The sequence below is a fragment of the Populus nigra genome, chromosome 9, assembly GCF_951802175.1.
Source record: "Populus nigra chromosome 9, ddPopNigr1.1, whole genome shotgun sequence".
NCBI lineage: Eukaryota > Viridiplantae > Streptophyta > Magnoliopsida > Malpighiales > Salicaceae > Populus > Populus nigra.
The window spans coordinates 769,502-884,140 of record NC_084860.1 but is presented as its reverse complement, the minus strand read 5'-3'; the positions used below and the strand labels follow the sequence as shown (position 1 = coordinate 884,140).

The 114,639-nt window shown below is 33.1% G+C and overlaps 10 protein-coding genes and 1 long non-coding RNA gene across 22 annotated transcripts in view; 9 read left to right on the top strand and 2 right to left on the bottom strand.

The window, feature by feature from the left end:
* The first annotated feature begins 1,220 nt into the window (after positions 1 to 1,220).
* Positions 1,221 to 10,772, top strand: LOC133702711 (F-box/LRR-repeat protein At5g63520-like). 2 transcript variants are annotated; one of them, XR_009843787.1, is made up of 13 exons: positions 1,221 to 1,639; positions 1,742 to 1,852; positions 2,103 to 2,195; positions 2,295 to 2,417; positions 3,738 to 3,842; positions 3,937 to 3,976; positions 4,688 to 4,846; positions 5,842 to 6,029; positions 6,616 to 6,725; positions 6,879 to 7,390; positions 8,023 to 8,126; positions 10,483 to 10,567; positions 10,644 to 10,772. XR_009843787.1 is itself a non-coding variant. In XM_062127040.1 (10 exons), the coding sequence occupies exons 1-10, from the start codon at positions 1,433 to 1,435 to the stop codon at positions 7,327 to 7,329; spliced, it is 1,587 nt and encodes a 528-aa protein (XP_061983024.1). In that variant the 5' UTR covers positions 1,222 to 1,432; the 3' UTR covers positions 7,330 to 7,522. The 2 variants fall into 2 exon arrangements, 1 of the variants encoding a protein (XP_061983024.1); XM_062127040.1 differs by lacking the exons at positions 8,023 to 8,126; positions 10,483 to 10,567; positions 10,644 to 10,772 and having other exon boundaries at positions 1,222 to 1,639; positions 6,879 to 7,522.
* Positions 10,390 to 18,640, top strand: LOC133702712 (F-box/LRR-repeat protein At5g63520-like). The gene is made up of 10 exons (XM_062127042.1): positions 10,390 to 10,810; positions 10,913 to 11,026; positions 11,215 to 11,307; positions 11,401 to 11,523; positions 15,739 to 15,840; positions 15,916 to 15,955; positions 16,678 to 16,836; positions 17,098 to 17,285; positions 17,767 to 17,876; positions 18,031 to 18,640. Exons 1-10 carry the CDS (start codon positions 10,604 to 10,606, stop codon positions 18,479 to 18,481), a joined length of 1,587 nt encoding a protein of 528 aa, XP_061983026.1. The 5' UTR covers positions 10,390 to 10,603; the 3' UTR covers positions 18,482 to 18,640.
* Positions 18,641 to 21,321: 2,681 nt separating this feature from the next.
* On the top strand, positions 21,322 to 26,282 carry LOC133703332 (lysM domain receptor-like kinase 3). Its single transcript, XM_062127801.1, has 10 exons — positions 21,322 to 21,980; positions 23,247 to 23,277; positions 23,530 to 23,678; positions 24,089 to 24,285; positions 24,430 to 24,519; positions 24,832 to 25,080; positions 25,160 to 25,251; positions 25,449 to 25,587; positions 25,690 to 25,788; positions 25,875 to 26,282. Exons 1-10 carry the CDS (start codon positions 21,347 to 21,349, stop codon positions 26,037 to 26,039), a joined length of 1,845 nt encoding a protein of 614 aa, XP_061983785.1. The 5' UTR covers positions 21,322 to 21,346; the 3' UTR covers positions 26,040 to 26,282.
* Positions 26,283 to 32,019: 5,737 nt separating this feature from the next.
* LOC133703806 (calcium permeable stress-gated cation channel 1) lies at positions 32,020 to 44,114 on the top strand. 2 transcript variants are annotated; one of them, XM_062128488.1, is made up of 12 exons: positions 32,020 to 32,386; positions 32,765 to 33,084; positions 33,337 to 33,495; positions 33,800 to 33,935; positions 34,233 to 34,334; positions 35,418 to 35,537; positions 35,668 to 35,748; positions 35,961 to 36,301; positions 36,391 to 36,636; positions 37,009 to 37,333; positions 37,558 to 37,791; positions 43,689 to 44,114. In XM_062128488.1, exons 2-12 carry the CDS (start codon positions 32,771 to 32,773, stop codon positions 44,001 to 44,003), a joined length of 2,373 nt encoding a protein of 790 aa, XP_061984472.1. In that variant the 5' UTR covers positions 32,020 to 32,386; positions 32,765 to 32,770; the 3' UTR covers positions 44,004 to 44,114. The 2 variants fall into 2 exon arrangements, with proteins under 2 accessions (XP_061984472.1, XP_061984473.1); XM_062128489.1 differs by lacking the exon at positions 43,689 to 44,114 and adding an exon at positions 39,715 to 40,333.
* A 2,990-nt stretch (positions 44,115 to 47,104) lies between these two features.
* On the top strand, positions 47,105 to 55,760 carry LOC133703239 (lysine-specific demethylase JMJ26-like). 3 transcript variants are annotated; one of them, XR_009843849.1, is made up of 13 exons: positions 47,105 to 47,392; positions 47,889 to 49,022; positions 49,148 to 49,260; positions 49,357 to 49,456; positions 49,646 to 49,778; positions 49,879 to 49,933; positions 50,033 to 50,729; positions 50,941 to 51,270; positions 51,942 to 52,364; positions 52,441 to 52,513; positions 52,612 to 52,697; positions 53,966 to 54,234; positions 55,286 to 55,409. XR_009843849.1 is itself a non-coding variant. In XM_062127699.1 (13 exons), the coding sequence occupies exons 2-13, from the start codon at positions 47,898 to 47,900 to the stop codon at positions 55,566 to 55,568; spliced, it is 3,330 nt and encodes a 1,109-aa protein (XP_061983683.1). In that variant the 5' UTR covers positions 47,106 to 47,392; positions 47,889 to 47,897; the 3' UTR covers positions 55,569 to 55,760. The 3 variants fall into 3 exon arrangements, 1 of the variants encoding a protein (XP_061983683.1); XR_009843848.1 differs by having other exon boundaries at positions 52,793 to 54,234; XM_062127699.1 differs by lacking the exon at positions 53,966 to 54,234 and adding an exon at positions 55,494 to 55,760 and having other exon boundaries at positions 47,106 to 47,392; positions 55,286 to 55,405.
* Positions 55,761 to 59,991: 4,231 nt separating this feature from the next.
* On the top strand, positions 59,992 to 67,429 carry LOC133703730 (leucine--tRNA ligase, chloroplastic/mitochondrial). The gene is made up of 20 exons (XM_062128354.1): positions 59,992 to 60,484; positions 60,828 to 60,972; positions 61,071 to 61,127; positions 61,710 to 61,829; positions 61,914 to 62,018; positions 62,130 to 62,353; positions 62,486 to 62,552; positions 62,637 to 62,791; positions 62,948 to 63,212; positions 63,592 to 63,786; positions 64,098 to 64,177; positions 64,730 to 64,792; positions 64,896 to 64,977; positions 65,266 to 65,343; positions 65,412 to 65,513; positions 65,681 to 65,853; positions 65,943 to 66,120; positions 66,236 to 66,313; positions 66,487 to 66,618; positions 66,702 to 67,429. Exons 1-20 carry the CDS (start codon positions 60,105 to 60,107, stop codon positions 66,942 to 66,944), a joined length of 2,922 nt encoding a protein of 973 aa, XP_061984338.1. The 5' UTR covers positions 59,992 to 60,104; the 3' UTR covers positions 66,945 to 67,429.
* A 5,279-nt stretch (positions 67,430 to 72,708) lies between these two features.
* LOC133703880 (glycosyltransferase BC10-like) lies at positions 72,709 to 77,191 on the top strand. 3 transcript variants are annotated; one of them, XM_062128596.1, is made up of 11 exons: positions 72,709 to 72,859; positions 72,971 to 73,257; positions 73,651 to 73,767; positions 74,154 to 74,254; positions 74,446 to 74,517; positions 74,637 to 74,718; positions 74,808 to 74,888; positions 75,358 to 75,399; positions 75,909 to 75,968; positions 76,064 to 76,210; positions 76,613 to 77,191. In XM_062128596.1, the coding sequence occupies exons 2-11, from the start codon at positions 72,985 to 72,987 to the stop codon at positions 76,796 to 76,798; spliced, it is 1,161 nt and encodes a 386-aa protein (XP_061984580.1). In that variant the 5' UTR covers positions 72,709 to 72,859; positions 72,971 to 72,984; the 3' UTR covers positions 76,799 to 77,191. The 3 variants fall into 3 exon arrangements, with proteins under 3 accessions (XP_061984580.1, XP_061984581.1, XP_061984582.1); XM_062128597.1 differs by lacking the exon at positions 75,358 to 75,399; XM_062128598.1 differs by lacking the exon at positions 76,613 to 77,191 and having other exon boundaries at positions 75,358 to 75,431; positions 76,064 to 76,196.
* A 1,255-nt stretch (positions 77,192 to 78,446) lies between these two features.
* Positions 78,447 to 87,385, bottom strand: LOC133702515 (disease resistance protein RPV1-like). The gene is made up of 6 exons (XM_062126810.1): positions 86,761 to 87,385; positions 85,345 to 86,434; positions 84,931 to 85,238; positions 80,078 to 80,177; positions 79,668 to 80,001; positions 78,447 to 79,194 (listed from the first exon to the last, which is right to left on the bottom strand). The coding sequence occupies exons 1-6, from the start codon at positions 87,339 to 87,341 to the stop codon at positions 78,494 to 78,496; spliced, it is 3,114 nt and encodes a 1,037-aa protein (XP_061982794.1). The 5' UTR covers positions 87,342 to 87,385; the 3' UTR covers positions 78,447 to 78,493.
* On the top strand, positions 80,185 to 86,258 carry LOC133702516 (uncharacterized). 6 transcript variants are annotated; one of them, XR_009843751.1, is made up of 4 exons: positions 81,047 to 82,521; positions 82,649 to 82,701; positions 83,200 to 83,311; positions 83,391 to 84,879. It is a non-coding gene; the product is annotated as an uncharacterized LOC133702516 (long non-coding RNA). The 6 variants fall into 6 exon arrangements; XR_009843752.1 differs by lacking the exons at positions 81,047 to 82,521; positions 82,649 to 82,701 and adding an exon at positions 80,185 to 80,282; XR_009843755.1 differs by having other exon boundaries at positions 82,649 to 83,311.
* Positions 87,386 to 88,692: 1,307 nt separating the features above from the next.
* On the bottom strand, positions 88,693 to 89,763 carry LOC133703581 (uncharacterized). Its single transcript, XM_062128198.1, has 2 exons — positions 89,649 to 89,763; positions 88,693 to 89,027 (listed from the first exon to the last, which is right to left on the bottom strand). Exons 1-2 carry the CDS (start codon positions 89,761 to 89,763, stop codon positions 88,693 to 88,695), a joined length of 450 nt encoding a protein of 149 aa, XP_061984182.1.
* Positions 89,764 to 112,558: 22,795 nt separating this feature from the next.
* LOC133703399 (disease resistance protein RPV1-like) overlaps positions 112,559 to 114,639 on the top strand; it is a 4,695-nt gene continuing 2,614 nt past the window's right edge. The window contains exons 1-2 of the mRNA XM_062127883.1: positions 112,559 to 113,082; positions 113,430 to 114,528. Of these exons, the coding sequence (XP_061983867.1) occupies positions 112,586 to 113,082; positions 113,430 to 114,528 (1,596 nt within the window). The 5' untranslated portion in view covers positions 112,559 to 112,585. The remainder of the gene's footprint in view (positions 113,083 to 113,429; positions 114,529 to 114,639) is intronic.

The following is a 114,639-nucleotide window of genomic DNA, read 5'->3' as shown; positions in this document are numbered from 1 at the left end:
TAGTAAGGTGAATTGACCTGAATAAATCAAAACAACAACAATCTCTTAAGTTTTAGTTAAATAACCATGTTAATTACAGTTTAATATTATTTTTAACACTGTGCCCAAACTAGAAATCGGATCAGCCGAGTTTTGGATTAAAATATTGAATCATATCAAATTTAATAAATGCAGATGAATAATGATATTTGAACCTGAATAGTCGATTTGAAATTAAATTCGAGTTTACTCGGCTTTCGAAAAATAATTTTAATATTAAATTGCATCCAAAACATCTGTTGCAAAAATTGACTGACAATCTGATACTTACGACTATAAACAAGCAAATTCAACGTCATCAAATTAAATAGGCCAAGATTGGATACAGAATTCAAATAAACAATCCTCTGACTACCTTCTTGCACCCTTATAAACGATCGATCGCTTCCCAAATCAATTCTTACAGTCAAATCTTTCATGCTCTTCCCTTCTTTTTCCTCAATTAATTCGGAGTCCAAATCCTCCTCCACAACTATTTGTGACCTTGACTTATAGCCTCATAATGTATTGAGAGAATCAGACCTCTCTCTTTCCTGAATTATATGTCTCCACCATTATTGCGAACGACTTTTCTACTCTTACAGGATGTCAACGGTCTCTTTTGGTTGGTCCCTGATCAATAATGTCCATTATTGAATCTGAGGCCCAAGTACTGCTCACGTTTCAAACAAATAATACACTTGGAGACCATCGTTCAAGTCTCCCTTTGATGGATGTGTAAGAATTCAAAGTTGTTTTGGAAGCCATTTTAGGTTTTCGATTCATACGAGAATTAAGTTTCGATATCAATTAATTAATATTATGATATATGAAATATTTCTTATATATTTAAATGTATTTTTTTTATCATTTCAATATTTTAAGGCGTATATAATAACTCTTAATTGCTTTTAAAAATGAATATTTATCGCATGTAATGTCATTATATTATACACACGATCTAGAATATATATAAATGTGTATATAGAGTAAATATATAGTTAAATAATTTTAAAGATATTCAAGCTTGCGTGCAAAGAAAAAAAATGAAGTTGTTTTAGCTTCGCAGCTGAGGCCGCCTCTACCCTATGATTTAATATTTTCTGCCTGCACCGCATTCGGTTTGTGATGCACTGCAGTAAGATCATGAAATTCATGCTTTTATTCGCAAGAACAAACACATCTTTACACATTATAAAAAAAGAGAAAAGAATAGTCAACCCTAAAAATAATTATGTGAATGCTGATGGGTGCCCTCATACGCGCTTGCTGATCCCTCCAGTCCCTTCCAAGTTGATTATTGGCCGGGGACTTCACTGTTAGCAATTGACTTCCTGTTGAGCTCTCCATAAATATTGGCACCCCTCACGTTGAGGTTAAGCATCAGTTGCACTATTACTGATATCTATCAATAATGGAGAAGAAACCTAAAGAAGCAAGAACGTCATTGACAGGCTTTGCGTCAATAAACGAAGACCTTGTTCAAAACATTCTGAAGAGAACACCAGCTTCATCCTTTGCATCAGCTGCTTGTGTTTGCAAATCATGGAACCAAACTTGCAATCAAATCCTCTCCAAACCAAAGCTTGCTTCTGCCTTTTCTCTCAACCCAGACCAGAAGGTTTGTTGGGCCTTCGAAAGAAAACCTACATATGCCATTATATTTTATGGTAAGTCTCTAACTCGAATTAACTTTGAGTGTGTTTTCATGATGATCAAACAGGTTGCATCACAAGAGGTTGTGAATAAGGTTCTCTCCGAGCCCATTAGACCCCAGTTTGCCATTGCAAATGTTATTGGGAGTGGTGTTGATTTGAGTGAAACTCTCAATTTTGTAAGATTTATCAGTAAACTTTGCTTTTTTATTTCTTGTTACGAAGGAAAAACTCGATCCTAAAGCCCTTGGAAGAGGGGTTAATGTTTATTCGAGCTACAAAATAACACAAGTTGATAATATTTTGATGCCTCTTCTTTATTCTTCTTAGTTTTAACTCTTTTTGACCTTCTTCTACTTCCACTTCTTCCTCTTCTTCCTTTTTTTTGTTAATCTAATTCTATGTTACTCTGTACGGTATATGCTGCAGTTAGCAGCGAAACTTGGTTCAAAAACTCCAATTATTGTGTCTTGTGCAAATGGAATCATAGGAAGAGACGCTGTTACTGATGAACATCAAGAGGTCACCGCTTTTAACATTTTTTTCTTCTCGTGTTCTTAAGAAAGATGAAAGGTTTTATGAATTCTTGGCTTGGTAATTAATCAACAAATTTGCATGCAGGTTATGTTAGAAGATTTTTGGGCTGATGCTGCATCAAAAAATTCAGGCTTTGGTGTCCTGCTGACTGTGGGATTCTTACCGGGACTCCAAGTTGAAGCTATCCCGCTGTTACGGCCAAGAGAGGTCAGAAATTTTGCATTATTTAGAAAATGATATTTCAGAGAGCCTGTTTGCTCCTTCTGAAATGGCATCACGGAGAGCCACAAAAGTCATTATACAATTAGAATCTTCGTGTCAGAGATGCTATCTTTGCTGACATATTCATTATACTTGATATATACTATAATTTTTAAACCTGGAATTACTTGGTTTAAAAAAATTATTTGAGAGTTTTTCGTATAATTTGATCAAAACTCAGGTCTATTTTTTTTTATAAAAAAATACCATGATTATTTGTTAATTGAAAGTAAACACCATGATTCTTTGGATGAATAAAATAAAAAAAGAGAAAAGAGAAAATTTATTTATATCTTTTTTATGTTGATAGAATTACCACGATACTGAATTAATCTGATATAGCATAGGAAATCATCTTTTTTTTCTTTCTAAAAGTTATTATCTAAAGTTATTAGATAATACTTTTTATGTACAATATTATTCATGGTGTCGGGTTGATTTGACTTCAACACCATTGTAGCGTGCTAGCTGTATTGTTTTGAAGCTCTCTTGATGAAATTCTAGCAATCAATTCTTTTAATTTTTGCCAATCTTTAATTAATTAATTTTTTTTTCAATTGTGCAAGTTTCATTTGTGTAGGTTGTCACTCTAATCTGCCAACTGTCCAATGTATTTTGTCTCTTGAGACTCAAGCATAGAATTGAGTAGTTTAATGTGTTTTTGAAACTAATAATTGAGTGATTCAATTAATTATGTATTTTTAATTAATAATATATATATTTTATTTGAAAATATGTGTATAAAAATAAAATATTAGCGATTAATATAAAATGTAAAGTCTTTACTCCCATGTTTCATATGCATATATTATTTTTCTAAATATAGTTTTGAATCTCAACAACTCTCAATTTTCTTTGACAGCAACTAACTAATAATGACTCAACAATAATGTTTTGCCCTAAAAAAATCCAAATAGGATAAAATGCCATATGGTTGTCATATATAGTGTATCAAATTAAACAAATTACATGTCAGCAGTGATCATGGATTTACTTGAGTTTTACTATTATTTTATAGATTTATGGATTATTATTACAATTCATATATGTCACAATTATAAAAATTACAAATATAAAACAATTTAAATAGATTAATATTTATTGGAAAATACATGGGATATAGGATAAAGTGGATTATAAAAATAAGGGTATATTCTTCAAAAAATAAATAGGTTATGAACATGCTAAACATTTCCTAACTCATAGCCACCCATTTGCCACTTCTGATACTGATCTTGAGTGTTTTTGTTGACATGGTGACATCAGGCAGCTAGTCGAATGGCATTGGTTGATAAGTTTGTGATGGATATTAAGAATTACGCAGCATATGTTTCTGGCTCCACTTCACCGGCTCTCGTTATAATGTTTGGAGTAAGTTAATGCATGCTTTCATGCTTGCATGCACATCCTTAATTGTATGAGTTTCTTGCTAAGATCATAAGATGTGAATTTTGTTCCTCTGTAGGGTGAAAAGGCCGAGCAAAAACCTGTCATGGAAAAGTTGGGTGAGTTTTTCTAGACAAGCAATCTTTGAATTTACTTTTGTTTGATTTTGTTCGTAGGAAGATACATCGAGGCTCGTCCTGCCCACATAAAATATATATAGGCAGCAAAGAGAGCTAAAATTTAACTTTGGGACTGCTGAGAGAAGGCAACAACTACTAATGCAATTATTGAAAATCTTAGTCCATTTTCTTACAATTCTTTTTCTGAATTTGATCCTCACACCACCATTTTTGTGCTTTTACAAGCTATATTTTCTTAATTTCCTTTCTTCCAACCATTATAAACCCGATTCTTAAAACGCATAGTTACCTGATAGGGAGTCTGGCTTGGCTCAAGACTTGAGTAATGAGTTTACTCAACTCGGATTTATCTTAAATATATATTGTTTCAAATAAAAAATAAAAAAATAGAAAAATATCATTTTAAACAAATAAAAAATAAATTTCTTGAAATTAACTGGGCCAAGTAACATAGATTTAACCAGGGTAATATATATTTCGGTTCAATAAAAAGCTCGGTTTAGGCTAAGCTCTTGACTAACAAGTCACCGTGTTGATATGTCAGGATAAGTTTAATAACTATGATAAAAAAAATAATCCAAAAACATATCTATTTAGTTTGATAACTTAAGAAGTCACTTATACTCCTTGATCCAGATTTACAACACTAGCTAGGTTCTTGAAGTTGATGCTATATATTGTATGTTACAGATCATGCCATGTCGAGGGAAACTTTCATTGCGGGTGATGAGAGAGCCCAATTCCTGTACAAAAGTGGCATGGAGTCAAGAAATTTACATGGGAGCGGCACTGAATATATTTCTGATGCAGTTGTTCTTGTATTTGCAAGGGATCGACACAGAGCTTCTGGTATCTGTTTATTCATCCATGTTCTTACTACATCATTCTCTTTTGACAACAAAAAACGGAGAGATAAAACATCCCTTCAAGCACTTGTTATAACATTAGAACAATAAATGTTTTTGACATGGCTCATAGGGCAAGGCCAGTACGTACGTGGGCAGTGGGGGCACTTGCTTACACTGGCCTCAAAGTATTTTCATAGGTGTAAAATGAAAACAAAGTATTTTTTTTTAATTAATGACTATACATTCTTGAGTTTTCATATGCGGTCGGTATATTATTTTATTGTTTTCTTACAGATCTCTTTTATATTGACTTATCCTTAAATTCTTCTTTTTTTCACTCGTTTCTAAGTAATTTATTTTAAAAAAATTATAAATTCAGAATGCATTTTTATCTTAATCTTGCTTCTGTTTGACCATTACAAATTTGATTTTAAATCCTAATTTTGATTATTTATCCTTTTTGTTTTTATGAATATTGAGAAAATTTATTAAGCTGGCCATCTAGAGGATGAAAATCCAGCAAAACAAAGAAAAATAATAGTTATGTGGTAGAATAATAGTTGGATTCAAACTACACTTTTTCTATATTTTAATATATCGATACCAGTATATATAACGAAACTAGATTTATAGGATCGAAAACAAGATGCAACTTAATGAAATAAAAGAAAAAAAAAACATGTTTTCAATCTCGAATGATTGCCTCGAATATGAATTTGTTATTAAATAAATATGAATAGAATTATGGAAATAAATGATGATTAACTAGATGTTTAATAGATAGAGCTAGTAGCATTCATGTTCAAATGCCAACATAAAATATATGCTCTCTTTTGTTTCTGTCCATATATGTTCATCTATAGACTTTGCTCCCACTGACAAAAGTTTTTTACTTAATTTGCCACTGATTGTCCCTGTGCAAGGATGACACACAAATCATACATATGACATGTTATCTCATCATATATACCTCTGATGCTTTGGCTTAATGAGCAGATGTAGGGGAAATCCAGTTCCATTCTGCATTATCAAGTGGTGTTTCTACAATAGGTCCAAGGTACAAGGTAGTTTCTGTCAAAGAGATTCAACCTGAGACAGATCTTACTACATGCCTTAAAGCTAGAAGAGAAGGAGAGCAAGAGATTCTTGGAGGTCGAAGGATTATAGATGACATCAACAATGAGGTATTTGCCTTACGATGATTTAGCTAGTTGTTTGTACCGTTTGCTTCTGCTTTGACGTTACTGGAAAATCCCTGAGACCGTTTGCATAGTTGTGTCCGCAAGATCTTGTTTAGTGACATTATTGAGTTACATTTTTTAAATTATATGGTTGAAAATGTGATTACTTTCTCATTTATGATGCTTAAACCTTATAAAAAGGGATAGGTTTAAGTGAAGAAGAAATACACCAGGAGACCTATATCATCTCTTCTAAGATCCAAATACTCCTATCCCTTTTAAGTTCAAGCAATTTCTACCAAATTTTTTAAAATACTAACCCTTTTACCACTCATATGCCTTTAAAATAGACTTGTATGAATCGATACGAGATACTTTTGCCATCGATCCCTAGAGTAAGCCATAGAAGAATTCCTTGATAACTACAAATCTATAATCTGAAATCTCACATTAGAGCTCTTAAGCTTACATTTAAGAGATAGAATATGTGTATGAGTTAAATTTTCAGCTATTAGTTCTAATTTGTCTCTAGGCTTTAAAGTTCCATGAATGAAGTTTTCTGCTATTAATGTTTTTCAATATATGACAGTTGGTGAACAAAACTGAACTGTTCATTGGGGTTTCAAAACAAAGACAATGCGTTATTGGGTCAGAGAATCCAAAACTGTTGAGATCCCTGGCTTTCCATGAAGTTAAGGGGTGAGATGCTGAACTTTCACCAGTATTTATATATGTTGGCATTGTATTTTTTACAGAAAGTTTGCCAAGCACTTGAGACTTTTTTCTTAGCTTGGTTTTAATTATATTTTCAAAGATTCTCTTCTTATTGAGACATGGATTGCTTTTCAACAGAGGAGATGGAGAGCACCTTTTTGTTAGTGGAGATGGCATCGGTTCTGGAGACTATTTTCATTTCTACCATTCAGATCCAAAGGCCGCATTATCTGCAACTAGTAATGTCTCCAAGAATTTCAGAAACTTGAAACTAGATTGGAGTAGCAGCCAGCTTCATGCAGGTGGTGTTGGTAGTAAGGAAGTAGTTGGAGGTTTGGTTTTCTCTTGTTGGGGCCGTGGTGAATCATTCTTTGGACACAGCAATGTGGATAGCTCACCATTCTTGGATAACTTTCCAGGAATCCCAATGGCAGGAATATTTTGCTACGGCGAAGTCGGACGTGGCTTTACAATGTTGAACGCAGATGATCATGAAGACCAAGAAGAAAAGACTTCGTGTTGCTGTCTACATGTATATAGCACTATATATGTGTTGGTGTCTTATACTCCAGCACCTCTAAAGCATTAGAGTTTGTCCATCTTCTTCGTGATGGATTCCCAGAAGTACTGGTCGACTCTCTCTACTATTGGTAGGACTTGTTGTTTTTTTGTTGTTGGGGTGAAATCCTGTAGCTTGTAGGAGAAATATAACACTTCAGTACCGCAGTTCTCAGAATTCTTATAACATTTTCTGCTCATAACATGGTACTATTTATGGATCATACTAGACTTAGCTATATCATATATATTTACAGAAGGATAATATAAAATTTAAATGAAATACTTTAGTACCATATTGACAGAATTGCGAGATTTTGTCATCTCTAGCAGCGGAGTCACAGACATAATTATTTTAATCAAAGTCTAATGAACACAATTCAGTTTTACCATTAGGGAAGGATATTCCACAGCCTTGTCCGGCTAGGGTAGAAGTTAACTTAGACTCAGCCAGAGGCCTTGAAATATCCATGAGCATACAGTGTCTGTAAGAATCCACCATGATGTCTAATCAGCAAAAGTTTAAGCAGGTAACATATTCCTATATGTTCATGGAAGTTGATTAATGTGCATAGTCCTAATTTTGGATTGACAGAGTTAAATCTGGAAGTACTTAATTGCTAACAAGCCCTGTGGGTAAATTTGGAGATTGATTTGCTTATCAAACAATAATATTATATGAGTGGTTTACTTAGTACAGTTTGTTTTGATATTGCATTTTCAGGTCATTTGGAGTTTTGAAGCACTAAATAACTTGTTGTCTGAGTGGATAGGCTGCAGTCTTGGGATGTTCTTCGTCAGCCTAATCCACTTCACTCGGTTTGCAAGGTAAAATTTGATCACAGGAAATGCAAGTTTGTGTATACATGCTAGGCTTTTATTATTTAACAAAAATATATAACGTGTGAGTTTTTCAATGGAGTAATAGATATAGTTTACTGTATATTATTATAGTAAAATTATTATTTTACTTTTTCACTTTTAATTTTTAAAGCTCTGCTTGAGAGCAAAATAATATTTTTCATGTGATAAAATAGTTTTTGTAAGATTCATTAGAGATATTTTGATTTGTTATTTTTTTTTTGCATTGAATGAATATTATTTTTTTATATCTTTTATTTATTAACATTCGGCAGAGCACAGGTTATATTGCTAGTTATTATAGTATAAACTAGAAGAGGTGGTGCTTTTATTATATATCACCTCATAAAATACTATTCATTTCAATAGTTTTTTTTTCTTTAGTTTTTTTCCTAAATTTATATTTCTTTTCCTAATTTTATATTTAAATATTTAGTTTATTGAAAGTTAGACTTTATAATTTATTATGATTTTTTTATATGTGGTTAGCTCGGTCTCATAACTGGTATCACGAGTTTGGCGAGTTGACTAGAGTTTTTTTTAATTGATAATTTCTTTTTCAATTTCATTCTTCAACATTGGGTTGATTGTGAATTAGGCTTCATGATTTATTTTGATTTACTTTTTACGAGATTATCTCGGTCTTATGACTTAAATCACGTGTTTGACTGGTTAACCTAGTTGACTTGAGTTTTTTTTTCTTTAATTCATATTTTTTATTTCATCTTTCAGCATTGAATTGATTATGAATTAGGCTTCATGATTTATTTTGGTTTGCTTTCTATGAGGTTATCCTGTTTTTATTATTCGGGTTACGTGTTCTGCGGGTTAACCCGAGTAAACTCGGATTGTTTTATTGTTTTCTATTTTTAGATTGATTTTTTTTTTCATTTTCAACCTTTAACAATGGGTTTATTGAAAATTAAATTTCATAATTTGTTTTGATTTACTTTTTATAGGGTTATCACAATCTCACGACCTTAGTCGCGAGTTTGGTAGATTAATCTGCGTTAACTCAGGTTATTTTTTTATTTACTTTCTATATTGATCTCATAACCCGGGTTATGAGTTTGACAATTTAACTCAAGTCAATTTATTTTATTATTTTTTAATTTATTTTTTTCAATTCCATTCTTAAACTTTGGATTGATTGAGAATTGAGTTTCATAATTTGTTTTTATTTGTTTTATATGGGGTTATCATGGTCTCATAATCCATATTGCGGATTTGATAAGTTAACTAAGTTGATCCAAATAAATTCAATATGTTGTCATTTTAATATTATTATTTTTAAAAAAATATTATCTTGAATTTTTGTTAATCAAACCATGTTTTTACCAGTTGTCTAAGTTGTTTTTGGATTCATCAAGTCAATCGGGTCAACCTCCACATGGTTTAATTTTTTTTTACTAAAAAAATATTAGTAATGCTTGGATGTTTCTGTTGTATGTTCAAATATTTTTTTTGATCTGAATCATGATATAACATGGGTTAATGATCTAGTCAATACTAAAATTATTATTATTTTTTTTTCAATAATGGATGTATGTTGGTTCTTTCTATGAAAATTCAAGCTATGGTAAATCTGATTACAAAGAAAATAGGTTGTGAGATTAAGCTTTTGTTTGGTGAGCAAGACCCATGATCATCATGATTAGTGCACACTTGATTTCTTTTGAATCATCCTGTGATCCATCACCGTTTTATTTGAGTTTTAAAATTGCATATTTAGTTTGAAAAAATATTAAATTAATATTTTTTAATAATTTTAATTTTTTAATATCTAAAATAAAAAAATATATTTTTAAAACAAAAATACTTCTAAAAAACACAATCCACCATTATTGAAAGACTTTTGAATGACTTTTCCATCTTGGATGGTCAAGTCCAAATCAACAATGACTATTATTGAATCTAAACCCCACCATTAATAGATTACTTCATACGTTTGAAATAATATTCATACAATTTGGGGTCCACTCATCTTTGTAGTCCACTAAACGTGTTTACGGGTTCCGTTTTGAGTCGAAATTGTGATAATAATTATGATTTAAAATATTTTTTATTTAGAAATATATTAAAATAATTTTTTTATTTTTTAAAAATAATTTGAAAATATTATGATAAATTTGAAAATATATAAAAAAAATTATTTAAAAAAAATTAAAAAATTTTAGGATCACAATTTCAACCGTGCGTTGCAAACACTTATTAGGTACGTACGATCTGTATGGAATTTATTTGACCCACATTGAGAAGTTGTAGATTTGAGTTCTTCTCCGTGAAAAAAGAGGTAAGTTTATGGACATTTCTTTGAATGCAGGTGCCGAAATTACGCCAGAGTCTTCACTGTTTAGTAATTGACTTCCTTTTGAGGCTCTCCATAAATTAACAACCATAGCGTCCAGGTTAAGTAATAGTTGCACCCTATCTAGATATCAGAAATGGAGAAGAAACCTAAAGAACCCAAAACGCCATTGACAGGCTTTGCATCAATAAACGAAGACCTTGTTCAAAACATTCTAAAGAGAACACCAGCTACATCCTTCGCATCAGCAGCTTGTGTTAGCAAATCATGGAACCACAATTGCAATCAAATCCTCTCCAAACCAAAGCTTGCTTCTGCCTTTTCTCTCAACCCAGACCCAAAGGTTTGTTGGGCCTTCAAGAAAAGAAAAAAAAAACACCGATACTTCATGGTAAAGTCTCTAACGTGAACTGTGCTTTTGTATGCTTTGATGGTGATCAAACAGGTTGCATTACAAGAGGTTTTGAGTAAGGTTCTCTCCGAGCCAATCAGACCCCAGTTTGCCATTGCAAATGTTATTGAGAGTGGTGTTGAATATTTGAATGAAACACTCTATTTAGTAAGATTTTCCATTGTATTTCATTTATTTTTTTTGTTAAAAAGGAAAGCCTCAAACCCATGGCTCTTCGGAAAGGAGGTTATGGACGCCAGTTGAGCTACAAATCCGTTATTAAGATATGTTTTCCGAACTCTTCTTGGCCTTTTTTGTTAATCGAAATATTCTGGCTTGCACTGTTTATGTTGCAGTTAGCGGCAAAACTTGGTTCAAAAACTCCGATTATAGTGTCCTGCACCAATGGAATCATAGGAAGAGATGCTGTTACTGGTGAACATAAAGAGGTGTGATTATTATTAACATTTTCACTTCTCTGGTTTTCATGAGATATGAAAGGCAGAATGATTTATTGTCTTCTTCAATAAATTTGCATGCAGGCTATGTTGGAAGATTTTTGGGTTGATGCTGCATCAAAAAATTCAGGCTTTGGTATGCTGTTGACAGTGGGGTATTTACCAGGACTCAAAGTCGAAGCCCTTCCACTGTTAAGGCCAAGAAAGGTAAGCAGATTTGCATTCTTTGGAAAATGATATTTATTAGAGCATGCTGGCCCCTTCTCAGATGGCATCATATATGGAGTGATGCAGTGAATATATAGCGATAGATGAAAATTTGGGGTTTTATAAGCTTTAAAAAGTTTCAAATTTTAGAGAAAGAATTCTGTAAAGAAAACTTTGATTTGATATATTTTCTGGCAGTGATAATAATAATAATAATATTCTTAATCTCTTCTGAAAAATCACACAGAAATTGTTTAAATAATAGCTTAAAAAACCTGATTAATGAAACAAAAACCAACCAAATATAATTAAAAATATAATTCATAAAGGAGTCAAAAAACAATTTGGAAAAACAAAACAACATTTTCTAGGTTTAATTTAGACATAAAATGACCTCATTTGGTTACGAAAGGCAAATATATTTTAGAATTAACCAAACCTATAAAACATGCTTACCAAATTTTAACTTGATGTGATGGTCAAATAAGAATTTATATCCATTTTTGTCAAAGAAAAAACAGAAGGAAAAGAAATTCTATCAGTTTGTGATATGCAGTGTATAGATACCTAATTTCACAATGGTCTTGGTCCTTGCCGATCTTCAATTGTCAAGTCCACCGCTCACAAAGTCTAACTGAATATATAGACAGGTTTCCATCAAACCATTTAGAAACACAATCCAACCGGGGGGAGAAAAAAACTAAAAAATCAATTAAACCGAAAAACCTATAAAAAAAAATAACCGAAAAAATCAAACCGTAAAAAAAAATCGATTAAAATTTTAAAAATATCAGCCGGTTCGGTTCGGTTTTATAAGCAAAAAACCAAAAAAACCGAACCGAACAAAAAAAAAATTAGAAAAAAAACCGAGTCAAAACTGAGCAAAACCGAAAAAACCGAGTCAAACCGGAAAAAACTGAGCCAAAACCGAGCCAAATCGAAAAAAATCGAGCTAAACCAGAAAAAACCAAGCCAAACCGGTTTGAACCAGTTTTGTCCTAAAAAACCGAACAGAACCGAACCGAACCGAACTGAAACCGGTCGATTTGAACCGATTTTGGTTTTTTTAAAAAAAAAATTTCGGTTTAGTTACTTTTTTTTTATAAAAACCGAATCGAACAAAAAATAATCACTCCTACAATCCAATAATATAATGAATTAGGTAGTGTATATATATACATATCACTTGCTTGAAGAAAGAAAGAATAGGCGTTGGAGTCATAACTACAAGGATAAAACTCTAAGTGTCATAAAAAATATACACTATTAAATTTAATAATTTTATCATCCAAAATATTTATTGGTATTTATACTTATATTTTGTTTGTAATTATTTTACTGATAGAATTACGGACAGAAATTATCCATTAGAAAAACATTTATTAGTATTTTTTTATTTATCGGTAAGTCCGTCATTATTAAATTTATCGGTGACTTTACAAACGGACCATGTGCACCAGAAACAACAATTACCTTCTTCAACTCATTGGTAATTCCATCGGTGAGTTGCAATAACATTTATAGTAATTCTTTTTAAACTCTTTAACATATACCAATGGAATAATTTTATCAATGATTTAATAGTTGCAGCGGTGTTTGCTGTAATTTTTTTTAACTCTTTAGAATATACCGACAAAATTATTCCATCAGTAACCCCATTAGTAATAAATTATAAAAATATATATTTAAGAAATATCTATTGAATAGAAATAGAAAAAAATTAAAAAAAATTAAATTTATATAAAATTCAAGTATTTAAAAATCAATTATCTTAATATAAAAACCAAATATTTATTATAAATTTATATATTCAAATACAATGAAACTAGAATAGAGGCAGCGTTGTAGAAGGAGGAGGAAGCTGGTTCTTTCTGAGACTGTGGTGCTAATAAAGAGATGCACTTGTATGACCCATTAGTGATCCCATATTCATAACCATTCGACGACATTCTTCATAATGTGCAAAGAGTCATTCATATTTCTCATTGATATGGGTGGTACATTCTTGCAATCTTTGATTTAATAAAGTCATGAACTCTGGAGACTAAGTACTTGGAACCAATTGTGAGCACCTAACATATGAAACACTATAAGTTGCCCACAAGTTCTCTGATGGTGAACATCTGTGCAACAACTGATAATTTACTGTGATTTGTGCAACCATTCCATAATGGTTCGTCAGAATCTTTCAAAAGATCAAAAACATGGTCACGTCTACATTAGATTCTTCATCTACGATTAGATATTGACTGATATGACATTGATTCATTTTCATCGCATCCATAACCATAATCTTATAAAGATTTCTATATAGTATCATCTATAACTCCATGCACTTTACTAGCACTAAAAGTTGACCCACCATCATTTCTATCATGACTTCACGAGGAACATATGGTTCTTCATATGCATACCAATAAAGGTATTGCTCTATGAATTATTTTTGTAGAAGATGCATCGTTACAACTTTGGATCGAGAAACATTTTATTTTTACAATAATTCATCCTCTGCAATTGTTGGGGTGAATGTCGATACATTCATGAACGATCATCCATCACTTCTATCAAACCTATATAAAATAATGATGACAACATGTATTAATTAATTACGTTAACTAAATAAATTTGCAAAAATATTGGTTTAGCTCAAGATTATTCAATATATTTTAATACTTATTTTAATTCATTAATTATCAATTATCTACATAAATATAAATTTGTACACATTTACCAAAAATTACAACTCGAAAATAAAATTGATAAAATATAAAACAGACTTGTTAAACAAGCCATTATTTATTTCATCACAAAACACCTAAGTCAATAATTCAATATAAGTTTCAACAATTTACAAATAAATACAATTTTACAAAATATAAAACAAATCATAACATGTGCAAATCATAAATCCATACAACAAGTTTGTTTGAGAAAAAACAATAAAACAAGTAAACACCCAAATAAAATACATATACTACAAAAATATGCAAAAAAAATTAACATTTTAAAATTATGTTCAAATTTTTTAAAAAAATATTTGCTTACTTAAAGTAGAGAATCCTCAATAAAATTTCAATCAGAACACAGCTGCTAACAAATTTAGTGTTGTGGTGACTGGAAAAGTTATGGGAGGTTGAGTTGTGTTAAGATTGAGAGGGGGTGGTTGTTTTGTTGCAGAGAAAAATTTTATAAGGAAGAAGTAGAAATGGAAGAAGGGAAGAGGAAGGGAAGAATGTTGAGTCATATATTAAATTTACCGACGACTTTACTCATGGGATTATTTTGATGGTGACTCCATCGACAATTCTGTCTATATCAATGTCACATCACTGTACGATTTGCCTTTTTCATCTCGTGTAATATTTTATGTAATGTCATCAGTATATACTGATGGAAAAATTTTTTGGTATATTCATGGACGAATTGTACCGTCAATTTAATTATGTCGGTAACTATGTCTGTAAAAACTTATATGTCATCGCATTGTTCGGCTTTTTTTATTGATTTTATTCCGATTGTGATTCCCTCATCATATACCAACGACATATTACTATCGATATTTGCCGATAGATTTAGCGATAGAAAAATTAAGTCAGTAAATATCACCGTAATGTACCAACTGAAAAAATATATCGGTATTTTTGTTTGTATTTGCTAATTTTGTAGTGATATTGATAAGACAAATCCATAAATACAATGAAAAATCAACTTCAAAGTTGTGATAAGATGCTAGTAAGTGAGTATGCCACTGTCTTTAGACTGCACGTGTGACTCATCACTGACTTCAAAGTTGGTTTTTCACAGTGTCTATAAATTCGTTAATATATTTTTTTTGGTACTTAGAGTTTCATTATCAAAACTCTAATGTGTCTCCTATGCCTTTTTTATTTCCTTTCTCTTTTTTTTTTTTTTGGCCTTGTCATTTTTTTTTTCTAGCCATTAAATTATGTTGATTTATTTCATGTCATTGGATCTTTATAATAAAGCATGTTGACTCTTGCATAAGTTAATTATTTGAGAGAGCTAAAACTTGCAATGAAATTTATAATTAGTTGAAAATTGTGGTAGTTGAAAAATATTTTCTTAGTTGTGATGGTTTAGAAAATAATTTTTACTGCCGTGTTAGTTTATGAAAAAATTCCGCATAGAACTTTATGGATTTGTGGACAATAAATTAACTGATCTTGAGTATTTTCGCTGACATGGTGACCTCAGGCTGGTCCAGTGGCAATGATTGATAACTTTGTGATGGATATCAAGAATTATTCAGCTTCTGTTTCTGGTTCCACATCACCAGCTCTGATTATAATGTTTGGAGTAAGCTAATGCATGCTTACATGCTTCATTCTTGTATGAGTTTCTTGCTAAGATGTGACTTCTGTAATGCTACAGGGTGAAGAGGCTGACCTCAAACCTGTCATGGAAAAGTTGGGTGAGTTTTTTAACAAGGGATGTTTCAGTCTTCTTGCGTTTGATTTTAATTTTATTCGTAGGAAAACGTAAAATATGGGCAACAATCTAAAAAATTTAGTCCAATTTCTTTAAAATCTTCAGTTTGTTTCTTATAAATAAAATATGTTTACTCCATTTTTCAGCTTCGATAAGCTATTTTCTTCAAACCCTTTTCATTTTCTCTCCATAAGGATATTTATTTATCATATTCAAGCATCAATCTCTGCTATTCTAAAGCAAAAACTTCTTTCTAATCCATCACTGGATGATTAGAATATTTGAGTCTTTTTTTCTGGATGATCAGAATATTGAAAGAATATAAAGATCGGTGGATATGTCATTATGAAGTGGATTAACCTCAAAAGTCTCGTGACATATCAACGTGGTTGATAATTTAAGAAGACAATTAATTCTTGATATCAAATTTCAAAAAATGTGTTACCGACTTTTTTTTTTTTTTTTTCTGGATATCTTCACATCCTTTTTAAAGGGTGAAACTAGTCTCATTCGATATTCGTGGCTACTCCTCCTAATAAGTGTGTTTTTTGAGGATCGAACTTGTGTTTTTATCCTTACATGGATATAGCAGTGTCTTAACCGCTAGACCAACATTTCTTGATGTGTTACCAGACTTGATAAATTGCATAGTAGAAATCTGCTGTATTGGTTCTTGAATTTGAAAATGTATATTGTATGTTGCAGATCATGCCATGTCAAGGGAAACTATCATTGCCGGCAGTATGAGATCCCAATTCCTGTACAGAAGGGGCATAGAGTCAAGAAATATATATGGGAGTAGTACAAAATATTTTACTGATGCAGTTGCTCTTGTATTTGCAAGGGATGAAGACAAACCTTCTGGTATCTCCTTACTCGTCTATGTTTTTGCAACTTCATTCTCCTCGAAAACTGAAATCTAATGACAAATGTTCTTCCGATAAAATTGGAAAGATTAAAAGAAATTAGCATGACATGTAGAGATCAAGAAATGTTTCAAATATTTTTCGTTCGTAGATAAAAGAAAAGAATGGAAAGATCACAATGTACTTGCCTTTTTTTTTTTACCTAAAAGTATGACATGTTATCTCATATCTCTGCTGCTTCATTTGGCTTAATCTGCAGGTGAAGGGAAAATCCAATTCCATTCTGCAATATCAAGTGGTGTTTCAGCAATAGGACCAAGGTACAAGGCAGTTTCCGTCAAAGAAACTCAATCTGAGACAGGTCTTACTACATGGCTTACTGCCAGAAGAGAAGGAGAACAAGAGATTCTTGGTGGTCAAATGATTATAGATAGCATCGAGAGTGAGGTATGCTAGTTTTTGGAAAACCATACTTTTACCTTGTGATGATTTCCTTGATTTAGCTAGTTGTTTCTCGTACTTGCTTCAGCTTTGCTACTAACCGAAAAGCCTTAAGACGATTTGCATAGATTTCTCATTATCATGTTAGATTATTTGGTTGAAAGAGTGATTGATTTGTCATTCATACATGACATGTAAACCTTACGATAGAGTTTTATGTGAGTGGAGTTTTACATCAGAAGTACTGTATCACCTCTTATCATACTCAAAACCATTCTGCCGTTTTAAGTCGTTTTAAGTTTTGAGCCTTTTCGACTATAGTTATTAAACCTGACTCGAGAGTTGATCCAGCTCAGGAGTATGTTAAATTATTGAAAAAATTATCATTGATTTTATATTACTCCCTCTTAACAATATCATTTGTTTTCTGGCTTTAAAGTTCCATGAATGAAGTTTTCTGCTATTAATTTTTTTCAATATATGACAGTTGGTGAACAAAACTGAACTGTTCATTGGGGTTTCAAAACAAAGACAATGCGTTATTGGGTCAGAGAATCCAAAACTGTTGAGATCCCTGGCTTTACATCAAGTTAAGGGGTGAGATGTTGAACTTTCACCAGTATTTATATATGTTGGCATTGTATTTTTTACAGAAAGTTTGCCAAGCACTTGAGATTTTTTTTCTTAGCTTGATTTTAAGTATATTTTCAAAGATTCTCTTCTTATTGAGACATGGATTGCTTGTCAACAGAGGAGATGGAGAGCACCTTTTTGTTAGTGGAGATGGCATCGTTTCTGGAGACTATTTTCATTTCTACCATTCAGATCCAAAGGCCGCATTATCTGCAACTAGTAATGTCTCCAAGTATTTCAGAAACTTGAAACTGGATTGGAGAAGCTGCCACCTTCATGCAGGTGATGTTGGTAGTAAGGAAGTTGTTGGAGGTTTGGTTTTCTCTTGTTGGGGCCGTGGTGCATCATTCTTTGGACACAGCAATGTGGATAGCTCACCATTCTTGGATAACTTTCCAGGAATCCCAATGGCAGGAATATTTGGCTGTGGCGAAGTCGGACGTAGCTTTACAATGTTGAACGCAGATGATCATGTAGACCAAGAAGAAAAGACTTCGTGTTGCTGTCTACATGTATATAGCACTGTATATGTGTTGGTGTCTTATACTCCAGCACCTCTAAAGCATTAGAGTTCGTCCATCTTCTTCTTGATGGATTACCAGAAGTGCTGATGACTCTCTCTACTATTGGTAGGACTTGTTGTTTTTATTTTGTTGGGGTGAAATATATCTAGTACTACAGAATTCTTACTACATTTTCTGCTTATATTATAATATTCGTATGGATCATATGAGACCATCTATATGAAATTTACAGAAGTTGAAAGATCTAATATTGTACCTTATTAACCAAACTGTTCTTGACATACCTGCTTCAGTCCGGAAAGAATCTGTTATCCCCAGCGGCAGAGTCCACTGCCATAAAACGTAATAACTTTGTTATCAATCAAGCCTGATGCACATAATGCAAATAAAACGTAGTTCTTGACATACCTGATCTATCGTTGGATAGGGTTGAGAATTAGTCAGCATGGAGTCCAAGTCTAATTCTTTATAGGTTCGGATTAATGTAACTAGCCAAGGTTATTACAGTTAAAGTCGGGATCTATGTCTAAATTAAGTCTAAAAGTTGTTGTTCGGAGATTTTCTTTATTTTTTTTTAATGAGGATTCCTAATTCGATTTAGATTTCCTTAACTAGGTTTGTTTTTGTACTTATTTAAAAGTTATTTTTAGAAACGTTTTATGAATTATTAAATTTTAAAATAGATTAAACAATTTTTCTCTACAGTTTAGATTGTAACTTTAAGCCTTGAGAAGCCCTATCTTCCCCTGCATCGCTACAGTCGATCGTGATGTTAAAATCAGCAAACATTTTAATAAAATAAAACTTCAATGGATGGGTTCTGAATTCAGATTCTTGTGTTCATGGGATAGACCCTGAGGTTGATTTATGTGCGTAGTCCTAATTAATACTTTGTACATGTTTCAGATTCTGGATGGGCAAAGATAACTGAATTTGGAAGTGCTTTTGCGTACATTTTGAATACATGCCTCCAGAGTAAGTTCCAGTTTACTTGTATTTGCAGCATTAATATAGAAGGTTTAGGTAGGTAGAATTGTGATAATGAGTGATTTTGAACGATCAGGTATATGTCTGTCATAACTAAATGAAGATTTATTTTAGATGGTATGTGTCTATCATAACTAAATGAAGATTTATTTTAGATAGATTGTGTGGATGGTCTAGCAAATATATTTATGGATCAGTAGAACAGGTTTGGACCCAAGAGAAGATTTGGTCGCGCCAAACCAAAATAACATAACATAAATTTTGATTCGATTGTTAAATCATGTTAAAATTTTTACAAGAATTTTTGAAGGCTGTTTTTATTGCAAATATGGTTCCATGGAATCGCTACTTGGATATTTAGATTTTGAAAATCTTATTAAAAGAATCTGGTTTTGATAATTTTTGTGATTTTTCTTGTTAGTTTTAGATTTCATACTTTTTTTTCTTTGTTATTTTGGATTTTATTTTGTTTTTTAGTTGATATAAGGTTTTTGGCTTATTTAAAGCTTATGTCAACCTCCTAGAACAGAAAACTGAAGGATTGTTAATTTAGAAAAAATAAAACCTGTAAACTCTGTAATTTTTTTTACTCATTAAAATTTATGTATTTTTCTTTTGTTTGTTACTGTCTTTAGCTTTCCTCTATATCAGTTTCAATCTGATCCTACAGGGGGCTTATGATTCTGAATACATTCCTTCTTTACTTTGCCTGACTTCATTTGCTTATAAGGTAAGATAGATTTTGCTCAACAGCATGTTTCGATATTTCATTAATTACCCAGGTACTTTAGGTCCTGTGCATTTTTTGAAGCACAGAGTAACTTGAGAGTTATATGTGTGGATCTACTGCAGTCCGAGGATGTTATGTGTCAGCCTGATCAACTTGACGATCCTAAGCTTGGATCAGATGACTCCCCACTAGACTCTATATTGCACGGTGAAATGCAGGTTAATTTGTGTATACTATGACTTGTGCTTACAAATGGCTGAGCTTGCTAGAACTTTCCCAGTAGAAAATCCCCAACTAAGACCAATGCCTGGGGTCATTTGTTGTTGCCCTTATGACACTTTCCTTGCATATGGATGCATAGATTATTTAACTCTATCAAATCAATGTAATAAGTTCTTAATAAAGTTTTTTTTTGTGAATTTAGATATATAGTAAAGAAAAATAAACTTTCAATTGGTAAATATTATTATAGGAAAAGAATTAAGGAAATGATAAGAGCATACAAACAAATAGCGTATAAAATTTGAAAAGGTCTAGAATTTGCATCAACATTGATGTTTGTGTTCTAATCCAACACTTTGGCATCAAAATTTGCAAAACGATTGACATTAATATATATATATATATTATAAAACCTCATTATAGCATGTCGACGACATAGATGACCAAAGTCTCATGCAAATAATCAACCCACAACTATTGCCATGCCAATCCTATTCATAAAACCTGGATTCTTCTTACATCAAGAATCTAAAAAAAAGGAAAATACTAGGATAATTCAGTTAAAAAACTAGCTAGGTTAAATCACCGGTCATTCTAAAATAAAAGCCGTTAAAAATTTATTGATTATTTTTTAAAAAAAATTCTTTTATTAAATTGATTTTTTGATTCATGACTGACTGGTTTGATCTTATTCCGAGTCAAATTTTAAAATTATAGTGACAAATTCATGGGTTAGTTTTGTCACCTTCACCCCTCAGCACCCAAGAGTGGTTCCAAAGGTCTTCCCTTCAACGAATCATAGATAGAGCATGACGACAAAGATGACAAAAGTCCCGTGCATATAAACAAACAAATTAAACCAACCTCGTTATTAAATTAGCCCTAGACTACTAGAAACCAAATACCATTACCAACAAATCCTTTTAGCTTCTTGTATCCGCTCGAATGATCCCAACTTCTTGCTCCGCAAAATGATCCCATCATCCTCTAGATATCCACACATTCAGACGTTGTTAGTCTCTTGTGTTCTTCTCTTCTTAGTCTTCAAAGTCCAAGCCAAGTGTAGAACAGGTTGTGACCTTGCCTTGGCTTCGTATTATGTATGGCAAGGATCAAACCTAACTTATATCAGCACCATCTTCAACCAGAGCATTACTGAGATCCTTCGTTACAATCCTAATGTCCCAAATCAAGATAGCATACGTAGTGATACAAGACTCAACGTACCCTTTTCTTGTGATTGCTTAAATGGTGATTTCTTAGGGCATACCTTTTCTTACATTACTCAATCTGGTGATACTTACCATAAGATTGCAAGGAATGCCTTTTCTAACCTCACCACTGAGGATTGGGTTCACAGAGTCAACATTTATGATATCACTGAGATACCAAACTATGTTCCTATTAATGTAACAGTGAACTGTACATGTGGAGATAAGCAGGTGTCAAGGGATTACGGATTGTTCGCGACCTACCCTCTTCGGCCCGGCGAGAACTTGTCATCCTTAGCGGCGGAGTCCGGTGTGCCGGCCAATTTGTTAGAGAAGTACAACCTGGGGACGGATTTTAATGCAGGGGGTGGGATTGTTTATGTGCCGGCAAAAGGTTAGTTACTTTTTCACTGTAATATTCTTTAACCGTAATTCTTTTAGGCTCCACAAAAATATAGAATTTATACTGTTAATTCTTATCTTGCATGGAGCCAAAATGTTGTGGCTTGGACATTTGGATGTAAAATTTGTATCTTAATCTGGTTTTTTTTTTGTCGAAACATGATATATAGTGGCTATTATATACTCTGCCAACTTGCAACAAACGAGTCTCTTTCTAGTGTGTATATATTGTATTCCCTAGACCTTGTCAATTATATGCAGGTTGCCCTGTCAACACGGTATTGATATATATATATATATATATAGAGAGAGAGAGAGAGAGAGAGAGGGAGGGAGGGAGAGAGGGAGCGCTAGAAAGAGAGAGCTAGAGGGGGAGGGGGAGGGGGAGGGATATTAGCTAGAAGGAGAGGGAGAGGGGGAGCTAGTACTGTGATTGAAACATTCCATTAACGTTTTTGAATTGATCAATATCCTCTGCTAATTAAAGGGATTTGCAAGCAGATATTTCTAGTCTTCTGTAATAAAATTATGAGAAAGAAACAAGAAACCAGATGATTATACATTCATAGACATTTGTCATTTACTTATCATTGCATAACAGGAATGTATATAACTAATAATTAATCAGGACTGCATCTTATATATAAACTCATATTTTCTTGTATTATTAATTAATTTTAATTAAAAAAATAAGAATAATAAAATTGTAATAAGATTATATAAAATGATAACTCATTGAAGCCACAATGAGCTATCATTAATTTCATCACTTAAGAAAAATGTAAGCTGTAACTATTTTTTTTCTAATTTGGTATTAGTAATAGTTTTCTTATTCTATTTTTTTTTTAAAGAAAAAACATAATTTGTTTCTTTTTATTTTTTTTTAACAAATTAAAATCTGCAATCATTCATCATTATTTCTATTTTTAAAATGGTTTAAAAAATAGCAATTATTACAATTTAAATTGAAAATCAAATCAAACAATTGTTTTTAGGTTTAGAACAAAACAGCAGATATGGACAAAAAACCCATGATGATCCTCAAATTGCCTTTTAGCCCAGACTAAAAATAATAATACAAAATAAGACATAGTTCAGGCCCATCAACAGAATACCAGTAAGACCAACCCAGCCCAGAACCCTCTGTTTTGGCGGTTGTATAACCGTTATTTTTTATTTGATCCATTGAATTTGATCCCATATTTTTCATTTCTTGTACATTATGGTCCATGACTTTTGGCTTTTCTATGTTCCACAGATCCAACTGGATATTATCCTCCTCTAAAGATGTAAGACTCCACCACCCTAGCCATACTTCCCTGTCTGCTAACTTGAATGCTGCGATTTTTTGACTTATATCCAATCACCATTTATTTTTTTTTTTTATTATTTTTTTTGCAGTGCAACTGGTAGGATCATCTGATCTTCCTTGAGTATTATATTTTCTTCAACTCTCAATTTTTTTTTTATCAAGAAATGTGAAGATATATAGGCCCTGAGCTTATGTAGTTATGCATGGCATTTCAAGCAGGAATCTCAAGCAGAGTCATTGCAGGCATATCTGTCGCAGGAGTTGCTGGAGCTTTCTTTTTCGCATCTTGTTTTTACTTTGGATTTTATAGAAGGAGAGAGGTTGAGGCATCATTGTTCCCAGAAGCAGCAGAAAGCCCCTATATTCACCACAGACATGGTAACTACTTATTTCTCTAGTTTTTTAGTTAACTGATGAAGGATTTGCAATGCTCCATGTCCCAAATATGGGGCTATGAGGAATTGACGCAGCCAAATCTATTCCTTAGAATTTAAGAAACAAAGAAGTAATAATTTCTGAGAAGGATAAGGATAACAAGCACAACGCAATGTTACACTTGTAACCTCTATGACTGTTCATGTTGTGCAACGGATGCTGCTCCCAATCTACATCCTTGGTGGGATGGGAGCTAACTCTCGAATCATTCTCTAAGCACCAACGCAGTGCTTCACTTATAGGCTTGTGTCTGTTCAAGTTGCGCAATGAGCCCTGCTCCTGGGCCCAGGGCTTGGTAGGATTCCTCGTATCCCTTGTGGTTAGCTTAATTTTTCTCTGTGCTATGGTTTTAGGGTCTGGAAAAATATTGGAGCAGACTTCGGAAACAGCTGCTCTTGTTGGTTCACGGGGGCTAACAGGTTTTACAGTGGACAAATCTGTGGAGTTCTCTTATGAAGAACTTGCTAAGGCTACTAATGACTTCAGCATAGATAATAAGATTGGACAAGGTGGGTTTGGAGAAGTGTACTATGCTGAACTAAGAGGCGAGGTTCGTAGTCATGATCTTTATCCTTCATTGATTCATCACTAAGAAATCTACAAGAAAGCAATAAGGAAACTCATAACAGGATTGAATTGTTTGAAACTAACCACTGATTTGGCTCACTCTTTCCTCCACCTACTGTCTTTGCAGAAAGCTGCAATCAAGAAGATGGATACGCAAGCGTCGAAAGAATTTCTCGCTGAGCTGAATGTCTTAACACACGTTCATCACTTAAATCTGGTAATTAATATTTGATCCTTTAATGTCTGTCATGCTTAGGAACTTGGCACCATTAAGCAGTTAGTCAGGAACTTCTGTTGAATAAACAACTTGATTGATTAACCTGAATTTGATCCTTGATAATCTTTGGTTACTGTCTTGAGACAGAAAATATGGAAATAGTGACGATAGAGTCCTGCCTGTTTTGAAAGGACAAAAACGCACCAAACACTTTTTTATCCCTTTTGTCCTAAGATACTAGCTAAATACAATCTAAGTATTCAATCATCTTATATATGGCCCTCGTATCGCTTGCGAAACAATTTTGGGCAGGTGCGCTTAATAGGATATTGCGTCGAAGGTTCCCTATTCTTGGTCTATGAGTTCATTGAGAATGGAAATCTAAGTCAACATTTACGGAGTAATTCGGGTAAGGATCCATTGCCATGGTCAACTAGGGTACAAGTAGCTTTGGACTCAGCCAGAGGCCTTGAATACATCCATGAGCATACCATACCTGTATATATCCACCGTGATGTCAAATCAGCAAACATTTTGATAGACAAAAACTTCCGCGGAAAGGTTCGCAATCTTCCTGTATTCATATGATAGCCTCTGAAGTGTTTTTATGTGAAGTACTCCAAACTAATATTTTGTACAGGTTGCAGATTTTGGTTTGACAAGGCTTACTGAAGTTGGAAGTGCTTCATTGCACACACGCCTTGTCGGTACATTTGGATACATGCCTCCAGAGTAAGTTTTCTCACTGTAAACGGTTTCAGAATCGGTCTCAGGATAGAATTATGAGTTTTTTTTTTCCACTTTAGTTTCATTTCTTACAAGATAGGAATCATCTGTTAACAGGATGTTTTGAGATTCCACTAACAGCGATACTTGTCTGTGACTTAGTTGCTACAAATGATTTGATTGATCTTGACATTTCTGTCCAGGTATGCTCAATATGGTGATGTCTCCTCCAAGATAGATGTATATGCATTCGGAGTTGTGCTCTACGAACTGATATCCGCCAAGGAAGCTGTTGTCAAGACAAATGAATTTATCACTGAATCCATGGGACTTGTAGCTTTGGTTGTTACTCTTTCCATTAATTCCCTTTGCTCTAGCACATAAACGATCTCTCAATTTTTTTCTGCTATGATAACCTGAGCTATATGCCTTGATCTGCTGCAGTTTGAGGAAGTTCTGGGACAGCCTGATCCAAGAGAAAATCTCCCTAAGCTTGTTGATGCTAGGCTTGGAGACGACTACCCTCTTGACTCGGTTTGCAAGGTGATATTTGATTCCAGAAAATGCAAGTTTGTCCATGGTGGACTAATGTCAGCACTAAAAATGTCATGGTTTGGTTTTGTTCACAGATGGCCCAGCTTGCCAGAGCTTGCACACAAGAAAATCCGCATGTAAGGCCAAGCATGAGGTCGATTGTGGTTGCACTAATGACACTTTCCTCTTCAACTGAAGATTGGGATGTTGGTTCACTCTATGAAAATCAAGCTATTGTCGATCTAATGTCAGGAAGGTAGCATGCGGATTGCGATGAGAAGACAGATTGTTTTCTTCCTAGATTCATTTCATGTATAATTCTCTCCTTCTTTAATTTCTGCATACCTATAGAATTTCTCTCAGGAATTTTGAAAAATCAACAACTAAATTCCAAAGCCTGACTGAATCCTTAAATGATCTTTCTTCATCAGTCCATGCTTGAAAACGACTTTAGGATAATGGTTGTGGAAAAACTACAAAAATCAACAGGACTTTGATGCAAATGGACAAGTCTCTTGGGCTCTTCTGACTGATTCCAGGTCCTTCCATGAAATTTTCTAAATGATGATGACAAAAGTACATTGTTCCCCAAAACTTTCCCTGCACTTTCTCAGCACACACAGTAGATTAATTCAAAGTATTTTGGCCCGACAATGCTTAATTAAGAATTATTAAAATATGGAAGAAAGTCAGAAAATATTGACTGTTCAAAAGCTGTTCAAAAATTGGGCCCGACAATGCATCAGAAAATTCAGAATCACACAACAAAGATGATATTTCTTGAAAACATTTTCTGCCACAAGCCTGAGAAGGTCTCTAGGATAATGGAATGGTAGTTGAAACAAAAACAAAACCAAGATAACTCCAAGCATGTAAGCTCTTGGGTCATGTCCTTCCATGGAATGATTATGCCACTGTTTCACCAAGTTGCTGAAAAAGGTTGTCGTCATTATCTTTGGAATGATTATGCCACAGTTTCCCCAAGTTGCTAAAAAAGGTTGTTGTTATCTGTCTGAGAGTGATTTTAGAATTTTTTAACTGTTAATATTAAAAATAAAATTTTAAAAATATATTATTTTAATTAAAATAGATATTAAATGGATGAACCATAAAAGTACTTCATAAAACTGAAAATCCTTGTTGCTTTCTTAGTACTTCTTGCTTTGGACGTCTATGATAGCATTTTCCATGGCATTTTGTTGGTTCACACGGATAATGAATATATATATATATATATATATATATATATATATATATATATATATCAACAGTGTCTAGCAATATAGGGCAAAATAAACCTAATAATAGAAAATTTTTAAATTTAATAATAAAGGTATTAAGGATATTTTTTAATATACTTCAAATAAAATCTTCAGGTTAACAAAGAAATCCCTTTATTGCAGCTTTTTTAATTTGATTTTAAAATAATAAAAACAAACTCACTTGTTCCTGAAATCATAACTTAATATATATATATATATATATATATATATATATATATATATATATATATTAACATGGATATTCCAGTTAACTTGCGTGCATCTCGACTAATTCCACGGGTTCTGAAGTTAACGACCATGTAAGTCTCCAGTAGCCATCATATTAGCAACTACAAAGCTTGAACCTAAAATTACAGGGGAAACAAATCCCTTGATCCCAAGCTCTTATCACTGACCACTTGCTAGATTGTTCATAACTTAATATATATACTTGATTTCTAGAATTCTGGTTCTATTTTATTTAGTTTTGATAGTCAATATATCAAAACAAATATTTTTATATCATCAGGCGTGGGTGTGTTAATACAACTACAAAACAATAATCTGCTAAAATAAATCCATTTTTTAGCTCAGCTACAACACCTTAAAGTTTCCAACGCTAATAATATTTCTTTTTTCGAAACATTTTCCAGCATATTTATTCTCAATTTATGTGGACACATTTGGTCCACAATGCTTAAGATCATTATGGGCAGGGTAGTTGGCCAAGATTGAATTAAATATGATTGAAATCCAACAGCAAAAACTTTAATTGCTTGACTGGATTTTCTCAAGTGGGATTTAATTCTCTTTTCAAATGAACAAGAGAGTTGGGATAGGATCCCATCAAAAGACATGATCTTGCTGCTTTCAAATGCTTTTCTCCTCCTTGGCACCCACCACACACGGATCGCACACTGCCGTCACCCTCTGTGCAGCCACCTTGCATGATCGTGAGCCCACATCTATCCCATCTTCCCTTTCAATGAAGCCACCACTTTGTTTTTTATGTGGGCAAAGCTTTCATTTGCTGAAAACTTGACTCAGGTAAATGTTGTTTATTTGCTAGATATATTGAATATGACTCCATGCGCACTCGTCTAAGATGAAAACTTACAATAAAGTAGATAGATGGACGAAGAAAATCCAAACAAGAGGTTAAATCGATCATTCGCTAGCAATAACCAGAGAACAAGGGTGATTGTTTTGACAAACGAGGGAAGTAGTTGATGATCAAGAAACAATCAGCATAGTCAAAGGCACATGATTACAGATATTGGAAAAGCTAGAAATGTAGAATCTCCTCTCCAAGACCTGCAAATTAATAAAGATTACGTTGAGGGAAAGAAGCAAGGAGACGTGAGAGCCCAGAGAGACAGAGAGTACCTCGAAATCCAATCTGTTTTGAGTTGTCATTTTTTGCTTTGTTAATAGAAATTCAATCTGTTTGGAAGGTATTTTTATTTTCTATATAAAAAATAAAAAATAAGGGGAACTTGGAATGCTCTGAAATCTTGTTAGAGTCTGAGAAAATATTATAATCTCAAGTGGATTTCGTATGGTTCCATAGTATTTATTTGGTTTAAAGCTTAAACATGTTAGTTTTTGCAGCCTCTTCCAAATATATTTTGATGTTTTTGGTATTGTGGTTTTTAAAAATATTTTTATTTAGAAATATATTATAAAATATTAATTTAACTTTTTATTAATATAAATATTCGAGTTAATTTATGTGAATTTTGACTAATCTTATCAATCATTAAGTTAAGATCATGTAAGTTTTTAATGAGATTAATAGAATTTCAACTAGTAATTTCTAGTAAATAAATATAAAAACTGATTAAATAAAATGTACCGCTCAAAATTAACTTAATATTTTTAATTACAGTTGCTTTTTAATTTTAAACCATCAAGTGGGTAGGGATGGGATTCAGCTTTCAAAAGCCATGATCTTTGTGCTTTCAAATAATTTTCTCCTCCTCGGCACCCACCACACACGGATTGCACACTGCGTGCAGCCAAATTACATGATCCTGAGCCCATGGTTTTTTATTTTTTATATTTTTTTTGGTAGGAAATTATTGGGTGAAATGTTGGGATTAATCACAATTCATTCACTGAAGTAATCGTGTATAGAAAATTCAGAAGCCACCAACTTATTTTTTTATGTGGGCAGAGCTTTCGTTTGCTGAGAAAAATATTTTTTAAAAAAATATTTAAAGTAAAACGTCTCCTAAACTCTTACATTATGAATTTCATTTGTGCCTGTCTTAAGAACAAATTCAAGTTTTTTTTTTCTACAGAATCCTCAAACTTTGATCCGTAATCTCTAAACCCAAAAAAAATGTCAATATTGTTTTTATTTGCCAAATATATATGCTGGATAAGTTATGATGAGGAAAAATGTTACAAATTCCCCAATTTTAACTTGAATTACATGTTCTTAACTCTGCCAAATATATGAAAAAAATAACAAAAAGGAAGAGTCCAAAAATAATACAAGATGTGAATTTAAAATAAAATAATGGTGTATTAGATCTTAAAATAAAAACAAATTAGGTCAACATCCATAGATTTTTTTTTATTTTCTAGTATAGTAAAAAGAAATATATTAAAATAGCACAATGCAAAAAATATTTAAAAAATAATACAGTTTAAAGAGTTTCATATAACATCTACAATTTACAAGTCATAATAATTATCTACAATTCTCTCAAATTTTAAAATTATTATACACAAGATTTAATTAAAAAAAAAGATGAGAAAGAAAAGGAAATGAAAAAAAAAAACAATCTTGGAGATACACACATTAAACGAAGGTTACTGTTGGATTATACGAGCGGTCCAAAAACAAGTGAGCCTCAATATCTTTGGACCACTCGTATGACTCACTTTGTCTATTGTTTATGACTTTCTTTAATATTATTGTCTTCATCTTTTTAAAATATTTTCAAAAGTAGCGTGTGTTATCATCAAAGTTTTGATATATCTTCGAGATTCATTTATTTGTTTTATTTTTGTTTTTTTATTAATTTTTGTGTTTATTTTTAAAACTCGTGAATTATAAATATATTAAATAATACTTATAAAACTATATTATTTTTCCTATAAAAAATTATATTACGATATTTTAACATATATACGATATTTTAACATATATATATATATATATATATATATATATATATATATATATATATATATATATATATATATTAGCATGAGCCACTAAAAACTCAATATCCATGTATAGCAAAAACCAATTGTAATAAAAAGACAATAGCAATAATAAGAGATATATTTTAATTTGTGAGGTTTTGAATTTCCTTTTTAAAGATAACCGGTTTAAGTATTATAAATTTTAGAATTATTAAAAATTTATATAATTATTAATTTTAAAATTAATAAAATTAGTCGAATACATATAAATTATTTTAATATTTATTAAAAAAAGAAAAAAGAAAAAAGACAATAGCTAGCTAAATTCTGAAAACTGTCACTTCCAACTAACAGTTGGCTGTCTGCCTCATTTTAAAGCACACACGTATTTAACACTTTTCCCACGCGCCAGTCTATCAATAAACAGCGCGTGAAACAATTCTCCTCTTCCCTCAAAAATCCACATTGTAGCCGTTAGAAACCACGTGGCAACTTGCCGACACTGCTCATGGTTGTTAACGACGATATATTTGTCTTAAATAAGCTCTACTGGTTTTTTTTAGCCTTGAATTTATGGGCAAATACAAAATAGAATTCAATAATAATAATGTGATTCAAACAAGTCCCTTGAGTTAAAATTCATGCAATTTCATCATAAAATTGTTGTTGAACTAACAATCAAGCCCCATGAACACTAGTGAGTTTTGGTCGATTTTGAGGAGTTTCGGGTGTGATCGTATCTTGATTACTAAAATTGATTGATTGATTGATTTATAGTCGTAGAACATGAAAAAGGATCTTGTTGTACAGGAATAAAGCTTACTGATTATGTAATTTTAAATTTATTTAGATTTTAACTTTTTATCTAACAATACTTTTAGATTTGTTGTTGATGGGTCCATCAAATCTTATGTAAGAAAATTCTACTTTGATAGAAAAAGCATTATCGACTATTTTTCATGAATATATAAAGTGGATGATTAAGATTGTGGTAATTTTTTTTAATTTTTAAAAATATTATTTGTTTAAAAATATATTAAAATATTTTTTTATTTTTAACATTAGTATATCAAAACTATTGAAAACACTATAAAAACATTAATTTAAAACCTTTTCAACGCACATAAACATAGTTTTAATCGCAATGTCAAATAACCTCAAAGATTGTTTAGTATTGTGGTTGTTTTTGTTTTTTTCTCAACCATGGAGAAAAAGTTGTTAAGTTAACCAAATATTTTTAATTTTTTTACATTATATCTCACATATAATTGCATTTAAAATTTTAATTTTACAGAAATTAAATTATCTTGTGTTTTTATTCTTGAAGATTTATTTTTTATTTATTTTACAAGAAAAAATTCATCACTGTAATTTTAACCAAATACATTTTTTTAAATCAATTTTTTTAAAACCAAAACAGTAAAATTACTGTAATAGCAGACATAGATAACAAATCCTCCATATCTATTTTTTATTCTTGGCTTTTAATTAATGTTTAAATTCAAAAATTTTATCTTTGTATTACATAATACAAAACTCTTTTCAAGATTAATAGTTCCTATCCTCGCATCATACAAAACACTTTTCAAGATTAATAATTGCTATCCTCACTTGATATTTTAAGAGAGTAATGGGACACCACAAGCATCTACATCAATCAAAATGTGATAGATAGAAGAACTTGAACACTAAAAAGAAAGCATTAATAGTTTAAGGACTGAAATGAAATAACCAAGATAATTACAACACTGAATTGTCACTCCAAGAAAAGCAAGCTTCTTTGTGACTACAAATAAAATAAAAGGATATCCTCCAAATGGAAGTCGTTATCGTCGAAAACAGCGGAGAAACCCACTTGCCATTTTCATTGTTCTTTACTCTCTTCCTCTCCTTCTTCATCGTCTACTGCTATGTTGTACCATTTTCGGAACTTACCTTTTGTTATCTGCATTTGCTATTATAATGATTACTTGTCGAAGGCGTTTATGGTAGCGTGCTAGCTGCTCATCCTCTGTAAGGGAGAGGAATAATGTTGTTTGCTTGGATTAAGCTAAAAAGCAATCCAAACACTTCTTAATTCAACTTTCTCTGGGAGACACTCAAAGTTAATCTCAGCTTTTGTTAATTATTAAGAGGGCAAATATAGCATTGGAGATAACGGAAGAAGTTGGTTGATAGTAAGCAAAGTATGGTTTTTTCTTAGCTCCTTTTGTTTACTGTTTGTGTTGATTTTTTCTTTTGGGTTCTGATGTGTGAAATAGTTGTTGAATTTGTGACCCAGATGGAAAGAAAATGTTTAATTTGGAGATTAGTTTGATGTTTGATTAGGATTGTTTTAAAGTTGGCTGATTTGCTTTGTAAGTATCAAAAGGATGAGTGTTTCTTTTTAAATCTTGCTTGAAAATTTGTTATCTTTTTATGTAAAGGGGTGTTTTTCATTGAAAGGAACTGTTGGATGTTAAATATAGTAGTTCAGTTTTTGATGTGTTTTGAGATTTTCTTGAAAAGTTGTTGATTTTTTTATGTTTTTGACAAGGGTTTTTGTTTTGGTTTTTTTGTTGAAGGTATCAATGGCAACGCTAGGAGATATAGCGGTTTCGGGGGCTTTAAATCTACTGGGTGCTTTCATTTTCTTATTGGCATTTGCAGTCTTGAGGATACAACCTTTCAATGATAGGGTTTACTTTCCAAAATGGTATCTCAAGGGCTTAAGAAGCAGTGCCTCGCACTCGGGGGCTTTTGTTCGCAGGATTGTGAATTTAGACTTTAGATCGTATACCCGGTTTTTAAATTGGATGCCTGAAGCGCTTAAAATGCCTGAGCCTGAGCTTATTGATCATGCAGGATTGGATTCAGCGGTTTACTTGCGAATTTACTTGATGGGGTAATGCTGTTATACTGGTGTATGTTCATCTTTGTTTTCCTATGCTTAATTTTTTATCAAAGGGTATGTGCTGTACGGTTTCATACCTCTATTGCAAATGGTAGTGAAATTTTATTATGTTGGTGCAGATTTCAAAAAGAAAGGGTGGCTAAATACTGCTATTATCCTTTGAACATGTTAGAACAACTATATTTTTGAAAAATGTTTGTCGTTTGTTGTTGTGCACTGAGCTAGTTTTTGTTGCTTATGCAGACTTAAAATTTTTGTGCCTATAGCGTTCCTTGCTTGGGCTATCCTGGTGCCAGTTAATTACACCAATGATACTCTAGAGGCAGCCCAGCTGGCGTCCAATGTAACTGCTAGTGACATTGACAAGCTTTCAATTTCTAATGTTCCACTTAAATCACAAAGGTACGAAGCCATCAATCATTGCTAGCTCTTGCTACCTTACCATCTCTGAGCATTCATGAATTCTTGATATATTCAGATATATTGATCACAATTCTCTTACTACTTTATAAATGATTCGTTATCTGTAGAATGTTTATTGATTGCTTATCTACCAAAAAACAAGAGTAACTGTTTCTCCAAAAGACAATCATGGGGTCTTGTTTTTTTTTTCTGTGTTTGTATTATCCTACATCTTCTACTTCCAGGAATATCTGCTCCCTTACCTTTTCATTTTACACCAATATTTATGTTAATTGCACTGCAGATTTTGGGCTCATATAGTGATGGCCTATGCCTTTACTTTCTGGACATGCTACGTGTTACTGAAGGAGTATGAGAAAGTTGCTTCAATGAGGTTGCAATTTCTTTCCTCAGAAGGACGCCGTCCAGATCAATTCACTGTAAGATGAACTATTTTCCTTATTGATTTATTCCTTTATCAAACCTTTTTCTCTCAATCTTGAGCTTGTTTCCCTCCATTTCCATTTCTATATATATGCCTTAAGTGAAATATTTCCAAAATGGGAAGCAGTTCTTAGACCTAAAAAAGTTGGGCAGGATTTGTCTGTGTAACAGTCAATCTCAGATTGCTTAATGTTGTAGTACAAAATTTCAATTCTAGTTTACCCATTGTATCAGCTTTTCTCCATCCTTCTCTCCTTCAAGAAACTTGAATAATAATTGCTTACACTTCACAGGTCCTTGTTAGGAATGTACCTCCGGATCCAGATGAATCTGTCAGTGAGCTTGTGGAGCACTTTTTCCTAGTGAATCATCCACATCATTATCTCATTCATCAGGTATGTTTTTGCTCAAGCAGAATTTATAGTGTAAATATCTTTGGTAGAAAGCTATGAATTTTATTGATGATATCAAGGAATAGTCTGCATCAGTCTTGTTGTGCAAATTATTGAAAACCATTTGTTAGATATGTGTATTGTGGGCAGGGCATCATGTGGGTCAATTGTGTGCTAATGACACTAGAAAAATTATATATCATTATGGGACATTTGTTGGTATGCATTTTGATCATAGCTTTTCCTTCTGTGCATATGCAAGCCAGCTTCCATATGTAAACTGTTCCCTCAGCAATTGCTTATTCCTATCATGTTCTTATCTTAGTTTTTTCTTCAGTGGTTTTGATTGTGTATTGTGAACCTTAATTATTTTAATTGTGTTATGTGCTGTTTTTTTATCATAGAATTGAAAAGGTGTTATTCCATGAGTGGTCTGTGAGATTTGAAATGTTGCAAACCTTAACGTTTAATTGAACTAAGTGACTAAATTTCCTTGTTTCTATTAATGGATTTGTAACCAGTTGACATTCCCTATAGGACATAGAGACTTCATTTTTTTTTCCTAAATAGACATTTAACAGAGGATTGCACAAATAAACTACTTTGAATTTTCTTGTCTTTTGACTCAGAAAAATGATAGAAAAAAGAAGAAGAGAAACTTGGATTTTTTTTTATTTGCTGAACTAAGAATGTGCACCTCTTTGTTATCATATAAGTATGCTGTGTAAATATTTATTGCTGGTGTGATTTGTGGGAAATGTTCTTGGACATAAAGAACACTTCCTATTTTCTTGACAAGTTGAGTGCTGCAGCTCATAGTAGCTTTTCATCATTTGGATTAAATAGCAAGGGATAGGGAAAAGGTTTGGTAGTTGAGGAGGCAACATGTGGATCTCATATGGTCTATTGAGTGGCTTTAAATGGACTATTTACTTAATGGAATATTTAAATAAACCCTGGCTTTTATTATACTCCTGAAATTCTAGGATAGTGTGTACTTCAATTTTTTTAATCCTTGAACTATGCATACTTGGTCAAAAAATTTGGCTTTGTGAATATTTTTAGGATTTAAAATTTTTAATGTAGGTGGTGTGCAACGCAAACAAACTTGCCAGTTTGGTCAAGAAGAAGAAAAGTAAGCAGAATTGGCTTGACTACTACCAACTCAAGTATGACAGGAATCCATCACAGAAGCCTCTTAAGAAAGTACTTCTCAAAATTCAATCCGATATATCTTAAGTAGTTGTTGCCTCATTTCCGAATCTAATGTCTATTACTTTTGCCTGAACCCCAATTACAGTTTTAACCTCAAACTTTACTTTTCTTTGCTGTTCAGACTGGTTTCCTTGGGCTTTGGGGTGAAAAAGTGGATGCAATTGATCATCACAAATCAGAGATTAAGAAACTGTCAGAAGAAGTAAGCCCCTAGCTTCAATTTCTAATCTAAATTCCTCAATCTTTCAAAAAGTTTGAATTATTGTTTTGTTAGTTATTCATAAGTATATAAATCTGCAACTTCTTGTTCAAAAAAGCAAAACCATTGTTCAAATGAGTTAGAGATGCTGCTTTACCAATTACTATCGAATCACCCCTCTGATCTGGGTCATGTATCATTCTGGTATAATTCAGATAGAAGAGGAGAGGAAAAAGGTTTTAAAGGATCCAAAGTCTATAATGCCGGCAGCATTTGTTTCATTTAAGACTCGATGGGGTGCAGCTGTATGTGCACAAACTCAACAATCAAGAAATCCGACTTTGTGGTTAACAGAGTGGGCTCCTGAGCCGCGTGATGTATATTGGGAAAACTTGGCCATTCCATACATGTCACTCTCTGTTAGGAGGCTGATAATTGGAGTTGCATTCTTTTTCCTTACTTTCTTTTTCATGATACCTATTGCATCTGTGCAAGCTCTAGCAAGCATTGAGGGAATCGAGAAAAAAGCCCCTTTTCTGAAGCCCATTATTGAAATGTAAGTTTTCTTTCTTTCATCACAGTGCCTTCTAACTTAAATGCAAGATTTCTTTGTTAGAAATTATCAACTGTTTATTTTTTATGCAGAAAATTTATCAAATCCGTTATCCAAGGTTTTCTACCTGGCATTGCATTGAAGCTCTTCCTAATCTTCCTGCCAACAATTTTAATGATCATGTCTAAATTTGAAGGCTTCCTATCTATATCATCTTTGGAAAGGAGATCAGCAACAAGATATTATATTTTCCTCATTATCAATGTATTCCTTGGGAGCATACTCGCTGGGGCCGCATTTGAACAGCTAAATTCTTTTATCAATCAGTCTGCTAATGAGTACGTTATTCTCACATATCTATCAAGTATTTATTAGGGTGTAAGCATTTTTCATAGAATTTGGTTGCATTAGGATGAATGGCACTATATACTGTAAGATCCAACCATTGTTGGTAGTGTTAATGCTTAGTGAGAGATGTTATTCTCATGGCATGTGCCTTAAAATGATTTCCAACAACTTGCATTTTATTAATTCTCCCACCAATGATTTAATTTTATCTCACTTTTCATTGATCCAGAATCCTATTATCCTGAGATGAAACTCTAGGATCTAAGTCAATATGTTTTTCATCTTTATTGCCTACAACTTCCATCAAGTGTTATAATTGTTTTCTCCTTTGTTTTGCTCATTTCTTCGTTTATGGATGGCAGAATTCCTAAAACAATAGGTGTAGCTGTTCCATTGAAAGCAACTTTCTTCATAACCTATATAATGGTTGATGGTTGGGCTGGAATAGCTGGAGAAGTTCTAATGCTGAAACCACTGATACTGTATCACTTGAAAAATTTCTTTCTGGTGAAGACAGAAAAAGACAGGGAAGAGGCAATGGATCCTGGCAGTCTTGGTTTTAACACCGGCGAACCCCGCATTCAATTATATTTTCTGCTAGGTCTTGTATATGCAACAGTGACACCTGTTCTCCTTCCATTCATAATTATTTTCTTTGCCTTCGCCTATGTAGTGTTCCGTCATCAGGTAAATAATTGATACCTTTGGTTAAATGATGTTCCATCAAAGGACAATTCTATTGTGTATGGTTAATGTCTTGTCAACTAAATGATCAAAACCTGCAATTTAATCCAAGTTTGAAGATGTTCTGGGCCAGGGCATTACAACTAGATAGTATATTTGTAGCACAATCATATGATTTGTCCTTGGTCATGTGTATTCACAGTTTCCCTATGTTTACACCTTGGCAGATCATAAATGTTTACAACCAAGAGTATGAAAGTGGTGCAGCATTCTGGCCTGATGTCCATGGGCGTGTTATTACTGCATTAGTAATCTCACAGCTGGCTCTGCTGGGACTGATGAGTACAAAAGAAGCTGCGCAGTCAGCACCATTTCTCATTGCTCTTCCTGTACTCACTATATGGTTCCATAGGTTCTGCAACGGACGCCACAAATCTGCTTTTGTCAAATATCCATTACAGGTGTGTTGGTGTCTGCATATTCTGGAGTTTACACTTTTCATTCTCTGTTGATTTTTATGTGCTTCCTTGTTTGCTCGCAATTGATTCTCCTGCATGACACTAATAATTTCTTATATGCAACTATGAACTCGTTTTAGTTTTATGTCAAGCTAGAGCTGTTTAATGCTAGTGTTTGGTGTGAAAAATGTTCTTTACAAACTTGGGTTATTTTTGGATGTAAAAGCTTGATTTTTTTGTCATGAAGCATGAAATGCCTAGCTGTGTTGATGACATTGTTTGTTTACTGTTGTGAAAAGCTTGATTTGATGATAATGGAGGAAGAGAAAGAGGAAAAATTTAACCACTTTCTTTTCAAATTATAGAATTTCTGAGGTTAGCAACACTTGCATTACCAAAATAACTTCTTCAAGGATCTACAAACTCCTTACAAAGATTTATAATCAGAGACTGTCCAAGCATTAGAGAGTTGCCAGAGTGCATTGGTACTTTAAAGAACTTCAAACGTTGTCCAAGGTTGAGCGAAAGATGCCCAATGGGAACGGGAGAACGTTGAAGAAGCTGTTTTGGTAATGCAAGTGTTGCTGGTAACCTTGGAAACGTTAAAATCTGAAGGGAAATTGGTTGAATTTTTTTCTCTTTCTCTTCTTCTATTATCATCAAATCAAGCTTGTCACAATGGTAAATAGACAATTCCTCCATTGCTGTTAGGTATTTCATGTTTCGTGGCAAAGAGATCAAGCTTTTGCATAAAAAAAATAAGCAATTTCTTATAAGCAGTTCTAGGTAGTTGATACTACCTAGTTTAGGTTCCCTAACATAATGCTTTTCAATTGAATTCAAGATGTTTGATTAATTGATTTGCTAATGAAGAATTTATTTAGTGTTAGAAATTTGTTTTAAAAGACATGGTTAATGGGCATGTTTGAGGTCAAATTAAAAGTGTGGTCCCCTCACTATTAGGGTTAAGATTGTTGAAAATTATTCTCCAACAAAAATACTTTAACATAAAATATTAACTTCTTTTAAAAAACAATTTTGGATGAATGAAAAACTAATTTCAAAGAACTATTGGTTGACATATTTTGTTAACTTAAAAACTCTCGGTTTCACATTACAAGATTCACATGTGGCTTATGTAGTGGTAAATTGAATAGTTGCTTTTAAAGGGGATATGTTTTAGGCTAAGTGAGCTTTTGGGCTTTAGCCACCCATGTTTGCTCGGCATGGGATCGGGCTTAAGATTTGAGTTTAATGTAAAATAATTTTTTTGGCCTGTAAAGAATTATTTGTTGTTATCGTATGAATAAATAGCAATTCTTTCGGTCATTCTAGAGCTTAAGTTCAATTTTTTTGTAGAGAGATTTTGAGTTTGTTTTCCTATTTCATGGACCTTGTTTATATAGTGCAACTTTGAAATCAAGGCAAAACGATGGAAATTATTTTTCTTAAAGTCATTCTAGAGCTTAAGTTCAAGTTTTTTGTAGAGAGTTTTTGAGTCAGTTTTTCTAGTTCATAGACCTTGTTTATAGTGCAACTTTACAATCAATCCGTTTACACCAAGTGACGAGGAATAAAATTTTAAGAATAAAGAATACAATCCTTGTTAGCAAAGTAATTTGCATTTCTTTCTAAATGTTTCAACAAGTATACTTGACATTCTATTTAAGATATTCAATATTATTGCTTTGTCTATAAGATTGTGGTTTTAATCTTTAAACTTGTGAAGTTAGTGTGCAATTTTATGTTTGTGCACCAACATATTTAGGTAAATTGGTTAAACCAACTTTTAGTAATTTATTTTTAGTTTGTTTATCACCATGTCAAGTAACTAAATAGAATCAATATATACACGATCTACAATTAGATTAGAGCAAAATGACTCAAAAGCGGAGACTACTAATCTTGTCTTGAACTCTGATTTAGGAAGCAATGATGAAAGATACCCTGGAACGAGCAAGGGATCCAAACTTTAATTTGAAAGCATACCTTCAGGATGCCTATATTCATCCCGTTTTCAAAGGTGGTGATGATGATGAAGACGATGATCTGAGCAAAAAATTGGAAACCGAGAGTGTCCTAGTGCCTACAAAACGCCAATCACGAAAAAATACACCAGCACCAAGCAAAATCAGCGGGGCATCCTCGCCATCGTTGTTTGAGGTAGTTAAAAATGGCGATCCTTAAAAAAAACAGATTGCTAAATATGACACATACATGACAACACCTTTCTGTACATTTGAAACGATCCATTACCAGTAGACAGTGGCGACTTTGTAAATTAAACGAGTCAAGAACTTTCTGTAGAGGGCAAAGGAAGAGGGGCCAGGTGAAACTCCTGACAGGAAATCATGTTCTGGGTTTTATGGCATTGAGGGCTCTTCAAACTTCAAAAGAGATGTAGATTAATGAGAGCATTGTAAAAGGTAGATATTGTGTATGTGAATTTTTCATGATTGGTTTGTACAACTACACGTATTCATATTTATTGTCCTAATCAACGATGATATCCCTTGTATCTACGCATAGCTAGGGCTATTCCGTACTTTGCTGCATTGCCCTCTGATATTATACAAATGTTACCCTGCAACATGGCACACCTATTCATTAGCTCAATAAGCACATATTCTCACAACAAGAAGGCAATGTAACCACCTATAAGACGTATCCCAATTCTCAAATGAACCATCTCTAAGAAGGTGCACGCTCTCTTGCAAATATTTCTTTGTTTCTTACTTCAGCCTCGATCCACTCGAACCGCTGAGGGCCGAGGGCTTGGTTTCAACCTCTAAAAGATAGGAAAAGACTTTATATTTCTTTTTGAAGAGTAAGTAGGAAACTTAAATGGTTAGCTAAGTGATACTTTGATGGGAAAACTTCAACCTTGTACAATTTGAAGACTGATAAGTAATCTCAACCATAATTCATCAATTGATTTACACTCATCCCCAGTTCTTTCACTTGAAGTCAAAGAAAAGACCTAAACTTTAACAAACAAATCCACTTGCCATTTGTCTCCTTACATCACAAAGTGGAGCAATGGAGAGGAGTGGAAGAATGGAATGGCGCGTAATGGAAAGAAGAGATGAACCAAGAAGAAGAAAGAGGCTTTAAAATTTTGAATTACCGATATATTTGACTGTTGCAAGAATTGTAATAGACACGTCTTGGCCAGAGGTAGAGGAGTGAGTGAGCTTGTCTTTCTTCCAAAATTAGCTTTTTTCTGGTGAATCATCCAGATCATTATCTCTCTCACCAGGTATGTTCCTGCTCAAACTGAATTTATATTGTAAATAATCTTTGGTAGAAAGCTGTTAAGAAATCTTTTGATTGGAAATTTTCACTTCTGATAGTTCTAGAATATAAATTTTTAATGCAGGTGGTGTGCAATGCTAACAATCTAGCCAGCTTGGTCAAGAAGAAGGAAAGCAAACAGAACTGGCTTGACTACTACCAAAACAAGCATTCCAGGAATCAATCGCAGAGGCCTTAGATGAAGGTACTTCTCGAAATGCAACCTGATATATCTTAAGAAGCTACTGCCTCATGTCCAAATCAACTGAATACTGCTTTTTCTTTCACCAAATTTCAGTTTTGACCTCAATTTTTACTCTTGTCTGCTGTTTCAGACTGGCTTTCTTGGGCTTTGGGGGGCAAAAGTGGATGCAATTGATCATCATGTGTCGGAAATTGAGAAACTGTCAAAAGAAGTCCCTATCTTCATTTTCTTATCTAAACTCCATAATGATTCAAAAACTTTAAGCCACTTAGTTGTTTTTTAGCATATATATCTAGCTTCTTACTGCGAAAAAAGCTAGTATATGAAGTTTATTAGTCCCTTTTAAGCTTTTTGTTTCCCATCCACTATTTGCATAGTGCATCACCACTCTATTTTGATATGATGGATGGTTCTGTTATTATTCAGATAGCAGAAGATAGGGAAAAGATTTTAAATGATCCGAATTCTATCATGCCAGCCGCATTCGTTTCGTTCAAGACTCGATGGGGTGCAGTGTTTTGTGCACAAACTCAACAATCAAGAAATCCAACTTTGTGGTTAACAGAGTGGGCTCCTGAGCCTCGCGATGTGTATTGGGAAAACTTAGCCATTCCATATGTGTCACTTTCTGTTAGGAGGCTGATAGTTGGAGTTTCATTCTTTATTCTTGCCTTCTTATTCTTGATCCCTATTGCATTTGTACAATCTCTAGCAAGCATTGAGGGAATTGAGAAAAACCTTCCCTTTTTGAAGCCTGTTATTGAAATGTGAGTTTCCTTTCATCACAATGCTTTATCACTTAGTTGCAAGATTCCGTTCTTAGAAATTACTGATTGCTTCTTTTTTTTTATGCAGAGAATTTATCAAATCAGTTGCCCAAGGATTTCTACCTGGGATTGCACTGAAACTCTTTCTCACATTCCTGCCGACAGTATTGATGATGATGTCTAAATTGGAAATCTTCATGTCTCTATCATCTTTGGAAAGGAGATCAGCAATGAGATATTACATTTTCATCATTATCGATGTGTTCCTTTGAAGCATACTCACCGGGGCTGTGTTCGAACAGCTAAATTCTTTTATCAATCAGTCATCAGTCTGCTAGCAAGTATGTTATTCTCAGAATTCTGTTCATACTCTACCCTCAGCATTTCCTCTACAATTTCAGTGAAGTGTTTTCTTTATTTATGAATTTCTTGCACATTCCCTGTGTGCAGAATTCCTGAAACAATCAGTGTAGCTATTCCAATGAAAGCAACTTTCTTCATAACCTATTTAATGGTTGATGGATGGGCTGGAATGGCTGGAGAAATTCTAATGCTGAAACCACTGATAATTTACCACTTGAAGAATATCTTTTTGGTGAAGACTGAGAAAGACAGGCAAAAGGCAATGGATGCTGGTAGTCTTGGTTTCAACACCAGCGAACCCCGTATGCAGTTATATTTTCTGTTGGGGCTTGTAAACGCAGCAGTCACGCCTATTCTCCTTCCATTTATAGTTATTTTCTTCAGCTTTTCTTATGTAGTGTTCCGTCATCAGGTAAGGATTCCATCCTTTTGGTTTGTTACAGAATCATATATAAAACTATTTTTAAGACCTCACATAGGTTAATCTGTCATGGTAACAATGCCTTAATAATCAAGTGCTTAGAATTTTGAATCTCACCATCTCAATTTGTACTTATGCAGATCATAAATGTTTACAACCAAGAGTGTGCCACTTATGCAGATCATAAATGTTTACAGCCAAGAGTATGAAAGTGGCGCCGTGTTCTGGCCTTCTGTCCATGGGCGTATTATTACTGCACTAGTAATCTCACAGCTGCTTATGATGGGACTGTTGAGTACAAAGCAAGCTTCCCAGTCAACACCATTTGCCATTGCTCTTCCTGTACTCACTATATGATTCCATATCTTCTGCAACATCCTCTACAGATCTGCGTTTGTCGCATATCCATTGCAGGTTTGTGACTGTTTGCATATAGCAGAGTTGATGCTTTTCTTGTCAGTTCAAGTATTGATTTATTCTGTAAATCCCCTTTTAGTTTCCATTGATCTTCCTGCATAATGCTCATCATTTCTTATATCCATCTGAAATTATTATAGGAGATGTCAAGATAGAATTACCTATTACTAGCATTTGACACACGAAAAAAAAGGTTGTGCGTGTCTATAACTAGTTGTAGACAATTGATTCTATCATGATGCTTGTCAAATAATCTTGCGGAATCGCAAAAGGATCGATCCATATGACGTCCCCCAACTAGTCCAGGATTAAGGCTTTGCTGTTGTTGATGAAATTCAAGCATTTATGCACTAATGAGGAGATGATTTGGGTCAAAACAAAATGAGTCAAATGCTGCAGAATACTAATGCTGTCTTGGGTTCTGGTTTTTCAGGAAGCAATGATGAAAGATACCCTGGAGCGATCAAGTTCTCTGAACTTTAATTTCAAATCCTACCTTCAGAATGCATATATCCATCCAGTTTTCAAAGGTGGTGATGATGATTGTGCCGAGTATCTGAGCGAAAAGTTAGAAACTGATAGTGACAGTGTTTTAGTGCCTACAGTTCGACAATCGCAAAGAAATACACCAGCAATAAGAAGTAGATCATCCTCACCGGCTTTATCCGACGAAGATAGAACAGTAGAGCCTGAAAGTATGAAACTTACAAGCCAACATCTCATTGCATGGCATATTGCAATGACATGAGACAGCTGGATTAGGCATTACCTTTGTGTATTTTTCTCTGCTTTTAGTCTTTGAGCATCCCACGTGATGATCATTCATAATATATACAACAAAAATACTTAAACTATATAATTTATTAGGTTGGTCCAACAAACTATTACTTTAATTAAGTTTATCAAGTTATGTAATATGAGGAAAATTTAATGATGATCAAGGAATAATTAGTGATATCATGTTAATTATTTTCTAAGTCCAAAAGAAATAAATACAAAAAAAAAATAGAAAATAAAATTCATGATCCATCAAAAGTGATAAAAATATCTCTATCTAAGATTTCTTGCTTTGATCTTGTATTTTTTTTCTAAAAAAATAAATCTAAAAAATAATTAATAGAATATTACTAATTATTTTTTAAACAGTATTAAATTTCTCATAATCCATCTAGGTTTTTTTTTCCAACAATGTAATTCAATAAACTAAAATCAAGATAGGTTTAGTGGTTTAAATAGTTTTTTATTTTTATTTTGTAATTAATTTTTTTTAAATTACAAGAAGAACAGATATTTGATTCATAAATTGTAATAAAAAAATATACTTTAACTTCATCATTAATTGAACAGATTAACCCATATTAATTTAAATCAATCAAATCGCTTTATTTTTTAACTTAAAATGATATTATTTTAAATTTAAAAAAAATTAAATTTTAATAAAGTTAAAAGTAGCATAAATTTATCGCCACAAAGATTAAATTCAATTTAGGTTAACTCTCATGTTTTTTATTTATACCGAGGGTGTATTTAATATTGCATTTCAAAAGTACTTTTAAAAAAAATTAAATTTTTTTATTTTTTATTTTAAATTAATATTTTTTTTATATTTTCAAATATTTTAATATATTTTAAAATAAAAAACACTTTAAAAAATAATCAATATTAAATTTCCCTGCATACTCTTCATCTAGTCTCTAGTCGGTGTGATAATCTGAGTTTTTAAATATTATCAATTTTTGTGCAAAAGGATTTCTTAGGGAACTGGATGCCATCTGTGTAAAAACAGGCTTAAACTGTGTGTCTTGACGTGACTTAACACAGATTTCCACGCATCTAAATGCCCTTGACTTGCGGTTACAATTTACAAGCAACAGTTCCTTGACACGCAAGGTTCTGTTTTAATTCCTCAGATCAAGGAATATTAATATTAATTAGTTATGACTATTTAATATTGTTTTCTAAATTAAATACACCTTTAATGCTTCCTTAATAGAATCCATTGAACTGGGATCTCTGTAGATTTGGCAATATTGGAGGGATCCTTTCCTTTTTCATAGAAATATTAAGTATTTAAATCGCTTTCTAATTATTATTTTTTCTCATCAAATGTTTTAATATTTAACCTTACTATGATCTTAAAATTTAACGTAAATGATAAGCATGTCCTCTTTATTTTTCCGATTTCAATTTAAAAAAAAAAATATTTTTTTAAAAAATACATACATACATATATGTGATATATGTGGTGGAAAAATTCTTTGAAGAAAAAAAAGGAGAGTTGAAAATAATAAATTCAATTAAAGTAACACCATTCCATCATTAAATATAAATATAGTGTCCCCACGACAACTTATAAAATTAATATATACCTAAACGAGAACTTGTGTTCGTGGCTAGTAGAGGAAGGGATTTATTTTCTTTCTCTGCACTTGAATTCGATCCTTTTTATGCATGTCTGTTATTCTTGTGATACTTTATATGTTTATTGGGCTCGCAGGATGTTCAGTGGATTTAGAGATTAATTATGGTGCATGTAAATTGACCCTGACACACACACACACACACACACACACACACACACACACACACACACACACACACACACACACACACACACACACACACACACACACACACACACACCCACACACCCACACCCACCCACCCCTAAACTTTATATGAATGTTAAATTAATGCCCCACAACAACCCTATGATCCAAACCAACCAAGAAAAATCTGCCAACTACATGCTAGGTCGTACATCAAAATTTTTAAAAAATGAAGATATAGACAATTAAATAGATAAAATAAAAATTGGTTAAATTTTTATTTATAAATACAAACCCTTAATTTTCCATTACCTTCCATTTACATGGCTATGCTTAGCCTAATATAACAATCCAAACCACAAAAGGAAAATCTAATGCCTTATTAAGCAAAACTATCAAAAATCTTATCTGGTATACAAAGTTTTTAAACAGATTGGATTCATGAATTATAAAAGTTAACTTTGATAAATTTAGATAAAATAAAACTATATTATTTTAAAAATTCAATTTTGAATAACTTGATTTGTTTATGGATAGACATCTCACATTCGTCTCTTTTATCTAATGTAATTTAAAATTAATATTAAATTCCTGATAAATCACCAAGCTGATAAAGGTCATGTCGGGTTTGATAATGTTTTTTTTTTCATCACTCATAAATAATTAATTGTTGATCAATTCCAATGGAGGAGCCAACTGAATAACTAAAACTAAAAAATTATACTTTTACCTATTATTTTTAATTTTAATAACTTCAGCAGGTAGCTATCTGAATAGCTAAAATACATTTTTTTACTCTGAAATGTTATTTCTACACTTCACTGTAGAATAACCAAATGTAAGAGAAAGTATATATATCCGAGCCAACATATCTTTTCTTTATTTTTCTTTTTAAAAACAGAACAAAAAAAAACCTTGCAAAACTAAATTCAAAATTCAAAATTTTAATAGTAATATATAAAACTAAATTTTAAAAATATTTATATAAATAAATTTAAACTTAAAATTATATCTTTTAAATTTCATATTACTTCATTAATTTTATATTTAATTTTATAAATTACTCATATTAATTATATATTTAATAACATCATGATTATATTATATAAAAATAACTAAATTAGTTATATAATTATATTAAAATATAATTGGTTTTTTAAAATGATTTTTTATCATTAAAATTGAAATGCACATAAATAAAAAATTATATTTCCATTATTTAAAAAATTATTTTATTAACTTAACTCTTTAATATAGCATCTCCAATTGGAGATGCTATTACTATATGATACCAAAAAGGCAAAAAAGAAATAAAAATAAAAAGACCAAAACAGCGAGCGTTAGAGAAGCAGTCCCTTTGTTTTGAAGGGAATTTGCATTTCTTTCGTCATCTTCTTCTTCTTCTATATCAACAAAAACAAAATCTTTATTCCATTGTTTTCCTCTTCTATCAAACACTCCCGTATTCACCCGAATACTCATTCACCTAACCATAAAGTCATCAGCTTTTTCATTTTTTTTCTCAATACAGAATAAAGAAACACAGAATCTGATTCTCTTTGGTTTTAGTTTTTTACTTGATGATCAGGTTAGTTTCAAAATTCTGTCTTTTTATGTGATTGAATGGTTGGTCTTCTGCTGATCTTGGTATTGGATATGTAACTTTTTTCTGTGGTTTTGATTGGATTAGAATGGTGCGTTTTGATTGGATTTCTGTATGCTTATGCAATTCTGTGTTTCTATGATTTCAATTTTGTTTTTCTGTTTATGGGGTTTTGTTTTTTATGTTGTTTTAGCTGACTTGACTCCAAGTCAAGTCAATGCAGACCTTTTTTCTCTGTTTTATTAAGTCTATCTGTTACTGTGAATTTGGTTCAGTTTTTTTTTTTCTTTTTCAGTTTCGGTTGATTTTTGTGTGTATAATGAGAAAAGAAAGAGAATTTTGTAGATTTTGCAATGTGGGGATTGTTTTCTTTTGATGGGGTTTTTGTTTTATGTAAACAACAGAGCTGGAAAGTTTAGATTTTTGACTCTAGTGCTTTGGCTGAAGAGTGATGGTTTTGTGTGTTTGATTTTGTTTGCAGTGACAGACAATGGCTGCTATGATTGCTAAGTCTAGGATTAACCGGGATGATGATAATAAAATTAGGAGATTTCAAGGGGCTTCCTTGAATTTTTCATTGCATGAAACAAGGGAAAGAGTTAAGAAGTCCCGGGAAAATAAGTTTAATGAGGTAGTAGCATCTAAGATGAGAAGGAAGATTTCGTGTAAGAAAGTGGAAGTGATTCAATTGTCATCAGATAGTGATGATGATGACTGGTCTCCCCGAAGGAGAAAGAAAGCTCCGAATAGGAAACTTATATTAGCCCCGGAAAGTGAACTTTCAGAGAGTGATGAGGAGTGCTCACCTTCGGAAAGAAGGAACGATTTGTCTGAGAAAATTAAGCCAGCCCCGGAGATTGAATTGTCGAAAAGTGATGACCAGTGGTTTCTTGGAGCAAGAAGGAAAGATTCATCTAAGAAAACTAATCCAGCCCCAGAGATTGAATTGTTGAAAAGTGATGATCATTGGTGTCTCGGAACAAGAAGGAAAGCTTCATCTAATAAAACTAAGCCAGCCTCAGAAATTGAATTAATGAAAAGTGATGATCAACAGTGTCTAGGAACAAGAAGCAAAGCTTCATCTAAGAAAATTACGTTAACCCCAGATGTTGGATTTTCAGGGAGTAATGGTGAGCTGCCTCAAACAAGAGTCAAAACATCATCTAAGAAAATTAAGTCAACTTCAGAAATTGAGTTGTCAAATAGTAGTGATGAGTGGTCACCTCGAGCGAGAAGAAAAACTTCATCTAAAAAAGTGAAGCCAGTTACGGAATGTGACTTTTTGGAGAGTAATGGGTTTCCAAAGAGGCAGCAGAATGGTTTAAAAAAGCGTAGCAGAAGCAGTTCTGTAGGTGTAGGTTTTGATGTTGACTCGGAAGAGGATGTGTTGGAAGCAATTTGTCTTGTAAAAATGAGAGAGCGAATAAGAACTAGGATTTCAATTACTGAGATGAATGAGAGGAGTCTGAAGGAGGCCAGAGAAAAAAATATAGATTCTATGAATTCTTCTTTCTGTGCTTCTTCTTCTTCAGAATCAGCTTCTTCTAGCTTATCAGTTTCAGTTTCAAAACATGATGGTTATAGCAATGGTGTGTCTGCAGCGAGAAATGTGAAGGTATTGTAACCCTTTCAATTTGTTTGGGTGCTGCATTAAGTTTTATTTTCTGTTGCCATATCTGTGGGAGAGACTGGCCCCTTTTATCGTAGCTGAATGCTGCTAGTATTTCTTGCTTCAAACAGGCCAAAGGACAAGAAATCAAACTATGTCATCAGTGCATGAAAAAAGAAAGAAGAACTGTTGTTGTTTGTAAGAAATGTGAAAGAATGTACTGCATACAGTGCATCAAGCAATGGTAAAGTTTCTGAAAACAATCATATTTTCCAACCTGATTAGTTTTGGATGGATGGAGTTAGATATTCTTTTGTCTTTGACTTTTTGTTGTTTATAGGTATCCTGAGATGACAGAAGTTCAATTTGCGGAACAATGCCCATTTTGTTGTAAAAAATGCAATTGCAATGTGTGTTTGCACTCGAGTGCATTGATTAAGGTTGGTTGTATTTTCCTTTTTCTCCTTGCTTTTGATCTGTGAAGATATTAAAAGGAGAAAAAAAAGAAGCAAAAGGCATAATGTTAAATACTGGACATCTTGGCAACTGGAGGAGTAATTTTTTTTCAAAATTTCCTTTGGGTGTTTTTTACCATTTTTTAAATAGTGCATAATATTTCTCATCTCCAGACATCCAAAAGGAATATCACCAACCATGAAAAGGTTCGGCATCTGCATTATTTGATCAAGTCACTACTTCCTTTTCTGGAACAAATCTGTGATGAACAAACTGAAGAAGTTCAGATTGAGGCTGGTATTGGAGGTATCCTTTGTTCGCTATTGCAGAATTTGATGTGATCATATGATTTCTTCTGTTAAACTTTGTTTTGCTGAAAAAAAATTGATGTGCTTATGGCAACCAGATTTCCCTGTTGATATAGCTGAGAACTTTTGCTATAGCAATGAGCGTGTTTATTGGTAAGAATCTTCTCTCCACTGAACAGGTTATTACCATCTGATTTCATTCTTTCGAATTAAAGCTCATTTACTGCATTTCTCTCGGGGATTGTTGGGCAGCAACTACTGTGCCACTTCCATTGTTGACTTCCATCGCAGCTGTCGAAAATGTGCTTATGAACTATGCCTCAGTTGTTGTCGAGAAATTCGAAAGGGAAGCCTTTCAAGTCGTGCTGAAAAAAGTTTTTGGTATGTGGATAGAGGCTTTGATTATATGCATGGTGGAGATCCACTGCCTTGTCAATACCAAAATCCTTATGACCACAGTGAGTCTCTGGTTCTACCATGGAATGCCAGTGAAGATGGGAGCATTTCTTGCCCTCCACAAGAATTGGGTGGTTGTGGTGATTGTTTATTGGAGCTAAAGCGTATCCTTCCACTGGGATGGGTTGCAGAGTTGAAAAAAAGGGCAGAAGAATTATTGGGAATCTGTGATACTGAACAGGCAAGTTTGACGTGCAAGTGTAATGAAGCAGGGGAAGGGGTGTTGAGAAGCGCAGCTTTTAGGGAAGGATCTGAGGACAATTACTTGTATTGTCCTGCTTCAAAGGATATTCTTGAGTATGAAGAACTTTTTCACTTCCAAAAGCACTGGGTTAAAGGTGAGCCAGTTATAGTTCGTGATGTTCTCGAGCAGACAACTCGTTTGAGCTGGGAGCCAAAGGTCATGTGGCGTGCATTATGTGAAAATGTGGATTCACATATTAGTTCAAAAATGTCTGAAGTGAAGGCTATTGATTGTCTGGCTTGTTGCGAGGTTCAGCTCCAATATCCTTCCTCGCAGTTATTTTTCAGCCACAAACATTTATCAAAGCCATTTGCATGATGAGCAAAATCACCTGTTTTGCTTTACAAGCGCTGGAAAAGAAATAATGTTTCACATATACTTTCTGAATTTCTTGCACTAAACTTGTTATATTTTACTTTTACATTTACTCACAGAACACTGACTTTGTAAAAATATTCAGGTGGAGATCAATACCCGGCAGTTTTTTAAAGGCTACACGGAAGGGAGAACATATCATAACTTTTGGCCTGAAATGCTTAAGCTCAAGGACTGGCCTCCATCAGATAAATTCGAAAATCTTTTGCCACGCCACTGTGACGAGTTTAACAGTGCACTGCCATTTCAAGAATACAGTGATCCAAATTCTGGAATCCTTAATGTTGCTGTGAAGTTTCCAGCAGATCACCTGCAACCAGATTTGGGTCCAAAAACTTACATTGCATATGGTACAAGAGAAGAGCTTGGAAGAGGGGACTCAGTGACCAAGCTTCACTGTGACATGTCAGATGCGGTATGTCTGATAGATCTAACACTTTATTTTGTGTAGTAAAAGATGGTTATTTGAATGATGAGCTATTCCTTTTTCCAAAAATGGCTATTTATCTAAGCTCAAATTTCTATTAATTATTTACTTCTTGATGTCCCATAATGAATTTAAGTGAACTCTCACCTTTCCAAGCAAAGTTGTTCTCTGGCATATAAGTCATGGGGATTCATAGGTTTGTTACTTTAGATTATTTTATATTCCTTTCAGTTTAGGATGAGAGAACAGAATTTGCCTTTTGGTTGGAGGATGTGCTGTTTGCTTGGTAGTGTCAGGTTCTTTATTGGGCAAAGAAACCAGATGGTCCAGGCATTTGACTTTTGTCTGCATCAAGTGACAAGTAACGTGTAACTTTATGGAAATGTTGTGCTTGGAATTGCACTTCTTTCATGATGTCTCAAATGTCTATCATCAAACCAAAATACACGCTTTCAATTTTCATAGCAACTTCCTCTGAATTTCTGGTCCAAATTTGCACAATGAGCAAGCTTTGATCTCTTAAGCTGCTTAGCATTCATTAGGCCAGAGCTTTGAATGCCTTGATTGTTCATAATACATCATTTGTTCTTGTTGATTTCTTGTTAACGCAACCATACCTTCTTTTTTCTAAACAGAGGAAAATTTGGTCTCTGATGCAGGTAAATATTTTGACACATACTGCTGAAGTAGCATTAAGTCAAGAACAGTGCTCCGCCATTGAGCTGTTGAAAATGAAGCACAGGGCTCAGGATGAGAAGGAATATTTAGAACAAGACAAGGTAGACAATCCTCACATTGAACTTGATCAGGGAAATGATAGTTTGAAAGAAGAGATGGATGTCTCAGAAATTAGAGAGCCACAGAAGCCCCCCTCTGAAATTAATGAACAACTTGAGAACAGTGAAGATGTGTTAAGAGGAGCTACACTTTCTGGTTTGCCCTCGGAAGTGGAGACTATGGACAAAACAGGTGGCGCCGCCTTGTGGGACATTTTCAGAAGGGAGGATGTTCCCAAGTTAGAGGAATATTTGAGAAAGCACCACAGAGAATTCAGGCACAATTACTGTGCCCCTGTAGAACAGGTAAATTCATTGGTTTGTTTTTTCTTTTAGCCTAGTTCTTTGTCACTAGTACTGAAAATTAGCTGGTTATGATTAGGTCGTTCATCCAATTCATGACCAATGTTTCTATTTAACTGTGGAGCATAAAAGGAAACTGAAGGAGGAATTCGGTGAGTATCCTATTCCATTGGTTTGATTTGCTTTCGACATTTTGAGTCCAATATATGCTGTTTTGGTTGTTAATTACTTTGATTTGCTTGCACACTAGGAGTTGAAGCCTGGACATTTGAACAAAGAGTTGGAGAGGCTGTATTTATACCTGCTGGATGCCCACACCAAGTAAGGAATCTACAGGTAAGTTGGAGACTATTTTTTTCCATTCTTAAAATGCTTAAAGATTTCGTAATTTGTTCATGTTAAACTAATTTGTCTTTTCTTTTTGTACAAAGGAAAAGTGCTTTCTCGTAGAAAGCACAGCATGAATGATGACACAAAGTAATCATCCCATTGAATTGTGGCTCCACCCTTGTCGGTCCCACAAATCAAAGTCTGATAATTCTGTGTCATGATTCATGAAGCAAAATTCATGCTGTATTGCATGGCTCATCTAAAAATATTCTGGAGTTCGGATGATAATTTCTGTCTAACAATGAAAGGATCAGGAAATTTCCCATCACCCCCGTTCGATAATAGCCTTTCACAACTAATGGCAATAATAGTTATCTAGCCTAGTAAAGACACAATTTCGTCTTCATTAATTTTTTTTCAGAAATAATGTTTTTACTTAAAAAAGGAATTGAAAGTACAAAATAGTCTTTGAAATTGTTAGAAACTTTTTTGTTGTTTTTTCCTCTCTTCTAAACAACAACCAAGAGCACTAGTGTTTTCATCAAACCTTTATGATTCAAAATTTGTCCCAGTGAGTTGCGTCAACTTTTAGATTGTTTTCAAAAACATTTAGGAAAACTAATGCTCTGTCTATGAAGAATGCTTTCTTTCCTCTTGTTTTGTTCCAACATACGTTCATTATCGAAATGGCAAAGCATTATTTCTCTTATTTCCAGTTTTATTCCAAAAAAAAAATGTCTATTGCTGGAGTGTCTTCTTTCTTATTTACTCTCTCAAAAATCAAACTTCAATGAATTTTTTTACTTTCAATATGAAAGGTAACGCTGTGAAGTTCATAAAGAGTAGACATGTCATGAGACATGACATTTTCTACGTATTTTAATGTGTTCTTAACATGGTGTGCATATTAAATACCATACCCTTATAGTTTTCTACCAAGTTGAATAGGATGCTCTTGGTAGGATAGAACAAAACTCTATCTAATCAACATCAACACAACAATAGAAAGAAAATCTCTCAGTCAAATTTTCTTCTCTCTGCTCTAAACTCTACTTTTAAATGATGCAATACTCATCTAGTCAAATTCTCTCTTTTGTTTGTCTTGAAAGAAAGTATCTTAGTTTGGAACCTCTCCTCCACTCAAGCATATTGAATGTGTCTCCTTTTATGGTTTGTTTGTCTCAGTGGTTGAAACTTGATTTGTTTGTCTCGGTGGTTGAAACGATTTCAACCACCAAAAAGCATCAATTAATGTTTTTTGATGGTTGAAACAGACAGACACTCTTACCACCAATGACTAGGGTAGCCCCCTCACTCCAAATTAACCGGACTTGGAGATGTAGGGGGTTTTGAACAGTCAGATATGAATATGTTACAATAAGACCAGATGATAAGCACAATTGGATCACTTGAAAAGCCTGACTGGCATAATTTTTTATCCAATCGTTGGATCTTGCTCAAATTTTATCAAGAGATTCTATGGACGTTGTTCTACACGGGACCAGCTAGCCTTGCGGCTCACATCAAGAAGGCCTTCAAAAAAGTAATAGAAGATGCTATTTGATTCAATTTTATTATTTTCCTATTTAATTTTGAGTTTTTATCCTTAATTTTGTTTTTTGTTTTTTGTTTTTGTTTATCCTTTTAGTTTAGGGATTCTAAGTTTCTTTCAAATCTATTTAATTTTTTTTTTGAGAGGTAGACAATTAGAGAATAAATTATTCATTAATAAAACATGATTAGGATTAGAATTTTGTTTTAGACCTTTTTTGAAAATTCTCTCTTTATTCTTTGAATCCTAATCTAATTAGGTTTAACCGTCACTTGGATGGCAAATTGGATGTCCATTTGCGTGCATCCAGTAAGAATTGAACCTACAAATTCACCAATTATAAGTTGGGTGCTTCACCCTTGATGCTTAGCAGTAATCCTCGTATTATTCATACATGGTGAATAATTAAATTTCAATTGAAATGAAATCTTTTGGATAAATCAATATTATTTAAATTTAGGAGAAATCAATGAAAATACATCATTTCAAATTGAGAAAGATCAAGAATTCTCATTATTTTTTAGATTCATGGACTCAATTCAATTTAGTGGGATCTTTCATTTACATTTTTTTCCATCAAAAATGTTTTTATGGTCTTCAAAATTTCCGAGATACTACTTGTGGGCAAAATCTTATGGGAAATCATGTATCATCATGATCAAATCACTACTATGATATAAATTTTTTAGTGAATGCCATTTTCCAATTGCATTTTCCCAATTACAGTTAAGAGGATATTCAAACCTTTTCTCAAACATGTTTGAAATTCTCTTAATGAATTCAATTTTGAGATTTCAATAAAATTTCATGTTTGGAATATTTGAAGGATTGAGAATTGAATTTCAAATGAAATTCATTCTCTAAAAATTTTAAGTATTATAAGTTTCCGTCATGCGTACAATCTTAGGATTAAGAGGAAGGATGAAAGGCTGACAACCATAGTAGTAGAAAATTTCCTGACACCAAATTAACAAGAAGTTACTGTGTATTTTCTATTCTATTGTTTACCTCTATCTGAATTGCTTTTATTTCCACCATGCAGTCTTGCACAAAAGTTGCTGTCGACTTCGTCTCACCCGAAAATATAAAGGAATGCCTCCGGTTAACTGAAGAGTTTCGACAACTTCCAGTGAACCATAGAGCTAGAGAGGATAAACTAGAGGTAACTTCTTTCCTGATACAAATATATTATGCATCGATTACATTATTTTAACTTTATTTCTTCATCTTTTTTTAACAATGTGGAACAGATAAAGAAAATGATAATCTATGCAATCGATAAAGCCATTATAGACTTGCAAGAGCTAACAAAATCACAGCACTGAGCTTTGCCGCGTCTACTTCCAACAGGCAGGCAGACAACACAGATACAGCAGCTGCACATTTTTTATTCTCTTTTAGATTTCCACATGCACACACATTGCCTTCACCCTGTTGTCATGGCTGCACTAAAGGCTATCGGCAGCAATTTTCTCGAAGTTGCCATTGAAATAAAATAAAAGGTTTAATTATGAGCACATCGCCTCTTTGTTCTTATTTGGTTTCTATGGAATTTTTTGACTTGCATAGTTGCTCTTGGGTTCTGTTTGAAGAAAACAATGCCTGCATTACCTCTGCGTACTGCTTGATATTTGGCTGGCCAATTCATGGACATGGAAAGATGTAATGGATGGGATCCTGTTCATAACTGGAACGAAAGTAGATGGAGATGAGGAAATCATAACAAAAAATAAGGTGCAGATGGATTTTTAATGCTATGGAGAGTTATTATTTCCTCACGAGACCTTCAGTTTTGTTGGGACGAGGAAAAGAAAGCAAATAAGATAAAAATGACTGAAGACAAAAACAAAGAATTCTTAGTTTTAACATGTCAATATATATGGAGTTTAGCTGAATTAAACAAAGTTTAAGGCATGGTTTTTAAACTCTGAATGAGATCAATCCAACAAAAACCCGTGTCACAAATTTTGACAAGATCACTGGAGTTCAGTTGAATTAAACAAGTTAAAGGTATAGTAATTAAATGCTATTTAACATCTCAAAAATATTCCTTCTTGCAGTTAAACCATCTCTTATACAAGTCACTATTTCTAACTATAGATTAGAGTCTCTGCTATATTTTCTTTCCTAATTACCCTACATTCTTTCATTTTCATGTAAAGATCAGTTCTCTCATGAGTGCCTGCTAAATTCGAATACACCCTTTAAGCTTTTGCAATGTTAATTGATTAATTCCATAATTAAAAGTGTTTTACTTATCTCCCAATTAGTATGATTTTTCCTCCAAGATGACAAGGAGGCTAAAAGATTTATAACTTTAATTCATGTTTCAAAAATAGATAATTTTATATCTAATTGTATATGATTTATAACGTCAATAAGTTTCTCTCTTAGAAACGCCTTGTCAACTGAAACACCTAGGTAATTGTTTCGAGTTAGAAAAGAAATGGAGATAGTTGGGACAAAGAGATATCTAATCCAAGTAAGGCTAAATTTGAATTTTAGCATAAATTTTTTATTATTCAGTTTTATACTATTAAGCATAATTTTCAACTCGATCGTTGGATTAGATTGGAGTTCTTACAAAAGTTTCTAGACATGTTGTTCTACATTAATTTAAAATTTCAGGTCAGTTGGAGTCGAGAAGGGATTATTATAGAGGGTTGAAGTTCCGTAACGAATCTCATCAAATTTGTTTGTGTGAACCTTTATTTACTGTTTGGACTATATCTATAGCTACAAAAAAAAATTCAATTTAGATTCAAATTAGATTGGAAAGTAGACATCCATACCTTTACGAAGATATGTGGTAGACTTTCTAATTCATCCAGATGAAAGAGAATGACATGTTTAAAGTCAGAATTAAAATCTAACCGGAATGTGTGAAAATTAAAGAAACATTATTTCCTTATATATTATGAATTCCAGTCAATACAAGGATTTCTTAATACTCTTGAAAACATATGTGACAACTATTGATTTTTCTATTTTACAAAGATTCGATGTCAAATACAAAGATATTTATGGCAACAACTATTATTCATAGTTTGCAAGTATTCCATATTTATTATGGAATGTATATGGTGGCAAAGAGTCATCATATTCTTTTGTTGTTCCTTTTCTTATATTACAGGATTTCCTAGCATATTAAGAATACGTTTAGAAATGCTGTGCAAATCGTATTCCTAAAAAATTCAAAAAAAATTTTTTTTGCTAAAATTTAATATGTTTTGTATGTTTTAGATCGTTTTGATGTGCTGATGTCAAAAATAATTTTTTAAAAATAAAAAATATCATTGGCATGTATTTCGGCATGAAAAATTATTTGAAAAATAACCACAACCACACTGCCAAATACACTCTAAAGAGACTAGAGGGAGGCAATTTAAGGGAGGAAATTCCAACAATTAAAAATAAAATGTCCCAGCTAATTTGAAGCATAAAGTTTCAGCAAAGCCTCTAATGAAAGCAGAAGGAGATTTTAAGCAAGAGAACTTTGTTTTATGATGTTTTTATTTATTTATTTTAGTATTAAATATTATTAGTTTTGAACTTTATTCTAAATTGAGTTTGTTGTAACTTATTAAACATTATTTTAGGATTTGTTTCAGTATTAGACTTGCATTAATTAATTGCTAGATAGAGTCTATTGACTTGCAACTCATAAGGGATTCATTAGGGTTATTTGAAGGGGATTATATATTGCTTTTGTGGCTACATGTTTCGACATATATGATGATTTGAATAAACATAAATTTTTCTTTGTTTTGCATGTTGCAAACAACTTTTCTTTTTTATAAAAACATATATTATATACCGATTTATCAAAAAATAACTAGTTTCGTGATGTGATTCGTATATTTCAAGTTCTTAGATAGAAGATTATCTCTGAATTTAAGTTTTTTTTAATATTTTTTATTTTTAGGTACAAAGTTACCTCTAAATTAGAGTTTTTAAATCTAATATTCAATTTTTAAAAAAAATTAATTTTAAATTTTATTATAATTGCATGATTATAGGATCACGACCACTTCATCAAAGAGGGAGGGTCTGTCGACCTGATCTTGATGCTTTGAAAGAATTTAGAGATCAATTTACTTCATGCCTCTGTTTTCATTTCTTCTACCAAATATTTTATTTATTTATTTATATTCATTTTTTTCTATCCTCACTCTTAGCTTCAACTATCACTGTAGTCTATGTATTTCTTTATTTCCACTTTTTTTTTTTTTTTTTTTTGCTGCTATATTGGAAGTTAGCATGGTGATTCCTACGGGTACGAAGTTGATTTCTAAGGTAAGCTTTTTCTTTTCTTTTCTTTTATAACGAGACTTTTCTTAACAATGCTATAAAAAGCCTTTTATTTTTATTTGATAACAATGAATATTTTTGTTGAATTTGGTTCTAGTTCTCATTTTTATTATTTTAATTTTTAATTTTTATTTTGGATTCATTTATTACTTTGATCCTTTTATCAATTTTTTCATTCAATTCAAATTTTTTTCTCTCATTCTTTTTCTTCAAATGAGGGCTTTATTCTTTTAATTGATATTTTGTTATTCTTAATTTCTTTTTATTTCATCATTCGACATTTAATTTATTGAGATTTGGTCTTATTGTTTTTAGACCCTGCCCGGAAGTCAATTCGGGACAAGTATCGAGTCATAAGTAGAGTAAGTTGACCCAAGTTAACCCCCCCCTCTCTCTCTCTCTCTCTCTCTCTCTCTCTCTCTCTCTCTCTCTCTATATATATATATATATATATATATATATATATATATATAAAGTAAAAATAATACCTTTTTGAACAAAAAGAAAATAGTTTAACAGGTTTTGACTCCATTTTGATTGGATTTGCCTCGAATTAACTGAGACATGAGCTAACTTGGGTTTTTGATCGTTTTATATTGGATCAATTATCCCTCAATTTTTTTTGAAACCCAGTCTAGTCTAAGCCATGAGTCACCTGGGTCAACTCGTTAGGTTGAGCTGAATTTTAAAATAATAGCTTTCTAGATGCAGTGCTTTCAGTTTCGTCACTAACTAGGTTCATGAGTTTGAAAAATTAACATGAGTTAACAAAGTTTATTTTTCCCGATTACATCATTTGAAATTGTTAGTTTTGAAAAATAAAATTTGTTATTTTTTTTGGTTTTTTTTCAATCAAGTTATCCATATCTCATGATTTAAATAAAAGGTTTATCCGGGTGGCCCATGTTTTTTTCAAGTTCATTTTTTTTCTTTTTCAATCTTGTTCTTCCAAATATGATTTAAATAAAAGGTTTATCCGGGTGGCCCATGTTTTTTTCAAGTTCATTTTTTTTCTTTTTCAATCTTGTTCTTCCAAATATGATTATTTTAAAAAGTAAACTATATATTTTTTTTGCTTTCTATTAGATTATTTTATTCACAATCTTGCTCGCAAGTTTTAACGACTTCATCTAGTTTTGTTAGTGTTTTTTTTTAAGATTTTTTTTCATTGTTTTTTTTATGATTTCATATTTTTATATTTTAATTATTGAAGATTAACAATCATTATTTTTTGAATTCTATTTTTTTAATATTGAGTCATGAATTTTTTTCCATTCTATAAAATATATGTACTAACAATGCTTGAATATTATTCCTTACGCTGCACAAAAAAAAAAAAAAAAAAAAAACAGTCTGGTACACAGCGAAATACAGGCCAACAATCTAATATGACAACATAAGATACGCCTCGTACCCAACTCAATTTAGACTCCTCAAGTCTATATCATTGCCAGCCCAACACCAAATGACATGAAGAAGAAGTGAATATTAAGCGCCAAAACATTATCCAACCAAACAATTCCTCTGCTTCTCTTCTTCACTCAGTCAAGATGAATGTAAACACTTGTATTCAACCGCCCCAGTTCCTTCCATTATCTCCTTTTTATCAGCAAAGGTTTCATCTTTTCTCTCAAAAGCCTCAATCTTTGAAGCCCACCAAGAAAAGTTGTTATTTTTCCACTACAGCGTGTGACAACAGCTTCAAAGGTGGCCTTTTTAGGGTTCAAAAGGGTAGAATCAGATGCTCAGTTAGTGAAGTTGAAGAGCAGAAGGAGAAGCAGCAGCAAGTGGTGAAGAGAGCTTATCCTTTCCATGAAATTGAGCCTAAATGGCAGAGTTACTGGGAAAAAAATCAAACTTTTAGAACCCCAGATGAAGTTGATACCTCTAAGCCTAAATTCTATGTGCTTGACATGTTTCCTTATCCCAGGTGACACTCTCTCTTTGTAAATACTTTTGGCTTTAGCTGTGTGGAAGTTAAATTAAGAAGACCCTTTTCATAACTTTGCATGCTTCGCAGTTTGTTCATTTAAAAATTAAATTTTGGCCACTGGGGTGTTGGTAATTTGGTATATGAAACTCAATCCAAATGGTAGAATGAAAATTATTGATGACTGAATTCGTATTTTGGAGATTCAGTTGTGAAATGAGTTTAAAAATCTGCTTTAGTTGTGGTAGTGATTGATGTTAATTTGTTTAATGTGATTTTGGGGTGAGTTGGATTGTTGTGAATGATGGGGTTTTGTGTTTATTTGTTGATGAGTGGTTCGCAGTGGCGCTGGGTTACATGTTGGTCATCCATTGGGATATACTGCTACAGATATTCTTGCTAGACTCAAACGTATGCAAGGTTACAATGTTTTGCACCCAATGGGATGGGATGCATTTGGTTTGCCTGCTGAGCAATATGCAATTGAGGTAATGCTTTGTAGTTATGCGGAACAGTTTAGGATATTGTCAATAGTTACGGTCTTAGTATTTGGATTTGTTGATGAGATGTTTCATGTGTCTAACAGACAGGAACTCATCCGAAAATCACAACATTGAGGAACATTAACCGCTTCCGTTCCCAGGTCATGTAATGCCCTTACTATTTCTTTTGAACTGCTAAACTAATATTTGTTTTAGGGCTTAAATATGACATGTCACAGAATGGTTATCAATCTTGTACTTGTCCTTTTAGTTCTTTGTATTACAGCTTCATTTTAATTGGAGCCAGGATTGTGATCCAGACAGATTCCAATAGGCATACCCTATACTGATCATATTGATTAAGATTGTCCACTACATACATTCTGAAACTAATAGGAAATGGAGATCATTATGTTTACTTTATGGTGACAATGCAGGCTACCAGCATTTTTGACATAATTATTATCGAATGTGAGCTTCAATATGGTGAAGGGTTATATTTATCTTCTCATTTAAAGAATGCTGCTGATGCCAACCAGGGCACACTGCAAAAGTATCTCACATGGGAAGCTCACTTGGATTGAATTAAAATGTTTCTAGACAGCTTTATGAGGCATGGGGCTTACCATCACATTTCAAGCACTACTTAAGCAAACTGTCTACTCTGTAGCACATTTCCCTCGTTAATTTTAGCTAGCAGCATGATTCTTTGGCAATAAATTGATATTTGAGTTTCTTTGCAGCTTAAATCACTGGGATTATCTTATGACTGGGATCGTGAAATCTCTACTACAGAACCACAATATTATAAATGGACCCAATGGATCTTTCTTCAGCTATTGAAGAGAGGGTTGGCATATCAGGTCCAGGATTATCTCTTGCCACCATCATATACTGTCGTTTCCTGATTAAAACTGGATCTGATGGTCTGATAATTATACATTCAGGCTGAGGTACCAGTCAATTGGTGCCCTGCTCTTGGCACTGTTTTGGCAAATGAGGAGGTGGTTGATGGAGTAAGCGAGCGTGGGGGTCACCCAGTTATCAGAAAGGTATGGCACCATGTTACTTCTTGAAGTATGTTTATTTCTCATTACTTTTCTTATTTTTCTTCTGTTGAATGGTTTTATAATTTTACAGTGTCATTGTTTATTACCAAGCAGCCAATGAGGCAATGGATGCTTAAGATTACTGCATATGCTGATCGCCTTCTTGAAGACTTAGATGACCTCGATTGGCCTGAAAGTGTAAAAGAAATGCAGAGGAACTGGATAGGAAGGTCTGAAGGGGCTGAGCTGGAATTTTGTGTTCTCGATGGTGATGGAAAGGAAAGAGACATAAAGATTACTGTTTATACTACCAGGCCCGACACTGTCTTTGGAGCAACGTATTATTCTTCCCCTTTGTTTCTATCATTGTCTGTCTAATAAATTCCTTCCAACACTTTCACTTGTTCGTAGAATTCAGAGACCATTTTTCTCTGGGAACTAATCTGATTTGCTTACTGGTTTGCATTCAGATATTTAGTTGTGGCACCAGAACATTCATTGCTTCCATCATTGATGTCTCTTTCACAGAGAGAAAGTGTATGTTCATTGCTTTCTTGCCATATTTTTTCCCATGTTTTTGCTAGCCATAGGTGATATAAAGTCAACATATCTTGATAACAGGTGGAAGAGTACAAAGATCTAGCTTCACGAAAAAGTGACCTTGAGAGGACTGAGCTTCAGAAGGAGAAAACTGGGGTTTTCAGTGGCTGCTATGCACAAAATCCAGCAAATGGTGAAGCAATTCCAATATGGGTTGCAGATTATGTTTTGGGGAGGTGTGTTTGATGTCATTTTTCTTTTATGACTTACCTGGACTAAGGCATGCATTCTTAGGTTCCAACTTTCTTCTGTGTATATTGTCTAGGATATGAAGTGCATTCGTGGATTTCATTTTAATGTGAATGCAATGTATTCTATTGTTTTCTATGCAGTTATGGGACTGGAGCTATTATGGCAGTGCCTGCTCATGACACTCGTGACTATGAATTTGCTACTAAATATGACATTCCCATTCGTTGGGTTGTGAAGCCAGATGATGATGATTTTAGTGATTCAGGAAAGGCTTATGAAGGAGAAGGCTCCATTCTCAATTCATCAAGTTCAACATCAGGGCTTGACATCAATGGCTTGCATAGCAAAGTAGCAGCATCTAAAGTCATTGAATGGGCTGATACAACTGGAAATGGGAAGAAAAAGGTATTTTTCGCTGTTAGGGTGTGTTTGTTAAGGGTGCGGGGGTGATTATTAAAGGGTAAATAGCAATTACTTCAACAAAAATCACACAATCAAATAATCTTTAATTCACTCTCTCTTCCCCCACTAACAGTATTTTGATCATGTTTCTTGTTTCTCTAATAATTTACCTCCTATACTTAAATACCAAACACGTTAAAAAAACCAACTGTTTCTCCCTTAATAAGTACTCTTGTAACAATCACCTCCATTTTAACTCAATACCACACATCATTAATCTAAAAATTACAGTGAAGGGGTAATATTGGGGTTGGACTATTACTAGCTTTGCATGCATGGTACTTTGGTGTTATAAATGTAGCTCAAATTTGTACTTCTTCAGGTGAACTACAAGTTGAGGGATTGGCTTTTTGCTCGACAGCGTTATTGGGGGGAGCCTATCCCAGTTGTTTTCTTGCAGGATACTGGTGAGACTGCTCCAATTCTTGAAACTGACCTGCCCCTTACACTCCCTGAATTAGATGATTTTACCCCCACGGGGACAGGAGAGCCACCCCTTGCAAAAGCTGTTTCTTGGGTATGCTGTTTCCTTCTTACCATGTTTCTCTTGGGAAAAGGTTCAGCATTTTCTTGCTTTACAGCTTTTATTATAACATGTGAATGCAGTCCACAACGTTTCCAACTTTTGGAACATGTCTTTTAGCTGCTAATTGTATGTTAAACCCCTGGAAGTTCATAAATTACTATTCTAGCTGTGCGTTGTTTACTTTCTTCAGTAGATGTAATTCTTTTCTCCCTTTCCCTTTCCTTCTCTAAGTTATATGAGCGATGTTTGTTCTCCTTTCTTCATCAAGTTCTATGATGATGTTTCTTATGGCCTAATTTCAGGTTAAAACCACTGATCCTTCATCTGGAAAACCTGCCATGAGAGAAACAAGTACCATGCCCCAATGGGCTGGTTCTTGCTGGTAATGCATTTGTGGCTACCTTATGTTGGTTTTTCTTTGTTCTCTTTTTGTTAGAGGGGAGAGAAAGTGGTAAACATGTTAAAATGAAAGATTATGGACTGAAATTGTGAACATGGGAGTCATGCAAAAAGCGACAATGGAAAAGTTTTAAAAGAACCTAGAAATTCAACTTTGCCTGTTTGACATACAGCTCAAAAAATGCGTTCTCCTTTGACTATTTGACATAGAACTCAGAAACGAAGCACATTTAATTGGCTAGCAGCAACAACATGACACTAACTTGCAATTGATTTTTTTAATTCTGGCTATTTTTTGTTTCCCTCTGCGTACACCTTGCAACTGTTCATAGGAACTATTTGCTGGAAACAGCAACCATAGTCCATGCATAATTTGATATTGTTGGTATAAATGTGGAGTCTGGTTAAACAGAAGTGTTGTTATTTATTTCCTAACAGTTTTCTGCTTGGCCAAATGCTTGGTCTTTTACTTTTCAAAAGGTTGCTGCAACTGTTCTTTGAGATTTGAAGCTCTATACTTTTATAATTTTTTCAGGTACTATCTGAGATATATGGACCCAAAAAACTCCAAAGAATTAGTTGACAAGACAAAAGAAAAGTAAGCCGATCTTTACTTTATGCAAATAAATATGTTTTCTTTTTTTAAATGAACATTCATCATTGCAGTGATCTTGTATGATTTTGTATCTCTTCACCTTCAGGTACTGGAGTCCAATTGATGTCTATGTTGGTGGTGCTGAACATGCTGTTCTCCATTTACTTTATTCAAGATTCTGGCACAAGGTTTTTGAGCCAAACCTTTGGTGTTTACAGTTTTAATATATAGATGCAGCTTAGTTAGTTTTGTGTAACTCAAAAGCCATAGCACATACTTAAGTCCCCACTTCATTTTTCATTGTACTGTCAATATCTGTCCTCACTGTTACTATTTTTGTTTGTCTTGAATAAGAAACATCTTTACTTTTTTTTTTTACTGCTGAAGGAGACGCTTGAGATTGCAATTGACTCTATATTTATGATAGAAGGCATGAGAAGGAAGAAAATACTTATTATTGACATTGGGTGTTTCAGGTTCTTTATGACATTGGTGTTGTGTCAACCAAAGAACCCTTCAAGTGCGTCATTAACCAGGGAATCATCCTTGGGGAAGTAAGTATAGTTACTTATGCATAGGTAGGTAATATTCTATCACATTATTCTGATGGTGTGAATAACAGGTCCAATACACGGCCTTCAAAAACTCAGATGGAAACTATGTATCTGCAGACTCTGCTGATTTGTCAGGTGAAATTAATCAGGAAATCATTCCCGAGGAAAAGGTTTGTCATAAATGTGTCAATATATTACTGTTCTTGTTAATATCTCTTTGACTCTCCTACTAGAGTTAGAAAAAGGCCATATTGACATGCTTAGCTCTTGGAGAATGTAGGCTATTACTTTTGGAATCTCACCTCTTTTTCTGAATAAATTGCACCTCTTTACATAGGTTATAAAATCCGGGGATTCCTTTGTACTGAAAGGTGATCCTAGTATCCGATTGATAGCTCGTGCACATAAAATGAGTAAAAGTAGGGGAAATGTTGTGAATCCAGATGATGTTGTCTCTGAGTATGGAGCAGATTCTCTTAGGTTGTATGAAATGTTCATGGGTCCATTTAGGTATGCAATACTCTCTTCTTTTGATTATTAGGGATGAGCACAATAGAGATAATTCTGATGGTATTTTCTATATTGCACTGTGCTTTTAGAGACTCAAAAACATGGAGTACTAGTGGGATTGAAGGCGTCTATCGATTTTTGGGACGAACTTGGAGGCTAATTGTTGGCTCACCTTTACCTGATGGAACTTTCAGAGATGGAACAGTGGCAATCGATGGGGAGCCATCTTTTGAACAGTTACGCACCCTGCATAAATGCATAGCAAAGGTCATCTCTCATTTTATGCATTTTCTCGTTTTCTCTTTACAATTGCCTTTGTTTGTTTTCCTTTGTATATTCCATATGCCACTCTATAATGAACATGAATTGATGTTGGTTCCAGGTAACGGAGGAAATTGAAGGGACAAGGTTCAACACTGGAATTTCTGCAATGATGGAGTTCATTAATGCTGCATACAAGGTTTTTCAATAGAACTTTCATAACTAAACTTCCATTAGTTCTGTGACATTTCTTGTTCAGTGTTATTTGAGGACTTGAAGGCTGCTCACTTTCTGTTCCTGCTTCATTCCTTTATTTTTATCACTATTTTCCCATGAATTTAATTAGCTTTTATTTGCATTGTGATGTACAAGTGGGATAAACTTCCAAGATCAATTATCAAGGAATTTGTCTTCTTGCTATCACCTTATGCACCTCACATGGCTGAGGAGCTTTGGTTTCGCCTTGGGCATTCGAATTCGTTGGCATACGAGCCCTTTCCTAAGGTAAAAATTTCTTTCTTAAAATGATTTACCATAGCCCTCTACTAAGATGAAAATTCATCATTTTGATTTTGTTCTGATTGCAGGCAAATCCTGATTACCTGAAGGAGTCTACCATAGTTCTTCCAGTTCAGATCAATGGCAAGATGAGGGGTACCATACAGATTGAAGAAGGATGTTCAGAGGATGATGCTTTCAGATTAGTTTCACAGGATGCGAAACTCTCCAAGTTCCTGGATGGAAAATCTATCAAGAAAAGAATCTACGTTCCTGGGAAAATTTTAAATGTTATTTTGGGTCCTCAAAACATCAAGGCAGGAGTCCGGTAGTCCCCTGGCCTCATCCGCATATTCAGGGCGAGTGGGCTCATTTTAAATGGGAAGATCAGCAATGAGTTGAAGTTTTACCAGCGAACTTTTCACATATGTACTCCAAATGGAATACAGAGGCAAGTTTACTATAGGCATCCAAATTTTTCAATGGATAGAAGATGTCTGCATCAAGAAACTTCCAGGCTAAATTATGTTCGTCTTTAAGGTCCCTGAATCTAGAGGATTAACTCCAGAGAAATGACAGGGCAGCAGCAGCAGAAACATTTCATGCAACGTCAACATTCATTATTCAATGGTATGGGTGCTTTATGCTGGAATTTTTGCAGATGACTGTAAAAGGCTTTCATGTATGTACATTGATTGAGACATTGAATGTATCAGCTTTTTCGTTATCTGCATTATTCAATGTAAGATCTGAATAAACTTGTGCCACTAAATTGATAAAGGAACTCATTCTTAATACAAATATTTATTATTTGCAATCGTCCTGGATTGGGAATGTGCAGATGAATTGATTGCAGTCAGACTGGCAGGCTGGCCTAAGCTCTCCACAATCTTTATCAGATTTCTTCTCTTGATTCGACATGGTGTCTATGTCAGGATTCGCTAGGAATTAATTATAAATTAACAGAAACTAAGGCAAGCAGGGAAAATACTTGGTTCATCCTCTCTTAGATAATTTTGAAATGAGCCTTTTCTTTTCAAAATAGAAAGGATATGTCTTCATTATTCCTCTATTTATGTTTTTTTTTTTTTTTTTTATCTCAAAACAGCAATCAATGGCTAAGTTTTTGTTTCCAAGTCACCATAGGGTTTGAAATTGAACCTGCTTTGCATGTTCTATGATGGGAAACTGGCAGCGCAATCCAAGGCTTGAGTAGTGTCCATTACTCCCGGCTTGTCTGGAACCACTCTGCAGGGAACCTTCCTTTGTCTACTGTTTTTATCATTTTCATTGCTCTGTTACGCCATGGTGAAGTGGGAACAAACCCTTGACTGCATGTCTAAGTAATCATTCGTTAATCACACCTTAACAAGTTCATTAGAGCTTAAAACAGCAGTCGATATCAAGAATCTATACAAGAACAAGATAAGGTATAGTTGTTGGATCAAATAAATTTATGTGAACTACAAGTATAGTTACAAGCAAATAGTTATCGTCAATTGAATCCCTTGATCTTCCCATTCTAGAAAGCAAACAAACAAAATTAGGTTGACCACACACCTAACCCTTTCCCTCCTCCCCCCTAACAAATGCAAGCTCCAAATAAATCATTCCATTCAAAACCCTATCACTCCAAACTCTTGATTCACCACTACTCCATTTACAACAACACAAAATCCCAACTACTACGCCGCAGATTCTACACTTCAACTTATCATAACCTAATTTTCAAATTATTTTTATATAAAAAATTATTAATTTAATTAAAAAATACTCTCCACCGCATTACCAAACATTCATGGTATCGTGATTATTTACCAAATTTAGTTGGAAGTTTTAATAAGAATAAGGGAAACTACATCTAAGCCCTTTAGCTATCATAAATGTTGCAATTTGTCCCTCATCTACTACTAGTTTCAATTGCACCAGAATTGAATTACAAGAATGTCAATCTTCCATTCGAGCAAAGAAAATCCTTTTGTGGATGGCATCAATTATGTTACATCAAAAGGTCAACTCAAACGAGAATGAGAGAGCTGGTTATACGATAAGTAAATATTTTCCATTATTAATTATAAGGGTTCAAACCCTAATAAGATGGGCTATGAAAAACTAACTCTTATAATTTTTTATTATCCCTGTTGATTATCTATTTATCTTTTTTAATGATATTAAGAAAACAAATTTAATTTTAATATATAAAAACCGATATGAAAATCATTTTTTTATTAAATTTAATTTGATTTAATGGTAATCTATTGATCCAAAATCTAATTCAAATTAGATTTTTTAAAAATCAATTTAAAAATCAATTTTATTAAATTCAAGTTGATGTAATCAAATATAATTTATTTAATTAAAATTTACTCTGATCAAATCAATTTTAAAGATAATATTTTTTTATTTATAAAAATCAAATCATTATTATTTAAAATTAATCTAATAAATCTATGATCCAAACCTTAAATGAAGTCTGACCCGACACCAAAAAGTAACACTAATAACAATTATAACAATAGCTAAAAGAGATTAGTAAATCACTGTAGATTGTATCTAAAATCACTGTGGATTGCACTGTTTATATTTAAAATTTATTTTTATAATTTTAGCCAGTTTTCTTTCATTGTTTTTTTATTTATTTTGTTAGGTATATGGCAGCATTGCTGCCATATATTTTTATGTTTTTTTTAACAGGTTATAGCTTTCTCATCTTTTTTTTTTCTAGCACAAATATAAAATATGACGTAAAATAGATTTGACAAGATATTGACTGACTTTTCAAAACTTGATAAACAATTTCACTCTTTCAAAGAAGAAAATAACTACTGGTTTTTGTCGCGTAGTTGGTAAGAGGAGAGGGTAAAAATGCATCAGAGGACATTATAATTTTTATAATTATAATTATATTATAACAATAGCTAAAACTACTCAGTGTTTCATTGTATACTGCATAGTATATTTAATAGTAAAATGCTGAACAGTTTTTTTAATGAATATTTTTTTGTTTAATTTTTTTTGTTAATGTTAAAATTTTTTCTATTTAATTATCAAACTTTCATGACACAGGTTCTAGGTTTGACGGGTTAACCTGAATTTTTTTTTTCTGATTTTTATTTTTAATCAATTTTTTTGAGTGCAATTAGCAGTGAAACGCTGAGCTTTTTTTTTTTTTTGCTTTTTTCTTTATTTTTTTAAGCTGTTTTCTTTTTTTTGTTTTTTTAATGAATAGTTTTTTGTTAATCTTAATTTTTTTTCTATTTAGTTATCAAACTTTCATGACACGGGTTCCGGGCTTGACGGGTTAACCCAGATTTTTTTCTGGTTTTTCTTTTTAATTAATTTTCTCGTTTAATTTAGTTTGTTAATGTTAAATTTTTTCTATTTAGTTATCATACTTTCATGACACGGATTCCGGGTTTGATGGGTTAACCTAGCTAATTCTGGGTTAACCCATAATTTTTTTTCCTATTTAGTTATCAAACTTTCATGACACGAATCCCAGATTTGACGGGTTAACCCAGTTAATTCAGATTTTTTTTCTTTTTCTTCCTTAGTTTTTTTCTTCATGTAGGCTTTTTCTTTCTTTGTTTTTTTAGTACAACGCTGAGCAGTTTTCTCTTCTTTCTTTTTTTTTTCTTTTTTGCCTTTTTCTTTGTTTTTTTAAAGTTTTTTTTTTAATGAATATTTTTTTGTTTAATTTTTTTAATGCTAAATTTTTTTCTATTTAGTTATCAAACTTTCATGACACACGTTTCGGGTTTGACGGGTTAACCCGGATTTTTTTTTTGGTTTTTTATAATTAATTTTTTCAAATGCAGTCCACAGCGAAACGCTGAGCTGTCTTATTTTTTTTTTTGCATTTTGCTTTGTTTTTTTTAAGCAGTTTTTTTTCTGTTCTTTTTTTGCTTTCTTCTTTGTTTTTTTTTCTTTTATTTTTTCTTTGTTTTTTTAATGATTATTTTTTTTGTTTAACTTTTTTTTGTTAATGTTATTTTTTTTTTTATTTAGTTATCACACTTTCATGACACGGGTTTCGGGTTGACGGGTTAACCCAGATTTTTTTCTAATTTTTCTTTTTAATTAATTTTTTCATTTAATTTAGTTTGTTAATGTTAAATTTTTTCTATTTAGTTATCAAACTTTCATGACACAGATTCCGGGTTTGATAGGTTAACCTAGCTAATTCTGGGTTAAGCCGTAAATTTTTTTTTCCTATTCAGTTATCAAACTTTCATGACACGAATCCCAGATTTGAAGGTTTTACCCAGTTAATTCAGATTTGTTTTCTCTTTCTTCATTAGTTTTTTTCTTCATTAGTTTTTTTCTTCATGTAGGCTTTTCTTTCTTTGTTTTTTTAGTAAAACACTGAGCAGTTTTCGCTCTTTTTTTTTTTGTTTTTTTTAAGCTGTTTTATTTTTTTTGCCTTTTTCTTTGCTTTTTAAGCTTTTTTTTTAATGAATATTTTTTTGTTTAATTTTTTTTTGTTAATGTTAAATTGTTTTCTATTTAGTTACCAAACTTTCATGACACAGGTTTCGGGTTTGACGAGTTAACCCAGATTTTTTTTTCTGGTTTTTCTTTTTGATTAATTTTTTCGAGTGCAGTCCACAGTGAAAACGCTGAGCTGTTTTTTTTTTTTTTTGCGTTTTGCTTTGTTTTTTTTAAGCAATTTTTTTTTTGCTTTTTTTTTTTGTTTTTTTAAGCTGTTTTTTTCTTTGTTTTTTTAATGAATATTTTTTTTGTTTAATTTTTTTTCTATTTAGTTATCAAACTTTCATGACACGGGTTCCGGGTTTAACGGGTTAACCCGGATTTTTTTCTGGTTTTTCTTTTTAATTAATTTTTTGTTTAATATAGTTTGTTAATGTTAAATTTTTTCTATTTAGTTATCAAACTTTCATGACATGAATTCCAGATTTGACGGGTTAACCCAGTTAATTCAGATTTTTTTTCTTTTTTTTCATTAGTTTTTTTCTTCATGTAGGCTTTTCTTTCTTTGTTTTTTTTTAAATTAATATTTTTTTGTTTAGTATTTTTGTTTTTTTTCCTTTTTAATTATTATTTTTTAAAAATTTATGTTGTTAATATTAAGTTTTTTTCTTTTAGTTATCAAACTTTCATGACACGGATCTCAGGTTTGACGGATTAACCTAGTTTGACGGGTTAACCCAATTAATTAAGATTTTTTTTCTTTTTCTTCATTAGTTTTTTTCTTGCTGTAGGTTTTTTCTCATTTTTTTTCTTTTTAATTAATCTTTTTTTTTCATTTTAGTTTATTAATGTTAATTTTTTCCTGTTTAGTTATCACACTCTCATGATACGAATCGCAGGTTTAATGGGTTAACCTGATTTGATGGGCTAATCCAGTTGATTCAGATTTTTTTTCTTTTTTTTTGTTTTTTTCTTCCAATTTCTTCTTTAAATATTGTAATTAACTATAACTAAAAGACATCAATCTTTTTTCTTCCAATTTCATGACACGAATCTCAGGTTTGACGGGTAAACCAGTTGATTCAATTTTTTTTCTTTTTCTTAAGTAGTTTTTTTCTTTCAATTTCATCTTTTAATATCAATTTGATTAAGAATTAAACTTTATAATTTGTTTTGTTTACTGTTCATTAGATTATTGTTATCTCATAAGAGGATTTTACTGTACCTCTCCTTGCAAAGCACTATTAATCAGAATAATGCTTTGCTTTATTGTTTTTTTCTTTTCAATTAATCTTTTTTTTTTAATTTTATTCTGTAATATTAATTATTTTTCTTTTTAATTATCATATTTTTATAACAAGACCTTGAAACAGACTCATATCCAAGGCTCCAAGTTTGATGTTGAAACCAAACTCGCTTACACTTGGGTCATGCAAGTTTAATATTATTATTAATATTATAAATATAACTTTTGGGTCAGGACTAACAAACAAACTCAATGCTCTTAGGTATAATTTTATAGAAAGATCTAATAGTTTTAGATTTTAATTTTTTTTGATATTTTTTATATAAAAAATTTGATCCACGGCGTAGCGCAGGGGATGTTTCTAGTTTCACACTAAAATCAGTAGTGGGTCCCCACAACTTGAGAACTAATCAGCCCACCATCACGGCCACATAAAACTGACAGACAGCTTCCCATTCCCATTCTCATTTCGTATTTTTCTTACACTGACACAAACGAAAGCTCTTACAGATCAAGCAAACATTAAAAACTTCAAAGAAGCAAATCCCATGTCCCTCTCTCAAAATCAATGTAATAACAATTTTAATAATTATATTAATAATAATATTTAATTTCCCTTTTCATTTCATTTTCTTATGTAATTATTTTCATTATTTTCGTTCTTTTTCTTGTTTTTGATAGGAAGGAGGAGAAGGATGACAAAGAAATCATCATTGCTGCCGATTCTTCTTCAACAGTCAAGACGACGTGTCATCTGGTCTGGATGGAAGCTAGTGATCATCCTCTCCATGGGGCTCTGTGTTTTTGCTCTTTTTAGAATTCATTTATCTTCTCCTCCTGAAACTTTACTTTCTCGTAGAAGATCTTTTTCTCGCGAAGTTGTCTTCAGTGGCCCCCCTAAAATCGCCTTTCTTTTTCTTGTTAGACGGGGCTTGCCTCTTGATTTTCTCTGGGGGAGTTTCCTTGAGGTAATTAAAAAGAAAAATGACAACCTTTTGATCTTTTTTTTGAATTTTGATTTGAATTTTTTGAGTTTTCTTTCACTTTCCCGGGAAAGCTGGTGGAATTTGGGAATTGGGTTTTTATTTTTAGTTTGTGATTTGATTTTTCTGTCACTTTCTTTGGAAAGTAATTGAATTTGGGAAGAGGGTTTGTTTTACAATGCAATTTGTGTTTTCTGTCACTTTCTCGAGAAAATTAATTGAATTTAAGTTTATGTGTGTATTTGAATCTTCTTTCAGAAAGTTAACGGAATTTAGGAAATGGGATTTGATTTTTGTGTTGATTACAATTTGAGCCTTCTGCCAGTTTCTCAGGAAAATTAATGGAATTCGGAAAATTGGGTTCTAATGTTTTTGCAGAATGCTGACACGGGGAATTTTTCGATATATGTACACTCAGAGCCAGGGTTTGAGTTTGATGAGTCAACAACAAGGTCACGTTTCTTTTATGGTCGACAATTGAAGAACAGTATTCAGGTCACTTATCAATAAAAGCTTCTAAAGATTCAACTTTTTTTCATTTTAGTAAATTGTGCACGAAATGGCTACTGGAAAGTACAAATTTGCATCGCATTTTTCCCCCATTGTCAGTGCCTAAAGTGGTTCACTAGGTTTCATTTGGTCAAAATATGAGTCCTTTGGAGTTGGACAGATGGAATTGATAGATGTATATTTTTTTTAATTGGCTTATGCAAGCAATAGGTAAACACAGTTTAAATATTGCGCCTTTATTGTCTTTTGAAAATTTCTACTAATGTAGCGTGTTAATGTTAACTTTGATTTTGTTAAAGTTAGAGCTTTTTCTTTAAGCGAAAAAGGAATGATGGATAATATATTGTATGTTTGAAATTGGAATTTTGCAGGTAATATGGGGAGAATCAAGTATGATAGAAGCAGAAAGGTTACTACTTGATGCCGCTTTAGAGGATCCAGCAAATCAAAGATTTGTTCTTCTCTCTGACAGGTTGATTTCCTGTATTGAGTTGGTCAATGAATTTGTTCAACATAGCTTGTGTTTAGACCTTTGCAACTTATTTCCTTATTTATCGATTATCCTTTTTTAATAGTTTCATTACCTTATTAGGCACGTGAGTTGAATTCATGTGGCGAGTTTCATGTCTAAAACATGTAATGTTCTTTATTTGTATGTTGCAGTTGTGTGCCTTTATACAACTTTAGCTATATATACAGCTATTTGATGGCTTCTCCTAGGAGTTTCGTGGACAGGTAATCGGAAGGGCTTTCATTCTTGAGGTGCCAAGCATTGATTGTATTACCATTCAGCCTTTGACCTCTTTGTAGGAATCTTAAAACGCTAAGATTTATTTATATGCTTTGTGTTGCAGCTTTCTTGATGTGAAGGAAGGCCGCTACCACCCTAAGATGTCACCTGTTATACCAAAGGACAAGTGGCGAAAAGGGTCCCAGGTTGTTCCATAAAGAAACAAGTTTATCTTCCTATGTGATCTTTATGCATAAACAATGCTTTAACTTGACATTTGATTTTGTAATTACAGTGGATAGCTTTAATCCGGAGCCATGCTGAAGTGATTGTAGATGATGTTGTTATCTTACCAGTCTTTAAGAAACTTTGCAAGGTACTTGATCAAGTTATTTTGTCCATAGCTGCAACTTCATTTTCAGATATAATAGATATTTAAACCATTAATGCTGCTTATGTAAGATGTGACTATTTGTGAAACTTGACTAACTTTGCTATGCAGCAACATGTATGCTGCTGTAGTGAATGGAGCTTTCTTAAAACCTAAAATGATTTAAATTGACGAGCAAGACAATATATTACCTTTAGAATTTACTACTTTATTTGATGATGCTCACCTTTTCATCATGTGTAATTGGACCTTTTTCCCATTACTAAATGACTTGCTCCTCTTTAATTTTGCTGGCATGATTTTTGTCCATATATCTGCGCAAGCATTGTTCTTCTTCCTGGTTGGTTCTAATTCCTTACAGACAATTCTAACTAGATGCAACCACTGTCGAAAAGCTTTTAAAATCTGTATTAATCATGTAATAACTTACTTTTAACATCTGTACATTTTGCAGCGTCGCCCGCCTCTTGATGCCAGTAAGGGAAAGCTGAATGTTGTAAGTTATATTCAACATCTAATTTATACATTGTAAGGAAAAATGCTTCTTAATGTTCTGATATTTGAATCCTCTTGTCTCATGTTGAGTTTAATTCGTATGTTTGGCCCTTGCCTACCTGTAGCTTCTGGAGCTATTGGAAATGTTCTTTCTATGGTGAATTCTGTCTTATAGCTATGTTCAACTCATATACTATGCCTTTGCCAATCGCAGATCGTAATATATTTGTTGTACCTTAAGGGTGTTTGCTTATTGTCATTTTAGTTACTGTTTGCTCAATTATTTTTGGTTGCTTCAGTATAATGAAGCAACAATGTACGTTTGCAAAATAGCAAAGAGAGGAGTTCCAGTTAAGGCTTGTAAATTATGGAAAACTTCAAGTTGGGGCTTGTTGATTTTCAATAATTTTGTGGATGTTTGAAATAATCTATATTCCTGATATTGTGATCCGTTCTAGTTTCTTTCAAGGATTTGATCATTATTCTGATCTGGGCCTAATCACAATGCAGAAACTTCAGAAGCAGCACAACTGTATTCCTGATGAACACTATGTGCAGACATTGCTTTCAGTAAGTAGCATTTGGTTTTGTTTCTACCCATTGTTGTCTTCAGATCTCTGCCTAATTGTGTGTTTTTCTTCTTCTTTTCAATGTCTACTTCTCAGATGAGTGGACTGGAGGGTGAACTTGAAAGAAGGACCGTGACCTATACTGTATGGAATCAATCTGCAACAAAAATGGAAAACAAAGGCTGGCATCCTATGACATTTTCCTATGCAAATGCAAGCCCTCGGAAAATCAAGGAAATAAAGGTCGTTGTTTCATTTCTATTGTTAATTTAGTTTTATGTAATGACGGAAAGCATAATATGGTCATATGGAATTCTTCCATCTATATTATTTATCTTATCTTGAACTTGATTTACTTAGGGATCCCATTTTGCGTGCATGGGAATGCTGGTACCATCACCATGTTATCTATGCGTTTGGAATTGTGCTGTGACTTGAGGAAGTGTTTGATTTCTATCGCAAAAATAATTTGCATTTTGGCATTTCACCTACATTCTATGGTTATTTTTGTATCACTTTTTAGCCACTGAAATGGTTTGCGCTGATTCTGTTTTGTAGAACGCGGTGCGGTTTTCTTTGTTAAGATATGTGCTTTTCTCACTTTCTACTAACTCTTCTGTTCCTCTGTGTTACTCAATTTCACAGGGCATCAACCACATAGACTATGAGACCGAGTACCGAACAGAATGGTGCCGGACTAACTCAACATTCGTTCCTTGTTTTCTATTCGCACGGAAGTTCTCACGAGGAGCTGCCATGCGCCTATTGAGTGATGGTGTTGCTGGTCCATTTGATGCCTCTTACATATTAGCCAGGTCCGCCCCGGATTAGGAACAGTGACATTTCTCTCGGCACTCTTAGCCCTCAACCTACCCACTTCACATACAGTTGCAGCAGCTAGAGCACGCCCACGTATAAACACATGATTCTATACATGGATTAGATATCCATACAATAGTAGAAGAATATTATCTGCTGCTGCTGATTAATTTTCAAGGAAATGAGTTAGAAGTTAACATTTTGAGTTTTGATCCTATCATTAAGGTCTCTTAGCGTTCTGATCTTTACATGGTTTACAGAGGTGGGAAACTAATCCTTGTTCTGTCTGCGCAGTGCTACTGTTGTAGAAAGAGAATTTTGTTTCATTACTGGAATAATTGACATGCTACTTTATAAGAGATTATTTAACAATGACTTAAAATCACATTTATTTATTTTTTCCAATCTTATTGATGACTTCTGTATCGTTTATATATATTTTGCAATGAGTTATATAAATATTCTAACAGTATAAAAGATGACTGATGCGGGAGATTCTGAAAGAACTGAATTGTCAAATTCAATTGTTTTTGTAAAAAATAAACAATATATGATTAGTAAAAAAGAACTGAATTCCATGCTCCTATTGTGATCAAAAGGAAGAGGAATCAGATTAAACCAGTGTCAACGGTTACACCACCTGCTATCATTGTATCTCCCCTCCTCTACGATGAAACCGAGCATATCATCGAGTCAACTGTCATCCATTGAGTCAATTGGTTTAGTAACAGGGTAGACCGAGTTAGGAACTTAGGTGTGTTTAGAAACGCGGTGTAAATTGTATTTCTAAAATTTTGAATTTTGTTTTCACTTAAAATAATTTTGTTTTTTTGTTTTCATATCTTTTGATATATTGATATCAAAAATAATTTTTAAAAAATAATTTTTTTTTATTTTGATGCATTTCTAAACAAAAATTATTTTAAACCGGTACTACTTCACTATCACATTTCCAAACAGATACTAATTCAATTGCATCTTTCACCGGTTGTATCCACTAAATGAAGTCATATCATGAATGAACAAATTATATCTCATCGACCGACCATTAATCGAAATGATGAATAAATTATATATTGAACTTTGATTGTTATTTAATTTGATAAATTTTAATCTAAATTGATCTTTAAATTTCTATTTTTATCAATTATATTTTATTTTTAAAATAAAAACATATTGTAAAAATTTAATATGATCAAATCAAATTTTAATTAAAAAAATATATATTCAAAATATAAAACCCTCTTAACTATATTTTGGAGACATACCAACTTATTTTTAAATGTAAATCAACTTATCTCAATGGGGGTATTTGTAGAAATAAAATTTTCTTACTAATCTAATTTTGCCTTGTGTTATTTTAATTTTATTTTTATATAAAAAGATGAAATAAAATTAAAAAAATAACATGAAATATATATATATATATATATATATATATATATATATATATATATATATATATATATATATGACCAATAAAAGGTTGATATGTAAGATGGGATATTTAACATATTTTTATTATAAATACAAGATCTTATAAATAAAAATTAATAATAAAATAATATCATATAACATTAAAAAAATATAAAAACCTTTACAAACTTTTTAAAATAAAAAGTCTCACCCTACACACATAAAGGAGAAAGATTCCTGAATATACAAAACTATCTTCAATACTTGTTCATTTAGTCTAAAAAAACAAACCTAAAATAATACAATTCCCAGACCTTTCTTTGCAAAATACCACCAAGTGAAATTGCCATCAAATAAAAAACCACGGGAAGCACAATAATACTTTCTAAGAACATGAGAAGCTATTTCTACTTTGGGTACGTGTGCTGCATCATCATCATCATCATCATCATCGCTACTGTTGTGGGTACTGATAACTTCATCCTTTGATTGGATATCATCATCCTTTCCTTCCTCTTCATACAGCCATTGTACACCAATAGTCCTTGTTTGAACAGGTGGATCATGTGGAAGCACTGAAATACTCACGCCATCACCATTATCAAATGTAGGACCACCGACCCCTAATTTCCAGTGGCTTAGCAATTGGAATTCACGAACATCACGCCCGTAACTCGAATGGTAGACAGGGGCGTGACAACGCAAGGATCGACCACTGGTATTGTTTCTGATTATAAAATGAAAAGGTTCAAAGCGACTGTACTCTGACGTCATATAAAACCTTGTGAACAGATTAAAGCCACATATCCGGTGCGCAGGAGGAGGTGAGGACATTTTGAATGAAAAGTTATCTACAAACTCATTCTGAATTAGCCATTTATCCTCTTCTTCCTCCTCATGAAACCCCCTTAACTCCTCATCTTCATCAAATCCATCTGCGACAACGTTGAATGAGCCATGTATAAATGTTATCTGTACCACCAAAACAATGTCTATAAAATGAGCAAAAGAAAAGTATTCAAATGTAGATTTCAAAGAAAATAACATGGATGCATTTGAGCACTAACCATTTCTATTTTTCTGAACATGTGTGAGTCAAACTTTTGGATTGATTCTTGCTTCATCCAATCTTGGAACTCGACAAATTGTTCACAACCATTTGCTACGGTCCAAGGGTTTAGATTTGAAACTCTTTGCAGTAAACAGCAAGAGGACACATCTAACGACCACAAATGGGATGGAAGCTCTGGGAGTGCCTGAAGCATTTTGCAATTTCTTAAATATAGGTGTCTAAGCAGACCAAGATCCTTGATGCTTTCTGGAAGAGCACGAATTGGAGTTCCACTTAAATCTAGTCTCTCCAAGGAGCGTGGCAGTGAAAACGAGGTAAATCTCAACATTTTCATCGCTGAAAACCTAGAGGGAAAGAATAGCTTCAATGGAAGAGATGTAATGTATGATGTACTTGCAACAATTCCATCGCTTTGGAGCAAGCTGCGCCCCTGATGATGCTCTAACTCCATATTCATCAGGCTGACAAGATTTGAGCAACCATCTAAAACCAGCTCTTGAAGTGAATTCAATCTACTCATTTCTTCTGGAAGCTCCATAAGACTTGTACAATTTCTTAGATTTAAGATCAACAGTCTTTGTAAATCACCAATAGATTCGTGAATTTGAACCAAACAGATGCAATCTTCAAGTATTAGCTTTTCAAGGGCTGGGAGACTCGAGAAGTCTGGGGTTCTAATGAGATCAAGAGAGTGTCGGAGATCAAGAATTTTCAATTTTGGAAGATACTGCGAAAGTACATGAATTTAGTTGTTATCAATTGAAAACGAGAGAGATAGCTACAGAAAAAGACTAGATGCATACTGGTTTGCCTTTCCAAGCATGAACTAGACAGCTTCTGGATAGATCAAGAACCACCAGCTTCTCCAAGCATACATGATTTGGTATGGATCTTGTTGAGAATTATATTGCTGTGTTTTGTGCAGGTGAAGGGATGCACAATCAAGAACAACAATGCTGAGTAATGAAGAACACGAACTACACACAAGGTGTTTGATAAAATGTCTCAGTGAGTATTTCATTAACTGCATGTCTTTAAATACATGAGAAAACTTAACAAACTTCCCTAGTTAACAGCCACTAACTCTGTAGTGGACAATGTGCTACCACTAACTCTGTAGTGGACAATGTGTTTCCACTAACTTAGCAACAACTTCAGAAAACAAGGGATTTACTTTGACCAAATCAAAACAGAAATGAAAAGAAAAGAAAACAGACAATACTTGATTTAGACAAACTGAAACACTAGTGTTAAAATGTCAATTGTCTAACACTCCTCCTTGACATTTTGACGACAAATTCCAATCTTTTGTCTTAATGTCTCAAATCTCTCTTTAGGTAGTGGTTTGGTAAATATATCTGCAAGTTGTTCTTCGGAAGAACAATGAATCAGCATCACTTCATTAGATTGTTGAACTTCTCTAATAAAATGAAACTTGATTTTGATATGCTTTGTACGTCCATGAAAGACTGGATTCTTTGAAATTGATACTGCAGAACTGTTATCACACATGATTTTAGTAGCTTCAATCTGTTCATGTCCCAAATCCTTTAACATTTTCCTCAACCAAATTGCTTGGTTGACAGCAGCGGCAGCAGCAATGTACTCTGCTTCTGCAGTGGACTGAGCTGTTGTCTCTTGCTTCTTTGAACTCCAAGTGAAAACACCTGAATTGAGTGAGAATAAATACCCTGAAGTGCTTCTTGAATCATCAACACAGCCTCCCCAGTCACTGTCAGTATAGCCTTTTAGTTCCACAACTCCTTCTGATGATCTTGGGCAGAAAATACCAAGATCAATGGTACCTTTAATATATCTAAGTATCCTTTTTGCTGCAATAAAATGAGTCTCCTTTGGAGAATGCATGAACCTTGAAAGAATGCTCACAGCAAACAATATGTCAGGTCTGCTTGCTGTGAGATATTGAAGGCTGCCAATTAAGCCTCTATACAACCTTTCATCCACTTTTTCAGATTCATCATCCTTGCTAAGCTTGATACTTGTTGTCATAGGAGTCCCTACTGGTTTACAATCCTGCATTTTGAATCTTTTTAGGATGTCTGAAGCATACTTCTTTTGGCATGTAAAAATGCCATGGCTGGATTGCATCACTTCCATTCCAAGGAAGTAGTTCATTATTCCAAGATCAGACATCTCAAACATCTTCTTCATTTCATCTTTGAACTCTTGGATCATTCCAAGTTCACTTCCTGTGATGAGCATATCATCTACGTAAATAGATACAATTAGAAAATGGTTACCACAGGATTTCACATACAAAGTTGCTTCATTTTGGCTTCTGTTGAACCCAAATTGAAACAGATGTGTGTCCATTCTGTCATACCAAGCTCGGGGAGCTTGTTTCAACCCATACAAGGCCTTCTTTAGTAGATACACATAATCTTCTTTATCTTTAACAACATACCCATCAGGTTGCTCTACAAAGATTTCTTCAGCAAGAAATCCATTCAAGAAGGCAGACTTGACATCAAGTTGGTGAATCTGCCAAGAGTTATGTGCTGCAAGTGTAATGAGAAGTCTAATAGTATCATACCTTGCTACTGGAGCAAAGGTCTCTAGGTAGTCCACACCATATTGCTGAGCATAACCCTTTACCACCAATCTAGCCTTGTATTTGCATATTGACCCATCTGGATTGAGTTTTGTTTTAAAAACCCATCTTACACCTATCACCTTGCGATGCTTAGGCCTTTCAATCAACTGCCATGTTGCATTTTTGTTGATCATTTCCATTTCTGCCTCCATTGCTCTCCTCCATGCTGGAAATTCTTGAGCTTCAGTATAGCTGGTTGGTTCTAGAATTGCCATGTTGCATCTTAGGTGAATATCTTCCAATGATCTTGTGCCTCTAACTGGAAAGTCATCCACTGATTCATCAGCTACCAGCTGAGGTTGAATGGTGAATGGTTGATCAGAAATCATATTTTTCTGATGTTCCCAATCCCATGTGATTGCTTCATCAACCTTCACATCTCTGCTGAGAATTACCTTCTCTGTTTGTAAGCAAAGGATTCTGTATCCTTTGGTAGTTATTCCATAGCCCACAAGAACTCCCTTCTGAGCTTTGTTGTCAAGTTTGCTCCTCTTTGGCTCAGCTATATGATAATAGCATATGCTGCCAAAGATTCGAAGATGATCTACAGCAGGTTTGACACCATTCCAGCCTTCATATGGTGTCTTGTCCTCCATTGCTTTGGTTGGAAGTCGGTTCAGCAAGTAAACAGAGGTATTGACTGCCTCTGCCCATAATTTGTTTGGCATTTTCTTTTCAAGTAAGAGACATCTAGCCATCTCCATTACTGTTCTGTTCTTCCTCTCACACACACCATTTTGTTGTGGTGTGTATGGTGTAGTGTACTGGTGCACAATGCCTCTGCTGTTGCAAAACTCAAGAAACTGATTTGAGGTATATTCAGTACCATTGTCAGATCTTAAGCATTTAATTAGCATGTCACTTTGATTCTCAACTAAAGCTTTGAATGTTTGAAAGATTGTAAATACTTCACTCTTAAATTTGATGAAATACACCCAACACATCCTAGTATAATCATCAATGAAGAGAATAAAATACTTGTTACCACATAATGAGGCTGTCTTCATAGGTCCACACACATCAGTGTGGATGAGCTGAAGCTTTTGGCTGGCTCTCCCTGCTTGCCCTTTAGGAAATGGTGGTCTGGATTGCTTGCCAAGTTGACATGTTTCACACAATTGAAGCTCACCATTCAATGTAGGCAATGCTTCAACCATTTCCTTTTGTTTCAGAATTGACAAACCCTTTTGATTGAAATGGCCAAATCTTTTATGCCAAAGATTTGAAATATCCTGAGTAGCACTCACATATGCATGATTGGATACTTTATCCCAGTCAACAACAAAGCTTCTGTTTTTCATCTTTACACAGAACACTTGTTCTCCAGAAGGATCAAAGATAGTGCATTTATGATCCTTAAACTGAAGAGAATAGTTTTTCTCCATCATTTGTCCAACACTCAACAAATTTTGACTGATTTCAGGTATGAATAACACATCAGGAATGATTTTGATACCTGAACTTGTTTGAACATTTACTGACCCTCTGCCTTTGACCTCCAGAAATTCTCCATTGCCAACCTTTACTCTGGATTTGTAAGATTCATCAAGGGTTTTGAACATTCCAGCATCATTGCACAAATGGTGTGTGCATCCACTATCGATAAGCCAAGTATCAGCTGAATCATTTGTTGAGAAACAAGTGACAGCAAAGAATTGCTCCTCCTGTGTATCAACTTCATCCGCAAAGTGAGCTTGTTGAGGTTTTGGGTCTGAATTTTTAAACTTGCAGACCTTTGTGATGTGCCCTGATTGCTTGCAATTTCCACAAATTGCATCTGGCCTCCACCAGCAATATTTTTCTAAATGTGTGTTTCTTTTGCAGTGAGTGCAAGGAGGAAACTTCTTCTGTTTTGAACCTTCACTGGTGCTGCCCCCTTCATTTTTGCCTTTACTTCTCAGATTAAGCAACTTCTTTCCTTTTACAGCTTGTTGTTTTTGCACATAAAAGGCTCCTTCTGTCAATCTGTCTTGCCTGATTGTTCTTCGTTGCTCCTGTGCTTGAAGAGCACTCATTAGTTCACCTAATGAGATTTTACTAAGGTCCTTTGATTCTTCCAGAGAAGAGATTTTGGATTCAAACCTCTCAGGAAGAGTCACAAGAACCTTCTCCACAATCCTGCTGTCAGGAAAGTCTTCTCCAAGTAATCTGATGTTGTTGATAATTAGTGAAATTCGATCAGAATACTTGGAGATTGTTTCATCTTCTTGCATGCTAAGTGCCTCAAAATCTCTCTTCAAATTCAGCACTTGCATTTGCCTTGTTCTGTCACTGCCTTGGTATTCTTCTTTTAGTTTGTTCCAAGCCTCTTTGGCTGAATTGCATGCCATAATTCTGTAGAAAATGCTTTCTGCCACAGAATTCTGGATGATTGATTTTGCCTTGGATTTCTTTGCCTTTTCCTCATTGCTGAACTTGATTTGAGCTATAGTGGGATTTGTTGGTAAGGGAGCTACTGGTTTGTCTTCGGAAACAATTTCCCAAAGATCATAAGCTTCAAGAAAAGCTTGCATCTTCACTGACCAAATGTGGTAGTTTTCGCCAGTGAATATAATAGGGGAGTTTAAAAGTAGGTTGTTGGATGTCATTTTTGAGATTTGAAAAAAAATGTTTTGGTCCTGTAAGATCTAAGAGAGCTCTGATACCACTGTTGAGAATTATATTGCTGTGTTTTGTGCAGGTGAAGGGATGCACAATCAAGAACAACAATGCTGAGTAATGAAGAACACGAACTACACACAAGGTGTTTGATAAAATGTCTCAGTGAGTATTTCATTAACTGCATGTCTTTAAATACATGAGAAAACTTAACAAACTTCCCTAGTTAACAGCCACTAACTCTGTAGTGGACAATGTGCTACCACTAACTCTGTAGTGGACAATGTGTTTCCACTAACTTAGCAACAACTTCAGAAAACAAGGGATTTACTTTGACCAAATCAAAACAGAAATGAAAAGAAAAGAAAACAGACAATACTTGATTTAGACAAACTGAAACACTAGTGTTAAAATGTCAATTGTCTAACAGATCTCCAAAAGAATCCATGCCAACATAACCATATCAAATTCTTGGGAAAGTGCTCAAAACTTCCATGAAAATTAGTGTAGTTTAGTTGGAGAAATTTTACTTCTGACATCTTTCTAAAAGCATCGGTGCTGAGGATGGGAAACAAGCTTGTTTGGTCAGTTTGTAATTTTCCCCCATTACGAAAGTCAGAAAACCATTGTTGAAAGAAATTAAGCCTGCGCCTCTTGCTGCGAACCATTGAACTGGTACAAGCAACTTCTGCATAATCATCTTCCATTAATGCATGCATATCCAGGGTAAGACCACGCAATTTTTCAGCATCCTGCATCAAGAATTATAAAAAGTATATGATAAAGGAAAGTAAAAGAGTGAACACGTTAAGGCACCACAAACCATTCAAGTACACACAAAAAAATTGAGCTACTTACGGTAGTTCCATTCAATACTCTAAAAGCATCCTCGTGATGCCATGTTCTTTGACATTTGGGTGATTCTTGTCGAGCAATTTCCCTTCCCATATCTCTTACAAGTTGATGCATCCACAACCTTTCATCATTGTTGATTTCAACAAGGCATCTATCGATAAGTTTGTCAATCCTAAATCTTGCACCTATACCGAGCCCATCTAGTATCATAACTGCATAATCCACATCCATTCCATTGAAGAAACAAGCAATATCAAGGAATAAGATTTTTTGATAATCATCATCTAGAGAGTGGTAACTTATTTCAAGAACATTTTGAACTTCACAATTAGGAATCACTGCCAATTCCTGTAATGCGCTTCCCCATAATTTTCTTCCTTTCCCTGACAATGAAGAACCAATAACACGAAGGGCTAATGGAAGTCCATTACAATGATGCACTATTCTCCAAGAGTCCTCCACAAAACCTTCAACAGGGTAAGCTTGTCCAAAGGCATGCCAACTGAAAAGCTCGAGTGATTTTTTGTTGTCTAGAGGTTCAACTTTGCACTTGACAAACTCATCATTAGCTGCAATTAGACCCTTATTTCTAGTTGTTAAAATGATTTTACATCCTTTACAAAGCCATTCTTGCATGCCTATGATTGCATTGAATTGGTCCCTATTGTCCACATCATCAAGAACAATAAGAGTTCTTCTGCAACACAAGGCATCCTTAATCTTTAAAATTCCTTCATCAACATCATGTATCTCATCAACAGTTTGGTTTAGGATATCAGAAAGAAGTTGCCTCTGTAGGCAAACTACACCTTTGGATTCTTTTGAGATTTCTCTAACATTTGATAGATAGCTCCTGCATTCAAATTTACGAAAGTTCTGATTAAAAATACTCTTTGCTATAGCTGTCTTCCCAACTCCACCAATTCCGTAGAGCATAGCAGTGGCAGCATCATGGGACTCATCTTGCAACCATGAGTTGATATAATTTACTAGAGGATCTCTTCCAATGAAATGAAGGGGTACATGAAATATTTTTCGATCCAAGTTCTTTGAGACCTTCTCCACAATACATTGGACAAGCAGTGCCTCGTATCTACATCAAAAATAAAAATATAGTATGATATTTAGTAGTCTCTCTAGAAAGTATAAAAATCACAGTATTTTTCAAGAAAATTAATAATGTAGAATCATTACATTTTAAACTAGACAAGAAGGAAGAGAACAGAAGACAAGGAAAAAGTATCTTCTATTTTTATTTGTCTTCTATGCTATCTGAGTTTGGAGTGGTATGGTTTTTCTAAATTAGGAGTGGTATTATCAGTCATCCTCTAAATACTTGCAAAACAAAACAAATTAAGAGTTCACAATCAGCATTCTAGTCTTATGCTAGGTGTAGTTTCATAAAGAGATACTACTTACCCATCTCCTAAAACCATTCCAGCTAAATCGGCCACTTCCTTCAAAGCAATCCTCCACCCGTTCACCCTCTCCATCTCCTCCTTGAAGCGCTTTTCATGCTCCACAAATGCTGCGGCGAAGCTCCCTGTTTGCTTTCTGACTTGGGATGGATCCACATCATAGAATACCGGCAAAACTCTGCAGTCTGCAGTCCTCCTGCGTTCCATGATCATTACAAGCTCATCAAGGCACCACCTCGAAGAAGCATAGTCTTTGGAGAATACGATTATCGCAATTTTTGATTGCTGTATTGCCTTCTGGAGCTCCGATTCGATGTTCTCTCCTCTGCCAATTTCATCATCATCTCTAAATGTGTGAATCCCTGCTTGAACAAGGGCTGTGTAGAGGTGATCAGTAAAATTCTTGCGAGTGTCTTCGCCTCTGAAACTCAAGAACACTTGATATTTACAATGAGAAAACCGTGAAGATGAGGATGCTTGATATTTCGCAGCAGCCATTCCAAATACAGAGATAGAAAATCTTCGAAGATCTGAACCAAAATAAGAAAACAGGGCAAGAGTTGGAGCTAAAGTAAACATCATTTACATCAGAGTTATATTCCATAAAATAACACACAGGAGATAAGAAAGAGAGTGGGAGAGAGTACCTGAAAGTTTCTCTTTCCCTTATCTCTTAGTTGTGGCTGCAGTTCCGTATCAGTTAATCAATAGTATTCTGCTCTAAGTTATGTCTATGGAACGCTACTGCGTGAGGATGCCGGCACAAAGTGCAAATGAAAGAAGAACAAAAACAGAAAAATAATTTTCGTGGACGACTTCTTACGCGGACAACACAACCAAGTCCAAGTATTCAATTTATAAATTGTTCGCAATGTCTTTAATTTCTTGAACACTTTCAAGTGTTTTAATGGCACAAAGTAGGAAAAAGATACCAAAACATAAAAAAATAATTTTCGTAGATGACTTCTTACGCGGAAAAGACAACCAAGTCTTCGATTTTGAATTTGGTAGGATAGTATGCTGGCAATTTCTTCAACACTTTTCAAGTTTTTTTTTTTTAAATTCTAGAATTGAAAAGAAAGAGAGAAAGAGAGAAGAAGGATCATCAGACTGGGCCTAGAACCAAGTCTCATTAGTCGAATCGAAAGCTTATTTGCCTGCTCGCTTAATGAAAGGTCTACAGATTAGTTGTTTGGTGGAAGATCAATAGAAAATCCAGGTTTCTTATATCCAAGAATGTTGTTCTTGTTGGGTTTGTTGCCATTAATGTGCAGCAACCATTAATGGACGGCATCATCCATTGACAAATGCAGCAGCCCTTCTCAAATGTCAAAGGTTGGCAGCCACCATTGTTGAAGAAGAGCTGGAGCTGGTGGCACCATTCTTGCCTATAAATAAGCACCGAGAGAGAGCAACAAAGTTTGAGTAGAGAGAGATTGTGAGTGCAGTCGAGAGACTAAGAGAGAAAGTGAAGGGCTGCAATGGCAGCAATGAGAGCTGAAAGTTGAGTTTGAGTGAAGTGATCCTCCTTCTCCATGTATTTGTATTGTATCGTTTATCTATCTCTAATAATATTGATCTTCTCCTGTGGATGTAGGCGATTTGCCGAACCACGTTAAATATTATGTCTTAGTGTGCTTAGCCTCCAATGGGCAACTATCAGAACACCACCGGTCCGCGAGGGGAGCCGGAATCCCCAACAGTTCTTACATCTGTTTGATGCAATGTGATTTTTCCATAACCAAAGTCAACACAATTGCTTTAAATGCAATGGTATAATGCAGATGGAAGTTCTTACATTGACACAAAGGAGAGCCATAGGTAACCAAAGCATAGCACTTGAACAATTGGCAGCAAACAAAATTGGACATATTTATTGAGTAAACTTAACTAGGATCAAAACTTATCTTTTATTTCCTCAGAATTACCTAATCTATTCGAAGTTTTGATTAACCTGAGACCTCATGATACCTTCTCTACATCCTCTCTCGCGAGCCCTAAGCTCCCATATTGCAGTAAGTTTCCTCTGTTCTTCCAATACTTTTTCAGCCTTTTCCCTTGCCGCCTCGCAGCTACCCATTCCAGAATCGCATTTCTCTGCCTCTTTCTGATACTGGGATGTCATTCTCTTAGCCTCCAACAGCGCCAAGTCTGCACGTTGCTGTTTTTCCTGAGCTTCTTCTTCACTTAACCTCAGTTCATCTTTCAACATGTTTGTTAGACTTTGTTCCATCTTACGGCTCACTTCAGGATCGTGCTTCTTACACTCTAAAAGGGTACAAAATCAAGAACAGAAAATGTCAAAGATTAAGAAATGGTATAACCTACTATAGATCACGTCACTCAACAAGCAGAATCACATTCACCATCTTTCTTCGCATCTCAAAAACGTCAGTACTAGAATTTTTCAGAAATTAAGCACGTATTCGATTGGTTATTTGTGTGCACACGAAACATGTTACCATCGACACCCTAACTAGCCATTTTAGATGTCTGAAGATTCCAGCACATCATGTTCTTCAGCAGAAAAGAATGGGGTGTTTTTTTTTGTCGATCCACTAACACTTATTGGCTTCTTTTCTTTTAGTTTAGGAATCAATTTTCATGTGTCATTTTTCTCAATTGATATAATCTTCTCATCTATAACAATTTTTTATTTTTTATTTTTTATTGCCTTTTCAAACACTATATGTTTACATGTGACAAGATAATAATATAATGTTAGATCATCATCAATTGAATTAGTTATCTCATACAAGTCATCAAAACTCTTCATCTTTCTTGGTGGACTAGGTGGGCTACCGCTGCTTAAACTTTCACTAGAAGACTAAGATAAATTTGAAGTTGAGTTCATTAATGATCGTTGAGATGTAACAAGTTTTTGATAACCTTCATATCTCTCATCCTTTTCATCAAAAATTGGTAGAAAATCATATTTCTCACAATCATCTACCTTCGAATTCCATGCTCTTTCTTCATCAAATTCAACATCCTTACTAATCATTATCTTCTTTTTTTTTCATTGGAGTTGTAAAGCTTGTATCATTTGGACTTTTGATCATTGTACACAAAAATAATCTTTTTACTCTTATCATCTAGCTTGGTTTTTACTTGATCATCTACATGCATATAGGTAATGCTTCTAAACACCTTTAAGTGAGTAGCACTCGGCTTTCTTGCATTCCACACCTTTTATAGAGTCATGTTATTCAATTCTTTTATAGGACACTTATTCAACAAGTAAACAACGCAATCTACAACTTCGGTCTAAAATTCATTTGGCATCTTTTTGGTTTTGAGCATGCTTCTCGCCATGTTGAGTGTTGTAACCCAATTTGACCCCTATTTTTTGTATATATTTTGAAAAAAATTGCAAAAATATGTCTTTTCAATAATTTTAATCATTTCATTATTTTTTTTTAATTTTTATGTGTGAGAAAAAATCTTAAAAATTATAAAACAAAATACAAAATACAAAAATAGATAGGATTTGAAATTAGATAGATAATCAAGCATCGTAGGCAAAAATGAGGCTTGAGATGTTTTGGGTCACAATTGATGTTTGAATTTAAAAGGAAATTGAAGAAAATGGCTTAAATTGATTTAATTTAGCTAAGATTGAAAGAAGTTTGAATGAGTTAGCCAGATTAAAAATCAATGAAGGGTTTAATTGAAAAAAATAATCAGAATTGAAAGTTAGATTAATAAAAATTGCTTAATTCTTGGAACCATTGTTAAATTGAAAGTCTAAATTGATTCAATTAGGATACAATTGAAAAGGAAAAGATGATTTAGGGCAAATTAAATGAGATTGGAAAAATTCAAAGTCCAAGGACTGTAATGAGAATAAGGAATGTTTATCTGAACTTTTATTGCAGTCCATTTCAATCCCAGAACCATTTAATTTAGTCCAATTTGATTAATTGATTTCAATCATATTAGTCTAATTGAATTAATTTGATTCAATTTAATCCCTAAGTAATTCATGATTTCTTTCCTAAATGTTCAAAATCCTAGTTTCCAATCGATTAACCAGCAAATTATAGCCATAATTTATTGTCTATAATCAATTATTCAGCAATCAAACCCATTCTGATCTGTCAAATCCAGCTCCAAAATCTTAGCCCCAAATTGATTTCTTCAATCAATCCCCAAAATCCTAGCCTTTCCTCTCCATTTTAAACACCAGCACAAGCAAGACAAAAAAAAAAAAAAAAAAACCATAGCCTCCACTGTCTCTCGACACCATTCATGGTCTCAGGTTTCTGGAAAACACAACAGCTCCACCCTTTCCCATTAACCCAAGACCAACACCCACCTTTCCTCCATAAAATCCACCGAAGTCAGCCCATTCTTCTTCCCTGAACAAAACCCCGACCACCAACGTCCAACCCAGTCACTCTCCATTCACCCAAAACAAACACCATCTGAGAAAGAACACTGGAAAAACCCAGTTCCACACCAGTCAATCAAACCCATTCTCTCTTCTACTCCCAATCAGCCACCATCACAATCCTTCTTCGCACAGTCCAAACAAAAATCAAAATCATTTACAGCCTCTCAACCGTGAGCCCCCAGAAGCCTCTCCGACGGTAGTGTTCAACCCATACCAGCCTTCCCTCTCATTTTGGCCATCCCACACCGAGAACCACCCTGTATATAGTTAAGAACCAATCCTGCAACAACAATTGAATTGAATCGAATCATATAAAAATATAATAGTTTAAAAGAAAATTCCATTTCTTTGTTTGAAGACAAGGACAAATTAACCGACACCGAGAACCACCTTGTATAATGGTTTTTTTTTCCATCAGATTTCTTTTTTGAATTTCGAACAGTAATGGAATTACAACATTTTTTATTACATAATCTTCATAAAAACTAAAATTATTAGGATTCGAGTCTACTTCACTAAGAAACTGTTAGCTATATAATTGTTAGGCTACAATTACTTGAATAAACAATCTTGCTGCTTCAAATATTTGCGTACTCTCCCTCTTCAATTCGTCCTTTGCGTATCAATGTATGCAAGTATGTTCGGTTAATAAAGAGACATGATGATTACAAATGAGAGGGGAAAACAAAAAAAAACAAAAAGATGCACAACCCAGTTTTTCATCTGCTAGGGGTTTTCTCCTTTTTCCTTTAAAAAGATATATTTAGAATTCCTTATACATTAAGAAGAAATGATGTTAAGCTGTTGCAAGTATGTTTTTTTAAAAAAGGAAAAATATGAGGACATAAATCTGACTAGGATAAATAAGTTGACTTTAATTTAATTAAACAAAAAAAGGTAGTAGATGTATTCATTGCTTATTAAATATAGAATAACAAATTAGGATAAAAAATTGACATAAAATAACCAATTTTAGTCAACTTAATTAGCATGACAAACTTGTAATCCTGATAATCTAACTTGAGCCAACTTGAGAAATCTTACCTAACCCGCGTTAATTTTTTAAATTTATATATGATCCGGAACATTAAATTAGAGCATACAATCTAGAAGGACCATAAAATCCAATTCAAATCAATCAATTATTATAGGATGAAATTGAAATTTTTTTTCAATTATATTTAAGAATTAATAAAAAAGTAATTAAAAGAACGAGGATCAAAATTAAAAAAAATAAATCTTTTTTTATTGAAAGATGAAATTGAAAAGAAAAACCAATTTAGTAAAAGGGCCAAAAAAATCAAAAGAATGAGCATCAAAACATAAAAAATAAAAACAATGTTTTGATTGAAGAAAAAAATTGAAAAGAATAACAATTTTTCCAAAAGGGCTAAAATTACTAATCAAAATAATGAGGACCAAATTAAAAAAATATTATACATCAATTTGAACTGTAGAAAAAAAATCAAAAATCAATAAAACTTTTACAAAAGGGTTAAGGAGAAAAATTAAAAATTAAAAGAAAGAGGATAAATTTAGAGAATATAATATTTTATCAATTGAGATTGAAAGATGAAATTAAAAGCAGATAAAACTTCTACAACATATCAAGACTAAAAAAAAAAGGACTAAAGTTGAAATATCAAGAACATAAAGAGCCAAGTTGTAATTTTTTAGAGAGGAGAGAGAAAATAAAAAAAGGTTCACTAGTGACATGCGTCACACCAATAGAAATAGGGCATGACAATGCTTTCAACGATAAGACGGAAAATCATTTTTAGACACTGGGAGATATTGCAAACACTGTCTAAAGTACGCAGGTCCCTTTCTTGCACCTCTTGGTGCCATACACATGCACCTGCCTTTTTTTTATCTAATTAAATACAAAATTATCCGAAGCTGACTTTGTAATTATAAAAAAAACCATTGTGAAAAATTGAAAATGCCTCTTGACTCTAGGTTTTTTTTTGTTTTAAGGGTATTTTCATCGTTTCACTTTGAATTTTAAGTTTTTTTAATTTTTTATATTTTGTCAAATACCAAATTTACTCTCAGTTTAAATTATAATAACAAATAAACTATTATGAAAATACAAAAAACCTTTCAACATCAAGTTTATTTTTTCTTTTGTTTTTAAAAATATTCAGGTCATTTCACTGTGCAATAAAGATGAGAAAATACTTATTTTCTCCAACTCTATTTGATAATGAGAAATGGGCCAAGTGAAATTCAATACACTTGGAAACTTGGGTTAAGTTTTTTTGGGTGAAGGGGAAAAAACATCATTCTACAATTATAATTAATAATAACAATGAATTTGGAGCTACAATATTTAATTTTACAAGGAGTTTTAGCTCTTTTTAATATAATTTTTCTAAAAAAATAATTTTCCTTATAGAGATATGTCATTATAATAGTAGGATATTGATTTGTCGATATGGAAAGCTAAAAACCGTGAGGAGATGATAAATGAAATTCTTTACAACTCTCTATATTTATATAAAATGATAAAATAACCTTATTTGACAATTATTATTATTTATTTGAAATTGATAATACTTGAAAAGAAATTATCTACGTCTAATTATAATAAGTACTTAATTAATTATATAAGCGAAGCATAATAGAAGTTTTATATCAGTCATAATGTTAAATCTTATAAACAAAGATGACAATGGATAAGGGTTGAGGTTTTAGACATTAATTGCTCCCATCATCTTTTGAATTATTTCAGGTTTCAGTGATTCAGGCTCCGGTTGATTTCTGGTTTTAGACTAAAGCAATTTAGCCATGAATAGAAAGTGCTTCCATAACGGTTTTTCAAGTTTGTCAAACACGTAGGGTTTGCTTGAGAAAAATGAATAAAAGGAAAGTCGGCTGAAGATCGTAATCTAAGTTGACAAATTTTGATTGCAAGTTGCAATGACCAACAAGTTTAGTTTTCTTAAATTCATTATCGATGGTATTTATTTTTATTTTTATTTTTAAACATTATATATATATATATATATATATATATATATATATTAACAAGTTACTAGACTATTGGTTTGTATTGCGTTGTGGTTAGATTAATTTTTTTAACATAAAAAATTGTCCAAATATTGATAACAAGTTTTCTAATAAAACAATTTAATCATAAACTCAGAATATAATACATATTGGATAATATTTTTTTCTAACATTGAGATTACGATATATTGGATTAATTCGAGTTAACATGTCAAATCTACGACTCAGGTCATAAGACAATGATAAATATATAGAAAACAAATCAAATTAATTATAAAAATTTAATTTCTAATCAACCTAATGTTAAAAGATAAAATAAAAAAATATTAAATTAAAAAGGGACAAAGCAATTGCATGAGTCAACCAATCAAACCCGCAACTTAGGTTATGAAATCTAGATAACCCCATAAAAAACAAATAAAAAAACTTACAAAGCCCAATTTTCAATCAATATTTAAGGATAAAATGAAAATAATAAACTAAAAAAAGGAAAACAAAACTCAAGTCAACCTAGTTTAACCTGTTAAACTCGCAACCTAAATCATGAAACTTGGATAAATTCATAAAAAGTAAATAAAAAAATTATGAAGCATTATTTTCAAAAAATCTAATGTTGTAGGCTAAAATAAAATAAAAAACCCATGAGACAAAGATAAACTACACATAAAGCAAATCTAAAAAAAAATTTAGGAGGCCCGATTCCGAAACAATCCAATATTAAAAGATAAATTTAAAAAAATAAAATAAAAATAATAATATTGAGTTCTTAAAGGGTAAAATTAAAATACACACATACACACACACATTCAATTTAAAAAGGACAAAAAAAGAGAATAGAGTCAACCTGAATCAACTTGCCAAACTTGTGATTTAAGTTATAAGATTGAAATAATCCTATAGAAAACAAAACTAAAAGAGATTACGAAGCTTGATTTCTAACCAACCCAATGTTAAAGGATGAAATTGAAAAAAAAATAAATTAGAAAAATCAGCAAAAAAAGGGACTCGAGTCAACCCCTGTTAACCTGTTAAACCCGCAACTTAGATCATAAGATCATGATAAATTCAAATAGATAAAAAAAATAAAATAAAGTATGAAGCCCCTTTTCCAACAAATCTAGTATTGAAAGTTGAAATCGAGAAGAAAATAACTAAATCCGTGAAATCGATATGAAACCCAACATAAAGGAAATTAGAAAAAATAAATTACAAATCACAATTCTCAAAACAACCTAATATTAAAGGATAAAAATAAAAATAAAATATTGAAGGGTTAGATTGAAAAAAATAATGAAAAAAAACACAAAACATCATTTCAATTAATAGTGTTTTATGGGTATGATTACAATGATTTAGCCACACCTTTTCAGGAATGAAAATTTAATCCAAACTTGATGAATATTGATTTAACCTGAATGAACGCATATTTTTTAGATAGATACCTTACCTAATGAGTAATGGGTATTGTATGAATATTGTTAAATCTGACTTGAAACTCACATAAACCTCACTTGGAATATATATATATATATATATATATATATATATATATATATAACACTTTAAATATATATTAACTATTTTATTTTTTATTAAATAGTAAATAATAATTAGGTAATGGATATCCTTATGGATATCGGAAACTAAATAAATCGTTTATGGATGTTAATTTTTTTTTTTTAGATAGATGATAAATAAGATATGAATATTAAAAACTCCAACTAGTGGTTACTCATAAAACAATTTATTTGTGAAGAATTGTTTTTTTTTGTTAAGTAATAATCAATAAAAAAAAATACCCACTATAGAAAATATGATGGATTAATGTTAGCAAACTACTATAACAATTTATTTGCGAAGAATTGTTTTTTTGTTAAGTAATAATCAATTGATTACTAATTTATTCACTACTGGACCTACCAGATTGAACTACCTAATTTTAAATGCCTAACTTGATATAAAGTTGAATAAGACCACTCCACTAATTAATAGCACACAACATGAAAAACCATGCAATTTCCTATCAATAAGATTTGTTTTCCTACAATCAAGAATTATATAAATACCACATCAAGCCTCCTTTCTACTCCATCAAACCATCCATATCAAAAACCCTCGCAGCCTCGCCTCCTTCAATAGTTCATCTTTCCTGAGCTATAATATCTTGCTTGCATAGAGTTTATAATACCCCCAACATGAAGTTCCTTAAGCTACTCTTTCTTCTTGCTATGCTCATTTCATTTTCAGCCATTACTCTTTCTTCTACACCAACGGAAGAAGTTTCATTCCCTGACTTCGATTTCGAAGACAAGGAAAACTCTGACCATCTTCAGACTGAGAGCCAAGAAACAACTTCATCTCTGAGAGGGACAAACCGCTTTCTAGCCCAGACCCGGGCTTACATGACATGTGACAAGAACCCTAGGGTTTGTCAAGTTCAGGGAAGCCCTGGTCCAGATTGCTGTAAGAAGATGTGTGTGAATCAAATGACAGACTGGTTTAACTGTGGGAAGTGTGGTAAGAAGTGTAGGTACACAGAGATCTGTTGCGAAGGTCAGTGTGTGAACCCAATGTATAGCAAGAATCATTGTGGAGGTTGCAACAACGAGTGCAAGAAAGGGAGTGTATGTCAGTATGGGATGTGTAGTTATGCATAGAAATGCATGGCGCCATGCATGCATGCATGCGTGCTCATATATATTCGATATATATGGGACCAAAAAATTAAAGATTTGTTTTATGATAGTAACATAATATTTTGTGTGAGGAATAAATGCAAACCATCTTCCAATCATAGGGTTTGCTGGGGTTTATTTAATCTTTCAATCCAATGCCATAATGTAATAAGGGATATACCTTCAAGTCTTGATCATTTGGTTTATGTTAATTGTTATTAATAAAGTTTATCTTATGTCATTTCCCTTTTCTTTTTCTAGTTTTTATCAAACTTATTTTTTATTATCTTACATATTAAGACTATTCGAGTTAGAATCATAGTTATTAAACTCGAACTGACCTCACAAGTTGATCTAGAACCCGGTTGAGCCAGTGGCTAGACCGGTCTGAGTAAAACAAAAGACCAGCCAATGTAACAACCCGGCAAAACCCGGTCGACTCAGGCAAACTCGGATGAGACCCGATGATTTTTTTTTTAAATGTGGTTTTTCTCCTATACCCCTCTTTTTTCATATTTTTTTAGTTGGTTTTTAACACTTTTTAAAGTTCATTATATAAATACTAGAAAAATATTTTATTTTTTCAATGTGGGATTTGCAACTTTTTAGTATATACACTTTATATTTTTTTAAAATTTTTTTTATGTGGAATTTAAAATCTTTTCATATATATATATATATATAGACACACACACACACACTCGAGCTAATATTATTAAAAATTCGAGCCTAATTCACTGAGAAGCTGTTATCTATATAATTGCTAGGCTACATACAACTGCTTGAATAAATATGTATAATGGTGAAGAAAATAAGAAATTAATGCAATCTTGCTGCTTTTAATATTAACGTACACTCGCTGTTCAATTTGACCTTCTAAACTATTTTTCACATCAATGTGTGCAAGTCTGTTCGGTTAATAAAGAGAGATGATGATTACAATTAAGAGGGAAAAAAAGATGTACAACCCAATTTTTTAGCAGCTAAGGTTTTTCTCCTTTTCCTAAGCATGTTTCCTTTAAAAAGATATATTTAGAATTCCTTATAAATTATTAACAAAAAAAAAGAAATAAATTCCTTCTATAATAGTAAAATATATAATTTTTCAACAATTTTTTTTTTCTTCGATAGAAATATATTATAAGATATTGATACGTTGATATTAACAAAACGTAGGGATAAACACTATTAAATATGTGTGAAAATAATATTTATTATTTTTTATTAGATAGTGATATCCAATTATAATAGTACAATATTATTGATTTGTTCAAACCAGTTTGATTTGATTTTTTGATTTGTCTTGATTTTTTTGGTATGACTATATCCAATTATAAGATATTGATACGTTGCTATTAACAAAACGTAGGGGTAAACACTGTAAAATATGAGTGAAAATAATATTTACTATTTTTTATTAGATAGTGATATCCACTTATAATAGTACAATATTATTGATATGTTCAAACCGGTTTGACTTGGTTTTTTCGGTATGGCTCGGCTTTTTTTTTGTTTGGGTTTGGTTCGGTTTGATTTTTTTATTTTCAGGCTTATAAAACCAAAACTGAACCAAACCGGTTGGTTTTTTTAAAATTTTAATCGGTTTTTTTTCACGGTTCGATTTTTTCAGTTTTTTTCCGGTTTTCTCGATTTAATAATTTTTTTGGTTTTTTTGCTCTCCCTAGTAAACACCGTATACTAGGAGTGAAAACACTATTTATTAAAATAATATTTTTATGGTTTTATCCTTTCCGTAAAACAACATAAAACTAGTTAATATGAGCATTAAGATCTTTTCAATAGATATATTTTTCATTATCAAATTTATTAGGGATAAATAACCTTTTCATACTTCAAGTGAATACTAAAATAACCAAAATATTCTTGAAAAAACATTTAAAAATTATCTTTAAGGAGTTTTTTTTCATATTTTCACAATGGTTTTGTATTTCAAGACAAGGGCTAATGTGTCGAGAGGCATTCACGCTCTTTGAACAACGCTTTCTAGCAGCTAAAATCCTCCTTACATTGATCATTGGAAGCATTGCTTTATCTTTTTCCTTTCGGGATAGCGTGTCTAATTGGTAATGATAGTTTGTCGTTGACGATACTTTCTCTATTTCCCTCTATTTTCTCTCTCATCCTCTCAACATTCATGCTAATCATGCAAACTTTTAGAGTTATCTTCTAATTTATGAGGATTTTCACTTCGGTCCTTATTCTTTTCTTTTCTATTTTTTGTTCTTGGTTCTTTTGAAAAATATTTATTGTTTTTCAATTGCATTCTTCAATCTCAATTTGTGATATATTTTTTTTAATATAATCCTCATTCTTTTAATTATTTTTTTTGGAATCCTTTTGTTAAATTTATTTTGCATTTTAATTTCTTCAATCAAAAATTAATTTTATTTTGTATTTGAATTTTGATCTTCATTCACTTGATTTTTTTTATCTTTTAGTTAAATTGATTTTTATTTTTAATTTTCAATTTCACCCTTCAATCAAAACTAAGTTTTGTATTTTAACTTTGATCCTCATTCTTTTAATTATTATTTTTCTGTTTTGAATCCTTTTGTACAACTGATTTTTTTTAAAAAAATTTCATCTTTTAATATTTGATTAATATTTGGCGGGATAATCTAATTTGGCTTAACCCTTAATATTGTGGTTATATGTTTGTTATGCCAACTCGAGTTGACTCAAGCTATTTGTTTTTGAGTTTTTTTTAATCCAATTTCATCTTTTTTGTATTTAATGAGATATGAATTAAATTACATTGTTTGTCTCTTTTTGAAAAAAAGTTCTTTCTCAGGTGATCATGATTATTTTTTTTTTAATTTGGTTGATTGTTGTTATTGTCTATTTTTCTATCATTTAATTAAAATAAAATTAATTTATTTGATGTAGTTGGGTCTATGATGTCATCACCTAATTTTGGGTGATTCCCCAAAATTCACTTTTCTTTCAAAATAAAAAAAATCAAAAAATAAAATAAAGGCTGGCAATGCAGAGAAAACTGACCAAGAAAGGCTGCAAAAATAAGCAAAAATCAAGCTGCAATTTTCGGAGGCCTAATTGTACCCTGTTATGCCCAAAGATAGAAAAATACAAATTCAAAGGTCAAATTAAACGAGTATTAGACGAATTTGCATAAAAATTAAGTCTAATGACATAATTAAATTTTTAATGGGCCAATTTGATTTAATCATGGGCCAAATTTAAATTTTAATTATGTTTAAGAATTAATTTAGGTCCAAATGAAGGATTTAATTAAGTGCAAGGACTTAATTGTACTTTAAGCGGGTCAAAATTAATTGGAGGGCTTAATTGGTGAAAATTAAGTTTGGGAGCTTAATTTGGACTTAATTAAAAAATCATAATTTTAAGAGACCCAATTTAATTTTTACCAAGTGAATCAATTGAAATCAAGGGCCAAACACAAAACTTGAGGGACCAATTTTGAAGCCCGAAAAAATACTCTGCTTATAAATAGCAGCCTACAACTCAGAACAAAGGGGGGCATTTTTGACACAAAAAAAAAGAACAAACCTAATCCTAAAAAAAAAACTTAATCTCTTCTTCTTGCAGCCGCCGCCCCCCCCGGTGGAAATTTTCTTCCTCTTTCAGCCGGTTCTCCTAAGCAACCAACACACATTCCTTCTCCCTCTCCAGCCGGTTACAGCACCTTCTTCTTCCCTCAAACCGGCATCGTTTTCCTGCTCCTTCTCCTCCGGCCACTCCCCCATTGCCTTCGGTTTCTTCTTCTTCTAGCAATGACAGCGCTTCCCCGTGCAGCAGCGCCGTCTCCCTCCAACAAACTCGGGTGCTCCACCAACCCAACAGTGGCGCCGTCTCCATCCATTCTCCCTCCAGTGGCGCCTGCAGATCCGGTCTCCCCTTCAGTAGCGGCAGCAGCAACCCACAGCCGGGTCTCTCTTAACCGACCCCCTCACTTCCCTCCGGGTCAACGAGCAGACCGGTCTCCATCGGAACCAACCCTCCTCCAGCTCCTCCGCCTTGCCATCAGTTACCCGAAGCCAAAGAGAAGAGAGGAGCCAAAAGCAAGGATCTGCTAAACCGCAGATCTGAAATGGAAAAGAAACAGATCTAAAAAACAAAAACAAAGGACAAATTTAAAATCAACTGCCATCTGTTGTGTTTGTGTGTTTTTGTTCTTTTGCAGGTGACGGTGGGTGTCACCACTGGCAGAGAAGGAGAAAGCAGGGCAGATCCGCCATTTCCGGCATTGGCAGCAGCGGCGCGTGCGCGCCGCCAGTGACGGTGGCACGTTGGAACCCGCGCCGCCAGCGTTCCTGCCATTGTTGCTGCAGTTCCTGAAGCATTTCCCTTGCAATTTCTGGAGTTTTAGGGACTGTTTTGTAAATTTTGGATTATTTTTTGTAAATTTTGTTTAATTTTGAATATTCTGTAATTGTGGATATAAAAAAGAAGAGAAAAAGAAAAAAAGGAGAAAAGGCAAAAAAAAAAAAAGAAAAAGAAAAAAAGAAAAGAAGAAAAAATATAATAAAAAATGTGTGTGTTGTGCTTGTATTTTTTATTTATGTTATTGAATTATAAAAAATAACAAGAAAAAGAAAAAGAAAAGAACAAAAAAGAAAAAAAAACAAAAATAAAATAAAAATGCATATTTGTATTTATTTCAGGGATCTTTTTACAATGAGACGACAAAATAATAAAGAAGGATTTAATATTTTGATTGGATCACGGTGTAGAAGTACAAACACGAAAGTTGTATTTCTAAATTCCGATGAAAAAACAAAATTTTTAACCTCTTTAACACATCAAAGCCACGAAGCAGCTTACCTCAGGTAGGGTGCGTTAGGGGTGCTAATACCTTTCCTAACCACAATCACTCCTTTACCCGCGAATCTCTGACAAGACCAGTCAACCCGGGTTTCCTAGTAACCCTCAATTAAATACTAGGTGGCGACTCCCAACAAAATCAATTCCAATAACAGAGAGCAAAAACCGCTATCGCCAGGATGGGGACGCCGCTCGCGGGTGTTTTCTGACGTGCGACATATGACATGAGTCATAAATTTTCTTTTCCTTTTTAAAACATAATTGGGGCACTTGAACATAATTTTTTATGCAAAACAAATAATAATAATTTGGCTCCGTGGCAAAACATGGGTCCAACCTAGTGAGAACCTAAAACTAATGAGGAGTTAAGAAATGAAATTCTTAGCAACTCTATATTTATATAAGATTTGACAACTTTTTTTTTTAATTTGAAATTGATGATAATATTAAATCTAAAACTAAAAATAAAGTATCTATACCTTTTTTTTTTAATATTATAGATACACTCTTGGACACGATCAATGGACGGGTGACCACTCCTAAGAGCCAAACTATACGAGAGAGTCTGCTAACTCGAGGTTCTCAATAATCATATATTTACATGTGGGTTGGAAAATGTAAATAGTAGGATTCAAACTAGGGATGTCATCTTCTGAATTATTTCAGGTTTTAGAGATTCAGGCTCCGGTTGACATCTGGTTTTAGACTAAAGCAAATTAGCCAAGATCTGAAAGTGCTCCCATAACGGTTTTTCAAGTTTGTCAAAGACGTAGGGTTTGCTTGAGAAAAATGAAACAAGAAAAGAAGGCTGAAGATGTTTTAGACTATAGCAAATATGATGGATTAATGTTAGCCAATGTGTGTGAAGTATAAATAAGTCCAATTTATTTGCGAAGAATTGTTAAATAATAAGACACTGTAACAATGAATCAAAGTGCCGTCATTTTTTTTGTATTAATTAGAATAGTTAATTAAAGCTACATCTCTCTCTCTCTCTCTCTCTGACGGTTCTTTTTTTGTTATTTTGTATACCATGCATGCAAGTAATTGTCAAGAATGAAGGGAAAACAACACGCAATGAGCGCTAAAGGTAATCAATTGCCAATTATAAAGAATGCTTTGAAGATATTTTGATACTTGTGAAAGAAAGAAGAGGAGATTCACCTACCTAATTTTGAGAGCTAACTTAGCTTGCTACTTGATTTTGATAGTAAGTTACCAAAATGTTGAATGAGACCACTCCACTAATTAATAGCACACAACATGAAAAACCATGCAATTTCCTATCAATAAGATTTGTTTTCCTACAATCAAGAATTATATAAATACCTCATCAAGCCTCCTTTCTTCTCCATGAAACCATTCGTATCAAAAACCCTCTCAGCCTCGCCTCCTTCAATAGTTCAGTCTTTCCTGAACTATAATATCTTGCTTGCATAGAGTTTATAATACCCACAAGATGAAGTTCCTTAAGCTACTCTTTCTACTTGCTATGCTCATTTCATTTTTAGCCATTACTCTTTCTGCTACACCAACAGAAGAAGTTTCATTCCCTGACTTCGATTTCGAAGACAAGGAAAACTCTGACCATCATCAGACTGAGAGCCATGAAACAACCTCATCTCTGAGAGGGACAAACCGCTTTCTAGCCCAGACTCGGGCTTTCATGACATGTGACAAGAACCCTAGGGTTTGTCAAGTTCAGGGAAGCCCTGGTCCAGATTGCTGCAAGAAGATGTGTGTGAATCAAATGACAGACTGGTTTAACTGTGGGAAGTGTGGTAAGAAGTGTAGGTACACAGAGATTTGTTGCAAAGGGAAGTGTGTGAACCCAATGTATAACAAGACTCATTGCGGAGGTTGCAACAACAAGTGCAAGAAAGGGAGTGCATGTCAGTATGGGATGTGTAGTTATGCATAGAAACGCATGGCGCCATGCATTTCTATGCATAAATACATGGCGCCATCCATGCATGCATGCGTGTTCATATCTATTCGATATATATGGGACCAAACAATTAGAGATTTGTTTTATGTTTGTAGCATAATATTTTGTGGGAGGAATAAAGGCAAACCATCGTCCAATCATAGGGTTTGCTGGGGTTTATTTAATCTTTCAATCCAATGCCATAATGTAATGTAATAAGGAATATACCTTTAAGTCTTGATCATTTGTTTTATGTTAATTGTTCTTAATAAAGTTTATGTTCAGTCTTATTTTTTATTTTATTACAGATTAAGATTATTTCATATTCAAATTGCATTTTAATTCAGATTACTAATTACTTACTCTAATACTAAAATACTGATTTCAAAATGAGTAAACACACATTTAATCTTGCTAATGTTTATTAATTTTACAGCTTGAGAGGAAAGAACAAAAGTAATTAAAGATGAATGGAGAAATTTGTAAGAGTAGCTGGAATCATGTACAGTACAATTATGGAGGAAGGAGTATTCTGAGTAGGTGAATATATTTCCTTGTGTGCAAAACAAAATCTCTTTGGGTTCGCGAGACAAAATAATGTAGATTTTTGATAAATTAAAGAAAATATTTACTAAAATAATTGAATTCTCAATTTCATTCTTGATTTTGAATTCAAAATCTTACATATGAAAAATTCAATGAAATTGAAGTAATATTTCTTTCTTTCTTAGAATCAATGTTACTAATAATTAATGTTTTCATTTGCTTCTCCTTTTCTCTTTAATTTTAAATGATTGTCAAAGAACTATCTCAATTCAATAACTTAAGTTGTTAAGTGAGATCTCAAGATATGATTTATATTATTTTCTAACAATGACTGAAATAATTTTTTTTTCCATCTTCATTTTTATATTTATCTATAGTCCACGTACAAGGAGAAAATATTTTCACTCTCCTTTATTTTCTCTTTATTTGTCTCCATTCTTTTAAATTCTAAATTCCTCTCTCAAAAACCTATAATAGCCCATTTAGATATCATTTTTTTAAAATGTTTTTTGCATGTAAATATATTGAAATAATATATTTTTTATTTTTTAAAATTTATTTTTAACATCCGTACATTAAAACGATTTAAAAATACACAAAAAATTAATTTGAAAAAAATAAAAAATAAAAAAAAGAATTAATTTTTTTTTCAAAAATACTTTTAAAATAAAAAAAAAACTATACTATGATAGATCCATACGTGGGTTAATTATCTGAAGTTTAATCCAGTTTGGTGTAAAATTTGGCAAAGTTCCAATAATAAAATAAATAAATAAACCAATTGCCTTGGTGAGCTAAAGGGTGAAGATACAAAATAATGTTCAACAACAATCATGATGAAGGTCCAAAGAGAGACTTGTACGATTTGCTTTGGAAAAATGGAGCAAATGGGGTTGCCAAAATAAATATGTCAAAAACTCTCTGCTGACAAATTAGCTATATATGGCTGCAAGGTGCAAAGACTTGTTAAATTAATGCATGATCAATGGTACATTTGCTCTAATTGTGAATAATTAAAGGCAACTTATTGCTAGCTCGTCAATTATATGTGAATCATTTTACACCATTTTCTGATCTCCACGGTATATCAAGTTCCTAAGTGTTGGATATTGTGAATGAAAAGATCTTGAATTCAAATTTTGAGGTAATTAAATTAGAGAAAGAGGTAAATGAGCTCCAAATTAAAGACCCAAAACAACAAAAACATATAATACGTTTGCACACAAAACGTTCTTCAAACATTTCTTGCATGGCCGCTTGTCCAATAGGTCATCCATGTAATAAAATATTATTCTTTTCAACGAACAAGTGAGAGATAAGATTCATTATTATATATCATAGAGAAAAAAAAACTAATTTTTGTGGAGAATCACTGTAGAACCTCTCACAAACTTTCGTTGACCGCATGCAATGTTAGGAGTTTTTAGGTTTTGCTTGAAAATTTAGGGGGTGAGAGAAAAGGGAGAAAAGGAGAAGAAAAAGAAAAATGACAACTAGAGCTATACCATCGACTCACCGATGACTTGTGCTGCCCTAGGAGAGAGACCTCGTCATGATGATTCCAATGCTGCCTATGAAAGTCGCGAACGGATACTAGAGGAAGCATCATGCACCATGTTGTGTCATCAGACTCATCACCTCAACCATGAATTTATGTTTCTCAATTATATTCCTAATCAACCAATTTTTATTTGATTTAGTAACTAATTTTTTGATATATTTTTTTTAAAATTTTAGTCTCTAATTCTTAGATGTTTCTTCAATTTAGACCATATTTTATCTCACCGAGAATAGTTAAGACCTATTTAAGAAGGCAAGATAAGAAAAGAAATGAATGTGATGAATTATCATATCAAATTAGCTCATTCTAATCATGTTAATTTGAATTAATTGAGATTAATCTAATATGGTGTTTTCTTTTTGTTTTAATTCCTAATCTTTTTTTATTTAACTTTATTCTCTGAGGGTTTATTTTTTCACAATTTTTTCTTATCATGTTAGGCAAAGGCTAGAACAATAACACATTAAAATTGTTTTGAGAGCCGATTTGGGTTTTGAAGTGGGCGATCACATCAAAACAGATTAATATTTATTTATTTATGATTAATACATCAATAAATATTAATCATAAATATGGAGAGAGACCATATTTATGATTAATATTTATTTATTTATTTATTAATACAGATTACTTTTGTTAAACAGATCAAGCTTTAGTTAAGCATTTGAGATTTTTTATTGCAACAAAAAAATTAAAAGTTTCCACGTGTTTGTTTTACGTTATCCAGGCCGCAAGAAATTGATAACTACTAATAAAGAGGAGACTGACCTACCTTATCCTAGCTGTATAATCTGTCATCGAATTTTGACCTAATTTAACACATAATTTTCATTAAAAGCCTAACTTAATTGGTTCAGCTTGTGTTTGATAAGAACTCTCAAGGCCGTTGGATAAGACCACTCCACTAATAGCACACAGCATGAGAAATTAACCATGCAATTTCCCATAATCAAAGAGAAATCCAGCTCCTTTAATTTCTTCTCTATAAATACCTCCATAATTCTCTATCCTTCTCCATGCAAAGCATTTATATCTGCAACACTCTCCTAAATCAATACTCACATTATAAAACAAGACGTGAACGCAGATTTCTTTTTAATTTTAACTCGGCTGTGTACTTGGTTAAGAGCCATCAACGCAGATTTCTATTATACTGCATCAGATTATTAGATTTATGGCTCTCATCTGAATTCTGATGGTCTTGTGATTTGGATCAATGTCAAAAACAATAGACCCTCCTTATTCTGGAAGCCACCTGATGTTCTTACATTAAAATGGAATGTTGATGGTTCTTCAAAAGGAAAACAGGGCCCGCAGGTAGAGGAGGGGTATTAAGGGATCATCGGGGGATTGTTAGAGGTATCTTCTCTTATTCAGTGGGCAACAAGGACTCCAATAAAACTGAGCTACTAGCAGTGGTTAAAGCCATTGATCTGTCTTCATCAAAGAATGATTTTGATGGGCTCAATTTCTTGATGGAATCTGACTCTGCTTCAGTGGTCAGTTGGATGAACAATCCCTGCTCTAGACCTTGGAAGTTCCATGAGCTTTTTGTTAAAGTTTCCAGGTTTTCTTCTGGACTAGGTAACATTTCCTTCTGTCACACCTTTCGAGAAGCTAACTCCATTTGCAAAACAAGGGGTGAATAGATTGGTGGATCTTACAGCGTGGACTTGAGCTTATTGGAAGCCTTGAATATAAGTTTCTTCAGCTTGAATTTTCTATAGTTTTGAGCAGGGGTTTGTGTGTGGATTGCTATTCTGTTCAGGATAGCCTCTGGATTCTCTGATGGGAGAAGCTTTAAGATTTTTATTACTAGACTGAAGCTTCGGTTTTTTATAAGCTTTTGTATTCAGTTTTTGATGGTTCCTTTCACGCTGCTTGATTGCTATTCTGTTCAGGATAGCCTCTGGATTCTCTGCCTGTCTTTGGCTTATAATGTATCGCTTATAAAAAAAAAAAAACAAAAAGCCATAAAGTTTCTTAATATATTCTTTTTACAAGCAATACTCGTGTCTTTAGCCGTTGGTCTTTCTGCTACACCATCTGAAGAAGAATTATCCCTTGATTTCACTAATAATGAAGATGAGGAACATGTTGATCTTCCTCGGGCCGAGAAAGAAGAAACAAGTTCAAAATCTCTGAGAGGGAAACCGCTTTCTAGCCCAGACTCGGATTGTCATGATATGTGATGACAGACAGGCTCAACTGTGGAATGTGTCTTTAGAAGTGCAAATATCCGGAGATTTGCTATAATGGTCAGTGTGTGAACCCAATGTCTAACAATAACAAGAGCAAGAAAGGCACTGCATGCATATGATGGCTACTGGAGGCTTACATGGTCGTTAACTTCAGAGCCCGTGGAATTAGTCGAGGTGCGCGCAAGTTGGCCTGGACACCCACGTTAAACTAAAAAAAGAAAGGCACTGCATGTGTGTATGGGTTGTGCAATATCTACCAATGCTAGAGTTGGAAATGTTATAAGTAAATGTTCATTGACACCAGAGTCGGGAACATTATAGGATCGAAGACTAGAAAAGAGAAAAACAAATTCTTAGCAATTTTAGACGAAACCAACAATGCAATTTGTCTCAGGTAGAACATTTAAGAAGTGATAATATCTTCTCTTTCGCATAATCAGTCTCATACCATAAAATATTTATTGACTAGTCAGGGTTCCTAGTAACTATAATACTAGGTGACGACTCCTTGAACTAAACATTTGTTCCTAAAAAACAAGATGCTAGATATATATTCTTTTTCCTTTGAAAATTTTTAATTGGTCACCATAATATCTAGGTGTGACAGAATGATGACTCCACTAGAAAATTATGGGACTAGGCTTTGCCTTTTGTTTGTTAATTGCTAAAAAATGTTTGTTATATTATGTTTATGTGGTTATAACTTTTTACTGTTTTAGCACACATATCTATTGTCATGTATCATTTCAAGAGCACACACCTTAAATTTCGATAGTAGATGGTACGCCAATCTGATATTACTAAGAGTCTCTATCTTCACACTACTTGTAAGCCTCATATTGACTTTTCGAGGACGATCACTAAGCATACAAAAAACTTTTTGAGACTAGATAGTAATCTATCTTTTAATGCACTTAACGACTAGCACCTACCTTCTAAGTTGTATCCTGTGTAATCTCATTATGACAAGCCTAACATGTAGCATCTTGAATTCCAAGACCATTGGGTTGCAAATGGTGTTGGAACCCATTTTTGGATCCCCGCACAAAAAAAGAGAAAATACAAAAAAATCAAAAATATATGTTCGAAAAAACCCAAAAAACAATAAAAGCGAAAAAGGAATGTCAGAACGCTAAGAAAATGGTCAAAAATTGGTTGAGGAGGTTTAAAAATACAAAAATTAAAATTTGAAAATATTTCATTGACTGATGATAGCCCTGTTGACAAAGAAAATTCAATTTGAGGAAGAAACGTCCAAAATCAGATGTTTATGGACTCAATTAAATTTTATTGAAGGTTTAATTGAATTTATGGAGGTTTTAATTGCAAGAAAAATTGATTTTGAAGTTAATTTGGGCTTTAATTGGAAGAAATTAAAGTTCTGGGGTTAAATTATAATTTTTTAGAGTTAATTTGGTCAAATCAAGGGCTTAATTGCATAAATATTGAAGTTTGATAGCCAATTAGGGACTTAATTGAACAAATCCAAAAACCAATGACCAAAATGCAAAAGCGCGCAATTGAAGGCCTGATTTTGAATCTGACGCGTTTTGGCGCTAGTTTCCGTTTAAATAAAACGGTGCTTTTTGGGAAAACGACGCTATTTCATACATTTAAAAAAAAAAGAATAAAAAACAGTGCCGTTTTGAATGGCACCATATGTCTTCTTCTTCCCTTAGACGAGCGAAGCAGGGGAAGAAGAAGATTTTTCTTTCTTTGTCACCACCATCTCTCTCTTCAAAAAGACTCCGACACCACTTGCCCGAAGCTTTCCTCGTGTTAGAGAAGAGGGAGGAGATGTGTTCAATTTTCAAATTTTACAATTTCCCTCATATTTTCTATGCCATTTTGATTAATAATATTAGGCAGTATTTTTACGTTACTAAAAATACAAAATCCAATATGACAATACCTAGTTTTTGTCAAAACTTCCAAAAATACAAAAAAATTTGAAAAAAAAATTATTTTTGTGCATACGGCCAAGTGTCTCAAAGCTAAAAAATCATATTGTGTTTTTTCATAAAATAAAAAAAACAATGTTTTAACATGCATGTTGGATTTAATAATCATTTTATTAAAGTCAAGAGAACATTGGCCAAATTTTAAAAAACAACAAAAAATTTATTTTGTTTGTCTTTTATTATCTGGGGTACGATATTACACGTAATACATATTCTGAATATTAAATTATTTTTTTCAAACGCTAGAACGATCAAGTTTTACCCCATTAAGATAAGAACCTCCTTATAGAGGGGGGCTTTTCTTAAATATTAAACAGACAGAAACAACCATTAGAAACCACAACCAAATCTTAGATTTTATCAGACATTAAAACAATGTAGCTTACCTTAGGTAGGACATATTTGGGCGTTAATACCTTCCTTTTACGCCACCAGTCTCCGTACCCGATCTCTAAGACTAGTTAGAGTTTCTAGTGATTAGAATACTAGATGACGACTTCCTGTCCATATTTTACTGATAAGAGACAAGAATTCCTTGTCTCTCCACAGTTGCCAGATAAACCCCATTTATACATTTTTCCTTGAGGGTGGACGATTGTCGCGACGCCGCACACGTGTGACAAATGGTTGTCACATAAGATATAAAGAGTTTGAGCTGTTACAATTGACAAAACAAACCGACATGAATTGAAAGCTGAAAGGTTTATCAAAAGCTCAAACTTAAAGACAGGACAAGGATCCCCTCGTTGGCATGATGACGACATCAGGTCCCTAAAATCCATGAATAAATGACCATTGCCACCCCATGAAGGGCGAGTCCACATTAAATCTGCATTTTCCTTGTTGATAACATTATTACTTGTGCATGATTGCATAATTTTGTAAACTAGTTTGATATATATAGAATTTGTGTGTCGGCGATTCCATTAGGAAATTCATCGGGGACAATAAACCAATTATTGACGGTTAGTTTGTTAGTGATCCATCGGTAATATTTACCGACGCATTGGTCGACAAAAAAATAATCAGCAAATATTTGTTTTTTGTCGTGAATATATTATGTTAGCTAATCTGCCGATAGGTAACTTTATCGACCGAATTATCAATAGATCTAAAATCCTTGATGAGAAACTCTCCTATGAAAAATCTTCATCAGTAATTTATATGCCAACAAAAATATAGTTTAAATCCATATGAAATATTCCGTCGGTGAAAAATCAATTTTTTTTATTGTGATTTAACTCCAACAATTAATTAATAATAATAAAACTTGAATTTTGACAACTCTGTAATAAAGACTTTTATTTCCTTTATAGCTTATTCCCTTGCAATTTTAACAACTCAATAATAATAATAATAATAATAATAATAATAATAATAATTATAATTATAATTATAATTATAATAATAATTATTATTATTAATTAAAAAAAACATGATTCTTGAAATATCTCAAGAAACAAATTAAGGGAGTTGGTTTTTTTTTTTATTAGTCGTATTAAAGTGTTTAAATTGGAAAGGAAGTTAATTCCTTTATTAAAGAGATAGTAGAGTATTTCTTGATTAATGCCATTCCCTTACTATCATGCAAAATAGCTTTACTTGATAAACTAGCCATTGGAATTTATTCTCTAACTTGTTTCTTACTTCTTGAATTCAATAGCCATCAACTTGTGGAATTTATTTTTACTTCAGAATTAATGTCAAAAGCCATAAAAATTTGGCACCAAAATTTTCTACGCATAAGTGGTCACGCCTCGACATTCCGACTTTCTTCTTCCGATTCGAGTCAAGAGCCATCAACTTGTGGAATTTATTTTCCTAACTTGATTTTTACTTCAGAATTAATGTGAATAGCCATAAAATTTTTGTACTAAACTTTTCTATGCATAACTGGTCATGCCTGGATATTCCGACGTTCTTCTTCCTATTCTGGTCAATAGCCATCAACTTGTGGAATTTATTTTCCTAACTTGATTTTTACTTCAGAATTAATGTCAATAGCCATAAAATTTTGGCACCAAAATTTTCTATGCATAACTGGTCATGCCTTGACATTCCGAATTGGAAGCAGAAAAGTCGGAATGTTAAGGGATGACCAGTTATGCGCAGAAAGTTTTGGTAAAACTTTCTGCGCATAACTGGTCATCCCTTAACATTCCGACTTTTCTGCTTCCAATTCGAGTCAAGAGCCATGAACCTGTGGAATTTATTTTCTAACTTGATTCTTACTTCAGAATGTGAATAGCCATAAAATTCTCTATGCATACTGGTCATGCCCGGACATTCCGACTTTCTGCTTCCGATTTGAATCAAGAGCCATTAGCCATGGAAAATTCAAGTTGCATTTTTCGGACTTGTGTCCATAGAAATTACAATTTTTCAACATGTCTATAAATCCCAGTGTGCTTCGCATTTGACTTCAACAATTAATTAATTATTTTTTTATTTTCACTGTTTGATTGATACGATGCATGACTACATGTCATTTTATTCATTCAGATCAACTTGACCCCCAAGAAATAGATTAGCGATTATAATCAACATCAAGTCTTGCAGATAAAGCCAAAAAAGTCTTCAAGTGGAAACGTTCCGTACCATAGAGACAGTATATAATTGGTGTCCCGTTGATCGTGAACTATCCACATTAATCCTGCAACTTTTTTTTGCTTTTCCCTCATTTGTTCAGATCCTTGAAAAGTTTTATCTTTGCCAGACTCGAAATGGCTGGTGGGAAATATCAAGAATCCTCCTCTTCACGGTTTTCTAATTGTAAACATCAAGTGTTCTTGAGTTTTAGAGGTGAAGACACCCGCAGGAAATTTACCGATCACCTCTACACGGCCCTAGTCCAAGCAGGGATTCACACATTTAGAGATGATGATGAGATTCAGAGAGGACATAATATAGAGTTGGAGATCCAGAAAGCAATACAACAATCAAAAATATCGATAATCGTGTTCTCCATAGACTATGCTCGGTCGAGATGGTGCCTCGATGAACTTGTTATGATCATGGAACGTAAGAGGACTACTAACTCCATAGTTTTGCCGGTATTCTATGATGTGGATCCATCCCAAGTCAGAAATCAAACTGGGAGCTTCGCTGCAGCATTTGTGGAACACGAAAAGCGCTTCAAGGAGGAGATGGAGCGGGTGAATGGGTGGAGGATTGCTTTGAAGGAAGTTGCAGATTTGGGAGGAATGGTTTTAGGAGATGGGTAAGTTATATCTCTTGATGAAACTACACATCGCATAAGATTAGAATGCTGGTTCTGAACTCTTAATTAATTCAGTTTTTGCATTTAAGTATTTAGACGAAGATTGATAATACCACTCCCAATTTAGAGAAACTAAACCACTCCTAATCCGGAGAACATATAAGAAAAATAAAATAAAATACCTAAGATTTCTTCATTGTTTCATGATTTTTTTTTTTCCAAATTTAACCATCAATCATTGACACACAACCTGCTTTAATTTCCTAGCTAAATGTCGTTTATTTCTATTGCTTATAGCTAGAGAGACTACTAATTATCGTACATTGTATTTTACTTTTCCGATGTAGGTATGAGGCACAGTTTGTCCAATCTATTGTGGAGAACGTCTCAAAGACTTTGGATCGAAAAATATTTCATTTGCCTTTACATTTCATTGGTAGAGATTCTGTAATACAATATATCAACTCATGGCTGCAAGATAGGTCCCATAGTGCTGCCATTGCTTTACTCTATGGAATTGGTGGAGTTGGAAAGACTGCCATAGCCAAGAATGTTTATAACCAGAACTTTTATAAATTTGAAGGAAAGAGCTTTCTTTCAAATTTTAGAGAAAGGTCAAAGGAATTCAAGGGTTTAGTTTGCCTACAGAGGCAACTTCTTTCCGACATCCTAAAAAAAAGTGTTGATGAGATAAATGATGTTGATGAAGGAATCTTGAAGATTAAGGATGTAATATGTTGTCGAAGAACTCTTATTGTTCTAGATGACGTTGAGGAAAGGGACCAATTCAATGCAATCGTTGGCATGCAAAATTGGCTTTGTAAAGGAAGTAAAATCATTGTAACGACCAGAAATAAGGGTCTGCTTTCAGCCAATGATGAGGGGGTCAAGTGCAAAGTTGAACCTCTAGATAGCGGAAAATCACTTGAGCTTTTCAGTTGGCATGCCTTTGGACAAGCTTACCCTGTTGAAGGTTTTGTAGAGGACTCTTGGAAAATAGTGAATCATTGTAATGGACTTCCATTGGCCCTTCGTGTTATTGGTTCTTCATTATCTGGTAAAAGTCGAGAAGTATGGGAAAGTGCATTGCATGAAATGGAAGTGATTCCAAATTGTGAAGTTCAAAAGATTCTTCGAATAAGTTACGACTCTCTCGATGATGAATACCAGAAGAACTTATTCCTTGATATTGCTTGTTTCTTCAATGGAATGGATTACAATTATGCTGTTAGGATACTAGATGGGCTCGGTATAGGTGCAAGATTCAGGATTGACAATCTCATCGATAGATGTCTTGTAGAAATTGTTGAAATCAACAGTGATAAAAGGTTGTGGATGCATCAACTCGTAAGAGATATGGGAAGGGAAATTTCTCGTCAAGAATCACCCCAGTGTCAAAGAATATGGCATCACATGGAAGCTTTTACAGTTTTGAAAGAAGCAAGTGTAAGTACCTGTTTTTGTTTTCCTATCTGCATGTAAATATTAAAAGTTCATGCTTTTACTATATTGAAAGAAACTACTGTAAGTACCTCATTTTGTTTATTCTTTTACATT

What these genes read in the sequence shown, in the direction of transcription:
- LOC133702711 (XM_062127040.1), top strand. Translation starts at nt 1,433, where the DNA reads ATGGAGAAGAAACCTAAAGAAGCAAGAACGTCATTGACAGGCTTTGCG. An exon ending in TGAGTGAAACTCTCAATTTT is followed by an intron (nt 1,853 to 2,102) that starts GTAAGATTTATC and finishes TATATGCTGCAG; the next exon opens with TTAGCAGCGAAACTTGGTTC. An exon ending in TTACTGATGAACATCAAGAG is followed by an intron (nt 2,196 to 2,294) that starts GTCACCGCTTTT and finishes ATTTGCATGCAG; the next exon opens with GTTATGTTAGAAGATTTTTG.
- LOC133702712 (XM_062127042.1), top strand. Translation starts at nt 10,604, where the DNA reads ATGGAGAAGAAACCTAAAGAACCCAAAACGCCATTGACAGGCTTTGCA. An exon ending in GGATGAAGACAAACCTTCTG is followed by an intron (nt 16,837 to 17,097) that starts GTATCTCCTTAC and finishes CTTAATCTGCAG; the next exon opens with GTGAAGGGAAAATCCAATTC. An exon ending in GCTTTACATCAAGTTAAGGG is followed by an intron (nt 17,877 to 18,030) that starts GTGAGATGTTGA and finishes GCTTGTCAACAG; the next exon opens with AGGAGATGGAGAGCACCTTT.
- LOC133703332 (XM_062127801.1), top strand. Translation starts at nt 21,347, where the DNA reads ATGATCCCATCATCCTCTAGATATCCACACATTCAGACGTTGTTAGTC. An exon ending in TGTTTATGTGCCGGCAAAAG is followed by an intron (nt 21,981 to 23,246) that starts GTTAGTTACTTT and finishes TATGTTCCACAG; the next exon opens with ATCCAACTGGATATTATCCT. An exon ending in CTATATTCACCACAGACATG is followed by an intron (nt 23,679 to 24,088) that starts GTAACTACTTAT and finishes CTATGGTTTTAG; the next exon opens with GGTCTGGAAAAATATTGGAG.
- LOC133703806 (XM_062128488.1), top strand. Translation starts at nt 32,771, where the DNA reads ATGGCAACGCTAGGAGATATAGCGGTTTCGGGGGCTTTAAATCTACTG. An exon ending in CACAGAAGCCTCTTAAGAAA is followed by an intron (nt 35,538 to 35,667) that starts GTACTTCTCAAA and finishes TTTGCTGTTCAG; the next exon opens with ACTGGTTTCCTTGGGCTTTG. An exon ending in TTGTCAAATATCCATTACAG is followed by an intron (nt 37,792 to 43,688) that starts GTGTGTTGGTGT and finishes CTGGTTTTTCAG; the next exon opens with GAAGCAATGATGAAAGATAC.
- LOC133703239 (XM_062127699.1), top strand. Translation starts at nt 47,898, where the DNA reads ATGGCTGCTATGATTGCTAAGTCTAGGATTAACCGGGATGATGATAAT. An exon ending in CTGCAGCGAGAAATGTGAAG is followed by an intron (nt 49,023 to 49,147) that starts GTATTGTAACCC and finishes TGCTTCAAACAG; the next exon opens with GCCAAAGGACAAGAAATCAA. An exon ending in CTAGAGAGGATAAACTAGAG is followed by an intron (nt 55,406 to 55,493) that starts GTAACTTCTTTC and finishes AATGTGGAACAG; the next exon opens with ATAAAGAAAATGATAATCTA.
- LOC133703730 (XM_062128354.1), top strand. Translation starts at nt 60,105, where the DNA reads ATGAATGTAAACACTTGTATTCAACCGCCCCAGTTCCTTCCATTATCT. An exon ending in GACACTGTCTTTGGAGCAAC is followed by an intron (nt 62,354 to 62,485) that starts GTATTATTCTTC and finishes GTTTGCATTCAG; the next exon opens with ATATTTAGTTGTGGCACCAG. An exon ending in AAATCATTCCCGAGGAAAAG is followed by an intron (nt 65,514 to 65,680) that starts GTTTGTCATAAA and finishes CTCTTTACATAG; the next exon opens with GTTATAAAATCCGGGGATTC.
- LOC133703880 (XM_062128596.1), top strand. Translation starts at nt 72,985, where the DNA reads ATGACAAAGAAATCATCATTGCTGCCGATTCTTCTTCAACAGTCAAGA. An exon ending in CCTAGGAGTTTCGTGGACAG is followed by an intron (nt 74,518 to 74,636) that starts GTAATCGGAAGG and finishes TTTGTGTTGCAG; the next exon opens with CTTTCTTGATGTGAAGGAAG. An exon ending in TCTTTAAGAAACTTTGCAAG is followed by an intron (nt 74,889 to 75,357) that starts GTACTTGATCAA and finishes TACATTTTGCAG; the next exon opens with CGTCGCCCGCCTCTTGATGC.
- LOC133702515 (XM_062126810.1), bottom strand. Translation starts at nt 87,341, where the DNA reads ATGATGTTTACTTTAGCTCCAACTCTTGCCCTGTTTTCTTATTTTGGT. An exon ending in ATATGGTTATGTTGGCATGG is followed by an intron (nt 80,178 to 84,930) that starts ATTCTTTTGGAG and finishes CACAGCAATATA; the next exon opens with ATTCTCAACAAGATCCATAC. An exon ending in ATGCTTGGAAAGGCAAACCA is followed by an intron (nt 80,002 to 80,077) that starts GTATGCATCTAG and finishes GTACTTTCGCAG; the next exon opens with TATCTTCCAAAATTGAAAAT.
- LOC133703581 (XM_062128198.1), bottom strand. Translation starts at nt 89,763, where the DNA reads ATGATTAGTAAGGATGTTGAATTTGATGAAGAAAGAGCATGGAATTCG. An exon ending in AAAGGATGAGAGATATGAAG is followed by an intron (nt 89,028 to 89,648) that starts GTTATCAAAAAC and finishes GTACCCTTTTAG; the next exon opens with AGTGTAAGAAGCACGATCCT.